Genomic DNA, 137,956 nt, shown 5'->3' on the forward strand with positions numbered 1-137,956 from the left:
CCTCCCATGGCCTGAGAACGTGGTGCTGGGGAGGAGATAGAGATTCAGGGCATTGAACGTAGAGCTGTTTCCTTCTTCCACTCTCCTCTCTCTATTTCCCGTGCTGTCTCCATCTTTCAACTCTGCCTTTGCAGGCACCTGTTTTCCTCCCTCCCTCGGCAGGGCGGGCAGACAGACAACACCCTGGAGGAGCTCGACCGCATCTTAGGGGTTGTGCCTGGTTCTCCCTGTGAGTCAACTCCCTTTCTCCTTTACACTCATTAAAGTTGTGTTGCATCCAAGCTTGTGTATCTGAGTCCTCCTTCCTTTTTGTGGCAAGTCTCCCAGTCTGCTCAGGGAAAGAGTTGGAGGAAGGTGGGAGAGGGTGGGACAACTCACTGCAGTGGATTTTTATCAACCCTGCTATAGCTGCTGACAGCCTCCTCTGGCAAGAATGTTGTGATAGGGATGTGGTAGACTTTTGGACCTTTGTATTTCATATTGGTCTTCATCTCTTGCTTCCTCGGGAAATGGTGGCAGGAAACTGTCATCTTTGGCTGTCTATAAGCATGGTCTCTGTATACTATTCCTTCTTCCAGTCTCTTCATCTGTCACCTGCTGTCACCTTCTCCCATCATCAGTCTGATGGGGATTTCTACGTCTACCTCTTTTTTCACGACTTTCAGGAGGATCACATCTTACAGGATGACCACTACATCTTAGAGTCTTCCTTAACTTCTCCCTGTTAGCCACATCCTTTTCTTCTTTAGACTCATTAAAGTTGTGTTGCATCCAAGCCTGGGCCTCCGTTCCTCCTTCCTTCTGTGCTCATGCAAAAAATGTGGCTTTTTGGAGATAATCATCTTGGGTGCAAAAGTGGACCCTCCTTTATTCAGAGTTGAAGGAGAGGGTAGGATTCACTGACCTAGTTGTCTTTCATGACCTGTCCTTGAAATCAAGAAAGATATTCCTGGCTGCTTCACAGCACTTGGCCATCAATCCTTCTAGACCTTCTGTATATCTTCCCGGATGGGTCTGAAGCCTACATATCCTGTTTCCTAGATCACATGCTGTGAATGGGGAGACCAACCCTTGAGTGAGGAGCACATGTCTGCAGGTGGCCATTGAATGGTGTCAGCAACTCCTCTGGGTCTCTGGGAAGGGATCTCCCCTAGCACTCGATGGAGCTGTGCTGGGGGACAAGGCTCAAACAGAGGATGGCTCCAAAGGGTGGCAGGAATGGGGATATGTATTCAATAATTCCTGGGGACCACAGTTTCATCTCTGCCTTCCCGTTCTCTCCATTACCCAGTTAAGGCCCTACAGCCAGCACACATGGGAGCAGGCAGATTGGCACCTCATCCAGTCCTTCTGCACCTGACAGCACATGTCCAGATGCGCAGGGCTGAGGTGTTTCACCAGGTAGGATTGGTGTCAACCACACAATGGAGTCCCCAATCTCTGGAACCCAACACCTTCATGGGCCACTGCACTTCTGGGAGAGCACCCAGGTCTGCTCTGTGGGTGTTTTGTCTCCTCTAAGCCTGAGGCAGGTTTCCTGGGCCTCTAAGCTTGTACAGCTTCCAGATCCCAGCTCTACTCTGGAAAAGCTCCGAGTGAGAACCCCCTCCCTCTCCACTGGGTCATTGTGACAACAGTGGGGCACATTTCTGTGCTTAGAAACTCCTTTGATCTGTCTCTGCTTGGCCATTCTTATTCTCTTGTGTTGGCTGATATTCTCCTGCACCAGCTGAACAAAACCAAAATGGCACATCAGAGGCCTTGTCCAGGAGGAGATTGCAATGCAAAAGGGCGGCCATGCACATCTGGAGCTCTGGAGACTGCCTTCCCCAGAGGAAAATGTGAAATTCAAGCAGAGCATCTTACTTTCTGGAGGCTCAGTTATGGCAGCCTTCATCTGCCTCCCAGCTGCTCAACTGTGAAGCAAGATGATAAAGGTGTTGAGGCACTGACCCCATCTCACCAGTTGTCAAGGTCTTTGTAAAGCCAGCTCAGGGGGCCCCAAGTTCCACAAAGCATCTGCTGCATGCATATTCCTGCAGGAAAACCCTGCTTTCTGGCCATCATCCCACCATTTACAGGCAGATGGTAACTGGGCAGATGGCAGCAGTGCACAGAGCATCCACAGAGGAAAACGGGCTCTCTGCAGCTAAATGACTCCCGGACTCCTCATGGTCTGTTTCAGGTGTCCATCTTCCCTGAGCCTGTATGAACTGCTTGTGGCTCTATATTTAATACCAACATTTATGTATACTTTTCAGTGATACCTGAACATTTCTTATTGGATGTTAGTTTCCAACCCCAGGCAATGCTGTAAATCCTGGCATTCCTTCTTGTCTCCTGGGTGTGTGCACAGAGAACTGTCTGCCATGGGTGGGACCCTATGCTGGAGCAGGGGAGGAGTGTGAGGAACGCTACGCCCCCCCATTAAGAAGGAAACAACTTGTGAGGAACTGACCAAAACCCCCATTCCCCTCCCTGTGACACAAGGTGTGTGTGCAGGGCGGGGAGTAGAGGGTGGAGAAGAAGGGAGAGACATTGTAATGTTAGGACTTGTCATTATCCAACTCTGGTTCCACTGTGTGTGTAGTGTAATAAATTGGATGGTTCTCTTTCCTTTCTTCTGTGTCGAGTCCTTTTTGAATGTGACTCTAATTGTGGAATGATCTCTCCCTGCCCTTCCCTCAGCTCCTGAGCCTCTCAAAATATATTTTCTCAATAAAAAACCACTGCAGTGAGTCATCCCACCCTCTCCCTCCTTCTTCCACCTCTTTTCCGGAGCAGACTGGGACACTTCCCACAAAAAGGAAGGAGGACTCAGAGACACAAGCTTGGATGCAACACAACTTTAATGAGTCTAAAGAAGAAAGGGAGCTGGCTCACAGGGAGCACCAGGCACAGCCCCTAAGATGCGGTCGAGCTCCTGCAGGGTGTTGTCTGTCTGCCCGACCTGCCAAGGTTGGGAGGCCAACAGGTGCCTGCAAGGGCAGGGTTGAAAGATGGAGACAGCACAGGAAATAGAGAGAGGAGAGTGGAAGAAGGAAACAGCTCTACGTTCAATGCCCTGAATCTCTATCTCCTCCCCAGCACCACGTTCTCAGGCCATGGGAGGTTCTTGCCAGGGGAGGCTGCCTGCAGCTTTAGCAGGGTTGGCATCTGTTGCCACAGTAGCGGCTGGTGATGCAGGAGAGGTCAAAGCCCCCAGAGCAGATGGGCACTCCATCACAGCTGAGGATGCTGCCAACAGCAGCGGAGGTGGAGGAGCCCACGATGGTGTTCTGTGGGAAGGAGCTGAGGATGGGACCAGGCAGGGTCACCACCACGGGGGAGGGCTCGATGACCACGGTGGAGCTCTGGCACTGCCTGCAACAGGCCTCATTGCAGCTGCTGGCCAGCGGGGTCGGGCCGCAGGGCTGGCAAGGAGGGCAGCAGGGCTGGCAAGGAGGGCAGCAAGGCTGGCAGGGCTCGCAGCAGGGACGGCACTTCTCGGAGCAGGACATGGCTCTGGGTCAGAGGATCACCTGGGAGAAAGGGTCAGGGGAGGGAGCAAACCAGACACATGAGAAGCAGCACTGCACCCAACCACCAGGGAGGCAAGGCACCTGCTTGGCCCAGCATATGCTGCCCAGCTCAAGTCCCAAGAGCCACCTCAACTAAGGCCCAGCCCCTCTCTGGGCAAGACTCTCTCTCCCCGTCCCTCTCCCATGTGAAGCAGCTCCCAGCCGTGGGCTAGGACACACCGTATCATCGGCGACATACATCCAGGAAAGACCTGATCTTGAAGGAGAAGGAGAAGGAGAAGAGGCCTCAAACTCACCTGATTCCCAAGGAGAAAGAAGGAGAGAGAAGGCGATGAGAGAGCAGGCACTTGGGCTGCCTTTTATAGGAGCCCTGCACTGCCTCAGGCCCACAGGCACCTTTGCGGAAGTAATAATGTTCTGACCAGCTCCTGTCAAATGCAAACCATCCCAGGTAATGGCATGGGCTGTCTCCTGGTTTCCTGCACTGCTGCCTTCTCATTTCCTGGCTTATGCCACGTGCTTTCCCATCTGAAGGCTTCTGTGAGTCCCGGGATGAGAGGCCCCAGGATTACTGGGGCATAAAGACGTCAGCAGAAGCAGAACGCCCAGCTCTAGTGCTGATGGAGAACTGTGAAGGACATTGCTGGGCTCCTGGGTCATTCCATTGGCTCAACTGTGGCAAAAGGGTTCAGGAAATGGTCACTGCTCTTGTGCTTCTTGTCCAGATGCCCAAGGACTGCCATTTGAGAGGACATGGCACATCTGTTTATCTTGCTCCCCCCAAGTCTCTCTGATGGTTGCTCATTGTTTCACACAGGTGTTGCTTCCACTGGGAGGGTCTGACCCTCTTGCAGCACTAAAAGTGCTCTCAGGAAAATTTTCCTGGGCTTATTTGCCATGTGCACAGTGGCGCCTCTTTCTCTGCCAGTCAGATTCCTCCCTGATGCCTTCAGACTGCCCTCCCAAGCTTTCCATCACTCCTATTGATTTCCCTTCCTTCCCAGACAGCTGGTCCTCAAGGGACAGCAGAGCGTGTCCACTGCTCCAAGGGGCACCAGGAAGCAGGGGTCAAGAAGACAGACAAAACCCATCTGGACACCGTTGTTGATAACGTGCTGAGGCTGAGCCTGCTGGAGAGGGGCATTGGACTGGGGGAACAACAGTTGAAGGAGCACAGCAACAGTTCTGCTCCTCTGGCCTTCAGAATATTTCCCTAGATTGGGCAGCTGGAGAGCATTTTGGCCTCTCCCATATTCAATGGACCCTATAGGCTGTTGCCAAGCCCAGAGAGGTTGGCAACATTCTCCTGAGGGCAGCTGAAGGTAAAAGAGAGCTGAGAAACTGAAGTGCAGCCTGTATGCCTGGGAAGGCCACTGCCACTGACTGCTGCCATGAGCCATGACGGAAGAGGAGGACAGGGCACATACTCCCAAGAGTGAGTCCTGACCCGCCCTGGGGGACAAGCCAAGGATTTCAGGGCTGGGAGCAGCTGGGGCTCTTCCTGTCAGCAGGATGATAAAAACCCACATGGCAGTGCCCCAGGCTGACATCACCTGCCTCCACTGGACCCCTTGGCACTTAGTCCATGCCTTCTGCCCACACTGAGACACGCTGGTCCCAGAACTCCTGGGGCTTCTCATCCCAGCTCTCAGAAGAACCACCCAAAAGGAAATGGGCATGACATAACCAGGAAATACAAAGGCAGTAGAGAGGGAAACAGCAACTCATCCTTCAGATGTTTCCGCTCACGAGGAGCGTCCTGGGAAATTGTTGCTTCTGCAGCAGGGCCTTTGGGCCTCAGGCAGTGTAGAGGCCAGTATAAAAGCCAGACCAACAGGCTGCTCTCTCAACCACTTCTGTCCCCACCTTCTCCTTGGAAAACAGGTGAGTTGGACGCCCCTTTTCCCCTACACCTCCTCATCTAGGACGGAGTCTTGTCTTCAAGGACTCCTCAGCTGATTTCTGCTGCTTGCTCTTTGGTCAGTGTTCTGTGACTGTGAGGATGGGAGAGAGGGGAGGAGAGAGGGTCTGTCATGGAGATAGGCTGGGACTGGGCTGAGGTAGCTTCTTGGCTACAGGCTGGGCAGGAGGATCTCTGGGCCTGGCTGCTCCTCAGGAAGCTGACAGGGGTCAGGCAATGTAGCCTATGTTCCCTCCTGCACAGTCTCTACCTCTTGAGCCAGGAGGGACCTTGGCTTCCTTTTTCTGGGGTTACAGGCTGTTGCTCAGAGGTTCCTGTGCTTTGTTTCCTCCCTGACCTCTCTCTCCCAGGTGCACCCTCTGGCCCAAGACATGTCCTGCTCTGACAAGTGCCTGCCCTGCCAGCCCTGCTGCCAGCCCTGCGGCCCGACCCCTCTGGCCAGCAGCTGCAATGAGCCCTGTTGCAGGCAGTGCCAGCCTTCTGTTGTGGTCATCGAGCCCTCCCCTGTGGTGGTGACCCTGCCCGGCCCCATCCTCAGCTCCTACCCACAGAACACCGCTGTGGGCTCCTCCACCTCCGCTGCTGTTGGCAGCATCCTCAGCTGCAACGGAGTGCCCATCTGCTCTGGGGGCTTGGACCTCTCCTGCATCACCAGCCGCTACTGTGGCAGCAGAAGGTGCCTCCCCTGCTAAAGCCACAGTTGTCTGCACAGACACGGAGCCCTGAGCCACTGAGTCTTTTCTGCCCTATTGGATCCTTCTAATTATTCCTCCTTTCAGAATGTCTTGTTTCCCTCCATGGACTCAATAAACACTGCTGCATCGTACCCTCAGGCTCTGTATGGTCCTTTGCTCTTCAGATGCTTTCTGAACTTTCTATGGAGAAAGCAGATATGCTGGGAGGGAACAAATGTGTGAGTGAGTGAGTGAGAATGTGGACACTCTCTTATTCTTAGAATTGTTGGAGGTTGTGTGGTTTAGCTTTGTCAGTTTCTGGTGGAGGAAGGGGGTGCTGCAGGGCTGGCTTCTGCCAGAACCCCCTGCAAGCTTTCCTAGGCCCCACAGAATAAATATGAGCCAATTCAAAGCCGAACCCGCCACTGACCATGGCCAAGCCCATGCAAGACGGTTACAGCACCTCTGTGCTTCATATTTAAAAGAAAAAAGAGGGCTCTCCTGTCAGTGAGACCCCAGGCTGGAGCAGTAGAGGAGTGTGAGGAATGCCCCCATGCCCTACCTAAGAACAAAAACATCTTGTGAGCATCGGATGGAAACCTCCATCCCCATCTCCCCCTGCGACACCTGGGGAAATAACTACTAAAGTGGAGTCCAAGCAGTGTGTGTAGTGTAGTGTGATAAATGAGTTGGTTTTCTTTTTTCATTCCATGTGGGTTCTGTTCTGCACATGACGCTGACTGTGGAATGATCTCTCCCCATCCTACCTCCACTTCTAAGCCTCTCAATATATATTATTTTCACCCATGTTCCTGAAAAGGGGAGTGAGAGAGAGACTGGTGTGTGTCTTGCCTCCAGTCAGGGGCAAACCCCCAGAGTAGGGCAGGACACTGTGTGGGCGTGTTTCAGTCCCTGTCCCTTGCCACTTAGAAAAACGTCTCTGGCTACTCCACAGCCAGCAACCCTCATCCCTTCCCCTGGTGCATGTCTGCTGAAAAATAACCCTCTTGGCCTCACAGGATGCTCCACAGCTGCTGATTCCCCCTTGTTCTGTCTTCATGGGAGGACCCCAGTGCTGCAGGTGACCTTGGGAGGTTGTTTACACCACCAGCTTTCAAAGGCAGTGTCCTTTGCTATGGATGGACTGTGCTGGGGGAAAACAGGGAGAGCGACTCTTCACCAGTTGGAAGGGACCTACAGATCATCTAGTTCCAACCCCCTACCATCAGCTCCCATGGGCTTTTGTTCCTTCAGGTTCCTTAGGTGTTCTCAAACTCGATCTTCTCCTACAGTGGGCAGTTCCTCACACTCCCAGTCCCTGCCTTTGCTTTCCATGAATTGGGCTGTGTGGCTAGAGCTCTTTCCAGTGAATACTCAGGCAAAAAGTCTTTGAATATCTCAGCCTTCTCCATATCCTGGGTAGCCAGGTCGCCTTTTCCATTCTGGAAAGGGCCCACATTATCCCTCATTATAGCATTCTTATTGATTTATCTGTAAAACCTTTTCTTGGTCAGATTTACTTGTGTCAGTGTTTTACCTTTCTAAACTGATCCCTGGCTGCTCAGAAAGTTCCATGGTGCCACCCGTGCACACCCCCTTCCTACCCCAGAAAATGACAAAGCCATACCACACCACCTCCAAAAATTCTAAGAATAAGACAGGGTCCATATGCTCACTCACTCACTCATTTGTTCCCTCCCAGCATATCTGCTTTCTCCATAGAAAGTTTAGAAAGCATCTGAAGAGCAAAGGACCATACAGAGCCTGAGGATATGATGCAGCAGCGTTTATTGAGTCCATGGAGAGAAACAAGACATTCTGAAAGGAGGAATAATTAGAAGGATCCAATTGGGCAGCAAAGACTCACTGGTCAACAGAGAAAGAGGAAAGGGAAGGTGCTCCCAATCTGCCTTTGGTGGGCATCATGGTCCACGGAAGTGGAAAACAAGAAAGGCAAAGGGTGGAGAGAGTGGAGGAAGGGAATGAGAGGCATGGAGGATGTTTTCAGAGAACCCAGGCTGGTGCCTCCCAAAGTGCAGAAAGCTTTGCTGGAGAGGAGAGGCATGTCCAGCCCCTCACAAAGCAATGGCTTTGTGTCATTCAGTCAGGCATCATCATCTTCTGGGTCCACAGGCCTCCATGTCTGTGCGGACAACTGTGACTTTAGCAGGGGAGGCACCTTCGGTTGCCACAGTAGCGGCTGGTGATGCAGGAGAGGTCCAAGCCCCCAGAGCAGATGGGCACTCCGTTGCAGCTGAGGATGCTGCCAACAGCAGCAGAGGTGGAGGAGCCCACAGCAGTGTTCTGTGGGAAGGAGCTGAGGATGGGGCCGGGCAGGGTCACCACCACAGGGGAGGGCTCGATGACCACAACAGAAGGCTGGCACTGCCTGCAACAGGGCTCATTGCAGCTGCTGGCCAGAGGGGTCGGGCCACAGGGCTGGCAGCAGGGCTGGCAGGGCAGGCACTTGTCAGAGCAGGACATGTCTTGGGCCAGAGGGTGCACCTGGGAGAGAGAGGTCAGGGAGGAAACAAAGCACAGGAACCTCTGAGCAACAGCCTGTAACCCCAGAAAAAGGAAGCCAAGGTCCCTCCTGGCTCAAGAGGTAGAGACTGTGCAGGAGGGAACATAGGCTACATTGCCTGACCCCTGTCAGATTCCCTGAAGAGCAGCCAGGCCCAGAGATCCTCCTGCCCAGCCTGTAGCCAAGAAGCTACCTCAGCCCAGTCCCAGCCTATCTCCATGACAGACCCTCTCTCCTCCCCTCTCTCCCATCCTCACAGTCACAGAACACTGACCAAAGAGCAAGCAGCAGAAATCAGCTGAGGAGTCCTTGAAGACAAGACTCCGTCCTAGATGAGGAGGTGTAGGGGAAAAGGGGCGTCCAACTCACCTGTTTTCCAAGGAGAAGGTGGGGACAGAAGTGGTTGAGAGAGCAGCCTGTTGGTCTGGCTTTTATACTGGCCTCTACACTGCCTGAGGCCCAAAGGCCCTGCTGCAGAAGCAACAATTTCCCAGGACACTCCTCGTGAGCGGAAACATCTGAAGGATGAGTTGCTGTTTCCCTCTCTACTGCCTTTGTATTTCCTGGTTATGTCATGCCCATTTCCTTTTGGGTGGTTCTTCTGAGAGCTGGGATGAGAAGCCCCAGGAGTTCTGGGACCAGCGTGCCTCAGTGTGGGCAGAAGGCATGGACTAAGTGCCAAGGGGTCCAGTGGAGGCAGGTGATGTCAGCCTGGGGCACTGCCATGTGGGTTTTTATCATCCTGCTGACAGGAAGAGCCCCAGCTGCTCCCAGCCCTGAAATCCTTGGCTTGTCCCCCAGGGCGGGTCAGGACTCACGCTTGGGAGTATGTGCCCTGTCCTCCTCTTCCGTCATGGCTCATGGCAGCAGTCAGTGGCAGTGGCCTTCCCAGGCATACAGGCTGCACTTCAGTTTCTCAGCTCTCTTTTACCTTCAGCTGCCCTCAGGAGAATGTTGCCAACCTCTCTGGGCTTGGCAACAGCCTATAGGGTCCACTGAATATGGGAGAGGCCCAAATGCCCTCCAGCTGCCCAATCCAGGGAAATATTCTGAAGGCCAGAGGAGCAGAACTGTTGCTGTGCTCCTTCAACTGTTGTTCCCCCAGTCCAATGCCCCTCTCAAGCAGGCTCAGCCTCAGCACGTTATCAACAACGGTGTCCAGATGGGTTTTGTCTGTCTTCTTGCCCCCTGCTTCCTGGTGCCCCTTGGAGCAGTGGACATGCTCTGCTGTCCCTTGAGGACCAGCTGTCTGGGAAGGAAGGGAAATCAACAGGAGTGATGGAAAGCTTGGGAGGGCAGACTGAAGGCATCAGGGAGGAATCTGACTGGCAGAGAAAGAGGCGCCACTGTGCACATGGCAAATGAGCCCCAAAAAATTGTCCTGACAGCACTGTTAGTGCTGCAAGAGGGTCAGACCCTCCCAGTGGAAGCAACACCTGTGTGAAACAATGAACAACCATCAGAGAGACTTGGGGGGAGCAAGATAAACAGATGTACCATGTCCTCTCAAATGGCAGTCCTTGGGCATCTGGACAAGAAGCACAAGAGCAGTGCCCATTTCCTGAACCCTTTTGCCACAGTTGAGCCAATGGAAGGACCCAGGGGCCCAGCAATGGCCTTCACAGTGCTCCATCAGCACTGGAGCTGGGCGTTCTGCTTCTGCTGACGTCTTTCTGCCCCGGTAATCCTGGGGCCTCTCATGCCGGGACTCACAGAAGCCTTCAGATGGGAAAGCACGTGGCATAAGGCAGGAAATGAGAAGGCAGCAGTGCAGGAAACCAGGAGACAGCCCATGCCATTACCTGGGATGGTTTGCATTTGACAGGAGCTGGTCAGAACATTATTACTTCTGCAAAGGTGCCTGTGGGCCTGAGGCAGTGCAGGGCTCCTATAAAAGGCAGCCCAAGTGTCTGCTCTCTCATTGCCTTCTCTCTCCTTCTTTCTCCTTGGGAATCAGGTGAGTTTGAGGCCTCTTCTCCTTCTCCTTCTCCTTCTCCTTCTCCTTCTCCTTCTCCTTCTCCTTCTCCTTCTCCTTCTCCTTCTCCTTCTCCTTCTCCTTCTCCTTCTCCTTCTCCTTCTCCTTCTCCTTCTCCTTCTCCTTCTCCTTCAAGATCAGGTCTTTCCTGGATGTATGTCGCCCATGATACGGTGTGTCCTAGCCCACGGCTGGGAGCTGCTTCACATGGGAGAGGGACGGGGAGAGAGAGTCTTGCACAGAGAGGGGCTGGGCCTTAGTTGAGGTGGCTCCTGGGACTTGAGCTGGGCAGCATATGCTGGGCCAAGCCAGTGCCTTGCCTCCCTGGTGGTTGGGTGCAGTGCTGCTTCTCATGTGTCTGGTTTGCTCCCTCCCCTGACCCTTTCTCCCAGGTGATCCTCTGACCCAGAGCCATGTCCTGCTCCGAGAAGTGCCGTCCCTGCTGCGAGCCCTGCCAGCCTTGCTGCCCTCCTTGCCAGCCCTGCTGCCCTCCTTGCCAGCCCTGCGGCCCGACCCCGCTGGCCAGCAGCTGCAATGAGGCCTGTTGCAGGCAGTGCCAGAGCTCCACCGTGGTCATCGAGCCCCCTGCTGTGGTGGTGACCCTGCCCGGCCCCATCCTCAGCTCCTTCCCACAGAACACCATCGTGGGCTCCTCCACCTCCGCTGCTGTTGGCAGCATCCTCAGCTGTGATGGAGTGCCCATCTGCTCTGGGGGCTTCGACCTCTCCTGCATCACCAGCCGCTACTGTGGCAACAGATGCCAACCCTGCTAAAGCTGCAGGCAGCCTCCCCTGGCAAGAACCTCCCGTGGCCTGAGAACGTGGTGCTGGGGAGGAGATAGAGATTCAGGGCATTGAACGTAGAGCTGTTTCCTTCTTCCACTCTCCTCTCTCCATTTCCTGTGCTGTCTCCATCTTTCAACCCTGCCCTTGCAGGCACCTGTTGGCCTCCCTCCTTCAGAAGGGCCTGCAGACAGACAACACCCTGCAGGAGCTCAACCGCATCTTAGGGGCTGTGCCTGGTGCTCCCTTTGAACCACCTCTCTTTCTCCTTTACACTCATTAAAGTTGTGTTGCATCCCAGCCTGGGCCTCTGAGTCCTTCCTTTTTGTGGCAAGTCTCCCAGTCTGCCCAGGGAAAGAGGTGGATGAAGGTGGGAGAGGTTGGGACTCACTGCAGTGGATTTTCTTACTTGTGCAACATGGTAAATTCATTTCATGTGATCATGAATCCTGTGATTACAGCTGCTTCCAAAGTGTGGTAACCTTTGATGTTGTCTCACCCTAACCTAGCTCCCTTGGGCAAAGATTGTGGTAGCTCTCACCTGGGATTCTCTCCTCTTCCCATCGCACATGTGGAATTCATCTAATCATAGAATCATAGAAAGGTTGGGCCTGGAAGCAACTTAAAGTTCATCAAATTCCAACTCCCCTACCATGGGCAGGGACACTTCTCACTAGACCAGGCTTTTCACTGTCCGTCTAATCTGGTCTTGGACACTTCCAAGGAAGGGACATCCACCACTTTCCTGGGCAACATGTTCCAGTGCCTCACCACCCTCATAGTGAAGAAGCATTCAGAAATTCCCCTTGCTCTGTATCATCCTTCACCAGGGCACCCAACACATTCTGCTCCGGCCCCACATTTTCCCTAGTCTTCCTTTTGCTGCTGATGTACCTGAAAAAGTCCTTCTTACTGTCTTTGCCATCTTTTTCCAGATTTAATTCCAAGTTGTCCATAAGCGATGGGTTGACTCTGGCAGGAGGCCAGGTGCCAGGTGCCCACCAAAGCCACTCTATCACTCCCTCTCCTCAGCTGGACAGGGGAGAGAAAATATGAAGAAGAGCACATGGGTCGAGATAAGGACAGAGAGAGATGACTGACCATTTAACATCATGGAAAAGATGATCAAAGGGCTGGAGTACCTGTCCTATGAGAAGAGAAGGCTCAGGGCAGACCTCATCACAGTATTACAGTACTTAAAGGGTGGCTGGAGAGAGGACAGAGGCTCAGTGCTCTTCTGAATCTGCAGTGGGCCATGGGGGTGCTGAGTTCACAGGCAGTGCGGGCACCACTGTGTAGCCTGAGTGAGGCTGATGCCAGTACTAACATGTGAATTCCCTCAGCCCTGCATGTCTGGCCAGCAGCTGGGCTGGGCTAGGCACTGGAACACTGTGTGAGGTACCTATTTCAACTACCTGAGCCCATGTGTACAAGCCATGGACCCTAGACCAGGTCATGGAGTAGAGTGGAAGGCAGAGGGGAGGCTGTGAGTTCTCCTCAGGCATTGTTGTTTCCCATCCCTGCACCTCCCACCGTTTGGAGCCATCCTCTCACTGACGCCCAATGGTTGTGGAGCAGCCAGGGATGTCAACCTCAGGTTCAGGGGAGACAGCAGCACTGCAGCGAGTCCCACCCTCTCCTTCCTTCCTCCACCTCTTTCCCTGAGCAGACTGGGAGACTTGCCACAGAAAGAAAGGAGGACTCCAGGCTTGGATTCAACACAACTTTAATGAGTCTAAAGGAGAAAGGGAGCTGGCTCACAGGAAGCAAAAGAAGCAGCAGCTAAGAGGCAGTAGAGCAGCTAAGATGCAGTAGAGCTGCAGGGTGCCACCCAGCTGCCATCCAGCTGTCAGCAGTCAGTGGCAGTTGTCTTCCCAGGCATGCGGGCTGCACTTCAGTGAGAAGGGATCCACACAAGGAATGTGTGGAAGAAGGGATGGGACTGGGACTGACATTCAGTGTTTAGAGTCTCAGGTCTGGGATGATGGGCAGGATGAAGCAGTGTCCATGGCTTCCCATAGCAGAGATTTTGAGGCTACCTGGTGTACCTCCATGCTGAAAACAGGGGCAGAGTAGAGTGGGCAGAAGGCCTCCCTTGCCTGCTGGCCATGCTCTTCTTGTGCCCCAGCCAGGAGGAGATGTTCTCAGGTCTCTCCCTGGGATTGTACCTTGCACTGCACAAATTCTACAGGAGCATTCCAGGTCGTGCATGAGGAGGTGGAAATTCTGATGTCTGTGATAAGTGGTACCTTCCACGGATGTGGGCTGACTTGTGCCAGACTCCTTCCTCAGATCAAATAGGATTTGACCACCAAAACCACTCAGTCACTAGGTCAAGGTTTCATTATACATGTCTGCCTTACTCAGAGAAAAGCACCTCCAGTGTGCCTTTGTCCCACCCTGTCCTGCTGAGGAGGGGAGTGATAAAGTTGCATGGTGGGCACCTGGCATCTAGCCCAGATCAACCCACCCCAGCACCATTTTATGAGGTGGCATGGAAATTACTAGCCTCTTCAAATGTCAAATCCCAAACTATGGGAGGTGATAACTGTCCTTGGCATTTGCCCAAATATTTCAACACACTTTGCAACCCAGGGACTGGCCACCTCAGGGCATGTTTAACTGTTGCCACACCTAAATGTTGTCTCTTCTTATGCCAGCATGACACCAGATTTCACAAACCCCACAATAAGCTAACAGTGTTAATTAGCATAGCTGTTAATTAAATAGCTCCAGGATAAAGAAGGAGCTCACAACAAAGCCTGCACAACAGAACAACCAAGCTGGGAAAAGAGAGGTGTACTGCAGGGGAGCTGACCTAGACGACCTTATCTATGATTCCACTGAAACATGCTCATTCACTTAACAGTCAACAATTGTGTTGTATCTGTGTTTCATTGTCAGCAGTACTCAGCAGGCTCAGCACCCTGGGACAGGACAAGGCCCTAGACACACTAATGGTTTTGTTGTTGGTAAAAGGTGCCCGAACAGAGACCAGAGAATGGAGAAGTCCCAAAAGGAGCACCATGGCCTCCTCAGAGCAGTGTTCTTAGAATCATACAAACATTAAGGTTGGAAAGGACCTCCCAAGATCATCCAGTCCAACCATCACCTTACCACCCACATCACTTACTAAACCATGTCCCTAAGCACCTCATCCAACCTTTCCTTAAACACCACAAGGGACAGGGACTCCACCACCTCTCTGGGCAACTCATTCCAATGCCCAATGTGTTAGGAGGAAAAGAGCCAAAGAGCTGACAACCCTCTGCTACTGAAGCTAATGAGGATTGCAGGGCCAGGAACAGAAGGGACCTTCCTGCCCATGGGGCTTCAAATAAGGAAAAGAAGTGCCCTGGGCCAGTGCCCAGCACAGGAGTGCCCCAGTCCAATGTCCTACAGATGAAATCTCTTGCACTTGAGACTCATCTTCTGCTGGCACTGATGCACTCCTGGCCCAGGAATCCTTGGGCCTCCCATGTCAGCACTGAATCGGAGCCTTCAAGGGGGAGTGGGCACAGCCAAACAAGGAAATGACAAAGCTTCAGGAAACCAAGCACAGCCCATATCATTACCTGGGATGTTTTGCATTTCAGATGAGCTTCTCCATAAATTACTACTTCCACAGAAGCTTCCTCTGGACCTGGGGCAGTGCAGGGACAGTATAAAAGCCATCCCAGCTCTTCCCTCTCTCATTCGCTTCACTCCTCTTCTCCTTTGGAAGCAAGTGAGTTGAAAGCTCTGTCCTGCACTGGGACAGGGGGCTGCCTGAGCTGGGAGGGGAAGCAGGGAGAAGGTGTGGTGTGGAGTGGGGCTGGGGCTGGGCTGAGGTTGGGTTCTTGGTTTGGAAAGAGCTTTCCTGGGCTCCGTTCTCTTTGCACGGTGCCCAAGGGGGTGGGTAAAGCGGTAGGTGGGCACCCTGCAAAGACTCTGTCTCCTCACCTGCCACATGCCTCGGGTATCTCATGATGGGTTGACAGGCTGCTCCTCACCCACTGCTCATGCTCTGCTTCCCCCTCTCTCTCTCCAGGTACACCTCCATCCCTGCAACATGTCCTGCTACACCCAGTGCCAGCCCTGCTGCCAGCCCTGTGGCCCGACCCCGCTGGCCAACAGCTGCAATGAGCCCTGCTGCAGGCAGTGCCAGAGCTCCACCGTGGTCATCGAGCCCTCCCCCGTGGTGGTGACCCTGCCTGGCCCCATCCTCAGCTCCTACCCACAGAACACCGTCGTGGGCTCCTCCACCTCCGCTGCTGTTGGCAGCATCCTCAGCTGTGATGGAGTGCCCATCAACTCTGGGGGCTTTGACCTCTCCTGCATCACCAGCCGCTACTGTGGCAACAGATGCCAACCCTGCTAAAGCTGCTGCAGGCAGCCCCACAGGAGGACCCCCCACAGGAACCCAGAAGACTGTAATGGACTGAGCATGATGATCCTGGCCATCATTTTCAGAGGCACCAAGCATCCATGTCTTCTGCTGCAACGGAAGGCAGGAAGAGGCATGCCTGAGCTCTCTGAAAATATGGCCCTTACCTGTTTCTCACTCTCTTTTCTCTCTCTTTTCTCTGCTGCCTTCTGCTGCCCTGGGCTGTGAGCACCTGCCAAGGCCTAGCCCAAGAAGGACCTACTGCCCCTCTCTCTCTCTGGGGCAGTCAGGTGGGCAGATAGACACCCATTGCAAACTCTTTCCTGGCAAAAGACTTCTTCTGGGTAAAGTCTCCTAGCCAAACTGGTACTCCCTGCACTCTGGTCCCCACCCTGAGGACCTCTTTTCCCTCTTTCAATTCATTAAAGTTTTGCTGCATCCCAGCCTGAGTCTCTGTGTGGTCCTTCTGGCTCTGGATGCTCTTCTCATTGTCCAGAGTGAAAGGTGACACTCTGGGGAGGTCTTGCAGGCATCAAGGAAAGCCACTGGCATACCCACAGGAAGGGGAGAGTGAGACACACATCTCCCTCATCCTGCTGATCACCACTCTTTGGATGCGTCCCTGGAAAGCCACTGGCTTTCAGGGCAGCAGCCACACATCGGCAGCTCATGTTCAGCTTCTCATTAACAAATACCCCCAAGTCCTTCTCCTCAGGTCTGCTGTCAATCCATCCTCTGCTCAGCCTGTAGTTAGGCTTGGGATAGAGTGTTTGAAAAGAGTCATTTAAGTTGGTCCCCTGGGGAAGCCGCCTTCCCCGCGGTAGTGGTTGGAATTCCTTTGAGGAACTTCACCCGTGCTGCCCTTGTGGTTTCTGTTACCTCAGAAGCCTCTGGTCCAACTCCATAAGGCTTCAAGTGTGCTGCAGTGTACCCAGCGTGTCTGCAAGCAACAGGCTGAGGGTCCTCACTGGAACCCTGTCCCTCTGAGCTTGGCTTGTCACAGGCAAGCCTGGTGTAATTCTCCTTCCCCTTCAAGTCTAGTTCAAAGCTCTGTCAATGAGGCCCGCTAGGTCCTGGGCAAAGACCCTCTTTCCCCTTTAAGAAAGGCGAATCCCATCTGACTTCATCAAGCCCAGTGCCGTGTAGGGCATCCCAGTATCGAAAGCCCCCAAACTGTGGTGGTGACACCAGCCACAGAGTCAAGTATTGACAGACACTTGTCTATCATAAAGAAGCTGAGCCCCAGATTCCCTCAGCATCTGTCCCAAGGTCCTGAAGTGCCTTTTGATTCCTCTTGAACTGCGTTTCCTAGCAAGGTCCTTAACCCAGGCCCCCTGGTTAAGGAAAGCTATTGTGTTTATCCCTACAGCCATAGGATATAGGGTCCCCTTGATCTTGGGCTTTGTCTGATAGGCACTGCACATGACAAAAGGAAGATGTTTCATGCAATGTCCTCTGGAGAGTGTTCTCCTCCCACTAGCTGAACCCACAAGCTGAACATGGCCTACATGCCTAAGATTCCTTGAAGCGCTGCAGGACTTCCTCTTCAGGGGTAGCAATACTGGTAGCCCAGTAGAAATGCTTCCTTAGTTCCATGTGTCTACAGCCAGCCATGAGGAAGGTAAGTAAGCACACATGCACGTAAGAAAACCACACAGCTCCTCACAGGCAGGCACACTCAGTACTCATTTTTCATTTGTACTAAGGGCATCGGCATGTTCCTCTCTCTGGCTGCTCAGAAGGTCCCTAAGTGGGAATATGTGTATATATATTTGTGTATATATAATATATACACCCCACCCCACACCCCCATGTCGATCTCTGGAGTAGCTTAGCTTTAAACAGTGGTTGCCCTATGGATCCACCAGCAGGCACAAACACTGCAGACACAAACTTCTTGCCCGAGGTCCCACTCCAGTGGCTAGTACCTAGACCTCCATATGTACAGACTCAGACAGAATAGAAAGTTCCTCATGATGAGAAATAAGCAGAAATTTAATGTAATAAGAAGATAGGAGACACTGCAGTTATCAAGCTCTGGGGAGGGCCAGACAAGTTTACTAAACATCCACCTTTTCACACTTTGAGGGTCCTTTTTATCCCTTTATTCCTCTGTTTTGCCACATGTGCCTTTCCAAATCACCTGGATATTACCCTTTCCCCGGTTTTGGTCCCTTCTCCAAATACCCCATTAAATGTCTTGTGCAATCCCAATGAGCAATCCCATAATGTGTCCCAAATTGCTGGGCAGTAATCCTCCCTCTGTTTAAGCCAATCCCACTAACTCATCTTCCCTTCCCTTCCCTTCCCTTCCCTTCCCTTCCCTTCCCTTCCCTTCCCTTCCCTTCCCTTCCCTTCCCTTCCCTTCCCTTCCCTTCCCTTCCCTTCCCTTCCCTTCCCTTCCCTTCCCTTCCCTTCCCTTCCCTTCCCTTCCCTTCCCTTCCCTTCCCTTCCCTTCCCTTCCTTTCCCTTCCCTCCTCTGCATGTTTCCCAGACAGTGTGTGGATCCTTCCACAGTGTTGTTGCAACCTGTCTTTCTCCATCCCACCTCCCCTGCTCCAGAAAGAAACTCTCCCCACCTGGACACTCTCAGTCTTTCCATCATGCTTGTACATCCTGGAGAACAGCTGTTCCCAACTTCCTTACTGCTTCCCACATGTTATGTTTCTGTGGGCTCTAGATCAGTGGCTTGAGGAGAGGCAGCACCAGCATTGTTGAAGACGGACACTTCTCTGTCCTGGTTGAGGCTGGGAAAGACCTTCCCTGGCGTGGGCTGGCACATGGCTACAGATGGGTCATAGGCCATGACTGTGAGCTGGAAGAGCTGAGACACACAGCTGCCAAAGAGTGTTCTCCTCTACACATCTTGAGCAGTGTGGCCGATGAGTAGGCAACCACGGAGGTCCAGAATCCCAGAATTGTTGAGGTTGGAAGGTTCCTCTGGAGAAGATCTGGTACAACCCTCCTGCTCAGAGCAGGGTCAATGAGAGAAGATTGATCAGGACAAAGTCCCACGTGGTCCTGAATATCTAACACACACTGATGGTGGTGGTGTTGTTGGTAGGGGACACCAAGAGAGAGACCACAGAGTGCAGGAGGACCAACAGGTCCACCATGGCCTCCTCAGCAGTGTTAGGAGGTAAAGAGACAAAAGCAGCAGTGCTGACCACCCCCCTGCAGAGCCAATGAGCAGTGAACTTCAAGAGAGCTTGGAGTCTGGGAGAAAGGGAATGCGACACATCCAGCTAGGGAGTCCTTTGGCATCCAGGTGAGGATTACAGGGCCAGGAGCAGAAGGGACCTTCCTCCCCATGGGGCTTTGAACATGTCCACAAGAGTACCCTGCACGGGAGTGCCCCAAGCCAATGTCTTACACGCAACACCTCTGGCACTCGAGACTCATCTTCTGCTGGCACTGATGCACTCCTGGCCCAGGAATCCTTGAGCCTCCCATGTCAGCACTGAATCGGAGCCTTCAAGGGGGAGTGGGCACGGCCAAACAAGGAAATGACAAGGCTTCAGGAAACCAAGCACAGCCCATATCATTACCTGGGATGTTTTGCATTTCAGATGAGCTTCTCAGAAAAGTATGGCTTCCACAGAAGCTTCCTCTGGACCTGGGGCAGTGCAGGGACAGTATAAAAGCCATCCCAGCTCTTCCCTCTCTCATTCGCTTCACTCCTCTTCCTCTCCTTTGGAAGCAAGTGAGTTGAAAGCTCTGTCCTGCACTGGGACAGGGGGCTGCCTGAGCTGGGAGGGGAAGGAGGGAGAAGGTGTGGTGTGGAGTGGGGCTGGGGCTGGGCTGAGGTTGGGTTCTTGGTTTGGAAAGAGCTTTCCTGGGCTCCGTTCTCTTTGCACGGTGCCCAAGGGGGTGGGTAAAGCAGTAGGTGGGCACCCTGCAAAGACTCTATATCCTCACCTGCCACATGCCTCGGGTCCCTCATGATGGGATGACAGGCTGCTCCTCACCCACAGCTCATGCTCTCTTCCCCCTCTCTTTCTCCAGGTACACCTCCATCCCTGCAACATGTCCTGCTACACCCAGTGCCAGCCCTGCTGCCAGCCCTGTGGCCCGACCCCGCTGGCCAACAGCTGCAATGAGCCCTGCTGCAGGCAGTGCCAGTCTTCTGTTGTCGTCATCGAGCCCTCCCCCGTGGTGGTGACCCTGCCCGGCCCCATCCTCAGCTCCTACCCACAGAACACCGTCGTGGGCTCCTCCACCTCCGCTGCTGTTGGCAGCATCCTCAGCTGTGATGGAGTGCCCATCTGCTCTGGGGGCTTTGACCTCTCCTGCATCACCAACCGCTACTGTGGCAACAGATGCCTCCCCTGCTAAAGCTGCTGCAGGCAGCCCCACAGGAGGACCCCCCACAGGAACCCAGAAGACTGTAATGGACTGAGCATGGAGATCCTGGCCATCATTTTCAGAGGCACCAAGCATCCGTGCCTTCTGCTGCAAAGGAAGGCAGGAAGAGGCATGCCTGAGCTCTCTGAAAATATGGCCCTTGCCTTCCTTACCTGTTTCTCTCTCTTTTCTCTCTCTCTTTTCTCTGCTGCCTTCTGCTGCCCTGGGCTGTGAGCACCTGCCAAGGCCTAGCCCAAGAAGGACCTACTGCCCCCCTCTCTCTCTGGGGCACTCAGGCAGGCAGACAGACACTCAGTGAAAACTCTTTTCTGGCAAAAGACTTCTCCTGGGTAAAGTCTCCTAGCCACCCTGGTACTCCCTGCACTCTGGTCCCCACCCCGAGGACCTCCTTTCCCTCTTTCAATTCATTAAAGTTCTGCTGCATCCCAGCTTGAGTCTCTGTGTGGTCCTTCTGGCTCTGGGCGCTCTTCCCATTGTCCAGAGAGAAAGGTGACACTCTGGGGAGGTGGGGAGGTCTTGCAGGCATCAAGGAAAGGCATTGTCATACCCACAGGAAGGGGAGGGTGAGACACAGGCAGTGGACTCCTTTCAAGGAGTCAAGCTGTCCCTTGCCGCTGAGAAGATGTCCCTGGCTCCTGCAGGCCTAGCAGCCCTCAGGGTCTGTCTGGCTGCGTCCCTGCACACAAATGCCCTCCACAGCCTTTGAGCCTGCCCTGCAGACAGTGGGGAGCCCAAGCACTGTCCAAGTGAGGAGGTCATCTCCCTGGCCTCACTGGGTGGTAGTGGTGGCTCTGGGAGCTGTTTCTGCATCCATCAGCACCTGTGAGCCCTTCCAGGTGGGTGGCTCTTGCTTCAGGAGGACCTGTCTCCCTGTGGCCAGTGTGGTAGCAGCAGTGGTGGTGGTTGTGGGACAGGTTGCCCCTCACCTTTGGTTACCAGTCATTTCCAGCTCCGAGCTCTCTCTCAGCCAAGGAAGAGGATAGGCTGTTTCTTACATACGTCCCCTTATGCTTTCTAGCTACAAGCCATTGCTTCTGCAGTGCTTCCACTTTCATTGCATTGATTTAGCTTTCCTTGTAGGTCTTGCTGCAGTCTTGTCTATCCTCTGGAAAGCTAGCCAGCATTTCCTCCAGCACAGATAGAAGAGGCAGAGTAACCTTGATGAGTCTCACATACAGACAATAGTGGTGAGGCCTACAGTATGGATTCTTCTCAGTGCTTTATTTTGGGTTCCCCACTTCCATTGTGCCTCTGTGGTCCCCTGGGCTTGCTGAGCTTTTAATGGGATGACAAATATCCTGTGATGACTGTCTGGCTGAGGGCATTAATCGGGTTCCCCACTTGCCATTAACTCTTTGTGTGTCTGGGACCTGGGATTTTACCACATGATCTAGCACCTCTCATTCTATTCTGTTGCATCCCCATTCACTCATCCTTCAAACCTGTTTTGAGGAAGAGCATAGGAAGAAGGTGGTTTTTCCATTCTGCCCTTGATGGAGGTTTTCTGGGAGCATGTGTCCAAGGAACAGAAGGAAGTTTAAAAAGGGTAATGAAAACCTCTTTCCTTTAGGACAGAACAATTTCCCCATTAAACAGGCCAAGAAATACATTGGAACTCCAATTCCAGTCCAATGCAGGCCACCAGGATTCTGAGGGATGCTGAGGGATGCTGTAACCGGCTGCCTTCAGCAGATTATGGAACCTGGTGATTGCTTGTGTGCAGTTATTGGAGTCCAGACCATTTCACCTAGAGAGCCAGTGGCCTCTGTCACCCTGGTTAATGCAAGAGGCAGCTGCTTTCCTGTTTACAGGTTCAAACACTTTTGCTCTTCCCATTCTCTCCCCCATTCTGCTGGGCAGGACTCAGTGAGCAGCTCTATGGTGCTTACCTGCTGCTGGAGTTAAACCTTGACACCCAGAGACATATACAAACACACAGAATAGCAATAGGGTTGCCTGGACAGATTGCCACAGACAAGTCATTGTCTTCAGCAACACCCACATATAACATCACTGTAATTCACACCAAACATACAGATAGATGTCATCTTCCTCCTCCCCAGCTAATAAGGTTGGAAGTTCACTTGTGAAAGCAAACCTGCCCCCACTCTCTGGATTTGCAATCATACACACATTAATGGATCCCTGAATATCAGCATGGCCACTTGGTCTGTATAAGACTCTCACCCACCCCACATGTACCTCCCCCTTGTCCACAAGTCCATCTTGATGCTTGCTAGCAAACAGATGGACACACTCACAGACTTGTCTTACAGGCACATCATGCTTGAGGATCCCTCAAATAGCAGTAAAGGTCATCTGCTCATATAATATCCCTCTGCAGATCAAGGGTCTCCAACTTGCTTGTTAGTCCAACATGAAGCTTGCCAGTCAATTGCCCATGTCCATGCACATCAGGTTAGGGAAAATACAAATACATTGGTCTCCAAACAAGGACACTGAGGACCTTGCTCCAGCAGCTCCATGTCTTTCTTGTACTGGGGATCCCAGAGCTCAACACAGTGCTCCAAGTGGGATCTCCATCATTGTTTTGGAAGAATAAAGGTAATTTTCTTCCTAGAGGCTGGTATAGTGCTGTGCTTTGCATTTAGGATGAGAACAATGTTGCTAACACATTGTTGGGTTTAGTTGTTTCCAAGCAGTCAAGGACTTTTCAGCTTTTAATACTGGCCTGCCAGTGCCAAGGTAGGGGGTCCTAAGAAGCTGGGAGGGGACACAGCCAGGGCCGTTAACTCAAACTGGCCAAAGGGCTATTCCATAACATATGACATCATGCTCCATATATAACCGGGGAGGGGGTGGGGGAAGGGGTGTGCAGGTGGTAATTCAACTTGAGAACTAGCTGACCATTTCCTTTAGTCTTAGCTGCCAGATGATTAAATCACCACAGTGTCACCAGAACAGAATAAAGGGGGAGAATCACCTCACTTCAGGTGTTGAGAAAATGTGCTTTTGATATTCTTTTATTGTTGTTCTTATTATTGTTATTAACATTTTTTGTCCTACTACACCATCTTCATCTCAGTGCATAAGTTTTACTTTTTTTTTTCCTTTTTGATTTTATTTCCTTTTGATTCCCACTAGGAGGGGAAGGGGAGAAAACAATTGTGTCATTTTAGCTGCTGGCCAGGTTAAACCACAACAGCCTTACCAGAGCAAAACAGATGGGGAGGATCATCTCATCCAGCTAATCGTTTAGCTACCAAGTGGTCCACATATCAAATCCATGTATCCCCAGTTTTGTGACAAGGGTGTTGTACAGAACAGTGTCAAATGCTTTGCATTAGTCCAGGTAGATGACATCATTTTCTCTTCCCGTACCCACCAACATTGTAACACCATCATAGAAGGCCACCAAATTTGTCAGGAACAATTTGCCCTTGGTGAAGCCATGTTGACTGTCAGCAATCATTTCCTTATTTTCCATGTGCCTTAGAATATTTTTCCCAGAGGAATACTTCCCCTTTTGCAGTCGGTGGGAATTTCACTGTACTGAATTTACAAATGGCACTTGCCTGCAAAGAGCACGAAGCATTTGCCATCACACAGAAAGACCCACATTGTGTCCTCCAAACTTAGTAGTACAGTCATCTAAATCCATCTATCACCTTCGCTACCCCTCAGAGGTAAGAGCAAGGTGGCAGAACAAAGCTGTGAGTATTTGGGGTGGGGGTCCATCTGTCAACTGAAATAGCTTCTTGGACAAGAGTTCATTGTGATATGCTCAACTTTTACAGTGTAGAGAGGGGGTAGCTTCATACCTTTTAATTTTAAAACCTATTTTTTAAAACTAAGACTAGTGCATTATCAGAATTATATGGACATTGCTTTTTAGCTCTCTGTTCTAGTCCTTATTCTCTCACTTCTCTTTCCTTTATGGTAAACCTCCCTTGCCATACCTACTTTAGAGCTCTCTCCTTGTTAGCACATCTGACTGCAAAGACACTGTTGCATGACTTTGTCAAGTATTTCCAGTCCTTAATCAGTAGTCCTCATTCATTAAAGACAGTTCTCTGGCAATCAAAACCAAAGATCTGCCTGCAACACAAAGCACGCAGTCAGGTGTTGATCCACTGGATAAGTTGTTTTCTACTCAAGCCTTTCCAGTTTGGGCCCTCACACCCTTACTTCATCCCAGAGCTCTGTAATCACTCTAGAAACACTTTGTCCATTATCATTGGGGCCCACATCAAAGAGCAGCAAAGGGTAATAGTCCAAAGGCAAGACAAGCTCAACTGTCCCCATTACATCTGCCCTCTGTCAAACAAGAAACCTCTGGAGACATCAGGTCAGGTTAGCCAACTGGTGCTTAAGATTACTAAAAGAGGAAGTCTCCTAAAGGTGTTACAGGTCTTTTCTCCTTCATGGAGAAAAAATTGTTTGAACACAGCTCCCTCTGATGAATTCCATAATGCACCTTTTGTCCTTACCAGTTTCCAGGCAACAGCACCTGTTCTGAAGTTGTTCTTGAAGTCTGCAAGTGGAGAGGGAGCCTTTTTCCTACTGACAGAACTTCTGTTGTCACCAGCTTCCAGCCTTGGCTTCCCACCTTGACTCTCATTTGACATCCATGCCTCCCTCTGCTACATGGTTGGCCATGGTCTCCACCGGTCCTGCCATCCTTGCTCTTGTCTCCATGGAGACAGGCACAGAGACAACACAGCCCTGGAAGCAGATCTGCTCACAGTTTCCCCACACAAGGTGGGCAGGATTTCCTGGCATTTCTCCCTGGACACCAAGCTAATGCTCTTTTTAGCTCCTTAACACTGAGGAGGAGAGAGGTGACCTAGCCTGCAGGGACAGCAGTGCTAAGGAACTTCAACCATTTGTATGTTGCATTATACAGAATTTCCAAACTGGAGTGTAGGAGTCCTTTTTGGTCTCTGAAATCTGCAGTAGTAGAGAATGATATTTTTGAGGGTGAGGAAACGAAGGGCAAAGGAAACAGAAGCTACATCCCAGTGCCTGCTGCTGGGGCACCTCTCCACCTGGGACCTGTCACAGCTTTGCTGAAGTTAGGCCCTTTCTGGCCTGCAGAATCTGCATCTCTGTGGACACAGAAGTGGAAAGGGCCCCCGCCATGACCCCCATTTCTTGTTGTGATGAGAGCCAGATATGTACAAACAGACTTGCTCATGCTCACTTGCATGGATTTGCATGCAAATTTGCCCACACCATGCACTTAAAGAAATTTATCATACACTTAAGTGACCCCATCAAGCAAAAATGCCTACATATCATCACCTGTGGATTCAACTAGACACAACCCTAGCAAGGCAGGAGCACCCCAGGGCACTTTAAGACCCAAGACATGGATTGACTGGGAATCCCCAGACATGGCTTAGAGTGTGAAGGAAGCTAAACAGCATAGGAAATATATCCCAAGGTTGGTGTTAGGAGGAGAAATGTTGAAACTCATTAGTTCAGTCCACTTGCTTGTGAAGAGAAAAACCAGACACAGTCAGAAAGGGATGGGGAGGAGTGGAGGAAAAGGACAAGGTGTGTCCTCATGTATAGGAGTCTTTGTGTATCTTGGTCAATGATTGCAGGGCTGAGAGTAGATTGGTCTTTCCTGTCAATGGGGTTGAAAATAATCCCCCTAGGAGTGCCCTAGGACAGTGTCCCTACTCTGTATAGGACCCTTACAGCAATTCCTGTAAGTGTTCTGCCTTTAATGATATGTTCCTGCCCCAGAAATGCCAGGAACTCTGATTCCAACATTCAAAACCATCACCTATGAGGGAATGAGCATGGCATAAACAAAGAAATGAAAAGGCACCAGGAAACAGAAGGACAGTCTGTATCATTAGCTGGGATGTCTTACATTTCAGACGAGCTTGTCAGAAAATTATGAATCCTCCTAACGCTACCTCTGGGCCTGAGGCTGTACAGGCAGAGTATAAAAGCCAACGCAGGCTCTCCATCTCTCATCCACTTCACTCCCCTTCTCCTTGGGAACCAGGTGAGTCTGATGTCCCTTCTACTATTATAGAATGAAGTGATGTCTCAGTGGATATGTAAGATAATGTCTGTCCTCTGCTAGGGACTATACTGGGAGGGGAAGCAGGAAGAAGGTTTGGTGGGGAGAGGGACTGGGTCTGGGCTGAGGTTGGGTTCTTGGTTTGGAAGCAGCTTTACCGGGCCCTGTTCTCTTTGCACGGTGCCCAAGGGGATAGACAAAGAGGAAGGTGGGTCCCCATGCACAGACTCTTATCTCCTTGCCTGGCACATGCCTTGGGTGCCTCCTTACCCTCTCTCCAGGTACACCTCCATCCCTGCAACATGTCCTGCTACACCCAGTGCCAGCCCTGCTGCCAGCCCTGCGGCCCGACCCCACTGGCCAACAGCTGCAATGAGCCCTGTGTCAGGCAGTGCCAGAGCTCCACTGTGGTCATTGAGCCCTCCCCTGTGGTGGTGACCCTGCCCGGCCCCATCCTCAGCTCCTACCCACAGAACACCGTCGTGGGCTCCTCCACCTCCGCTGCTGTTGGCAGCATCCTCAGCTGTGACGGAGTGCCCATCTCCTCTGGGGGCTTGGACCTCTCCTGCATCACCAGCCGCTACTGTGGAAGGAGGTGCCCCTGCTAAAGCCCTGCTGACCTCCCATGAAAGGACCCCCAGGAATGCAGAAGTCTATGTTGGTCTGAGGACACCACTTTCAGAGGGGCTGAGCATCCATGCCTCCAGCTGCAAAGGAAGGCAGGAAGAGGCATGCCTGAACTCTCTGAAAGCATGGACAATGTATAACTTGTTTGCCTCTTCTTCTTTCTCTCTCTCTTTCCTCTGCTGCCTTCTGCTCCACAAGGCCATGGGTTTTTACAAAGCCAGCCCTGGAGAAGCTTTCTGCCCCTTCCCTTTGTGGTGTCGGCACTTGGACACCTTTTGCGAATTCCACCCTGGCCTCAGGGCACAGGCTCTGGGATTATCTGGTATTCCCTGCATAAAAAAGACTACATTTTTACCTCATTTCCCTCTTTTAAATCATTAAAGTTCTGCTGCAATCAAACCTGAGCTTCTGTATGGTCCTTCCCTCTCAAGATGTTCTCACAAGCTACCTAGAGACAGAAGTACTGTTCTGATCAAATCAATATGATGTAAGGGCACATGGCACATGTACTCTGGGGAACTCAACAGTGGGAAACTTTGTACAGTGTCTCTTGGACCTGAGAAAGATGTTGTCAGGTGCCCAAATGGCAGTGGTCACCAGGGACTGCCTTGATTCATCCCTGCTCAGAAATGCTTCCTGGGTTCTGGAGTGTGTCCTGCAGATGGGAAGCCTGTCTTCCACTGACCTCTAGTGTGTCACTGGGGGCCTGCAACAGTCCATGGATAGGTCAGCATTAAGTGAGCTGTTGGGGAAGACAGTTCCTCCTGCTCTCAGTGGAGCTGTGTTGGAGGTGGAGGCTCAGAAAGAAGATAGCCCTGAAGTACAGAATGAATGGAAAATCCTCAGGAGGTGAATAGCCTCAAAAACAGCCCCCAGGTAGGAGCATGGACAGATCCTTGGGCAGAGAGAGTAAGGACAAGGTCCCCATGGGACACCATGATCACTTGGTGCAGCAACTGTCTTCACCCAGCTGTTGCACAGACAGGCAGGATTGAGTTGATTCACAAGTACGTTCTGACCAGGCCTTAGAAAACAACACTCAAGTCCCAGTTTGATGTCAACCCAACACCCCCATGGGTCAGAAAAGATCCAGGACCACAAACAGCTCTCAAACTCCCATAGCAGCCCTGTGGTACCTGATGTTCCTCAAGTATAAACAATATTTTCTTAGGAAGAAGCCCTCTAAGACTACATCACTGTCAGGACTCAGTTCTAATCCTGAAAGGCTCTGTGTGAGAGTAGAGGCTCTTACCTCACCTTGGCATGTGGTGGTGACAGTAGGACATTTTTCTGCACTCAGCAGCATTTGTGAGCTGTCTCTTTTGGGCAGCTCTAGGTTCAAAAGTGATCTCACTAGCTTTGACTGATGTTCTTGGGCACTGTTTGGGACAACAGCCCCATCACATAAGAGTAGTTGAACTGGAGAAGTCGAGGAGGGATGACTGTACCTATCCACATCTGGGACTGTGGGAATCGACTTGTCTCTGGCATGAAGTTGATACCAAGCCAGAAGGTCTTTTGGTCTGTGTGGAGGTTTCTCAACTACATCCTAGCTTATCCTGTGGACAGCAAGTAGTCTCTCATTGCCCAAGGGCAAAGAGGTAATGACCATCTCAAAGTTGCCAGCAGTTCCCATTCCGATGTGCCTTTCCTATCTACTATTTTTAAAAACATGCCTTTCCTTGGCACAGCTGTGCCTCACTCCACAACACAATCAAAGCCAAGGGCAGGAGTGGCTCCTACAGGGAACTGGGGGATGCACTGGGTATGTGTACACACAATGTCTCTGGTCAGGAATTCAACCTATGTTCAGGGGCTGCAGGCTGAGTCCAAATATTACCAGAAAATGCACCATCTGGTTAATTCCAAGTAACAGGTGATAGGACAAGGGGAAATGGCCTCAAGCTGTGCCAGGGAAGGGTCAGACCAGATGTTAGGAAAAAATTCTTCACTGAAGAAGTTGTCAGGATGTGGAACAGGCTGCCCAGGGAGGGGCTGAGTCACCATCCCTGGATGTGTTGAAAAGTCAGGTAGATGAAGTACTTAGAGATATGGTTTAGTAGAGGACAGGTACAGTTGGACTTGATGATCTTTTCCAAGCTGGTCATTCTGTGATTCTGTGGATAACATGACCAACATTAGAATTTTTTTTTCTCTGAATTTTAATTTCATAGAATCATAAAATGGATTAGGGAGGAAGGGACTTTAAAAAGCACATGGTTCCAACCCTGCTGCCATGGGCAGGGACACCTTCCACTAAACCATGCTTCCCCATCCAACCTGGCCTTGAACACTCCCAGGGGTGGAGCATCTACAACTTCTCTGGGCAACTTGTTTCAGAGTCTCACCACCCTCACACTAAAGATGTTTTTTCCTTATATCTAACTTAAATCTACCCTTTTTTATTTTAAACCCATTACCCCTTGCCCTTGTCTCACTTTGGTTGTTGATGTTCATGTCATTGCATCTGGCTCACTGCTGGTTTTCAAGTCTACTGAGTTTGTGGTAAAGTCATATGGTGCCACTATTAATGCCAGCATCTAGGTATTCTTTCTTATGATACTTGAAAATCTATTCCTAAACCTACACCCTTGTCTTACAGTGATGATTAAATTGCTGGCACTCCTGAAGCATCCACAATTCTGTGGGTATGGAAAAGACAAAGAACTCCTGAAGACACTGTTTTGTTTGAAATAGGGGCTCAGGAACACCAAGCCCCATTGGACCAGATGAGATTCCCCTCATACAATCCTCATTGCTCTGCTGCCAGGTGCACTTTTTCCCTCAAGCTGAAGGGACTGTGGCCTGTGGATGAGTCCACACGAGAGAAGGGCACCCTGAAGCATCTGTGGTTGTGCTTATTTCAGTGCCACAGCAGGCACACCTTGAAGGGATTGTGGCCTAAGGATAAGTCGACAGCTGAGAAGGCACAGCTTGAAGCATCTGTGGCTATGGAAAAGTCCATGACACAGCAAGTACACCTTGAAGCATAAGTGGCTGTGCACGAGGCCATGCTAAAACACCTCAAAGCATCTGTGGCTGTGGATAAGTCTATGACACAGCAAGTCTACCGCTGAAGAGACTGTGGCTCATAAATAAGGCCACACTTCAGCAAGTACACCCCTACAGAATTGTGGTCTGTGGATAAATCCACACCAAAGCAGGGGCAAGGAGAGGAATTAATTTGAATTTTAAACTCTATCACCTAGTCCAAAGGGTCCAAGGGTGGAGAGTACAACAGATTAACCTTTATATTGTGATAATCAATGATCTGAGATATGGGAATGTTACAGGAAGTACTATAGCAGGCACTACTCAAGCCAATGGAGGACAAGCCCTGTAACTCTATGCAACATACAACTTCTCCTATCTTGAGTGACAACCATAACAGATGGAGCCCAAAGTCATGGATGAAATACACTCAGTAGACATTTATGGACATTTTACAGACATCATACAAGGGTGATCCATAGACTAAGGGAATCACATCTGTGCACATATGAAAGGATGGGAAGACCAGGTTGTGGTAAATGAGGATGTATTGGCTAGTATGGGAACAGCATGATGTAAACTGTATGAAATAAGGGTTGGAGAATGTACTGGGTTTGGCTGGGATAGTTAGGTTTCTTCATACTAACTGGTGTGGGACCACGATTGGGATTTGTGCTGAAAACAGTGTTAATACAGGGATGCTTTTGTTATTGTTGAGCAGTGATTACAAAGAGTTGAGGCTGTTTCTGCTTCTCACACTGCCCTACTATAGTAGACTATGGGTGCACAAGAAGTTGGAAGCAAACAAGACTGGAACAGCAAAAACCAGCTAACCAAAGGGTTAATTCATAACATGAAAATATACAGCATATAAAGCTTGGGGAAGAAGAATAGAGTAAGGGCCATTTGGAATGATGGATTTTGTCCTCACAAGGACCTATGATACCTGCTGGAGCCCTGCTTTTACTGGACATGGCTGAACATCTGACGTGCTGAAGTGGTGACTTCCTTGTTTTGCTTTACTTGTGTGATTGTTTGCTTTACTTATTAAACTGTCTTTATCTCATCCCACAAGATTTCTCACTTCATTCTTCTGGTTCGATCTCCAATTCAACAGGGCAGGAATAAGCAACCAGTGACATAGTGCTTGACTGCCTCCAGGGGCAAAAATATTACACATGTGGGAGGGTGGTTGCAGAGGAAAGGAGTGGGAGGCCTGGTGAGAACAATGGGTGTGAAAGGCAATAAGGTGCTGCACATCACTCTTGTAGAAAGCACAAATCATGTGTGGATTGTGAAATGTCAGAGAAAAACACAGGGGCCTGTGAGGGGCAACCTGTCCCACAACCACCACAGCTACAACCACACAGGCCACAGGGAGACAGGCCCTCCTGAAGACAACTGGAAGGGCTCACAGGTGCTGATGGAAGCAAAAGCAGCTCCCAGAGCCACCCAGTGAGGCCAGGGAGATGACCTCCTCACTTGGACAGTGCTTGGGCACCCTATATTCCACAGGGCATGCTCAAAGGCTGAGGAGGGCATCTGTGTGCAGGGACGCAGCCAGGCAGGCCCTGAGGGCTGCTAGGCCTGCAGGAGCCAGGGACATCTTCTCAGCAGCAAGGGACAGCTTGACTCCTTGAAAGGAGTCCACTGCCTGTGTCTCACCCTCCCCTTCCTGTGGGTATAACAATGCCTTTCCTTGATGCCTACAAGACCTTCCCACCACCCCAGAGTGTCACCTTTCTCTCTGGACAATAGGGAGAGTGTCCAGAGCCAGAAGGACCACACAGAGACTCAGGCTGGGATGCAGCAGAACTTTAATGAATTGAAAGAGGGAAAGGAGGTCCTCGGGGTGGGGACCAGAGTGCAGGGAGTACCAGGGTGGCTAGGAGACTTTACCCAGGAGAAGTCTTTTGCCAGAAAAGTTTTCACTGGGTGTCTGCCTGCCTGCCTGACTGCCCCAGAGAGAGAGGGGGGCAGTAGGTCCTTCTTGGGCTAGGCCTTGGCAGGTGCTCACAGCCCAGGGCAGCAGAAAGCAGCAGAGAAAAGAGAGAGAGAGAAGAGAGAGAAACAGGTAAGGAAGGCAAGGGCCATATTTTCAGAGAGCTCAGGCATGCCTCTTCCTGCCTTCCTTTGCAGCAGAAGGCACGGATGCTTGGTGCCTCTGAAAATGATGGCCAGGATCTCCATGCTCAGTCCATTACAGTCTTCTGGGTTCCTGTGGGGGGTCCTCCTGTGGGGCTGCCTGCAGCAGCTTTAGCAGGGGAGGCATCTGTTGCCACAGTAGCGGTTGGTGATGCAGGAGAGGTCAAAGCCCCCAGAGCAGATGGGCACTCCATCACAGCTGAGGATGCTGCCAACAGCAGCGGAGGTGGAGGAGCCCACGACGGTGTTCTGTGGGTAGGAGCTGAGGATGGGGCCGGGCAGGGTCACCACCACGGGGGAGGGCTCGATGACAACAACAGAAGACTGGCACTGCCTGCAGCAGGGCTCATTGCAGCTGTTGGCCAGCGGGGTTGGGCCACAGGGCTGGCAGCAGGGCTGGCACTGGGTGTAGCAGGACATGTTGCAGGGATGGAGGTGTACCTGGAGAGAGAGAGGGGGAAGAGAGCATGAGCTGTGGGTGAGGAGCAGCCTGTCATCCCATCATGAGGGAACCATGGCATGTGGCAGGTGAGGAGATAGAGTCTTTGCAGGGTGCCCACCTACTGCTTTACCCACCCCCTTGGGCACCATGCAAAGAGAACGGAGCCCAGGAAAGCTCTTTCCAAACCAAGAACCCAACCTCAGCCCAGCCCCACTCCACACCACACTTTCTCCCTGCTTCCCCTCCCAGCTCAGGCAGCCCCCTGTCCCAGTGCAGGACAGAGCTTTCAACTCACTTGCTTCCAAAGGAGAAGAAGAGGAGTGAAGCGAATGAGAGAGGCAAGAGCTGGGATGGCTTTTATACCGTCCCTGCACTGCCCCAGGTCCAGAGGAAGCCTCTGTGGAAGCCATACTTTTCTGAGAAGCTCATCTGAAATGCAAAACATCCCAGGTAATGATATGGGCTGTGCTTGGTTTCCTGAAGCCTTGTCATTTCCTTGTTTGGCTGTGCCCACTCCCCCTTGAGGGTTCCAATTCAGTGCTGACGTGGGAGGCCCAAGGATTCCTGGGCCAGGAGTGCATCAGTGCCAGCAGAAGATGAGTCTCAAGTGCCAGTGGTGTCGCATGTAAGACATTGGCTTGGGGCACTCCCGTGCTGGGCACCAGCGCAGGCCACTGATCTAGAGCCTAAAGAAACATAACATGTGGGAAGCAGCAAGGAAGTTGGAAACAGCTGTTCTCCATGATGTACAAGCATGATGGAAGGACTGAGAGTTTTCAGGTGGGGAGAGTTTCTTTCTGGAGCAGGGGAGGTGGGATGGAGAAAGACAGGTTGCAACAACAGTGTGGAAAGATCAAAACACTGGCTGGGAAACGCGCAGAGGAGGGAAGGGAAGGGGAGAGAGGGTAAGGGAAAGGAAGGGAATATGAGTTAGTGGGATTGGCTTAAACTGAGGGGGGATTACTGCCCAGCAATTTGGGATACATTATGGGATTGCTCATTGGGATTACACAAGACATTTAATGGGATATTAGGAGAAGGGACCAAAACTGGGGAAAGGGAAATATTCAGGTGATTTGGAGAGGCACATGTGGCAAAACAGAGGAATAAAGGGATAAAAAGGACCATCAAAGTGTGAAAAGTGGATGTTTGGTAAACTTGTCTGGCCCTCCCCAGAGTGTCTCCTATCTTCCTATTACATTAAATTTCTGCTTATTTTTCATCACAAGGAACTTTCTATTCTGTCTAAGTCTGTATATATGGAGGTCTAGGTACTAGCCACCTGAGTGTGACCTTGGGCAAGAAGGCCCATGCGGGCCTCATTGACAGAGCTTTAAACTAGACTTGAAGGGGAGGGGAACTATATTAGGCTTGCCTGTTATAAGCTGTGGGATGACAAGCCAAGCTCAGAGGGACAGGGTTCCAGTGAGGACCCTCAGCCTGTTGCTTGCAGACATGCTGGGTACACTGCAGCACACTTGAAGCCTTATGGAGTTGGACCAGAGGCTTCTGAGGTAACAGAAACCACAAGGGCAGCACGGGTGAAGTTCCGCAAAGGAATTCCAACCACTACCGCGGGGAAGGCGGCTTCCCCAGGGGACCAACTTAAATGACTCTTTTCAAACACTCTATCCCAAGCCTAACTACAGGCTGAGCAGAGGATGGATTGACAGCAGACCTGAGGAGAAGGACTTGGGGGTATTTGTTAATGAGAAGCTGAACATGAGCTGCCAATGTGTGGCTGCTGCCCTGAAAGCCAGTGGTTTTCCTGGGACGCATCCAAAGAGTGGTGATCAGCAGGATGAGGGAGACGAATGATTCTTCCACTCTACTCCACTCTTGTGAGACCCCACCTAGAGTTCTTTATCCCCCTTTTGGGTCCCCAGCATAAGGACATGGAGCTGTTGGAGTGAGTCCAGAGGATAGCCACCGAGATGATCTGAGGGCTAGAACACCTCTCTTTGGCAAACAGGCTGAGAGCATGTGGTAGTTCATCCTGGAGAAGATGGATGCAGGGAGACCTTGTTGCAGCCTTCCAATATCTGAAGGGGCATACAAGCATGCTGTAGAGGCACTGTTTACAGGGCATGGACTGAGGGGCCAAGGTGTAATGGTTTAAAATAAAAGACAGTAGATTTAGACTAGATATAAGGAAAAAATCTCTACTGTGAGGGTGGTGAAACACAGGAACAGGTTGCCCACAGAGGTGGTTGTGGTGGTTTGACCATGGCTGGAGGCCAGACACCCACCAAAGCCACTCTCTCACTCCCCTTTTCAGCTGGACAGGGGAGAAAATATATATTGAGAGGCTTAAGAGTCGAGATAAGGACAAGGAGAGATAATTCTGCAATCAGCGTCAACGGGCAAAATAGACTCAACTAAGAATAACAGAAAGAGAACCATCTAATTTATTGCACCACACTGCACACCCAGTGACACCAGAGTCAGCTAAGGAGAAGTGCAACCAGATCTTAAAACACCTCCCCCCGTCCCTCCCTCCTTAGCTGACACCTTTATTCATGATTTCTCTCCCTTCTCCCCACCCCCCCTCGTGGCACAGGGAGGGGCAGGGGATGGGGGAATGGGGGGTTTTGGTCAGTTCCTCACAAATTGTTTTCCCTCTTAGGTGGAGGGTGAGAGGGGGTGGCATTCCTCACACTCTTCCCCTGCTCCAGCACGGGGTCCCACCCACAAGAGCCAGTCCTCCATGAACTTCTCCACTGATGATCCTTTTATTCAGGGCATCATCTCCTCACCACAGCTCTCTGCCATGGGGTGCTGACCTTTGGGCCCAGACTGTTCCAGCCTGGTCCCCCCACCAGAGTCACAAGTCCCCCAGGAAACCTGCTGTGGCATGGGTCAGTCTCTCCACAGGCTGCAGCAGGAATCTCTGCTCCCCATCATTATCCATGGGCTGCAGGGGGACAGCCTGCTTCACCATGGTCTTCTTCACAGGCTGCAAGGGAATGTCTCTCTCCAGCACATGGAGCGCCTCATACCCCCCCCCCCACCTTCTTCTTCACTGACCTTGGTGCCCGCACAGTTTCTTACATCTTCTCACTCCCTTCTCTGGTGGAAAAATGCAGCTGCTTGCACTGGTTTGGGGTTTTTTCTTCTTAAATGTGATTCCCAGAGGTGCTGTGACCATCACTGATTGGTTCGGTCTTGCTCAGTGACGAGTCAGGCCTTGAGTTGGCTGGGGTTTACTCTGTTGAGCTTAGGAAAAGCACATGCCAAATACACCATAATAATGGGTGGTGGCTTCACTATAATGACCTTTTCTTGGGTTCCAGCCTGCCTGCCTTAGGTTTGTGGCTCCTCTTGGTCAGCCTGGCCTGGAGTTTTACAAAGGTAGCAGTTTTACAAAGAGGTATGAGTGCCTGTGAGGTTGTTCAGGGTCACTGTAACAGAGAGAATTTTGAAAGGTCAAAGCTGCAAACTGGATGTACCTGTTGGAAGCTTCCAGCACTGGAATACCCAAGGTTGATGCTAGGGAGCCAGGGCCCCAGCACAGATGGCACCTTGATTCCCTGAGTTTGATGGAGCAAGTGCTCTAACCACTGGGCAATATGTGTAAAAAAGCTCCTGGGGCAGAGATAGCAGATCCCAGGCATACCTACAAGCCTCTCCTACAGACATACCTACAAATCCCTCCTACAGATAACCCAAATCCTCCTATGTACTGATTCTGCATGAGTGCCTAAGGACACAGTGAGTGAGCTGTCAAGAAACAGACCACGTGCACTTGGAAAATCCATTTCTTCTATCTGTGCTGGAGGAAATGCTGGCTAGCTTTCCAGAGGATAGACAAGACTGCAGCAAGACCTACAAGGAAAGCTAAATCAATGCAATGAAAGCGGAAGCACTGCAGAAGCAATGGCTTATAGCTGGAAAGCACAAGGGGACATATGTAAGAAACAGCCTATCCTCTTCCTTGGCTGAGAGAGAGCTTGGAGCTGGAAATGACTGGTAACCAAAGGTGAGGGGCAACCTGTCCCACAACCACCACCACTGCTGCTACCACACTGGCCACAGGGAGACAGGCCCTCCTGAAGCAAGAGCCACCCACCTGGAAGGGCTCACAGGTGCTGATGGATGCAGAAACAGCTCCCAGAGCCACCACTACCACCCAGTGAGGCCAGGGAGATGACCTCCTCACTTGGGCAGTGCTTGGGCTCCCCACTGTCTGCAGGGCAGGCTCAAAGGCTGTGGAGGGCATTTGTGTGCAGGGACGCAGCCAGACAGACCCTGAGGGCTGCTAGGCCTGCAGGAGCCAGGGACATCTTCTCAGCAGCAAGGGACAGCTTGACTCCTTGAAAGGAGTCCACTGCCTGTGTCTCACCCTCCCCTTCCTGTGGGTATGCCAGTGGCTTTCCTTGATGCCTGCAAGATCTCCCCACCTCCCCAGAGTGTCACCTTTCTCTCTGGACAATAGGGAGAGTGTCCAGAGCCAGAAGGACCACACAAAGACTCAGGCTGGGATGCAGCAGAACTTTAATGAATTGAAAGAGGGAAAGGAGGTCCTCGGGGTGGGGACCAGAGTGCAGAGAGTATCAGGGTGGCTAGGAGACTTTACCCAGGAGAAGTCTTTTGCCAGAAATGTTTTCACTGGGTGTCTGTCTGCCTGCCTGAGTGCCCCAGAGAGAGAGAGGGGCAGTAGGTCCTTCTTGGGCTAGGCCTTGGCAGGTGCTCACAGCCCAGGGCAGCAGAAGGCAGCAGAGAAAAGAGAGAGAGAGAAGAGAGAGAAACAGGTAAAGAAGGCAAGGGCCATATTTTCAGAGAGCTCAGGCATGCCTCTTCCTGCCTTCCTTTGCAGCAGAAGGCACGGATGCTTGGTGCCTCTGAAAATGATGGCCAGGATCTCCATGCTCAGTCCATTACAGTCTTCTGGGTTCCTGTGGGGGGTCCTCCTGTGGGGCTGCCTGCAGCAGCTTTAGCAGGGGAGGCATCTGTTGCCACAGTAGCGGCTGGTGATGCAGGAGAGGTCAAAGCCCCCAGAGCAGATGGGCACTCCATCACAGCTGAGGATGCTGCCAACAGCAGCAGAGGTGGAGGAGCCCACGACGGTGTTCTGTGGGTAGGAGCTGAGGATGGGGCCAGGCAGGGTCACCACCACGGGGGAGGGCTCGATGACGACAACAGAAGACTGGCACTGCCTGCAGCAGGGCTCATTGCAGCTGTTGGCCAGCGGGGTCGGGCCACAGGGCTGGCAGCAGGGCTGGCACTGGGTGTAGCAGGACATGTTGCAGGGATGGAGATGTACCTGGAGAGAGAGAGGGGGAAGAGAGCATGAACAGTGGGTGAGGAGCAGCCTGTCATCCCACCACGAGGGACCCGAGGCATGTGGCAGGTGAGGAGATAGAGTCTTTGCAGGGTGCCCACCTACCACTTTACCCACCCCGTTGGGCACTGTGCAAAGAGAACGGAGCCCAGGAAAGCTCTTTCCAAACCAAGAACCCAACCTCAGCCCAGCCCCAGCCCCACTCCACACCACACCTTCTCCCTGCTTCCCCTCCCAGCTCAGGCAGCCCCCTGTCCCAGTGCAGGACAGAGCTTTCAACTCACTTGCTTCCAAAGGAGAAGAAGAGGAGTGAAGCGAATGAGAGAGGCAAGACCTGGGATGGCTTTTATACCGTCCCTGCACTGCCCCAGGTCCAGAGGAAGCCTCTGTGGAAGCCATACTTTTCTGAGAAGCTCATCTGAAATGCAAAACATCCCAGGTAATGATATGGGCTGTGCTTGGTTTCCTGAAGCCTTGTCATTTCCTTGTTTGGCTGTGCCCACTCCCCCTTGAAGGCTCCGATTCAGTGCTGACATGGGAGGCTCAAGGATTCCTGGAACAGGAGTGCATCAGTGCCAGCAGAAGATGCGTCTCAAGTGCAAGAGATTTCATCTGTAGGACATTGGACTGGGGCACTCCCGTGCTGGGCACTGGCCCAGGGCACTTCTTTTGCGTATTTGCATGCCCATGGGCAGGAAGGTCCCTTCTGCTCCTGGCCCAGCAGTCCTCACATGGTTGACACAGGTCTCCTGAGTGGGATGATGTATTGCATCTCCTTTCTCCCAGACTCAAGCTCTCTTGAAGTTCACTGCTCATTAGCTTCAGTAGCAGAGGGTGGTCAGCTCTTTGGCTCTTTTCCTCCTAACACACTGGGCTTTGGAAAGGGGTTGCCCAGAGAGGTGGTGGAGTCCCCATCCCTTTTGGTGTTTAAGGAAAGGTTGGATGAGGTACTTAGGTAAGTGATGTGGGTGGTAAGGTGATGGTTGGACTGGATGATCTTTGGAGGTCCTTTCCAACCTTAATGTTTGTATGATTCTAAGAACACTGCTCTGAGGAGGCCATGGTGCTCCTTTTGGGACTTCTCCATTCTCTGGTCTCTGTTTGGGCACCTTTTACCAACAACAAAACCATTAGTGTGTCTAGGGCCTTGTTCTGTCCCGGGGTGCTGAGCCTGCTGAGTACTGCTGACAATGAAACACAGATACAACACAATTCTTGATAGTGGAAGGTGCCTCCTGGACCACCATTGCAGAATCACAGAGTGTCAAAATGGTAGGGTTTGGAAGGGACCTCTTACAATCAGGAATCAACCCCCACAGCTAATGCCTGTTCACCTATAGCAGGTTGCACAGGATCATGTCATTTGCAGATGACACCAAATTGGGAAGAGCTGTTGACTCTGTTGAGGGTGGAGAAGGGACCTGGACAAATTAGAGAGCTGGGCAATCACCCACAGCATGAAGTTTAACAAGGGCAAGTGCCAGATTCTGCAGCTGGGAAGGGACAACCCTGGTTACACGTACAGACTGGGGGATCAGACACTGGAGGCCAGCCATGCTGAGAGGAATTTGGAGGACTCAGTTGACAGCACGTTACCCATGAGCCAGCAGTGTGCCCAGGCAGGGAGGAGTGCCAAACATATCCTGGGGTGCATCAAACATGGTATTTCCAGATGGTTCTGGGAGGTGACTGTCCCACTCTACACTGTGCTGGTCCAGCCTCACCATTAGCATTGTGTGCAGTTTTGGGCACCACAGTACAAGATGGACACAAAAATATTGGAGAGTGTCCACAGGAAGGGTCTGGAGGGGACCTTGTACGAGGAGAGGCTGAAATCTCTTGGTTTGCTTGGTCTGGAGAAAACAAGACTGAGGGGAGACCTCATCAGGGTCTATAGCTTCCTTACAGGGGGGAGCAAAGGGGCAGACAGATCTCCTCTCTTTGGTGACCAGGGATAGACCCCGAGGGAACTGCATGAAGCTTTAACAGGTGAGGTTTAGGTTGGATATTAAGAAGAGGTTCTTTACTGAGAGGGAGGTCAGGGACTGGACCAGCATGTTTCCCCCACAGGGTCACAGATCCTGCAAGCAAACCTGCTCCTCCATAGGCCCCTGTCTCCACAAGCTGCAGGTCCTGCCAGGAGCTTGCTCCAGTGCTGGCTTCCCACAAGTTCACAGCCTCATTCAGGAGTCACAACCTGCTAAACTCTATGGTCCTCTACAGGCTGCAGGTGGGATCGCAAGAGAGCTTGGAGTCTGGGAGAAAGGGGACTCGACACATAATCCCACCAGGGTACACTTTGGCAACGATGTGAGGATTACAGGGCCAGGAGCAGAAGGGACCTTCCTGTCCATGGGCATGCAAATAAGCAAAAGAAGTGCCCTCGGCCAAAGCCCAGCAGGGGAGTGCCCCAGGCCAGTGTCCTACAAATGAAATCTCTTGCACTTGAGACTCATCTGCTGCTGGAACCAATGTACTCCTGTCCCAGGAATCCTTGGGCCTCCCACGTCAGCACTGAATCAGAACCCTCAAGGGGGAGTGGGCATGGCCAAACAAGGAAATGACAAGGCTTCAGGAAACCAAGCACAGCCCATATCATAACTTGAGATGTTTTGCATTTCAGATGAGCTTCTCCATAAATTACTACTTCCACAGAAGCATCCTCTGGACCTGGGGCAGTGCAGGAACAGTATAAAAGCCATCCCAGCTCTTCCCTCTCTCATTCGCTTCACTCCTCTTCTTCTCCTTTGGAAGCAAGTGAGTTGAAAGCTCTGTCCTGCACTGGGACAGGGGGCTGCCTGAGCTGGGAGGGGAAGCAGGGAGAAGGTGTGGTGTGGAGTGGGGCTGGGCTGAGGTTGGGTTCTTGGTTTGGAAAGAGCTTTCCTGGGCTCCGTTCTCTTTGCACGGTGCCCAAGGGGGTGGGTAAAGCAGTAGGTGGGCACCCTGCAAAGACTCTATCTCCTCACCTGCCACATGCCTCGGGTCCCTCATGATGGGATGACAGGCTGCTCCTCACCCACTGTTCATGCTCTCTTCCCCCACTCTCTCTCCAGGTACACCTCCATCCCTGCAACATGTCCTGCTACACCCAGTGCCAGCCCTGCTGCCAGCCCTGTGGCCCAACCCCGCTGGCCAACAGCTGCAATGAGCCCTGTGTCAGGCAGTGCCAGAGCTCCACCGTGGTCATCGAGCCCTCCCCCGTGGTGGTGACCCTGCCTGGCCCCATCCTCAGCTCCTACCCACAGAACACCGTTGTGGGCTCCTCCACCTCTGCTGCTGTTGGCAGCATCCTCAGCTGTGATGGAGTGCCCATCAACTCTGGGGGCTTTGACCTCTCCTGCATCACCAGCCGCTACTGTGGCAACAGATGCCTCCCCTGCTAAAGCTGCTGCAGGCAGCCCCACAGGAGGACCCCCCACAGGAACCCAGAAGACTGTAATGGACTGAGCATGGAGATCCTGGCCATCATTTTCAGAGGCACCAAGCATCCGTGCCTTCTGCTGCAACGGAAGGCAGGAAGAGGCATGCCTGAGCTCTCTGAAAATATGGCCCTTGCCTACCTTGCCTGCTTCTCTCTTCTCTCTCTCTTTTCTCTGCTGCTTTCTGCTGCCTGGGCTGTGAGCACCTGCCAAGGCCTAGCCCAAGAAGGACCTACTGCCCCTCTCCCTCTCTGGGGCACTCAGGCAGGCAGACAGACACCCAGTGAAAACTGTTTCCTGGCAAAAGACTTCTTCTGGGTAAAGTCTCCTAGCCACCCTGGTACTCCCTGCACTCTGGTCCCCACCCCGAGGACCTCCTTTCCCTCTTTCAATTCATTAAAGTTCTGCTGCATCCCAGCCTGAGTCTCTGTGTGGTCCTTCTGGCTCTGGACACTCTCCCTGTTGTCCAGAGAGAAAGGTGACACTCTGTGGAGGTGGGGAGATCTTGCAGGCATCAAGGAAAGCCACTGGCATACCCACAGGAAGGGGAGGGTGAGACACAGGCAGTGGACTCCTTTCAAGGAGTCAAGCTGTCCCTTGCTGCTGAGAAGATGTCCCTGGCTCCTGCAGGCCTAGCAGCCCTCAGGGTCTGTCTGGCTGCGTCCCTGCACACAAATGCCCTCCTCAGTCTTTGAGCATGCCCTGCTTGGAGAACCCAAGCACTTCAGGAGAGCATATTGTGGTCTTTCAGAGATCTGCTAGTAAAAACCAAACAAACACGGGATAAGGCATTGGAGGGAATCAGGTGTCAGAAAAGCTGCCTAATATTCAAGGGCCACCTCCCCCAGGATCAAATGCAGAACATGCCCAGTATGTTAGTGGCAAAATAAAGGCTGGGGAAAATGTTGGTCTAGTGCTGAACGGGGCAGAGGCCCTGCTGGCACAGGACTAATTGTTTCTTCACTGCAGTTTTTACTTGCAAGATCAGTCTTAAGGAATCCCAAGCCCCACAGGCCATGGGGAAAGTTTGGACCAAGGAAAACATATCCTTGCTAGAAGGGGATTAGATTAGGCATTCCTGAAGCCAACTGTACATGCAAAAGTCTGTGAGCCTTGATCGGACATACCCATGAGTGCTGAGGGAGCTGACTGATATCATTGTGAGCCCACTCCCAATTATCTTTGAAAGATCATAGTGATGGGGGGAGGTGTTTAAGGACAGGAGGAAAGCAAGTGACATTCTCATCTTGAAAAATGCCAAGAAAGGGGTGTGGGTGAGCTCCAGAATGCCCATGATAGGAAAAGGCTGCTCCCGGTGTGGTGTGTCAGTGGAGTCCTCACATACCTAGCTAGAAACACCCATTGACCTGCACATGCCTACTTTGTTATTGGGAATTTGATGGGGTTTGTACCACTGGAGTTTTACAAATTCTCCTGGGGTCCCTGGTTTTTTGGAGACTATTTTAGGAGGTGGTGTGTTTTAGCCCCAGCTGGCAGCTGAGCACCACACAGCCCCTCACTCAATCCCAGGTGGGATGGGGAGAAGAATGGGAAGCCAAAGGCAAACCTTGTGGGTTGAGATATGGACAGTTTACTGTGACAGCAAAGGGAGGGAGAAATAGCAATAACTGGACTTACAGCAAAAAAATATACAAACCTGGTGTTAAACAATGCCAAACTGTACAACTCAGATCATACAGTTTAAAGCCATCCTGGAGCCACCTGCTCTTCCCTCACCAGCCTCCGCTTTATGCCAAACATATCTGGCCTTGTGAGGCCCCATCTGAAGTCCTGTGTCCAGAGCTGGGGCCCCAACACAAGAAAGATGTGGGACTGTTGGAGAGGGGTCAGAGGAGTCACAAAGATGATCAGAGGGCTGGAGCAGTTCCCCTGTGAAGAAAGGCTGAGGGAGCTGGGCTGGTTCAGCCTGGAGAAGAGAAGGCTGTGGGGGCATCTCATTGCAGCCTTCCAGTCCCTGAAGGGAGCAGAGAAACAGGAGGGGAATCAGCTTGTTAAAGGGCAGAGACTGGCAGGAGAGGGGGGATTGATTAAACCTAAAGGAAGGAAGGTTTAAATTAGATATTAGGGGGAAGATTTTACAGAGAGTGGTGAGGGGCTGGAACAGGCTGCCCAGAGAGGGGGTGATGGATGCCCAGTCCCTGGAAGCAGAATCTTCCTTGGCTGGCTTTATGAGGCTCACAGTCCAGGAGAACACAAGAGAATGGGAAGCATAAATCTCAAAGCCACGTTCACTACTAATTCCATCCCAATATTGAGCTTTCCAGGGAAAAACACAAGTTGTGCACAGCAAAGCAGGTGGCAGTCACACATAGGATAATTCTATCCAGAGCCAAAAAGGCAGAGAAATTTAAAAATAGATGTTCACAGGCAAACATGTCTGCATTTCCAATCACTGCAAAATCATCTGTAAAAGCCCTCTCCCTGGGGGAGGTGGGGTGGGGGGAAGCATCAACTCTCTCTTTGAACACGCTGGGATAGCCCCTGCAGAGGAAAGGATGACACAGAGACGTGGGCTGGGATGCAGCAGAACTTTAATGAGTCCAAAGCAGGAAATGAGGCAGGTCCAAGGGGAGTCCTCAAGGCAAGGATCACGATCACGGGGCAGAGACGCCTCTACGCCCCACGGCTGTGGCAGAGATCCCACCAGACGTCCGTCTGCCTGCCCCAGAGAGGGAGCAGAGGCAGCAGGTTGTCCCTGGGCTGGCGTTGTGGAGCTCACAGCTCAGGGGAGCACAAGAGACGAAGGAGATGAGCAAAAGGGGAATGGAAGAGGGGAAAGGCAGTCGTGGGCCGTGCTTTCCATGAGCCCAGGCTGGCCCCATCCTTTTGCAAGGTGAGCTGCAGGGGCTGAGGTGCTATGGTAGCATTTTGTGGGTGCCTGGGGGGTCATGTCCAGTGGCATGACCAGCAGCTTTAGCAGGGGAGGCACCTCCTGCCGCAGTAGCGGCTGCCGATGCCAGAGAGGCCGAGGCCGGAGAGGCCAAAGCCCCCAGAGGAGATGGGCACTCCCTCAGAGCTGAGGATGCTGCCAACGGCAGCGGAGGTGGAAGATCCCACGGCGGTGTTCTGAGGGAAGGAGCTGAGGATGGGGCCGGGCAGGGTCACCACCACGGGGGAGGGCTGGATGACCACGGTGGAGTCCTGGCACTGCCTGACACAGGGCTCATTGCAGCTGTTGGCCAGCGGGGTCGGGCCGCAGGGCTGGCAGGGCTGGCACGGGCTGTAGCAGGACATGTCTTGGGCTGCAGATGCACCTGGGAGACAGGGCAGTGGGAAATCCAACATGAGGGATGGTTGAAGACAAGCATTTCACTCCACCAGAGGGGGTACCCCTTCAGTCCACCCAGAAGAGCCCCCCCAAGAGCAAGGAAGCCAAAGGAGATTCAGACTCACCTGGTTCCAAAGGAGATGGAGGCGAGAGGAGTGGATGAGAGAGTGAGGAGAAGGACCTGCTTTTATACTGCTCCTGCACTGCCCCAGGCACACAGTCCCTGCATGTGGGCAGTAATTTTCCAGCAGACTCACCTCCAAACCAAAATATTCTACCTGATGGCACAGGTGGTGTTTTGGTTTCCCTCAACGCTGCCATTTCATTTCCTCATTTCTGACAAGGCCATTAGGCCACGCAGGCTCCTTTGAAGCCTTGGCATGAGAGGCCCAAGGATTTCCTGATCAAGGTCGTGTCAGTCTGGTGAGGTTGTTTACAAGCCCCTGCGCAGGAAGGGGCCCATGTCTTCCCAACAATGCACTCCTCTCCTGGGTGCTCAGAGGCTCCTGTGACTGAAGTCATGCTCCTGCCTTTCCTTCTGCCTCCCTGCTTGAGTCAGCAGGTGGACATGGCCTCCCAACCAGGTGGGATGCATTTCAACCCCCTTCACCCAAGGCCATCTTCACCTTCTGGGGAGACATTTGCCGGTGTCTTTGACAACGTGGCCCCCACTCTGGGGGTCCCAAACCAATGGCATCATCTGGCCTGTGAAATGGAAACCTCATCCTAAACTCCCAGTTCCAGCAAAGCCCTGGGGAGTGGAGTCCTGCCTCACAGGATGGGCGGTGTGTTGAGTCTCAGGACTGCACCTTGTTGCTCCCACTCTCCTCACACCACCGTGTGCTTTCGCCACACGCTTTGATCCCTGAGCTGCAGGATGCACAATGGCCTGGCCTGGAGCTGTGTACTTGGGTACTGCCCAGTACTCAGAGGTGGTTTTCCCTGGGCAGGGATGGAGCTGCCCTGCCTGGAGGGGAATTCAGCCCAGTGTGGGTCATACACTTGCAGACAGCATGCTCTCCTGCCTTTGCCTCACACCAAAAGGCTGACAAGTGGCTAATCACAAATTAGAGTGTGACTCACCATGGGTGAGGAGAGGCTCTCCCAGTAGGCTGGCCTGCTGAAGGCATTCCCTTGCCCTTCTGGGACAAGTCTGCAGGGCAGGGAAGTGCAGTGCCTCTTTGAAGGAGTCTTAGAGCCCTTCTGAGCTTAGACCCGTCTTGAGCACCCTCAGGCCTATGGCACTGTGGGGCCTGCCAGGCCTGGTTTGCTGGGGGTTGTGGGCAGTTTCCTTTCCTCCCCAGCGGTGCTGGGTTGCTTTTCAGGCTGAGGAGTCCTTTGGGGCATGGGGGCATGCTGAAGCTCCAGTGCCATGGGAAAGCAGAGCCCCCTGAAACCCAGGGATGAGAGGCCCAAGGATTTCCTGAGCAGGGTCATGTCAGTCTGGTGAGGTTGTTTACAAGCCCCTGCACAAGAAGGTGCCCGTGTCTTCCTGCCATTGCAGTCGTATCCTGCGTGGTTTCCCCAGACTCACGTCCTTTACATGCACATACTGCTGCAGCACCCACAGGCATGTCATTGGCCTGTACTGTCATGGCCTGGCCATGCCCGTAGTGCACGCAGTCTGCAGGCCCCTGGCCCATTCCGGGCTCAATTTGGGTGGGCACAGCTCCATCTCCAACCTAGGAAAACCATCTCTTGGGACTTGGCTGTGCCCACATACCCAGCTCCAAGCAGCCACAACTGCATTTGCCAGCACCCCCAGAGCTCAAGGGGTTCACAGGGTGCTCAGAGGGGAAAAGTGCCTGTTCCTTTGAATACGCTCTCGCTCCAGGCCCAATGTCAGCAGCAAAAGGCCACAGTGGTGTGAGGAGAATCTGAAGGACAAATTGCTTGTCAAAACCCCAACACAGCTGTCATGTTGTGTGGAGGGATCCAACTCCAGAAGGGGTTTCTCAGGAATCATGGTGTTTGGGAGGGCTTTCCTTCTTCATGCCTACTGAAGACAGTGGTCAGAGAGCCCCAGAGAGCACCACAAGGGAGGATGACTTTGCCAAAGAAACCAGTGAATCATTAAGTGAGAAGCGTGTGTCACACCTGATCAGGCAGAGGAGCCTTTGGGCACCCAGGAGAGGACAGCATTCACGGGAGGGTGTGAGCATCTCCCTGCATTGCGGTTTGAAAACAACCCCTGAGAAGCCTGTGTGGCAGAGCAAGCATGTCAGAAATGAGGAAAGAAAATGGCAGCGTTGACAGAAACACCACCTGTGCCATTAGGTAGGATATTTTGCACTGGAGGTGAGTCTGCTGGAAAATTACTGCCCACATGCAGGGACTGTGTGCCTGGGGCAGTGCAGGAGCAGTATAAAAGCAGGTCCTTCTCCTCACTCTCTCATCCGCTCCTCTCGCCTCCATCTCCTTTGGAACGAGGTGAGTCTGGAGGCCTCTCTCCTTTCTGCTCTTCCTCATCTCATCTCATCTCCTCCTCCTCCTTCTCTTCCTTCTCCTTGTCCTCCTCAAGGATTCCTCACCAAAAAGCTTCCCTTTTCTTCTACGCTGACTGTTAGGGCTGCTTGTAATGGGAAAAGGAAGAGGGTAAAAGGTGCTGCATGGAGGCAGCTTGGGGCTTGACTGAAGTGTCTCCTGAGCTATGGGTTAGGGAAGGGAATCTCCTTGGGCTTGGTCGCACGTGTCAGGTCTCTTTTGGGTGGATGGGAAAGCAAACCAACCCTACAGTGCCTCTGGGTCTGGAGTGACAGGCTGCTCCTCACCCACCCCTCATGCTCTGCTTGCTGCTGTCCCCTCTCCCAGGTGCATCTCCAGCCCAAGACATGTCCTGCTACAGCCCGTGCCTGCCCTGCCGGCCCTGCGGCCCAACCCCGCTGGCCAACAGCTGCAATGAGCCCTGTGTCCAGCAGTGCCAGGACTCCACCGTGGTCATCCAGCCCTCCCCCGTGGTGGTGACCCTGCCCGGCCCCATCCTCAGCTCCTTCCCTCAGAACACCGCCGTGGGATCTTCCACCTCCGCTGCCGTTGGCAGCATCCTCAGCTCTGAGGGAGTGCCCATCAACTCTGGGGGCTTTGGCCTCTCCGGCCTCGGCCTCTCTGGCATCGGCAGCCGCTACTGCGGCAGGAGGTGCCTCCCCTGCTAAAGCTGCTGGCGATGGTGCTGGAGAAGACCCCCCAGGCACCCACCAGCTGGCACTGGAAAGGGGGTGGAGCATCCGGATGTTGCTTTTACAGGGGCTGAGCAACTCCAGCTCTCCTTTCGCTCCTCTGTCCTTGGTCTCTCGTGCTCCCCTGGGCTGTGAGCCCCACACAGATTGCCTAGGGACAACCTGCTGGCCCTGCACTCTCTCTGGGGCAGGCAGACGGGCACCTGGGTGGGATGCCTGCCACAGCCATGGGGGACGTCTCGACTCAGAGTGACCTTGTTTCTCTCTTCTGACTCATTAAAGTTCTGCAGCAACACAGCTCACGTCTCTGTGTCATGCTTTCCCATGCAGATGCTCTCCCAAGATGTCCTGGCAGAGACATGTTGCCCTGGGTTTATATGTTGCCCAGCTCTGTCCTGCAGCTGCTGAGCAGTTCCTGTTCCTTGGCTGCACGCTTCTGGGCAGCCTTTGCTGCTGGTCACCACATGGCTTTGGAGAGCTCTGGGACACCCTGAGACACTCAGCCCAGAGGCGCTGCCTCCCTGGCTGCTGCCCTGAGCCTCTCCCTGCCTCCGTCTCTTAGAAACCTTCCCAGGAAGCCCTGGGCACAGGCAGGGAAGGAGCAGGGCAAGGAGGACAGGCACTGCCTGTGGGCTTGACAGGCATGGTGACCCCAAACAGAACCAAACACCCACTGCCCCTTCTCGCTGGCTTTGCTGTCCCAGTGGCATGGGGGAGAATCAGAAGAGCAGGCCAGCAAACAAATAGCTCATGCAAAAGCATGACAGTATGCCAACGCTTGGATTTCTGAGGGTGATGTTATATGGCATGGAATAGTCCTTCAGTCAACTCAGACTACTGCCCTGTGTCCCCTCTGGGCAGCTTGCCCAGCCCTGGCCTCCACTGCAAGGGCTTCGGCAGGAGAAAAGGAGATGCCTTAGACACTGTGCAAGGACCGTGCAGCATCAGCAGTAGCTTTGGTGTCTTATTTGCTTTCCACACATCTAAAGCACATCCCCCCATGGGCTGCTGTACAGAAAATGAGCTTTGGTACAGCCTGGTTCCCCCGATGACTCTCCTGCTGCCCTCTGGGGCCATGTTCTGCTTGGGTCTCCTCCCCCAGAGCAGTGGCAGCCAGGGCAAGGGGAATTGCTGCCACTCCTCCCCTGTCTGTTCCTCCCACCTCTTGTCCACTTTCCAGGGTCTTGTGTAGCTGCTGCCTTCCACGGCCCAGGCTCCTCAACCAACGCCAGCAGTGCCGTCTGCCCCGTCACAGCACGTGCAGCAAGGCCAAGAGGGCACATCTGCCCAGAGGCAGAGCAAAGCTGGGCCTGATGGCCAGGGGCCATGGTGGAGTCATAGGTGCCTTCCTCACCTGCACCTGGCAGTGCCCCAAGGCCTCAAAGTCCAAGTGGAAACCTGTGACGAGTGGTGTCCTTCAGGGGCCTGTACTAGGACCAACACTACTTCAGATCTTCATCAGTGCCGTAGACAGTGGGATTGAGTGGCCCCTCAGCAAGCTGGTGTGTGACACTAAACTGAGGGGAGGCAACTCATACGCTGGAGGAAAGGAATGCTGTCCAGAGGGGTTTTGAGAGGCTTGAGAAATGGTGCCATGTGAAACTGAGGAACTTCAAGCCATCAGTTAAACAAGGCCAAGTGCAGGGTCCTGCAGCTGGCTGTGGGCACTATCAAAACAGACTGGAGCATGAATGGTTCAGAGCAGGCTTGCAGAGAAAGAACCGGGGAAACTGGAGCTTGAAAACCGTGTGTTTGCAGCCCCAAATCTAGTGGTGAATCGGGCTGCACCACAAAGCAGCATGGCCAGCTGGCCAAGGGCAGTGATGCTCTGCTTTCAGTCCACTGTTGGTAGACACCACCTGGGGTACAGCGTCCAGTCTGGGGTTCCTGGTGCAAAAGAGGCACAGACCTCTTGGAGCAGGTCCAGAGAAGGGCTACAAAAATGATCAGAGGGATGCAAGAGCTCTTCTGGGAAGAAAGGCCAAGGAGGGAGCTGGGCTTGTTCAGCCTGGAGAAAGCTGTGCATTATGGCACTGCTCCAATACCAAAAGTGGGAGAGAGATGTTTTATCAGGTGCCTTAGGAGTAGGACAAGGAGCATCAGTTTTAAACTGAAACAGCCTAGATGTCACTTGGACATAAGGAAGAAAAGTCTTAAAAGTAAGGTGGTGAGACCCTGGGAAAGGTTGCCCAGACAAGGATGGGATCTCCTGTCCCTGGAGGAGTTGAGGGTCTGGTTCAATGAAACCTTGTGTAATGTGATGCAGAGACATTTGTCCCCTGCACGTGGCAGGGGAGAGGGAGTGAATGATCTTTGAAGGGCTCTCCCAACACAAACCACTCTATGAGCGTGGGATAACATGGCTCGATGACAAGGCAGCCCACTGCACTGTGTCCTCCCTTCAAAATGCTATGGATAGGATGGGTTCTCCTGGCATCTGTAAAAGCCCTCTCCCTGGGGGAGGTTCAGTGGGGGAAGCATCAACTCTCTCTTTGAAAACGCTGGGATAGCCTCTGCAGAGGAAAGGATGACACAGAGACGTGGGCTGGGATGCAGCAGAACTTTAATGAGTCCAAAGCAGGAAATGAGGTAGGTCCGAGGGGAGTCCTCAAGGCAAGGATCACGATCACAGGGGCAGAGACGCCTCTACACCCCACGGCTGTGGCAGAGATCCCACCAGATGTCCGTCTGCCTGCCCCAGAGAGGGAGCAGAGGCAGCAGGTTGTCCCTGGGCTGGCGTTGTGGAGCTCACAGCTCAGGGGAGCACAAGAGGCGAAGGAGATGAGCAAAAGGGGAATGGAAGAGGGGAAAGGCAGTCGTGGGCCGTGCTTTCCATGAGCCCAGGCTGGCCCCATCCTTTTGCAAGGTGAGCTGCAGGGGCTGAGGTGCTATGGTAGCATTTTGTGGGTGCCTGGGGGGTCATGTCCAGTGGCATGACCAGCAGCTTTAGCAGGGGAGGCACCTCCTGCCGCAGTAGCGGCTGCCGATGCCAGAGAGGCCGAGGCCGGAGAGGCCAAAGCCCCCAGAGGAGATGGGCACTCCCTCAGAGCTGAGGATGCTGCCAACAGCAGCGGAGGTGGAAGATCCCACGGCGGTGTTCTGAGGGAAGGAGCTGAGGATGGGGCCGGGCAGGGTCACCACCACGGGGGAGGGCTGGATGACCACGGTGGAGTCCTGGCACTGCCTGACACAGGGCTCATTGCAGCTGTTGGCCAGCGGGGTCGGGCCGCAGGGCTGGCAGGGCTGGCATGGGCTGTAGCAGGACATGTCTTGGGCTGCAGATGCACCTGGGAGACAGGGCAGTGGGACACTCAACATGAGGGATGGTTGAAGACAAGCATTTCACTCCACCATAGGGGGTACCCCTTCAGTCCACCCAGAAGAGCCCCCCAAGAGCAAGGAAGCCAAAGGAGATTCAGACTCACCTGGTTCCAAAGGAGATGGAGGCGAGAGGAGTGGATGAGAGAGTGAGGAGAAGGACCTGCTTTTATACTGCTCCTGCACTGCCCCAGGCACACAGTCCCTGCATGTGGGCAGTAATTTTCCAGCAGACTCACCTCCAAACCAAAATATTCTACCTGATGGCACAGGTGGTGTTTTGGTTTCCCTCAACGCTGCCATTTCATTTCCTCATTTCTGACAAGGCCATTAGGCCACGCAGGCTCCTTTGAAGCCTTGGCATGAGAGGCCCAAGGATTTCCTGATCAAGGTTGTGTCAGTCTGGTGAGGTTGTTTACAAGCCCCTGTGCAAGAAGGTGCCCATGTCTTCCCAACTATGGTTGAGAAGTCACGGGAGCCTCTGAGCTCCTGGGTGCTCAGAGGCTCCTGTGACAGAAGTCATCCTCCTGCCTTTCATTCTGCCTCCCTGCTTGAGTCAGCAGGTGGCCATGGCCTCCCAACCAGGTGGGATGCATTTCAACCCCCTTCACCCAAGGCCATCTTCACCTTCTGGGGAGACATTTGCCGGTGTCTTTGACAACGTGGCCCCAATCTGGGGGTCCCAAACCAATGGCATCAGCAGGCCTGTGAAATGGAAACCTCATCCTAAACTCCCAGTTCCAGCACAAGCCCTGGGGAGTGGAGTCCTGCCTCACAGGATGGGTGGTGTGTTGAGTCTCAGGACTGCACCTTGTTGCTCCCACTCTCCTCACACCACCGTGTGCTTTCGCCACACGCTTTGATCCCTGAGCTGCAGGATGCACAATGGCCTGGCCTGGAGCTGTGTACTTGGGTACTGCCCAGTACTCAGAGGTGGTTTTCCCTGGGCAGGGATGGAGCTGCCCTGCCTGGAGGGGAATTCAGCCCAGTGTGGGTCATACACTTGCAGACAGCATGCTCTCCTGCCTTTGCCTCACGCCAAAAGGCTGACAAGTGGCTCATCCCAAATTAGAGTGTGACTCACCATGGGTGAGGAGAGGCTCTGCCACTAGGCTGGCCTGCTGAAGGCATTCCCTTGCCCTTCTGGGACAAGTCTGCAGGGCAGGGAAGTGCAGTGCCTCTTTGAAGGAGTCTTAGAGCCCTTCTGAGTATAGATGCATCCTGAGCACCCTCAGGCCTGTGGCACTGTGGGGCCTGCCAGGCCTGGTTTGCTGGGGGTTGTGGGCAGTTTCCTTTCCTCCCCAGCGGTGCTGGGTTGCTTTTCAGGCTGAGGAGTCCTTTGGGGCATGGGGGCATGCTGAAGCTCCAGTGCCATGGGAAAGCAGAGCCCCCTGAAACCCAGGGATGAGAGGCCCAAGGATTTCCTGAGCAGGGTCATGTCAGTCTGGTGAGGTTGTTTACAAGCCCCTGAGCAGGAAGGTGCCCATGTCTTCCTGCCATTGCAGTCGTATCCTGCGTGGTTTCCCCAGACTCAAGTCCTTTACCTGCACATACTGCAACAGCACCCACAGGCATGTTGTTGGGCTGTACTGCCGTGGCTGAATGGCCATGCCCATAGTGCACACTGTCTGCAGGCCCCTGGCCCATGCAGGGCTCAATTTGGGTGGGCACAGCTCCATCTCCAACCTAGGAAAACCATCTCTTGGGACTTGGCTGTGCCCACATACCCAGCTCCAAGCAGCCACAACTGCATTTGCCAGCACCCCCAGAGCTCAAGGGGTTCACAGGGTGCTCAGAGGGGAAAAGTGCCTGTTCCTTTGAATACGCTCTCGCTCCAGGCCCAAAGTCAGCAGCAAAAGGCCACAGTGGTGTGAGGAGAATCTGAAGGACAAATTGCTTGTCAAAACCCCAACACAGCTGTCATGTTGTGTGGAGGGATCCAACTCCAGAAGGGGTTTCTCAGGAATCATGGTGTTTGGGAGGGCTTTCCTTCTTCATGCCTACTGAAGACAGTGGTCAGAGAGCCCCAGAGACCACCACAAGGGAGGATGACTTTGCCAAAGAAACCAGGAAAGAATTAAGTGAGAAGCGTGTGTCACACCTGATCAGGCAGAGGAGCCTTTGGGCACCCAGGAGAGGACTGAATTCACAGGAGGGTGTGAGCATCTCCCTGCATTGCGGTTTGAAAACAACCCCTGAGAAGCCTGTGTGGCAGAGCAAGCATGTCAGAAATGAGGAAAGAAAATGGCAGCGTTGACAGAAACACCACCTGTGCCATTAGGTAGGATATTTTGCACTGGAGGTGAGTCTGCTGGAAAATTACTGCCCACATGCAGGGACTGTGTGCCTGGGGCAGTGCAGGAGCAGTATAAAAGCAGGTCCTTCTCCTCACTCTCTCATCCGCTCCTCTCGCCTCCATCTCCTTTGGAACGAGGTGAGTCTGGAGGCCTCTCTCCTTTCTGCTCTTCCTCATCTCATCTCCTCCTCCTGCTTCTCTTCCTTCTCCTTGTCCTCCTCAAGGATTCCTCACCAAAAAGCTGCCCTTTTCTTCTACGCTGACTGTTAGGGCTGCTTGTAATGGGAAAAGGAAGAGGGTAAAAGGTGCTGTATGGAGGCAGCTTGGGGCTTGACTGAAGTGTCTCCTGAGCTATGGGTTAGGGAAGGGAATCTCCTTGGGCTTGGTCGCACGTGTCAGGTGTCTTTTGGGTGGATGGGAAAGCAAACCAACCCTACAGTGCCTCTGGGTCTGGAGTGACAGGCTGCTCCTCACCCACCCCTCATGCTCTGCTTGCTGCTGTCCCCTCTCCCAGGTGCATCTCCAGCCCAAGACATGTCCTGCTACAGCCCGTGCCAGCCCTGCCGGCCCTGCGGCCCGACCCCGCTGGCCAACAGCTGCAATGAGCCCTGTGTCCAGCAGTGCCAGGACTCCACCGTGGTCATCCAGCCCTCCCCCGTGGTGGTGACCCTGCCCGGCCCCATCCTCAGCTCCTTCCCTCAGAACACCGCCGTGGGATCTTCCACCTCCGCTGCCGTTGGCAGCATCCTCAGCTCTGAGGGAGTGCCCATCTCCTCTGGGGGCTTTGGCCTCTCCGGCCTCGGCCTCTCTGGCATCGGCGGCCGCTACTGCGGCAGGAGGTGCCTCCCCTGCTAAAGCTGCTGGCGATGGTGCTGGAGAAGACCCCCCAGGCACCCACCAGCTGGCACTGGAAAGGGGGTGGAGCATCCGGATGTTGCTTTTACAGGGGCTGAGCAACTCCAGCTCTCCTTTCGCTCCTCTGTCCTTGGTCTCTCGTGCTCCCCTGGGCTGTGAGCCCCACACAGATTGCCTAGGGACAACCTGCTGGGCACCTGGGTGGGATGCCTGCCACAGCCATGGGGGACGTCTCGACTCAGAGTGACCTTGTTTCTCTCTTCTGACTCATTAAAGTTCTGCAGCAACACAGCTCACGTCTCTGTGTCATCCTTTCCCATGCAGATGCTCTCCCAAGATGTCCTGGCAGAGACATGTTGCCCTGGGTTTATATGTTGCCCAGCTCTGTCCTGCAGCTGCTGAGCAGTTCCTGTTCCTTGGCTGCACGCTTCTGGGCAGCCTTTGCTGCTGGTCACCACATGGCTTTGGAGAGCTCTGGGACACCCTGAGACACTCAGCCCAGAGGCGCTGCCTCCCTTGCTGCTGCACTGAGCCTCTCCCTGCCTCCCTCTCTTTAGAAACCTTCCCAGGAAGCCGTGGGCTCAGGCAGGGAGGAGCAGGGCAAGGAGGACAGGCACTGCCTGTGGGCTTGAGAGGCATGGTGACCCCAAACAGAACTAAACACCCACTGGCCCTTCTCGCTGGCTCTGCTGTCCCAGTGGCATGGGGGAGAATCAGAAGAGCAGGCCAGCAAACAAATAGCTCATGCAAAAGCATGACAGTATGCAAACACTTGGATTTCTGAGGGTGATGTTATATGGCATGGAATAGTCCTTCAGTCAACTCAGACTACTGCCCTGTGTCCCCTCTGGGCAGCTTGCCCAGCCCTGGCCTCCACTGCAGGGGCTTCGGCAGGAGAAAAGGAGATGCCTTTGACACTGTGCAAGGACTGTGCAACAACAGCTGTAGCTTTGGTGTCTTATTTGCTTTCCACACATCTAAAGCACATCCCCCCATGGGCTGCTGTGCAGAAAATGAGCTTTGGTACAGCCTGGTTCACCCGTTGACTCTCCTGCTGCCCTCTGGGGCCATGTTCTGCTTGGGTCTCCTCCCCCAGAGCAGTGGCAGCCAGGGCAAGGGGAATTGCTGCCACTCCTCCCCTGTCTGTTCCTCTCACCTCTTGTCCACTTCCAAGGGTCCTGTGAAGCTGCTGCCTTCCACGGCCCAGGCTCCTCAAACAACACCAGCAGTGGCCGCGTGCCCCATCACAGCACGTGCAGCAAGGCCAAGAGGGCACATCTGCCCAGAGGCACAGCAAAGCTGGGCCTGATGGCCAGAGGCCATGGTGGAGTCATAGGTGCCTCCCTCACCTGCACCCGGCAGTGCCCCAAGGCCTCAAAGTCCAAGTGGAAACCTGTGATGAGTGGTGTCCTTCAGGGGCCTGTACTAGGACCAACACTACTTCAGATCTTCATCAGTGCCACAGACAGTGGGATTGAGTGGCCCCTCAGCAAGCTGGTGTGTGACACCAAACTGAGGGGAGGCAACTCATACGCTGGAGGAAAGGGATGCTGTGCAGAGGGGTCGTGAGAGGCTTGAGAAATGGTGCCATGTGAAACTGAGGAACTTCAAGCCATCAGTTAAACAAGGCCAAGTGTAGGGTCCTGCAGCTGGCTGGGGGCACTATCAAAACAGACTGGAGCATGAATGGTTCAGAGCAGGCTTGCAGAGAAAGAACCACAGAAAGTGGACCTTGAAAACCATGTGTTTACAGCCCCAAATCGAGTTGTGAATCGGGCTGCACCAGAAAGCAGCCTGGCCAGCTGGACAAGGGCAGTGATCCTCTCTGCACGGTCCACTGTTTCTAGACCCCACCTGGGCACTGCATCCAGTCTGGGGTTCCTGGTGCAAAAGAGGCACAGACCTCTTGGAGCAGGTCCAGAGAAGGGCTACAAAAAAGATTAGAGGGATGCAAGAACTCTTCTGGGAAGAAAGGCCGAGGAGGGAGTTGGGCTTTTTCAGCCTGGAGAAGGCTCTGCATTATGGCACTGCTCCAGTATCAAAAGTGGGAGAGAGATGTTTTATCAACTGCCTTAGGAGCAGGACAAGGAACATCAGTTTTAAACTGAAACCCTGTAGATGTCCCTTGCAAATAAGGAGGAAAATTCTTAAAACTAAAGTGGTGAGACCCTGGGAAAGGTTGCCCAGACAAGGATGGGATCTCCCATAACTTGAGTTGTTGAGGGTCTGGTTCAATGGAACTTTGTGTAATGTGATGCAGAGACATTTGTCCCCTGCAGGTGGCAGGGGAGTGGGACTGGATGACCTTTGAAGGGCTCTGCCAACCCAAACCACTCTCTGAGCCTGTGATAACATGGCTCGATGACAAGGCAGCCCACTGCACTGTGTCCTCCCTTCAAAATGCTATGGATAGGATGGGTTCTCCTGGCATCTGTAAAAGCCCTCTCCCTGGGGGAGGTGGGGTGGGGGGAAGCATCAACTCTCTCTTTGAACACTCTGGGATAGCCCCTGCAGAGGAAAGGATGACACAGAGACGTGGGCTGGGATGCAGCAGAACTTTAATGAGTCCAAAGCAGGAAATGAGGTAGGTCCAAGGGGAGTCCTCAAGGCAAGGATCACGATCACAGGGGCAGAGACGCCTCTACACCCCACGGCTGTGGCAGAGATCCCACCAGACATCCGTCTGCCTGCCCAGAGAGGGAGCAGAGGCAGCAGGTTGTCCTGGGCTGGCGTTGTGGAGCTCACAGCTCAGGGGAGCACGAGAGACGAAGGAGATGAGCAAAAGGGGAATGGAAGAGGGGAAAGGCAGCCATGGGCCGTGCTTTCTATGAGCCCAGGCTGGCCCCATCCTTTTGCAAGGTGAGCTGCAGGGGCTGAGGTGCTATGGTAGCATTTTGTGGGTGCCGGGGGGTCATGTCCAGTGGCATCACCAGCAGCTTTAGCAGGGGAGGCACCTCCTGCCGCAGTAGCGGCTGCCGATGCCAGAGAGGCCGAGGCCGGAGAGGCCAAAGCCCCCAGAGGAGATGGGCACTCCCTCAGAGCTGAGGATGCTGCCAACAGCAGCGGAGGTGGAAGATCCCACGGCGGTGTTCTGAGGGAAGGAGCTGAGGATGGGGCCGGGCAGGGTCACCACCACGGGGGAGGGCTGGATGACCACGGTGGAGTCCTGGCACTGCTGGACACAGGGCTCATTGCAGCTGTTGGCCAGCGGGGTCGGGCCACAGGGCTGGCAGGGCTGGCACGGGCTGTAGCAGGACATGTCTTGGGCTGCAGAGGCACCTGGGAGACAGGGCAGTGGGAAATCCAACATGAGGGATGGTTGAAGACAAGCATTTCACTCCACCATAGGGGGTACCCCTTCAGTCCACCCAGAAGAGCGCCCCCCAAGAGCAAGGAAGCCAAAGGAGATTCAGACTCACCTGGTTCCAAAGGAGATGGAGGTGAGAGGAGTGGATGAGAGAGTGAGGAGAAGGACCTGCTTTTATACTGCTCCTGCACTGCCCCAGGCACACAGTCCCTGCATGTGGGCAGTAATTTTCCAAGAGACTCACCTCCAAACCAAAATATTCTACCTGATGGCACAGGTGGTGTTTTGGTTTCCCTCAACGCTGCCATTTACATTCATCCCTTCTGACACAATTCATACTCTATGCAGAATCATTTTAAATACCAAGATGAGACAAACAGGGATATTCTGGACAGGAGAATCATAGATGTTTATTGCTTCATGGGATAAAAATATGTACTTAGGCAGAAGACTCTCTCAGCACATAGATATGTTCACAGGGAACAGATCTGTCTACTGGAAGAAAGTCAGTGGACCACCTAACGTCAGGAAGGAAACAAAGATAGAGAAAAAAACAGAAGTTGTTCATCTCAACTCATCACATTGGGGCTTTTTACTCTGTGTCCTCTGACAATCCTTACAAATCGAGGTACAAAACACAGCCTAGGGAGGAGGGAAGCACTGGGTGCCGAAATATGACATGGCTGCTTGTTACCAAGGTTGTGCTGAAAGAATGAAATTCAGGGAGCAACCACTCTCCCCTGGGCCATGGCAAGAGTCCATATTGGGGCAAGGAGTGTTTAATCCCATGATGCAGACTCCTTGCAGTGGAAGGAGGAAGAACTGCTTGCATCAATAAACGCTGGATCCAGTGGGCTTCCAAAGGTCTTTGCAATACAGGACATGGGTCCTGCTGATGCTGCATGTTGTCTGCAAGTGTATGACCCACACTGGGCTGAATTCCCCTCCAGGCAGGGCAGCTCCATCCCTGCCCAGGGAAAACCACCTCTGAGTACTGGGCAGTACCCAAGTACACAGCTCCAGGCCAGGCCATTGTGCATCCTGCAGCTCAGGGATCAAAGCGTGTGGTGAAAGCACATGGTGGTGTGAGGAGAGTGGGAGCAACAAGGTGCAGTCCTGAGACACAACACACCGCCCATCCTGTGAGGCAGGACTCCACTCCCCAGGGCTTGTGCTGGAACACGGAGTTTAGGATGAGGTTTCCATTTCACAGGCGATGCCATTGGTTTTGGACCCCCAGATTGGGGCCACGTTGTCAAAGACACCGGCAAATGTCTCCCCAGAAGGTGAAGATGGCCTTGGGTGAAGGGGGGTGAAATGCATCCCACCTGGTTGGGAGGCCATGTCCACCTGCTGACTCAAGCAGGGAGGCAGAACGAAAGGCAGGAGGATGACTTCAGTCACAGGAGCCTCTGAGCACCCAGGAGAGGAGTGCACTGTTAGGAAGACATGGGCCCCTTCCTGAGCAGGGGCTTGTAAACAACCTCACCAGACTGACACAACCTTGATCAGGAAATCCTTGGGCCTCTCATGCCAAGGCTTCAAAGGAGCCTGCGTGGCCTAATGGCCTTGTCAGAAATGAGGAAATGAAATGGCAGCGTTGAGGGAAACCAAAACACCACCTGTGCCATCAGGTAGAATATTTTGGTTTGGAGGTGAGTCTGCTGGAAAATTACTGCCCACATGCAGGGACTGTGTGCCTGGGGCAGTGCAGGAGCAGTATAAAAGCAGGTCCTTCTCCTCACTCTCTCATCCACTCCTCTCGCCTCCATCTCCTTTGGAACCAGGTGAGTCTGAATCTCCTTTGGCTTCCTTGCTCTTGGGGGGCTCTTCTGGGTGGACTGAAGGGGTACCCCCTATGGTGGAGTGAAATGCTTGTCTTCAACCATCCCTCATGTTGAGTGTCCCACTGCCCTGTCTCCCAGGTGCATCTGCAGCCCAAGACATGTCCTGCTACAGCCCATGCCAGCCCTGCCAGCCCTGCGGCCCGACCCCGCTGGCCAACAGCTGCAATGAGCCCTGTGTCAGGCAGTGCCAGGACTCCACCGTGGTCATCCAGCCCTCCCCCGTGGTGGTGACCCTGCCCGGCCCCATCCTCAGCTCCTTCCCTCAGAACACCGCCGTGGGATCTTCCACCTCCGCTGCCGTTGGCAGCATCCTCAGCTCTGAGGGAGTGCCCATCTCCTCTGGGGGCTTTGGCCTCTCCAGCCTCGGCCTCTCTGGCATCGGCAGCCGCTACTGCGGCAGGAGGTGCCTCCCCTGCTAAAGCTGCTGGTCATGCCACTGGACATGACCCCCCAGGCACCCACAAAATGCTACCATAGCACCTCAGCCCCTGCAGCTCACCTTGCAAAAGGATGGGGCCAGCCTGGGCTCATGGAAAGCACGGCCCATGGCTGCCTTTCCCCTCTCCCATTCCCCTTTTGCTCATCTCCTTCGCCTCTTGTGCTCCCCTGAGCTGTGAGCTCCACAACACCTGCCCAGGGACAACCTGCTGCCTCTGCTCCCTCTCTGGGGCAGGCAGACAGACGTCTGGTGGCATCTCTGCCACAGCCGTGGGGTGTAGAGGCGTCTCTGCCCCGTGATCGTGATCCTTGCCTTGAGGACTCCCCTCGGACCTACCTCATTTCCTGCTTTGGACTCATTAAAGTTCTGCTGCATCCCAGCCCACGTCTCTGTGTCATCCTTTCCTCTGCAGGGGCTATCCCAGAGTGTTCAAAGAGAGATCTGATGCTTCCTCCCACCCCACCTCCCCCAGGGAGAGGGCTTTTACAGATGCCAGGAGAACCCATCCTATCCATAGCATTTTGAAGGGAGGACACAGTGCAGTGGGCTGCCTCTTCATACAGCCACATTATCCCACGCTCAGAGAGTGGTTTGGGTTGGCAGAGCCCTTCAAAGATCATCCACTCCCACTCCCCTGCCACGTGCAGGGGACAAGTGTCTCTGCATCACATTACACAAAGTTCCATTGAACCAGACCCTCAACTCCTCCAGGGACGGGAGATCCCATCCTTGTCTGGGCAACCTTTCCCAGTGTCTCACCACCTTACTTTTAAGAATTTTCTTCTTTATGTCCAAGTGACATCTAGGCTGTTTCAGTTTAAAACTGATGCTCCTTGTCCTGCTCCTAAGGCACCTGATAAAACGTCTCTCTCCCACTTTTGATATTGGAGCAGTGCCATAATGCAGAGCTTTCTCCAGGCTGAACAAGCCCAGCTCCCTCCTTGGCCTTTCTTCCCAGGAGAGCTCTTGCATCCCTCTGATCATTTTTGTAGCCCTTCTCTGGATCTGCTCCAAGAGGTCTGTGTCTCTTTTGCAACAGGAACCCCAGACTGGATGCTGTACCCCAGGTGGGGTCTACCAACAGTGGAGTGAAAGCAGAGAATCACCATCCTAGGCCAGCTGGCCATGCTGCTTTGTGGTGCAGCCCGATTCACCACTAGATTTGGGGCTGCAAACACACGGTTTTCAAGCTCCAGTTTCCTTGGTTCTTCCTCTGCAAGCCTGCTCTGAACCATTCATCCTCCAGTCTGTTTTGATAGTGCCCACAGCCAGATGCAAGACCCTGCACTTGGCCTTGTTTAACTGATGGCTTGAAGTTCCTCAGTTTCACATGGCACCATTTCTCAAGCCTCTCACGACCCCTCTGCACAGCATCCCTTTCCTCCAGCGTATGAGTTGCCTCCCCTCAGTTTGGTGTCACACACCAGCTTGCTGAGGGGCCACTCAATCCCACTGTCTGTGGCACTGATGAAGATCTGAAGTAGTGTTGGTCCTAGTACAGGCCCCTGAAGGACACCACTCGTCACAGGTTTCCACTGGGATTTGAGGCCTTGGGGCACTGCCGGGTGCAGGTGAGGAAGGCACCTATGACTCCACCATGGCCTCTGGCCATCAGGCCCAGCTTTGCTCTGCCTCTGGGCAGATGTGCCCTCTTGGCCTTACTGCACGTGCTGTGATGGGGCACGCGGCCACTGCTGGCGTTGGTTGAGGAGCCTGGGCCGTGGAAGGCAGCAGCTACACAAGACCCTGGAAAGTGGACAAGAGGTGAGAGGAACAGACAGGGGAGGATTGACAGCAATTCCCCTTGCCCTGGCTGCCACTGCTCTGGGGGGGGAGACCCAAGCAGTACATGGCCCCAGAGGGCAGCAGGAGAGTCATCGGGGGAACCAGGCTGTACCAAAGCTCATTTTCTGCACAGCAGCCCATGTGGGGATGTGCTTTAGATGTGTGGAAAGCAAATAAGACACCAAAGCTACAGCTGTTGTTGCACAGTCCTTGCACAGTGTCAAAGGCATCTCCCTTTCTCCCGCTGAAGCCCCTGCAGTGGAGGCCAGGGCTGGGCAAGCTGCCCAGAGGGGACACAGGGCGGTAGTCTGAGTTGACTGAAGGACTGTTCCATGCCATATAACATCACCCTCAGAAATCCAAGTGTTGACAGACTTTCATGCTTTTCATGAGCTATTTGTTTGCTGGCCTGCTCTTCTGATTCTCCCCCATGCCACTGGGACAGCAGAGCCAGTGAGAAGGGCCAGAGGGTGTTTGGTTCTGTTTGGGGACACCACGCCACTCAGGCCCACAGGCAGTGCCTGTCCTCCTTGCCCTGCTCCTCCCTGCCTGTGCCCACGGCTTCCTGGGAAGGTTTCTAAAGAGAGGGAGGCAGGGAGAGGCTCAGGGCAGCAGCCAGGGAGGCAGCGCCTCTGGGCTGAGTGTCTCAGGGTGTCCCAGAGCTCTCCAAAGCCATGTGGTGACCAGCAGCAAAGGCTGCCCAGAAGCGTGCAGCCAAGGAACAGGAACTGCTCAGCAGCTGCAGGACAGAGCTGGGCAACATATAAACCCAGGGCAACATGTCTCTGCCAGGGCATCTTGGGAGAGCATCTGCATGGGAAAGGATGACACAGAGACGTGAGCTGTGTTGCTGCAGAACTTTAATGAGTCAGAAGAGAGAAACAAGGTCACTCTGAGTCGAGATGTCCCCCATGGCTGTGGCAGGCATCCCACCCAGGTGCCCAGCTGCCTGCCCCAGAGAGAGTGCAGGGCCAGCAGGTTGTCCCTAGGCAATCTGTGTGGGGCTCACAGCCCAGGGGAGCACGAGAGACCAAGGACAGAGGAGCGAAAGGAGAGCTGGAGTTGCTCAGCCCCTGTAAAAGCAACATCCGGATGCTCCACCCCCTTTCCAGTGCCAGCTGGTGGGTGCCTGGGGGGTCTTCTCCAGCACCATCGCCAGCAGCTTTAGCAGGGGAGGCACCTCCTGCCGCAGTAGCGGCTGCCGATGCCAGAGAGGCCGAGGCCGGAGAGGCCAAAGCCCCCAGAGGAGATGGGCACTCCCTCAGAGCTGAGGATGCTGCCAACGGCAGCGGAGGTGGAAGATCCCACGGCGGTGCTCTGCGGGAAGGAGCTGAGGATGGGGCCGGGCAGGGTCACCACCACGGGGGAGGGCTGGATGACCACGGTGGAGTCCTGGCACTGCTGGACACAGGGCTCATTGCAGCTGTTGGCCAGCGGGGTCGGGCCGCAGGGCCGGCAGGGCTGGCACGGGCTGTAGCAGGACATGTCTTGGGCTGGAGATGCACCTGGGAGAGGGGACAGCAGCAAGCAGAGCATGAGGGGTGGGTGAGGAGCAGCCTGTCACTCCAGACCCAGAGGCACTGTAGGGTTGGTTTGCTTTCCCATCCACCCAAAAGAGACCTGACACGTGCGACCAAGCCCAAGGAGATTCCCTTCCCTAACCCATAGCTCAGGAGACACTTCAGTCAAGCCCCAAGCTGCCTCCATGCAGCACCTTTTACCCTCTTCCTTTTCCCATTACGAGCAACCCTAAAAGTCAGCGTAGAAGAAAAGGGGAGCTTTTTGGTGAGGAATCCTTGAGGAGGACGAGGTGGAGGAAGAGAAGCTGGAGGAGGAGATGAGATGAGGAAGAGCAGAAAGGAGAGAGGCCTCCAGACTCACCTCGTTCCAAAGGAGATGGAGGCGAGAGGAGCGGATGAGAGAGTGAGGAGAAGGACCTGCTTTTATACTGCTCCTGCACTGCCCCAGGCACACAGTCCCTGCATGTGGGCAGTAATTTTCCAGCAGACTCACCTCCAGTGCAAAATATCCTACCTAATGGCACAGGTGGTGTTTCTGTCAACGCTGCCATTTTCTTTCCTCATTTCTGACATGCTTGCTCTGCCACACAGGCTTCTCAGGGGTTGTTTTCAAACCGCAATGCAGGGAGATGCTCACACCCTCCCGTGAATTCAGTCCTCTCCTGGGTGCCCAAAGGCTCCTCTGCCTGATCAGGTGTGACACACGCTTCTCAATTCTTTCCTGGTTTCTTTGGCAAAGTCATCCTCCCTTGTGGTGGTCTCTGGATCTCTCATACCACTGTCTATGACTAGAAAACCTCTGCACACAAGTCCATGGGGCCTGATGAGATGCATCCCAGAGACCCATACGAAAAGAATTTGTTAGTGTGAAGGTGGTGAAGCACCATACGGGGTTCCCCAGAGAGGTTGCTTCTTCTCCATCCTTGTAGCTATTTGGACCTCAGTGGGACTTGACCCTGAGCATCCCTCAAAGGCTGACTGTGCTCAATGGGTTCCAGAGATCTCCCAGTGGCTTGGACTCATCCTGGGTTTCAGGGGGCTCTGCTTTCTCATGGCACTAGAGCTTCAGCATGCCCCCATGCCCCAAAGGACTACTCAGCCTGAAAAGCAACCCAGCACCGCTGGGGAGGAAAGGAAACTGCCCACAACCCCCAGCAAACCAGGCCTGGCAGGGCCCCACAGTGCCACAGGCCTGAGGGTGCTCAAGACGGGTCTAAGTTCAGAAGGGCTCCAAGACTCCTTCAAAGAGGCACTGCACTTCCCTGCCCTGCAGACTTGTCCCAGAAGGGCAAGGGAATGCCTTCAGCAGGCCAGCCTAGTGGGAGAGCCTCTGCCCACCCATGGTGAGTCACACTCTAATTTGTGATTAGCCACTTGTCAGCCTTTTGGTGTGAGGCAAAGGCAGGAGAGCATGCTGTCTGCAAGTGTATGACCCACACTGGGCTGAATTCCCCTCCAGGCAGGGCTGCTCCATCCCTGCCCAGGGAAAACCACCTCTGAGTACTGGGCAGTACCCAAGTACACAGCTCCAGGCCAGGCCATTGTGCATCCTGCAGCTCAGGGATCAAAGCGTGTGGCGAAAGCACACGGTGGTGTGAAGAGAGTGGGAGCAACAAGGTGCAGTCCTGAGACTCAACACACCGCCCATCCTGTGAGGCAGGACTCCACTCCCCAGGGCTTGGGCTGGAACACGGAGTTTAGGATGAGGTTTCAATTTCACAGGCCTGATGATGCCATTGGTTTGGGACCCCCAGAGTGGGGCCACGTTGTCAAAGACACCGGCAAACGTCTCCCAAGAAGGTGAAGATGGCCTTGGGTGAAGGGGGTTGAAATGCATCCCACCTGGTTGGGAGGCCATGTCCACCTGCTGACTCAAGCAGGGAGGCAGAACGAAAGGCAGGAGGATGACTTCTGTCACAGGAGCCTCTGAGCACCCAGGAGAGGAGTGCATTGTTGGGAAGACATGGGCCCCTTCCTGCGCAGGGGCTTGTAAACAACCTCACCAGACTGACACAACCTTGATCAGGAAATCCTTGGGCCTCTCATGCCAAGGCTTCAAAGGAGCCTGCGTGGCCTAATGGCCTTGTCAGAAATGAGGAAATGAAATGGCAGCGTTGAGGGAAACCAAAACACCACCTGTGCCATCAGGTAGAATATTTTGGTTTGGAGGTGAGTCTCTTGGAAAATTACTGCCCACATGCAGGGACTGTGTGCCTGGGGCAGTGCAGGAGCAGTATAAAAGCAGGTCCTTCTCCTCACTCTCTCATCCACTCCTCTCGCCTCCATCTCCTTTGGAACCAGGTGAGTCTGAATCTCCTTTGGCTTCCTTGCTCTTGGGGGGGCTCGTCTGGGTGGACTGAAGGGGTATCCCCTATGGTGGAGTGAAATGCTTGTCTTCAACCATCCCTCATATTGGATTTCCCACTGCCCTGTCTCCCAGGTGCATCTGCAGCCCAAGACATGTCCTGCTACAGCCCGTGCCAGCCCTGCCAGCCCTGCGGCCCGACCCCGCTGGCCAACAGCTGCAATGAGCCCTGTGTCAGGCAGTGCCAGGACTCCACCGTGGTCATCCAGCCCTCCCCCGTGGTGGTGACCCTGCCCGGCCCCATCCTCAGCTCCTTCCCTCAGAACACCGCCGTGGGATCTTCCACCTCCGCTGCCGTTGGCAGCATCCTCAGCTCTGAGGGAGTGCCCATCTCCTCTGGGGGCTTTGGCCTCTCCGGCCTCGGCCTCTCTGGCATCGGCAGCCGCTACTGCGGCAGGAGGTGCCTCCCCTGCTAAAGCTGCTGGTCATGCCACTGGACATGACCCCCCAGGCACCCACAAAATGCTACCATAGCACCTCAGCCCCTGCAGCTCACCTTGCAAAAGGATGGGGCCAGCCTGGGCTCATGCAAAGCACGGCCCATGGCTGCCTTTCCCCTCTCCCATTCCCCTTTTGCTCATCTCCCTCGTCTCTTGTGCTCCCCTGAGCTGTGAGCTCCACAACGCCAGCCCAGGGACTACCTGCTGCCTCTGCTCCCTCTCTGGGGCAGGCAGACGGACGTCTGGTGGGATCTCTGCCACAGCCGTGGAGCGTAGAGGCGTCTCTGCCCCTGTGATCGTGATCTTTGCCTTGGGGACTCCCCTCGGACCTACCTCATTTCCTACTTTGGACTCATTAAAGTTCTGCTGCATCCCAGCCCACGTCTCTGTGTCATCCTTTCCTCTGCAGGGGCTATCCCAGCGTGGCCAAAGAGAGAGTTGATGCTTCCCCCACCCCACCTCCCCCAGGGAGAGGGCTTTTACAGATGCCAGGAGAACCCATCCTATCCATAGCATTTTGAAGGGAGGACACAGTGCAGTGGGCTGCCTTGTCATACAGCCACATTATCCCACGCTCAGAGAGTGGTTTGTGTTGGCAGAGCCCTTCAAAGATCATCCACACCCACTCCCCTGCCACGTGCAGGGGACAAGTGTCTCTGCATCACATTACACAAAGTTCCATTGAACCAGACCCTCAACTCCTCCAGGGACGGGAGATCCCATCCTTGCCTGGGCAACCTTTCCCAGTGTCTCACCACCTTACTTTTAAGACTTTTCTTCTTTATGTCCAAGTGACATCTAGGCTGTTTCAGTTTAAAACTGATGCTCCTTATCCTACTCCTAAGGCACCTGATAAAACATCTCTCTCCCACTTTTGATACTGCAGCAGTGCCATAATGCAGAGCCTTCTCCAGGCTGAACAAGCCCAGCTCCCTCCTCGGCCTTTCTTCCCAGAAGAGCTCTTGCATCCCTCTGATCATTTTTGTAGCCCTTCTCTGGACCTGCTCCAAGAGGTCTGTGCCTCTTTTGCACCAGGAACCCCAGACTGGACGCTGTACCCCAGGTGGTGTCTACCAACAGTGGACTGAAAGCAGAGCATCACTGCCCTTGGCCAGCTGGCCAGGCTGCTTTGTGGTGCAGCCCGATTCACCACTAGATTTGGGGCTGCAAACACACGGTTTTCAAGCTCCAGTTTCCTTGGTTCTTTCTCTGCAAGCCTGCTCTGAACCATTCATGCTCCAGTCTGTTTTGATAGTGCCCCCAGCCAGCTGCAGGACCCTGCACTTGGCCTTGTTTAACTGATGGCTTGAAGTACCTCAGTTTCACATGGCACCATTTCTCAAGCCTCTCACGACCCCTCTGCACAGCATCCCTTCCCTCCAGCGTATGAGTTGCCTCCCCTCAGTTTGGTGTCACACACCAGCTTGCTGAGGGGCCACCCAATCCCACTGCCTGTGGCACTGATGAAGATCTGAAGTAGTGTTGGTCCTAGTACAGGCCCCTGTAGGACACCACTCGTCACAGGTTTCCACTGGGACTTTGAGGCCTTGGGGCACTGCCGGGTGCAGGTGAGGGAGGCACCTATGACTCCACCATGGCCCCTGGCCATCAGGCCCAGCTTTGCTCTGCCTCTGGGCAGATGTGCCCTCTTGGCCTTGCTGCACGTGCTGTGATGGGGCACGCGGCCACTGCTGGCGTTGGTTGAGGAGCCTGGGCATGGAAGGCAGCAGCTACACAAGACCCTGGGAAGTGGACAAGAGGGGAGAGGAACAGACAGGGGAGGATTGACAGCAATTCCCCTTGCCCTGTCTGCCACTGCTCTGGGGTGGGGGGGGGAAACCCAAGCAGAACATGGCCCCAGAGGGCAGCAGGAGAGTCAACGGGGGAACCAGGCTGTACCAAAGCTCATTTTCTGCACAGCAGCCCATGTGGGGATGTGCTTTAGATGTGTGGAAAGCAAATAAGACACCAAAGCTACAGCTGTTGTTGCACAGTCCTTGCACAGTGTCAAAGGCATCTCCTTTTCTCCTGCCGAAGCCCCTGCAGTGGAGGCCAGGGCTGGGCAAGCTGCCCAGAGGGGACACAGGGTGGTAGTCTGAGTTGACTGAAGGACTATTCCATGCCATATAACATCACCCTCAGAAATTCAAGTGTTGGCAGACTGTCATGCTTTTGCATGAGCTATTTGTTTGCTGGCCTGCTCTTCTGATTCTCCCCCATGCCACTGGGACAGCAGAGCCAGCGAGAAGGGCCAGTGGGTGTTTGGTTCTGTTTGGGGTCACCATGCCTCTCAAGCCCACAGCCAGTGCCTGTCCTCCTTGCCCTGCTCCTTCCCTGCCTGTGCACAGGGCTTCCTAAAGAGAATCTTTCTAAAGAGAGGAAGGCAGGGAGAGGCTCAGGGCAGCAGCAAGGGAGGCAGCGCCTCTGGGCTGAGTGTCTCAGGGTGTCCCAGAGCTCTCCAAAGCCATGTGGTGACCAGCAGCAAAGGCTGCCCAGAAGCGTGCAGCCAGGGAACAGGAACTGCTCAGCAGCTGCAGGACAGAGCTGGGCAACATATAAACCCAGGGCAACATGTCTCTGCCAGGGCATCTTGGGAGAGCATCTGCATGGGAAAGCATGACACAGAGACGTGAGCTGTGTTGCTGCAGAACTTTAATGAGTCAGAAGAGAGAAACAAGGTCACTCTGAGTCGAGACGTCCCCCACGGTTGTGGCAGGCATACCACCCAGGTGCCCAGCTGCCTGCCCCAGAGAGAGTGCAGGGCCAGCAGGTTGTCCCTAGGCAATCTGTGTGGGGTTCACAGCCCAGGGGAGCACGAGAGACCAAGGACAGAGGAGCGAAAGGAGAGCTGGAGTTGCTCAGCCCCTGTAAAAGCAACATCCAGATGCTCCACCACCTTTCCAGTGCCAGCTGGTGGGTGCCTGGGGGGTCTTCTCCAGCACCATCGCCAGCAGCTTTAGCAGGGGAGGCACCTCCTGCCGCAGTAGCGGCTGCCGATGCCAGAGAGGCCGAGGCCGGAGAGGCCAAAGCCCCCAGAGGAGATGGGCACTCCCTCAGAGCTGAGGATGCTGCCAACGGCAGCGGAGGTGGAAGATCCCACAGCGGTGCTCTGCGGGAAGGAGCTGAGGATGGGGCCGGGCAGGGTCACCACCACGGGGGAGGGCTGGATGACCACGGTGGAGTCCTGGCACTGCTGGACACAGGGCTCATTGCAGCTGTTGGCCAGCGGGGTCGGGCCGCAGGGCCGGCAGGGCAGGCACGGGCTGTAGCAGGACATGTCTTGGGCTGGAGATGCACCTAGGAGAGGGGACAGCAGCAAGCAGAGCATGAGGGGTGGGTGAGGAGCAGCCTGTCACTCCAGACCCAGAGGCACTGTAGGGTTGGTTTGCTTTCCCATCCACCCAAAAGAGACCTGACACGTGCGACCAAGCCCAAGGAGATTCCCTTCCCTAACCCATAGCTCAGGAGACACTTCAGTCAAGCCCCAAGCTGCCTCCATGCAGCACCTTTTACCCTCTTCCTTTTCCCATTACAAGCAGCCCTAAAAGTCAGCGTAGAAGAAAAGGGAAGCTTTTTGGTGAGGAATCCTTGAGGAGGACAAGGCGGAGGAAGAGAAGCTGGAGGAGGAGATGAGATGAGGAAGAGCAGAAAGGAGAGAGGCCTCCAGACTCACCTCGTTCCAAAGGAGATGGAGGCGAGAGGAGCGGATGAGAGAGTGAGGAGAAGGACCTGCTTTTATACTGCTCCTGCACTGCCCCAGGCACACAGTCCCTGCATGTGGGCAGTAATTTTCCAGCAGACTCACCTCCAGTGCAAAATATCCTACCTAATGGCACAGGTGGTGTTTCTGTCAACGCTGCCATTTTCTTTCCTCATTTCTGACATGCTTGCTCTGCCACACAGGCTTCTCAGGGGTTGTTTTCAAACCGCAATGCAGGGAGATGCTCATACCCTCCCGTGAATGCAGTCCTCTCCTGGGTGCCCAAAGGCTCCTCTGCCTGATCAGGTGTGACACACGCTTCTCAATTCTTTCCTGGTTTCTTTGGCAAAGTCATCCTCCCTTGTGGTGGTCTCTGGATCTCTCATACCACTGTCTATGACTAGAAAACCTCTGCACACAAGTCCATGGGGCTTGATGAGATGCATCCCAGAGACCCATACGAAAAGAATTTGTTAGTGTGAAGGTGGTGAAGCACCATACGGGGTTCCCCAGAGAGGTTGCTTCTTCTCCATCCTTGTAGCTATTTGGACCTCAGTGGGACTTGACCCTGAGCATCCCTCAAAGGCTGACTGTGCTCAATGGATTCCAGAGATCTCCCAGTGGCTTGGACTCATCCTGGGTTTCAGGGGGTTCTGCTTTCTCATGGCACTAGAGCTTCAGCATGCCCCCATGCCCCAAAGGACTACTCAGCCTGAAAAGCAACCCAGCACCGCTGGGGAGGAAAGGAAACTGCCCACAACCCCCAGCAAACCAGGCCTGGCAGGGCCACACAGTGCCACAGGGCCTGAGGGTGCTCAAGACGGGTCTAAGCTCAGAAGGGCTCCAAGACTCCTTCAAAGAGGCACTGCACTTCCCTGCCCTGCAGACTTGTCCCAGAAGGGCAAGGGAATGCCTTCAGCAGGCCAGCCTACTGGGAGAGCCTCTGCTCACCCATGGTGAGTCACACTCTAATTTGGGATTAGCCACTTGTCAGCCTTTTGGTGTGAGGCAAAGGCAGGAGAGCATGCTGTCTGCAAGTGTATGACCCACACTGGGCTGAATTCCCCTCCAGGCAGGGCTGCTCCATCCCTGCCCAGGGAAAACCACCTCTGAGTACTGGAGGCAGGACTCCACTCCCCAGGGCTTGTGCTGGAACTGGGAGTTTAGGATGAGGTTTCCATTCCACAGGCCTGATGATGCCATTGGTTTGGGACCCCCAGAGTGGGGCCACGTTGTCAAAGACACCGGCAAATATCTCCCCAGAAGGTGAAGATGGCCTTGGGTGAAGGGGGTTGAAATGCATCCCACCTGGTTGGGAGGCCATGGCCACCTGCTGACTCAAGCAGGGAGGCAGAACGAAAGGCAGGAGGATGACTTCTGTCACAGGAGCCTCTGAGCACCCAGGAGCTCAGAGGCTCCCGTGACTTCTCAACCATTGTTGGGAAGACATGGGCCCCTTCCTGCGCAGGGGCTTGTAAACAACCTCACCAGACTGACGTGACCCTGATCAGGAAATCCTTGGACCTCTCATGCCAAGGCTTCAAAGGAGCCTGCGTGGCCTAATGGCCTTGTCAGAAATGAGGAAATGAAATGGCAGCGTTGAGGGAAACCAAAACACCACCTGTGCCATCAGGTAGAATATTTTGGTTTGGAGGTGAGTCTCTTGGAAAATTACTGCCCACATGCAGGGACTGTGTGCCTGGGGCAGTGCAGGAGCAGTATAAAAGCAGGTCTTTCTCCTCACTCTCTCATCCGCTTCTCTCGCCTCCATCTCCTTTGGAACCAGGTGAGTCTGAATCTCCTTTGGCTTCCTTGCTCTTGGGGGGGCTCGTCTGGGTGGACTGAAGGGGTACCCCCTATGGTGGAGTGAAATGCTTGTCTTCAACCATCCCTCATGTTGGATTTCCCACTGCCCTGTCTCCCAGGTGCATCTGCAGCCCAAGACATGTCCTGCTACAGCCCGTGCCAGCCCTGCCAGCCCTGCGGCCCGACCCCGCTGGCCAACAGCTGCAATGAGCCCTGTGTCAGGCAGTGCCAGGACTCCACCGTGGTCATCCAGCCCTCCCCCGTGGTGGTGACCCTGCCCGGCCCCATCCTCAGCTCCTTCCCTCAGAACACCGCCGTGGGATCTTCCACCTCCGCTGCCGTTGGCAGCATCCTCAGCTCTGAGGGAGTGCCCATCTCCTCTGGGGGCTTTGGCCTCTCCAGCCTCGGCCTCTCTGGCATCGGCAGCCGCTACTGCGGCAGGAGGTGCCTCCCCTGCTAAAGCTGCTGGTCATGCCACTGGACATGACCCCCCAGGCACCCACAAAATGCTACCATAGCACCTCAGCCCCTGCAGCTCACCTTGCAAAAGGATGGGGCCAGCCTGGGCTCATGCAAAGCATGGCCCATGGCTGCCTTTCCCTTCGTCCATTCCCCTTTTGCTCATCTCCTTCGTCTCTTGTGCTCCCCTGAGCTGTGAGCTCCACAACGCCAGCCCAGGGACAACCTGCTGCCTCTGCTCCCTCTCTGGGGCAGGCAGACGGACGTCTGGTGGGATCTCTGCCACAGCCGTGGGGCGTAGAGGCGTCTCTGCCCCGTGATCGTGATCCTTGCCTTGAGGACTCCCCTTGGACCTACCTCATTTCCTACTTTGGACTCATTAAAGTTCTGCTGCATCCCAGCCCACGTCTCTGTGTCATCCTTTCCTCTGCAGGGGCTATCCCAGAGTGTTCAAAGAGAGATCTGATGCTTCCTCCCACCCCACCTCCCCCAGGGAGAGGGCTTTTACAGATGCCAGGAGAACCCATCCTATCCATAGCATTTTGAAGGGAGGACACAGTGCAGTGGGCTGCCTCTTCATACAGCCACATTATCCCACGCTCAGAGAGTGGTTTGGGTTGGCAGAGCCCTTCAAAGATCATCCACTCCCACTCCCCTGCCACGTGCAGGGGACAAGTGTCTCTGCATCACATTACACAAAGTTCCATTGAACCAGACCCTCAACTCCTCCAGGGACGGGAGATCCCATCCTTGTCTGGGCAACCTTTCCCAGTGTCTCACCACCTTAGTTTTAAGACTTTTCTTCCTTATGTCCAAGTCACATCTAGGCTGTTTCAGTTTAAAACTGATGCTCCTTGTCCTACTCCTAAGGCACTTGATCACATGAGGACAGCTTGCTCCTGTGCCTTTAATACTTATTTTTTGAAGAATTCCCAGCCTTCCTGGACTCCTTTGCCCTTCTGGACTGTCTCCTAAGAGGCTCTTTCAACAGTGTCCTGTGTGGGCCAAACACTGCTCTCCATTGTAGTGGTTTTGCTGACCTTCTACATCCACTGAACATTTATATTCTGGATGCAAAACAAGGTGATCATGAGGTACAAGCGTTTTTGATCCCAGCAATGCGGGGAGGGGAAGCAGGGGAGATGTCTCTGATGCCATTTGACAACAAACCCTCTTTTTTCCATGTCACATATGCCTGAAATGAGGGTTTTAAAACTGCAGCCTTTATTCAAAGGTCTCTTTGCTTAGAACCCATGAGGGAGGAGACCTGTGGGAGCTGAAATCAAATCAGGTAATCAAACCACCTTACTCTGAAGACCTGGAGGCAGCCCAGAAGGTCAGGGCAGACCATGCCACCCTCCAGGGCCGGGCAGCCCACGGGTGCACCATGCTCTCAGCGGCTGCCTCACGCAAGGCTTCCAGGGCAGGGACATACTCTCCCTCCTTCGGGAAAGAGTTTGGAGTTTTCACTCGCCATCGTGGGCACCGGTGGCCAGGAAGAGCCCTGTCGCCAGGCCGGCGTCCTGCCCGCAGGCTGCCCCGCGGCTCCGCAGCAGCCGATAGGCACCATGGCCCGGCCTTGCCTCAGGAACCGCGCTGAGGCGGGAGGGGTCTCTCGCGGGGAGGGGGCGGCTGCGCAGGCGCCAAAGCGCCGACCAGCAGCTGGGCGCTATTGAAGGAGCGGCCCCTGCCCCGCCGGTCTCCCCGTCCTCAGCCCGGAGGAGCTCTCCTCCGCCATGGACTTGGAGGATGAGATTGGTGAGGCTCGGGGTGAGGTCTGGCGAGGGATGGGGCGGGGGGGAAGGCAGCCGCCGTGTGCCGCGGGCAGGCCCCGGGCTGGCGATAGCGGCTCTGGCTTCTATCTCGGTGCTCTCGGTCTGAGGCGAGGAGGCCCCGGGCGGGCCGGGTCGTTAGGCCAGGGTTCTGCGTGGCTCCGGCGCCGGGCTGTGGCCTTTGGGAAGTGGTTTGGGTTGGGGTAAAGCGTCGCTCCCGCCTGCAGCCGGCGGGCTGGTCCCGGGGGCTCCGTGCCGGGGTTGCTGGGGGTGGGGGGGGCGGGGGGGGGTGGGGGGGGTTGTGTGCTGGGGACAGGCGGTCCCGTCCCTCCGTCCCTCACATTAACTGCGCCGGTTTGCCGGCTCCAGCCGGCTCTGCTGCTCTTTCACACACCGTGGTGAGGGCTTTCCTCTGGCACTCAGCCCTGTCTCCTTCCTTTAGCCCGATCTGTTCTTGTATTGAAGCAGCTCAGCAGAGAGAAAACAGCCTCAATTGCTCTTCCAAGGGCAGCTGAACCTGTGCAGAGCTTGTCAGTGCTTTAATGACAAGCAGCAGTCTGTAGTTTTCAGCTGTTCCACTGACCTGCGCTGGCTGGTGGAGGCGGGAGGTGCTCACAGGGCTGGAGGCAGCAGCAGCGCTGCACAGCTGAGGTGGAAAGAAGGAATTCGGGCTGGCCTTGTCCCTGCTCACAGCCTGAAGCCTGCTCCTTGTGCCTTGTGGAACACCTTTGCCAGCTGTCGGCCTGAGCCAGCTCCCTGGCCAGGCTGTTGGCACAACTAAGTACCAGTGGGTGTGGGAGAGAAGCGGGAGGTAAGAGGCCCTCACAGAGCTGGTAGGGGAGAGACTGAACAGCAGTGATCCATGCTTGGATCTGTTTAAGCTCTTTGGTTACACAAATCAGTTCCTAAATGTTTTAAAAGCCCATTGCAGAGCAGAATGGATGGAAGACTGAGCCGGCTCCCTGGTGTGTACCCCACAAACAGCAGAGGGGGGACCTGTGGCTCCTTCTGGCTGCCTCTCTTCCTCATTGAGAATATGGAAATGTGATTTTTAAAAAGTACATTAAACATTGTAACTTAATGTATCTTATCTATGGATAGATTAAAAGCTTTATATCATATATGCATGCACTCATGGTGCTTCACTGCTCAGTGCCTAGCTTTTTAGATATTTTAGCCAGTTTAGTAACCCCACAGTTCTTAAAATAATTGCAGCACTTAATGAAAAACCATGGTAGGTGTGTCAAATTGGCTGGCCTTCTTCCTCTGGCAAAACTAGCTGTTGATGAGAAAAGACTTGGTCAGGCTGAGGGTGCTCCTGGGTGGGTGTGTCATCCCACTGATTCTCCTCTGAGATAGGTGCACAGTGCTGCTGTCCTCATTCCCTTGGAGCAATTGTGGTTGCCTACATAACATGGTACCTTAAAGAGCAGTTATGCCTAGTGCCACTGACTGTTCTCTCTCTGTTTGGACTAGCATCCACGTCACCTCACTCTTCAAAATTAATTTCTTTGGTTATGCAAAGCAGGTGCCTGCCTTAATGAATGGTTTCAAATGAACAACAACTGCTTTTACTCCATAAGATCACAGCCCTGATGTGGTATGTTTTTTTTCTCCCCACTCTGCTGTGTTAGCAATGCTAGATCTTGCCTTTCTAATTAGTTTTGGTTTTCTCCTCTCTGTTTTTCTGTTCTAATAGATGTTTTTGATCCAGAGAGATTAATACAGTGTCCATATAACAAATACCATCAAATCAGAGCCTGTCGTTTTCCTTATCACCTGGTGAAGTGTAAAAAGGTAAGCTGGGCTGCCAGACAAAGCACTCAATGGGAGTAATTCAGTATCTGGAAATATGATGTGTGTCCTCACTCTTGTATTTTCTGCCTGGCTGGAGTAAGTACCTGACAAGTAGCCTTGTTTGGCCTTTATTCAATATAACTTTATTTAACTTCATGTTAATTGTCCTGAGATCAGTGTGGCTTTGTTGAAAGGAGGTACAGATTCATAGTAGGTCAGGGAGGAAATTCTGGTCTATTACAGCAGCTTATGTGGAAACTGGATACATTTTTCCCTTTTTAGGTTGAATGGAGTCTCAGCCTGAGTTACCTGCAGCCCTTCTGGCTGGTCAGAGTAGGAGTAATGCTGCAATTCCTTCTCCAAGTGCTGGAAATGCAGCTGCATAGCAGGGCTTTTTTGTTGTTGTTGTTGTTGTTTTACCAATAACCAAAGTGATTCTGTCAGAAACTGCACATCCTGTACTCTGCACACATGAGAGAGGTCTCTTCCCCCCCTATCTTTTATTGAGAATTCCAATACAATTCATTTAATTCTCTTCTCCTCTGTTGTCCTTGTGGTTTGTGTTCTTTAAACCTGTCAGTGCAACATCTGACTGAGCTTTGGGGTTTTGCTGAGACTTTTTTAAAGCCCAATTGTTTCATTTAAGTTTGCCAGTAAGTTTGGCAGTGTGTTTTTAAAATAGAATCAGAGAATCTCCTGAGCTGGGAGGGACCTGTAAGGCCCATCGAGTCCAACTCCTGGCCCCACACAGGCTCAGCCCAGTCAAAGCACAGGAGTGTATCATTCAGATGCTTCTTGCCCTCAGCCCAGCTCAGGGCTCTGACCCCTTCCCTGGGGAACCTGTGCCAGTGACCAAACAGTTTTGGTAAGCTTACCTGGTTAGGAGGATGAGATGAGATTGGTAATTGCCAATCAGACATAGTCAATGTCCATAAGTAATTAGCAGAAGAGCTCAGTGATTATCTGATCCATCTGAAGGTGCCACTGTGTGATTGTTTGCCATGGCACACACCTGGGCAGAGATTGTCCTTACTTGGCAGTTGGATTCCCTTTCTATAACCTATGCATAAAATCCAATTAAGTGCTTCCACCAGCCTCAGCTTCCTGTTGCTTTGTGTAAAATGCAGCCCTGCCACACAGCTGGGGACCAGGCAAGCAGAGGAACCCAAATCCTCTTTGGCTTGAACTGCATTAGCATTGAGGAGCCTCTGCTATACAGCCAGAATAGCTTGTGGAAGCAAATATTGGGCACACAAGGACACAGCAACCTTGGCTTTACAGACCTGATAATGACAGCAAGGGGTAGACTAATTTAGTATCAGTAGAACCTGTGTCTGTGCTTAAAGTTTTACTTGAACAGTAGTCCTGTAGTGCTGCTGTCTGCAGGTGCAGTGTTACCAACTCCCTCCTAGCTGCTTGGGAGGATAGAAGGAATCTCTCTGCCTTTGTGCCTGCTTATTTAAAACTACCTGAATGGTTTAGATCTGCCTGACATCTCTCCTCTGTGTTGCTTTTAAAATCTGTGCTCTTAAACCATGCAGCCACGTTGCCAGCATTGCAGTAAATTGTAGGGAGTTCAGCTGAGGGTGTGTTTCATTTCAGTCACAGAATCACAAGGTTGGAAAAGACCTTTGAAGGTCAGCAAGTCCAACCATTCCCATCCTAAGCTAAACCATATCCCTGAGCACCTCCTCTACCCTTTTTTTGAACACATCTAGAGAAGGTGACTCAGCCCCTCCTTGGGCAGTCTGTTCCAGGCCCTGACAACCCTTTTGGGGAAGAACTTTTCCCTCCCATCTGCTCTGACCCTGCCCTGGGGCAGCTTGAGCCCATTGCCCCTTGTCCCATCTCCTGTCCCCTGGCTGGAGAGACCATCACCCACCTCTCTGCACCCTCCTGGCAGGGCAGTGTAGGTGGTGATAAGGTCTCCCCTCAGCCTCCTCTTCTCCAAGGCACCTCAAAGGTGCCTCAGTTTCTCAGCAAATTGTGTTTTAAAGAACAATCATGTTGGTTTTCCCTTCCATTTTAGGAAGTGTCCAAACACTATATTGCCATTCCTTGTTTAGTCTCTTTTTAAAGCAACATCACAAGTACCTGTGGGGTGTTTTTTTTTTCTCTGGATTGGTAAGAGATAAGTAAACTTGAGAGATAGAGCATGTGATTGTGGTTTTCTCTTGCCTAGAGCTACCCTGAAGTTGCAAAGAAATTGGCCACGTGCCCCTTCAATGCTCGTCACCTGGTTCCTGAGGGCGACCTCAGCGACCACATAACAAAGTGCAGTGACAAAGGCTTCATTGAGCGAGATATAGGTAAGAGAACCACCCTTGCTCCAAGGTGTTTGTTCATCCTGGAGACTAAGGTCTCCTGGTTTTAAGGACAGCTCATAGAATAACCAAGAACTGGGAGTCAAATTGTTGTCTGGAGTTGTGTGTGTTGCAGCAGCTTTGGGGGAACTCGAGTCTCAACCTGCTTTGAGTCACTGGGGGAGCTGCTGACAACGTTGCAAGATGTGCCCAGGAGGCCTTGCACATGTTTTGTTACCAGGGCTGTGGGTTAACAAGGTTGTACCCTAGACTGCACATTGTAGGACCTCCAGCAGGTACAGAGCAGAGATGGTTTCCTTCTTCCCATAGAGCTGCACTGAGGCTGGCAGTGGCACCTGCACTCATGTCAGGGGGTTCCTGTTCATTCCTCTTCCTGCAACTAAGTCCCAGGGAGCGAATTTGAAGTTGCTTGACTTCAAAACCTGACACTCCTGGGTGTACTCAGCCTGTTTGCATTGTGTGGTGTTCCCTCTAAAGCCAAAAGCAGCTTTACAACTCAATCCAAAGCACTTAAATGTCTCTGCAGAGAAATTGGTGACTAATCACTGAGGTTTTTTTCTCTCCTTGAAGTGTTTCGGTCCTCTGGCTTCCAGAGGGAGCACATGAGTGATGTGAGCACCTGGCAGGCACCTCCTTGTAATGAAGACTGGGAAACAGGTGAGAAACTTCCCCATGCTGCTGTTTGGCCCTGTCCATTCAAGTCCAGAGGTGCTGCTCACATGGGTCTCATTTCTAGGACACCTTGCTCATGCTCATTCCTGAGAACATAAATCTCTCCAATAAGCAGGCTTTTCTTGGCATGGAAAACTATTCAACATGAGGGGGTTGGACTCAATGATCTTTTGAGGTCCCTTCCAACCCCTGACATGGTGTGCATACCATGACAGGTGCAGAGGTATATTTCCAAGCATCTCCTTCTCATATAAGCTGTTGAGATGTATTTCCAAGCATCTCCTTTTGACCCTTATGTGCAATATTGATGATGGAAACATGGTAACTTTTCTGTTCCTTGGTTAAATGACCATGCAACAGACAAATTCATCATTGGAGCAGCTTTTACTCCCTTTTGAACATGTAGAAATATGACAGGTATTCCTGATCTGATGGTTGGTGCTGGGGTTTCCTCTGAGTCACATGTGTTTCCTTTTACAGAGTTGTTGGAGGAGTCAGATTCCCCTTTTGTTTGGGGCATGACCAGTCCTGGCACAAACAGGTAGTGAATGCAAGTTTGCTCCCTTATAGTGTTTGTACAGAAGAACACTGCAGCCTGCTCCCAGCCCAGCCTCAGTGGCTGGGTGAGGGCTGACTTCACTGCTGTATGCTGGAGCTCTGGCCAGTGTGCAGAGGAGAAGGGTGCTGAGGTGACTTTGCTAGTGTGGCCAGGTCCTTTGATCTGGAGCCTTCTCAAACAGTTACTGAGCTTATGTTGAGCTGATAGGTGGGTAGCAATCCTTTGTGATTTCTGGTCATCTTAAACTTGGCAGATGTGCTGGCATTAGGGCTCTGTGTCAGCCAAATACCCACCCTGTTGCCCTTTGCAAAGGGTAATCCCAGTTTGGGGGTGTGAGAAGCACAGTGAACTGGGCAGAGCTGCCTTGACTGGCTTCACTGGTCCAACACTGGTGTGCTGCAGGCTGTATATTAAAGCTGCCAAAGGATGTTTCAAGGTTCATCTGTGCCTTTGTGCAGCAACAGTCCTGATGGCTCTGCAGCTCTGTGTGAGCTCAGCTGGGACACACCTCTCCTTCCATGACTCCTTAACACTTCTTGGAAAACCTTCTAGTGTGGAGAGTGTCTGCAGCCCTTCTCATCACCACTTCCAGGTGGCAGAGTGCTGTCTCCTTGTGTCCCTGCTCTCCTCCATGCAATAGTAAAATGTATAAATTTTGAGCAAGTGCCTTTGCCAGGAGTAACTGGAGTCTTTCAGTTCCAGCCCCAACTTTGAGCAGAAGAACACCTTGCCTCTGAGACTACGTACCCCTGCGTCCTTCCCAAACACCACCTCCTGAGCAGGCTGTGAGTAAACATCACCTCCTGAGCAGGCTGTGAGTAAACCTGGGGCTTTGGCACTCTCACTTCTGCAGGTGGTAGCAGCTGCTGAACTCCCTGGCTGCAGCAGTGCTTCATGGCCACTGCTGCATGGGGCAGGAGGGGGTAGTACATCACACCTACTTCCTTCAGAGCAGCTTCTGAGGAGATCTGATGCTTGGATCATCCTCTGTATCCTTTTCTTTATTTTTTTTGAGCACCTTCTGTATCCTTTATTTTGTGTTCTTGGCAGATCCTTCAAAACAGTGGTCCAATTTAAGCAGCCCTGCTCCCCATCCACTTTGGCTCTGTCTCTCCACCCTCACCCCTTCCACCCCAACCAAATTATTTCCATGTTTTGTGCAACTCTACTCACTGTCAGATGCAGCTAAGTCAGAGCAGGGGTAAAACTGGGGCTGTTTAAGCCAACCCTACTGGGGAAAAACCTATTGAACTACATCTGGATGTGGGAGAGAGGGAGCTTCCCCCATTGAAGTGTCTGATGCTGAAGTCACAGGCTGTTGGTTGTTTAGCAGCAACATGAAATCTTAAAGGTGCTTTGGGGATTGACCATCTTGTTTCACACTTGGAGCAGCTAAACCTGAGGCTCTTGGGGCTTTGCAGGCATGGCTTTTGCAGAAGCCAGTGGCTGCCTTTGCCATAGTGTCAGGCTGAATCTACCAAACCAAATGAAAATGGCTCAATGTCATTGCCAAGGTGACAAGTGCTCCTTCAGCAAAGGCCACTCTCACTTGGGGAAACAGAGGAAATTCTTGTCTTTTTCTCCATCTCATGCTAAAATGTATCTTGCCCTTTTCAGAGTTTGCAGTATTAATGTGTTTTCTCCCTGGAAATTCATTCCTTTCCAGTGCTACATGGTTCCCTTTCTAGGACCCTATTGCTTTGGGGATCTTTGCTACTGCTACTAAGTAAATGGCCTGATAAATTTACATAGCACCAGCTGAAATCTTCCCTCCTCAGACAGCAGTGAGTGATTAACAGAGAAAACTGTCAGGAATTGACACACATTTATGAAGTTTTATTTGGAAACTTCAGGTAAACTAATTTTGAAGTGGTGGTCAGTTTGAAGTGAGGGGGAATGACTTTAAGAAGAGCTGTTAGGCTCTGCTGGGGGGCAAATGCCATTCAAGTCTTGTCCCTGTGTGTGCATTTGCAAGAGGCCTTGGTGTAGCAGGAGCTATTGAGTCCCATGCCTGTGGAAGTCAGGAACCACACAGCAGAGGGAATTGCTGGGAATTCTCCCTTGCACCATAAGCATGTGTCTTGCATCTGCAAAGCAGCACTAGATATTCCTGCTTCCAGGATTACATGGTGCCTAGAGTGATTTCTGTGGAACACTGGACACTTGTGAGGACATTTGGCTGTTTGCTGGGGAGGTGCAGGGAACTTTCTCAGCAGTAAGCTGGGGTTGTAACATCTTTAGCTAGTGAAGTCATATCTGAGGGCCTGTTACAGCCTGGAGTGCATAAAGTAAGTTCTGAGAGTTTCTGCAGCAGGTAAAGAGGCTGAGTCTTTCTCCTGAGTAATATTTCATTGAGATCATCTGGATCAGCCAAACCTAGGAGTATTTTTATGTGCATGCACTTCTGCTTTTATCCTGGTGGCATCTGACTTTGTCCACACAGGGGAGGTAAAGTGGACAGTTTTCAAGTACACTGGCACTTACAGACTTCTCTTTTCTTCCTAGAAAGCATCCTGATGGTGCCTTTGCAGCTTCAAGCCTGAACTTGTGTGGGGGTGTGGAGCTTTGAGCCATGGAGAATCCACTGTGAATTCCACACCCTGTGCATAATGCCAGCAGGTGAAGCTTAAAAAGTGCACTTAAGTACTTGTTTCCATTATGGTTTTGTAGTTTTAACTCTTAAAATACCTTTTGAGAGCTCTAATGCAACTGTTCCTTGTTTGAGAGGCATGGGTGGGGAGTGAAGAGGAGGTGGGGAATGGTTGAAATTGCCAAAAAATACATGTTTAGGACTGTAAACAGTTGGATCAAGCAGGGCTTTTCTAAAAATGGATGCAAAATGGGATATAAATACACAAGCACCAAAGAATTAAGAAATCAGAAGTGGTGTCTGTCCAGAAATGAATGCCTTTCACATTTTGAAAAGAATTGTTCCTCAGAATACTGAATTTTCACTATTTGTGTTGCTGTTGATGTAAAATAATTCATGTTAACTAGAGAATGTGCCAAATTAGGGTTATTTCAAAGTGTCAAGGTTCTTGTTGGCAACTTAGAATAATAAAAGGTTATGAATGCTCTTGAACTGTTGAAAAGACACCTGCAGTGATTTATTCCACTCCTGTAGAATCAGCAAATGCTTCACACAGTCAGCCTTCCACCCCTCCTTGATTTGATGATGTGTTTTGCCATTTTGAATGAAAGTGGTGATAGATGGCAGCTGGTTGGATTGTTTCTGGTTTGACCACAGGATTTGTGGGCCAGAGCATTATAATTTTACAGCTAGATGCCATAATTGGGTCTCATTATCCCAAACTCATTTAATTGTTAGCTGGTGAAAGAGTGGCAGCACTTAGTGCAGGAACTACCTGCTTTGTTGTTGGGTCTCACCTTGTGTCTGCACTGCAGAGGAGGTGAGACTTGGTGCACCTACTCCCAGGAGGCACATTATCCCCAAGGCATCCCTTTGCCAGGGTGAGGCCCAGGAGGACACTGTTCATCAGTAGCTCTGCCTTCCTGGAAAGGACCAGGTGGGCTTGGAAGGTCGTGGTTGTGACTAAACATTCCCCTGGCCACAATAATCTGGGGACAGGGACCACAAGAAGTGGGTTTGGTTTGTCTGGTAGGTGTGGGCAGTGCATGACAGAGCTCTGAGTTATGAAATCCTTCTGGGCAGCTTCCTCAAGCCCATCCTGCACAAGCCACCAGCTCTGAAGAGCAGGGAACCCATAATTTTACTGTTCCCTGCAGTGATTTGGAAGATCTACAGGTTTGAAGGACGTAAACCACAAAAATGATTCTCCAGCATGAGGGCTGTTTAAAATCCCAGTGGTGTTGGGGTGAAGCTCCCTCTGACAAGGAATGGTGGAGTGAGGACTTTCATGTGGCTGTCCCTGCAGTCCCAGCCCTGTGTTAAACCCTCAGGGTCTTGTGGTGGGCAGGCTGTTTAATGCTGGAACCTTCACCCCTTCCCAGGCCCTTGCCAGGAGAAGCTGATGGGGTGTAGGGAAGCATCAGCCCTTTTAGCCTGGCAGGGGGGTGTGTGGGGGGTGGTTCTGAGCACATGCCTGGGTGACTGTCCCCCAGATGAGTTTCCTGGTAGCTCAGTGGTGCCTTGTGTGTTCACCCTGCCCGTGGGGCAGTTCCTGCCTTGTCTGAGGTGTCAGCCCCATGGCAATAGGTCTGGTCTGACTAGAAAAGTCTGTGGAAATCTGGGACAGAAATGGTGTCTGGAGTTGTCACTGGTGACTTGGAGGGAGAGGAGGCAGCGTTTCCCTTCAGGCAGAGATTCCTCTGTGTTGGGGAACATGGACACACAGGAGTTCCTTGTTTCACCTGGTGCCCACAGCCCTGTGTGGTATCTGGTGTGTCTCCCCACCCCTGATTCACATCTGGCCACAGATGTGCAGCAGTTCTGCTGGGGGGTGAGGTACACCCATGGTGTTGGTGCAGCTCCCAGACCCACAGATGCCTCTGCTCTGTCCCTGTCACTATAGTTCTCCACGGGCTTTGTCCCACTGAGGGGCTGAGACTGTGCTGCAGGACACCCCTGTGCTGGGACTGGAGCACAGGCAGCTGCACAGCCCTGTGTGGATTTGGGGGAACCACCTTGCTTCCCCCTTCCTGAGCTCTGTGTTCCCATGGGCTGTGATCTTGTCAGTGCAGCTGGTTCCCTGTGTGTTCCCTTCTTGGATCCTGGCTGAGCCAGACCCTTCTCCATGCCTTGGTGGGCCAGTCAAGGATCCCAGGCTTATCTCTGCTTGGCCCCTGGCTGCAGCTGGAGCAGGAACACCCAGAGCAGGACCTTGAGCCACTTCCTATGCTGTCCCTGCTGCTCTCAGCTGGAGAATGCAGCACACTGTCCTGCTGCTCCCTTGCCCAGCAGTTCAGCCTCTGCTCTTTCCTCAGTCTATAGTTACTGGAGACCTGGAATACTTATATTTGTCACAGCCCAGGAGATCAGTGCTGTCCAGTGTCCCCCCATCAAATAGGCAGGGATCCTTGTAACTAACTAATGAGTAAAAGCTCGTTAGCCACACTTGTAACCTCAAATAAGGTTATAAGTGCAGGAGCTATGATGGCTCCTACCCCGTGCAAGAGAGTATAAGGAAGGTTTTCCATCATGGGGATGTTTATGAGCAAGCATAATGTGCTGGAGGTGGGAGAGAGAAGGGAACAGGTCAACCTGGCAAGGCAAGGAAACACCACTAAAAATGCCCCTTCCCACTTGTCCTGGGAGGGGAGCAATGTCCTGCTGTTGTTTTGCCTCCAGAGTTCAGTGTCCAGCTCGTTTGTGCTGTGGTCTGGAAGGCTGGAGGAGACGAGCTGGGTGGTGATGGGGACCAGGCTGTCTCTCTGGACTTCACAGTCTAGGTGTGCAGCATCACTTCAACCTGATGCTGATTAGTTACATGTGATGTTTTGTTAAAATCCCCAGGGAACCACGTCTCCCTTCAGGTTCCAGCAGGTGAGAGAGCCTTGGGGTTACTGAAGGCAGCACCAAAATCTCCTTTGATTCTGGCAGATCAGGCTCTGGCCCCAGATCTCAACTTTACAACAAAACCACATTTAAGGAGTCATTTCCCTTTTCCTGCCTTTTAGTCCAGGTTATAACTTGTAAAACCCACTGTGTGGGCTCAGCTTGGAGGCTGTTTCCAAGCACTGGCTCAGCGGCAGCCTGGGAATCTAAGTGGTGGCTGCCCACACAGCTGCAGAGCTGAGTGTGCTGCTTCTGGAGCATTAGCAAAGCTGTGCAGACACTCTGTCTGCTTGTGCACCTTCCAGAGCAGGTAGGTTGGAACAGCCCACCCTGTGTCCAGGGAGGACTGTCCTACACAGCTCTCCCAGCCCTGTGATGTCTGGGTACCTCGTGGCAGCTGCTCTGGTTCCCTGTAGCACACAGGTCACTGTAGGAAGGACTGTGGCTGTCACAGACCATCTTCACTGTGCTCTCCCACACAGCTCGTGTCTCTGATGTACCTCCACTGTGTTGTGTCAGTCTGCTGTCACCTGGAACCTGGCTGTGTTGTCATTTCTACAGCCCCTGTCCCAAACTGTCACTGCTGCTTTCAGGGCCACAGTTGCTGTTTTATTTCCCCTACTGTTGCTCTCAGCTTTTCACCTCCCTAAATCCAGGTGCAAAGATGCCCAAGCCTGGTAGAAGAACAGGATCTAAGTGATCACCTGGGGAGGAAGAGGACAGGCTGCTGCCAAAACTCCACCCAGGGCTGCAGCAGCTTGTGCCTGCTGGGTACAGGCAGAGCTGGAGCTGGGGTGAGGGAGAGGTTGGGGAGATGCATGGGCAGGACAAAACAGGGAGGAGGCAGAAGCACCCTCTGCAGAGCAACTATCAACATCTTTACATTTACACAGGGGTGTGAAAACATGATACCAGCAGCTCTGGGTTGTGTTAAAGCACACAGAGAGATTGTTCTTCTACAGGTGAGACATTCAGCACCACCACTGTGTCACAGGCAGTGTTACCAGCGTGTGTGTTGTACTCTAGGGGAGGTGCTGTAGTGTCAGTTGTAAGCACCCATGACAGGGTTAACAACTGGTCACAGTATATATAATATTAAGCTTTGGTTACCAGACAAGTATAAACACCCTCCAGTCCTTATCTCTACCATCTTCCCTCTAACTTAATTCTACTCCACCCAGTCCTAATGTCTTCTTATTCACTGTCTCCTCCTCCATCTGCATATACATTAGCCACCTTCACCTCTGCTTTCAACTGCTGAAATACTGACTGCACTTAGTCTCTTCTTTCCAAACTTTTACCTGTTTTGTACCCTAGACTTCTACACAGAGTCACACCTTAAAGCACAGCAACATTTCTAGCCTTGAGCTTCTGCCTCTCATCCTAAAGTCCTTCAGGAGACCACCCTAGAAGATAAACCAGGAAGACTTGGCTCAGCAGACTGCCGAGGGCTGAGCTGATCTGTGTGTCTAGTTTGTACCTCCATCAACTGGCTGATTTTCTTACCTTCTTTGCTGGGTATTTTCTGATTTAGTAAGTGGTTTGTAGCTTTATGATCTTAAAAGGTCTTTTCCAACCAAACCAATGCCATGATTCTCTTCTCATGGGAGCAGGGGGAGAGGCTGCAGGAGGGAAGTCACCCGGTGGGTGGCTGGAGTCTGCCTGACCTAGTGCTGCCTCCCTTGGGTGTTGGCTTTGGTTCCTTCTGCCAGTTAACACAAGTCTCAGTGCCAGCTGAGCTTTGGCTCTGGCCCTGGGGTCACACCTGTCCCTCTGACCAGCACAGCCACTCCAGTGGGAGTTCCTCTGGCCCTGCCAGCCTCTGCCTCCCTCCTCTGGGAATGCATCCAGCCTCTGTAAGTACTGGGATGCCTCACGTGAGTCAGGCTCAGAACACTTCATTTTGATTGAAAAAATCTTTATTCATGTAACACATCACATGAATCACATCATGTCCCTTTATGTATAAAACACTGGTAGACAGGGTTTGATTCCAGAGGCAAGTTTGGTTCCAGTGTCCTCTGGTCAGAGATCAGTTCATCCAACACCTGGAACGCTGGCTGTGCCCCCCAAGTTCAGAACAGCTGCAGGAAACACAGTCTTGAGTAAGGGAACTTTACAGAGAGCTGTAGCAGCAGCACCTGTAGCACCTCCAGGTGTCATTTCATGGCCCTGGGGGGTTCTATACTGACCATCTGAGACAGCAGAGGTGCTCTCCTAAATCACTTTGGACTCAACATGTAGCAGAAATGTGTCTGAAGTTGCAGGTCATCAAAACCAGTGACCCAAGTGGTTCCTTCCAGCCCCACATCTCACCTTTAGGTGTAGTGAACAGGACACTTTGCTTACAAAAAGGGCATCAGCCCACACAGGAGACTCTGAAAGGGCAAGAGGAATGAACAGAGAAACTCGTATTAAAATGCCAAGCTGGACTCACAAACAGAAACCAACACCCAGTTCCAGGTATTTTATGGCCCCTGCCACAAGCCACAAAGGGAAGAAGTCCCACCATGGTGTGAGAGAGCTCCTGCTACACTGGATCCCAATGACACAAACTTCAAACACAGCCAAATGCCATCCTTTCAACCCCAAACCACAAGGTTGTAAAATCAAGGTGGAATTACACCAGATTATTGGAACAGAAACAGATTTACCAGGGAACCCTCACAAGATGCTCAAATGATCTCACAAGCAGAGTGTGCTAAAACTACCAGATTTCCTACTTAAATTTAGACTTAAGACTTAAAGACACAGTAAGACAGTTGAGCACTACAGACCTTCTCTTTTCCTTTAATTCCCTAGTGCCTCGGGCTCAAATGGAAAGTGATTCTGTACTTGGTCTGCTTGTGTTTCCTTGGGAAAGTCAAGCAGACCAAGGAATATCAAGAGCACAAAACCTTTCAGAAGCATCAGACACACCAAGAAGCACAACACAGCCAGAGGTATAAATTACACAGGACATCTGACAGGCACTGAGGCTTTCCTGCTGCCTTCTGCTGCCCCCTCCAACAGTCTTGTGGAGGCACTAACACATCTTGGCCTCCACCCTCACACCTATAGTGCACCAGCACTCCCAACAGCTGATCCTCTTGCTCTGGGTTCCAGGTGGAACCCAGAATTTCATCAGCCAAGTGGTTGCTGATGAAATTAGGTACCCTCAGCTGAGTTCTGAAGCTGTGCCACACTCAGTCAGCACTTTAGTCACACCTCTGTAAACAAGTGGGGCTAAAGCCCGGTGGTTTCACTTGCCCATATGAACTGAAACTCACTTTTTAGTTATCAATACCATTTCTCCAAGTCTGCAACAGGCTACATAACAAAAGCAAAGCTTACTGCAGGAGAGGCAGCATGCAGAACTTGTTACTAATTAAAAGACCCACAACCATTCCAGCAGAGAAAAAAAAAAACCCCAAAACTTGCCACTGTTATGCCACATCATCCAAACATGACACTTCTGTGCCACTGGCAGGCACCTGGAAGTGCTCCAGGCTTGGACAGAGATTGGGATGGGAATGTATCCGAAGGCCAATTGAAAGGGATGATGCCCCAAACCTCAAGCTGGCTGTCCTAACAGTGCCCAGAGTCTGCAGGGAAAGGAGGACTGGAGTACTGTATTTAAACAGTGATGCATTTCCTAACTGTGCAGGTTTACACGTGGACAGATACCAACAGCCAAGGAGCTGTATCTATGGCAGGGATCATCACAATGAGATGCTACGTATGAGAAAGTGTTTCACAGTCGTTTTGTGGGTCCAAAGGGTAACACAACCACCACCCTTCCCAAGGATGAGGGATGTTTACCATCCCAAGGCACGGAACTTAAGGAAACTCCTGTGAAAACAGCTGGTTTGAAGTGAAAGGTCTGAATGCAAAGAGCAGACAGTGCCTGCTCCAGCTCTACAAACATAAACCCCATGAATCTGAGGCTCAGCACAGCAGGGACTTGTCAGCTTCACTGATTCAAAACCCACCAGCTACAGAGTACAAAACCCCAAGCAACCATGTCATAAAATCCATGTAACTCACCAAATTATGATGTGCACTTGCATTAAAAATGCATCTTACAGTTTTTGGAGGCTGGACAGGGCAGAGTGAGATGCCACGGGGCTGACGTGCATCTGCCTGACAGCAGGCAAGAGTTTAGCATTCAGCTTCCACTGGGAAGCAGCAGGGCACAAAGAGGTACCAAAACATACCTCAAATGAGAAGTATTTTAGCCTAAAATGGGAAAATTTGTGCTGGTTAATACTGTATGCATGAACAAAAAAGTTAGCTGAGGTCATAACCGTGCTTCAGGAGCCTTTGCCACAAACCTTTCTCCCTCCCAGCAGAACAGGGAGTTTGCAGATGGGAACTCTTCACTTCCCACCTCTTCCTGCTCACTCACTCTGCAGGAGTGTGCCCACAGCTGCTGCTCTGCAGTGACATTCTTCCACTGCAAGACAGAGCCAGTGATCAGGGTTACTTCTAGCCAGCACAGGAAAGGCTCATGACATCTCAGTGTGCATCCTCTCATCCCTACACCCCATGGGACACTCCTACCTTGGAATAAAGCAGGGCAAAACGATCACTTTTGCTTCCTATTTAACCAGATTCTTAAGCTTGCAGACAGTTAAGATGAGAGCAGCAAAGACTAGAGATGTTTCTATACACCATCCTCAACTACAGCATCCCCAGAGGAATTTGTCTCCACATGACGTGTGTCTGAGTGTGGCTGGTAAACTCTGGAGTTCACAGGAGGGGCTCATCCACAGCAGCACTCAGAGGAAAGGACAGTTTGGAGAACAGTCTTATCTTGCTCCAAAAGGTGATCTCCTCTGGCAACAGTTCATGTCAGATACTGCACAGCGAGAAACATGATTACACAAGTCAAAATCATTCCCCCAATCATGAAGTATTTATCTTGAAAGGCTCGTTTCTCAATCAGCCTCATCACTGTATTGGACAGGCCCAGTGTGTTGGCAACATCCAGGATCTTCCTGTGAGTACCCTGGGAATAAAAAGACAGCAGAGAAACAATTAACCTCACAGTCCAACACTTCTTATTCCACAGCCCAAGAATATTTCATTACAGTGGCAAGTGATGAACTCTGATTGATGGGTCTTGCTACCAGCCAGCAGTCCCTACAATTCAAGAGACAGACACAGGACCCTGGAAATAGCTGGATTATGAGACTAATTAATTCACACACAATAATGGGAGTGTGGTTCAACACACAAAACAATCAGTCCAGAGGGTGATGTCACAAAAAGTGGCTCAGAGCAAACACACTCCCTAGGGAAGTGCTGAAGAGTTTTTTCTGGTCCTTTTTCAGGGCTAAAGTCTAGTAAGAGTTTGAAGCTTCTGGATCAGCCAGCCTTCCTTTCACAATGCTGTGGTTTAACCCAGCCTGCAGCTGAAACACCCACACAGCCATTGGCTCACTTCCCCCCAGCAGTGGGGCAGGGGAGAGAAGTGAAAAAACAGGATAGAACAAGAAGATAATAACAGTAATAACAGGAGTAGTAGACAAAATAAGTGATGCACAGCACAACTGCTCACCCCCCACAGCCAATGCTCAGCAAGTTCCAGAGCCACACCACCCCCAGTTGTATATGGAACATGACATCACATGGTATGGAATATCCCTGTGGGCAGTTGGGGTCAACTGTCCTGGCTGTGCCCCCTCCCAGCTTCTTGCCCCTGCACCTTCTTGCTGGGCCAGACCTGCCTCCACCACAGCTCTGTGTGTCCTGTCAGGGCAGCCTTGTCACCCCACCTCAAACTGAATTCTGAGTCCAGGTCCCTAAGGGAACACTCTGGTTCAGAAAGCCAAGACCTAGAAGGTGTTGGCATTTCCTGGCAGCCTACTGTATCCTTAGTCTCCAAAGACTAAAAAGGTGAAATCTGGGAATTGTTTTGAATATTAACCTAAGGTCAGCAAAGCTCCCAGGACATCAACATGTACAAACAGTTTCTCAATATATAGAACACAGAGATTTGCAATAGCAAATTAGATAACCAGTTTCTCCTGTAGAAAGCTGTGCAGGTATTCAGAGGTAGGGAATTCCCTGAGTTTTTCAGAAATCCTGCTTTCCCCCAAGACACACTCCTTATTAAAAAGCTTTTTGTACCTTTGAGCTATTCACTCCAAATTTAACATTGCTCTGAACAGTCTTTTATTTTAAAGACAAGTATTTGACATGAAGAAATGCAGCTGCCATAAAGGTATTCAGAGGAGGATGCACTGCAGAGGTTTATTAGACCTGAGAGAATATTATCTTTATTACTGATCTTAAACACAAGTGGTGGCTGCTGAGTGATGTTCACCTGAAATCAACCTCTATCTGGGATCTAAACATTACTTCCCACACTTCACTTGAATTAAAAAAATAAACCCCAAACCAAACCCAGACAAACCAAACCCAAACATAAGGGAACAAAAAAACCAACACTGGCCCTCCAGAATGTGAAGGTGAAGACTGCTAGAACACTGAGCCATAAAAAGAGCTTCAAGATGTTCCTAGAAAGATGATTTCAGGGTCAGTTAAAATGGAGTTTGGGCCTCTCCCAGCATTCTCAGCTTGAAGCAGCACACTGAAACACCCCAAGGATTTATTTAACTCAGCCTGGTCATCACAAACACAGAAAAACGTGGGGTCTTGGTATAAAATGATGCCCCCACCTTTAATGTCACTCTCTGGTCCCTCAGCCCCTGCAGGATGTTGGTCCCACTGCCAATAAGATCATCCATGCCACGATGGGCATTCTGGAGGGATTCATTAAACTGTAAAGTTTCGTCGATCGGGATGGTGGTGTCAGAGTCCTGTGGGGGAAATGCAGGGTCTTGGTTACCTTGCCAGCTCAAACTGCCCGTGCTTAGAGCCAGAAAAAGAACATGCAGAAACAAGCCTGGCAAAAATCTGACAGGACTTGCTTTTAAACATTTTTTTTTCCATTAGGATATTGAATAAAAACATGAATATTGGAGAGGAAAAGGTCATGGAGAGGAGCCTACAGGAAGCGAGCCGAAAGGCAAAGCTGATCAGCTGTTCAACTGCAACTGGATCTCAGAGGAGAAAAAGTCAGATTAAAAGCAGAGAATTTTTTATAATCTCAGTTTATGGTAGATGTAGGAAAGAGAGAACAGAAAACTAACAGAAGGTGTTTGACAAGGAGTCATTTGATGATTGCAAGTGAAAGACTTCCAGGAGATTTACCAGCACGTTCCTGAGCAGGAAAAGGCAAAACACAGTGTCTGGGAGATGACATTCTGTAAACTCTTATTTACAACCAAGTGCAGATTGCTGGTAAGGAGGGCAAAAAGACATGAACCTGGCTCACTGAAGCTCTGACTCACTCACCACCCAGGCCTCACCTACATAAAAAAATAGTATTTTTTTCCAGAAAAGATGCATTAGCTCAACTAGAAAATATGAATCTTGAAGTAACTGCATAAAAATCTGTACTGGTTTGTACCCAGGGGCAGAAGGTGCAATCACTTTTGGCTTTCAAAGGCCTCCCTCCAGTTTAATCCTCTCTGGGTACCATTCCATTGAGAGAGTCAAGAAAATAGCTCAGCATCCTCACACTGTTTTACAAAGAGGAATCGTGATTCTGGGAAGAGGTGAGTGTGGAAACACTGGCTTATCTGCTTCCCTGTACTGAGAACAGCAAGAACTCCCAAAATGCAGAATGCCTGTGCAGGACAGAAGATGGGTAACACCCCACATCTGCCAGCCACACGTTATGGGTAGGTGACACCACCAGATTTGCTCTGAGCAGACTGGTGACTGTTGTAAACCACCTGTTAACAGGGGAATGACACGTACAGTCCAGTGCCGGGTGTTGTGGTGCCCAGGGGGTGTGCTGCTCACCAGAGGAATAAAGGCCAGAGCTGTTAGCAGTCACAGGGTCAAAGTTAGAGGATGAAGAAGCCATGACAGGCAATACACACCTCTGGCCAGATAATAAAGCACTAAGGTTGAAACAAGTGTCTTGTCTTACATGAGTCTGCAGAGCAGAAGCACTTGGATTTGCATCTGAACAACTATTATTTCAGATATTTATTAAGCTTCCAATCAGCAGGGATTCCATTTCCTGTGCCAGGAGTTTGCAGGGTTGTTCAGTTTGGGCTTTTTTAAAACACACCACAAGGCAGGAAGAAAAATGCTGAAATGGATTTTTGACCCTCCTCCTAAGGAGATGAGATGGGATCAGGTCTTTCATTTGCTGTTGGGGGGTTTCTCCAGAATGGCAGAAGGGAAGAAGCTTTAAAGATAAAGGCCCCTTTATTTCAAGTTAAGCACAACGTTCAGAACTCTGCTACAGCTTTCACAAGCTATTCTGTGTGTTGCAGGGATTTATTGAGGATACCCACCCAGCTGACATCTCTATTTAACACAATGGGGTAGTATAGAAACTGTGTAAATAGACAGGCCAATAACTGACAAATCAGCACCTTCCTGCTAAAGGGATGTTTTACTTTACCCAGTTAAAAGAAATACACAATAGTCAACCTTTTCTTTTTCACCTTGAGACCCCTTTTAGCATCTAATGGAGAAAAAAGTCACTCAGTTATTTTTCATTTACAAGGCTGCTACTGCTCTTCAAAATTGTTCCACTGACACATGTCTTAGTTCTGGACAAGTTTTCCTGCAGGAAAATTTCTCTGTATTTACAGAGGAACACCAGGGTGTTTTAAAAACAAAAGAGATTTCAAATGTCAGTGTTCCTTTCAAGTCCTGCTTATAATTTCAGAATAGGCAACAAAATGCCAGGTGTCATCTTTATGTCAGGCTTTGGGAAGTACATTGAACTTCCCAACCCTTGAGACAGGACCAATCACATTCCCTCTTCCTTGCCTGAACAGTGAAGGATAAGAAAGAAAACAAGTTATATGCCTTCAACAAAAAAAAACCAAACCAAAAACCCAACCCAAACCCACAAAACAAAACTCAAAACCAACTAACACCCAACAAAACAACAAACTCACTTTTGAGTTACAGGAAAGTGAAATCTGAAAGCAAACTTGTGTTGTTCAGAGCAAAATGCCTCTAAGAATTTGCACTGGGGGAAACATCCAGTGGAAGAACTAAAATTTAACAAGGACAGGTGGAAGCAACATTCCTGCCATTAAACTTTTTTGAATCATTTATAGGTAAAAAGGAAGGGGTTTTCTCCCAGCTTCTATTTGGACAAATGAGAGCTTGCTGACATCTACTGACAGCAGGGTGTATAAAAAGCCAGCCATGTTACAGACCTCAGGATCTGACAGAGACACCTGATAGATACTTTGGCACCTTAACTCACTCACCCTTTTGAAACTGCTGTATAAACTCAGGCAGGACTGCACAGCATAAACAGCAACAGCAGCTTGTGGAGGTTTTTACTCTTCTGTATTCTGTTCACATCTCACATCAGCAATCTGGTAAGGGTCACACCTACCTCCTGCTGAAAAGGTCTCTAAAAATAACCACCTATGGCATCTGCAAGAGCAATGTGAGCTGCAGAGTACTTACATTGGTCGTGAAGGTACGTGCCAGCAGCTCCTCCCGCTGCCGCTCCTGCTGCTCCCGGGCGTAGCGGCGGTGCTGGAAGTTCCTCAGAGCTGTCTGCAGGTGCTGCACATCGTACTTCAGCTGGTCAACTCGGCTGGGAGGGAGAAACCACAGGAGTGATGGTCCCAGGGATTAAAATAACGTTTGGTGGGGGTTTTTTTATATGAACAGTGGAGAATTATAAATTAAGTGACAAGTAATAAAGATGTGGGGCTGTTGGAGAGGGGTCAGAGGAGCCACGGGGATGATCAGAGAGGTTGAGGGAGCTGGGCTGGGTCAGCCTGGAGAAGAGAAGGCTGTGGGGGGACCTCACTGCAGCCTCCCAGTCCCTGAAGGGAGCAGAGGAACAGGAGGGGAATCAGCTTGTTAAAGGGCAGAGACTGGCAGGACAAGGGGGATGGAGTGAAGCTGGAGGAGGGAAGGGTTGGATGAGATATTAGGGGGAAGTTCTTTGCAGAGAGAGTGGTGAGGGGCTGGAACAGGCTGCCCAGAGAGGGGGTGGGTGCCCCATCCCTGGGGGTGTTCAAGGCCAAGTTGTTTGGGGCCCTGGGCAACCTGGAGGTTGGTGTCCCTGCCTGTGGCAGGGGGTTGGAGCTCTGTGATCCTTGGGGTCCCTTCCAACCCAGACCATTCTATGATTCTATGATCCTAACCCATGACTAGTCTTTTCAGGAGTGACATGTATTTTCCTCATTTAACACAGATGTGGAAACATTAGTAGGAATAAAACAGTTTTAAGACCCCTGTGCACATAACAGATTAAGCTTTCAAGTTGTATTAACTAGCATCACGTTCTTAGGATTGTGGTTTTTAATAAAGGGAGTTTAAAAGTCAGTGGGCAATACAGGAAATATTTCCACTGGGCTAAAATAAATAATGTCCAGAACTCCATTGTCTCTGATGAAATGTCTGATGACTACAAAGCCTAGATGGCTATTTCAGATACTGACCTTGACAATACAGGTAACATGGCATTCACCCCTCAAAGGCATTTTGGGGCTAAAGCATTAGTAGCAGACTCACAGAATACATTAGAATCACAGACTGGGCTGGGTTGGAAGGGGCCCCAAGGATCACAGAGCTCCAATCCCCTGCCACAGGCAGGGCCACCAACCTCCAGGCCTGGAGCTACACAGGGTTGCCCAGGGCCCCATCCAACTTGGGCAACCTTGTGTAGATCCAGGCCAAGATGTTTTGCTGTCTCTGATCCAACCTCCTGCTCAAACCAGCACTAGCTTTAAGAACCTCCTTATTTCATTCACCAACAACTAGGAAAATGGTCCAGAGAAAAGGACACCAGCTGAAGGAATTTACTCCTTACCTCCACAAATGCCATTTAAAGCAAATGCCACCCAGAAGTGACATTTTTACAGTGTCAAAGCACCATGTTCTGCTCATCTCAGAACACAATCCTGATTTCATCACCAGTCTGTGGTTAAAGGCAGGAAAGGGATTTTTGCCTCCCTGCCTCAAATTTGCTACTGCAGACCACAGAGAAAAGTTCAGCAAACCATAAAGGTTTCACTCAAAAGGCTTCCATAAATAAAACCACTACAAAGATTACACTGTGCTGTCACAGCAAGGAAGGAGAACTCACAGTTTAGCATTCTGTCTCTTGTTGGGAGGTTCTTTGCTGGACAGGATTTCCAGACGCTCCAAGTTGCTGAAGATACTGTCTATTCTTGCCTGAATCTCATTTTCTACTACTGCAAGGAAATAGAGTTAGTTATTTGATTTGCAGAACTGCAACCTGAGTGAAAGTAAAAGCCCCAAAGTATTCAAACTGGTATTTAAACCCTGTCAGATTCAAATCCTTACTGGATGAAAAAAAAATCAGGTAACAGAACTGCACACTGCCATGAGAAGACACCTCTTTAACTCAGCTAATTTGAGACTCTGACCTTTGCCTCCTCTGAGAAAGCAGCTGGGAAAGCTCCTTCTCCCCCCAATTATCCAAGCTCCTCTCCCTGTCTGCTCTGTGTGTTCGGATTTAGAGCTACCACATTCCCCACTGCAGCCCCTTCTGCTCCTTCAGCAGGATTTGCTCATGCAAGCTAATAGCCAAGACTCTCACAACACTGGCCATGTAAACCTCTGAACACTTAACACAGAGTTCACATACATCATCCATACCTATAGCAGAGGAGCTAGACAGTTAACATACATCATCCATACCTACAGACTCAGAGCTGACAGGACAAACACCTCAGAACACCATGGCTGAACCAGGCCCAAGCAGCCCTCACAGGTGGGAAAACAGAGTAACTATCCCCATTGCAACTGCTGCTGATAATCCATGTAGGAACAGCAGAGGGGCAATAAGAGCACACAACACTAACTCATGTATTTCTACTGTAATGAGGTGAGAAGCTGATACAACTGGAGGAAGTTGTGTGCTTTCAGTTCCTGTAACCACCCTACAGCACAACTCCATGCGAGCCACAGCCCCCTTCCTCATCTGGCAACCATATCTTCTAACCACACCACAATCTGCACTTCCCAACACCAAGAACTGCACAGAAAGGTGAAAGACAGGAGGGCTATTAACCATCTGACATTCCTGTGCTTCAAGGTGAGCTGTAAGGCTGAGGGTACCCTCCAGGGTGTGTCCACAGACATTATTAGAGGACAGAAGCACTGTCACGAAATCTCAGCCTGCCATGGTCAGACCTGGTGTAAATAATCACCAAATCCTGCAGGCACTCTTTGTTCTTCCTTTGTATTTAGATTAAAGAGGTTCAGAGAGAAGAGCAGCATTAGCCAACAGTATTTCAGGGCTTTCCAGAAGACACATTCTGCAGGACCTGGAAAAGCAAACAGCATGTGCAACCTTTTCCTCTGCCCTTTGATCTCACAGGATCAAAGAGCAACCGACTCACAGCACAAACACGAATCAACCAAACTGTTGTAATTCATCTCTCCATCATTTAGGGCAGCTAAACCTAACCAAAGAACAACCAGGAGAGCAGACAACTACATCAGCTTTTGCTGGTCCAAGCAATAGGAATTCTATCTTGGTCATCTTAACACTTCTCTGAGTAAGAACAGATTGTTTGCCTAAAGTTGGAGGAGGAAAGCAGCAAGAGAGACTCTGACTTCCTGGCTCTTATTCCTGCTTGTTGTGGTTTTGCATGGCAAGGTTCTGGTGGAGGACAGGAGGCTGCAGGGGTGGCTTCTGCAAGAAGCAACTGGAAGTTTCCCTCAGGCCTGACAAACACTGTCTGGACCCAAGGCTGAGCCCATCAGTGATGGTCACAGCACCTCTGGGAAGCACAGTGAGGGTTAAAAACCTGCAAGCAGCTGCTTTGTGCTCCCAGAGAAGGGAGAGATGGAAGAAACTCTGCAGACACCAAGGTCAGTGAAAAAGGGGAGGGAGAGGTACTCCAGGGGCCAGAGAGAGAGATTCCCCTGCAGCCCATGGAGAAGCCCATGGTGGAGCCCAGGGAAGAGGACAGGGAGCAGAGACCCCACCTGCAGTGCACGGAGAGACCCCACACCAGAGCAGGTTTGCTGGGGGGCTTGTGACCCCGTGGGGGACCAGGCTGGAGCAGTCTGGGACTGAGGGACATCCTGTGATTGATGACTGCACCCACAGCAGTGACCCACACTGGGGCAGCTGGGGAAGAGCTGAAGCCCCCTGGGAAAGGACTCAGGTTGGAGAAGTTCATGGAGGACTGTCTGCTGTGGGTGGGACCCCAGGGTGCAGCAGGGGGTGAGGAATGCACCCCACCATCCCCACACCCCTCAGCTAAGAAGGAAAACAGCTCCTGAGGAACTGCTTGAAACCCCCATCCCTGTCTCCCCCTGTGACACCTGAGGGGAAGAAGGGAGAGAAATCATGGATACAGATAGGTCTGCTAAGAAGGGAGGAGTGGGGGGAGGTGTTTTAAGATCTGGTCCCACTTCTCATCACCCGACTCTGGTGTCACTGGGGGTGCAGGGCAGGGTCATCAGTTGGATTGATTTATCTCCTTTATTCTGTGTAGAGCCTGTTTTGCCCACGATGCTGATTGCTGAATGATCTCTCCCTGTCCTTAACTCCTAAACCTCTCAATATCTATTTTCTCCCCTGTCCAGCCAAAAAGGGCAGTGAGAGAACAGCTTTGGTGGGCATCTGGCCTCCAGCCAGGGTCACCCCACCACACTGCTCTCTGGTCAAAAGCTAATCCTTTTGCCTATAAATTCTGAAACAGGCAGCAATAACTACAGCACATACCTGTATCTTTTGATACATTTAAACAATATGTTCATTTATTGACTATGGTGCATAATCCAATCTCTTGAACAGCCTCAAGCAGCAGAGGCAGAAGGGAAAATCATGCTAATTTTCAAGCAGCTCCTAAATCACACCCAGGGAACAGCAGCCCAGGAAGTCTGGCACTGTACTAGGAGCAGTACAACCCCCACAGAAAACAGAACCAGTAGACAAGCTGTTGTTTCTGATAGAAAAAGTAATCACAATTAGCAATTACTCATACAGGAATTAAGACTTCAAGCACAGGTCCAAAATACCTTTGCCAAATCTGCACTGGAGGACAAAGTCCTGCCACAGTATGTCAGAGGATTTTATTACACTTTATTAGCACATGGTTATAGTCCAAATTTACTGGAGCCACTTCAGACCCAGCTGATCAACATATTTCTCAGAAGCAGATGGAATTACAGGTTCTGCCTCCACACAAGCAGGAACTATCAGAACCATCCTGCTGCAATTCCTGCTCACCAAACCACAGCATTTTCTGCACCAACTGCTCTGAGCATCTTTTGGGGAATACTGCCATTTAGTGGATGTTTAAGGAACAGCAGGACAGGACACCTCTACAATGGTGTTTCTCAGCTTTTGAGCTTCTAACAAACTCACCCAATGAAGTCATGAAATCATAGAATGACAGGGGTTGGAAGGGACCTTGAGAGGTCATTGGGTCCAACCTCCTGCCAAAGCAGCTCCCCAGCTCATACTGCACAGGTTGGGGTCCAGATGGGTCTTGAATATGTCCAGAGATGGAGACTCCACACCCCCTGGGCAGCCTATTCCAGTGCTAAATCTGCAGTCCTGCCCACATCAAGCTGTTCATTATATACAAATGCATTGATGTGACAGGTTTTAACTCCACAGCACACCCTGGCTACGAGTTCCAATATCTAACAGCACCAAAAAAGAAGATCATGAAATAAACTCTTGTTCTGTCTTTTCTGCTCTGTCCTTCACACAAACCAGCATGGATGGTATTCAAGTTGAATAATACAAGAATTTTAATGCATTCCAAAATGGTGATGTGTCTCACCAGCCAAATCCATCCCAGTGGTGACTGCAGATACAATGAGAAAGCATACAAGGTTAAAGAGAGAAGCTAAAGCAGATCAGTACCAAGTGGGACTTTCCTCTCTAATTAACTACTTACAGTGTACTGACTCTTTGTCTGAGGTCTCCAGGTGCCCCATGTAAGATTGGACCTCATGGACTTGCCTATCAAAAGAGAAAAGAGTATTAGTTAATGTCTTTTAAAATCAAACCAGTTTTCAACACCTCAATTTTCAGCTTCTTTTACTTAAAAGAACTTTTCAGAGCAGACTAGGAATCAAACACATGGTATTCAGTCCAACAGCTCATCACTGAACACAAACCACAAAAAAAGCCCACTCCAATTCTTCATAAAACCCTGCTTCCAGCTAGTGTGTGCTCTACAAGATAACTTCCAGATTAAAGCCAAAAGGGAAGGTGGAAGGGATGGTTTGGGGGTTTTTCTTTCAAAGATTTCCAGTCCAGTTCTAGCTCACTGCTCGTTATTTCTAACTAGAGCTCTCTGCCATGTCACACACATGCAGCAAACCACTGAGATCTACCTTACCCTCAGACACCCATGGAAATTCAGATGGACAAGAAGCTACAACCAAATAACCAGAGAAGCTGGGGCTGCCCTGGATCCCTGGCAGGGTTCAAGGCCAGGTTGGATGGGGCTTGGGGCACCCTGGGCTTGTGAAAGGTGTCCCTGCCCATGGCAGGGGTTTGGAATTAGATGATCTCCCAGGTCCCTTCCAACCCAAACCAGCCTGTGATCACAGCATAAGGCAATAAGAGAATGGGAACAAGATGAGATTGTTCCCCTTATCAAAAATAGTTACTATTATGGGTATGCATTTCCAGATCAACAGCAGCATTTCCTGCTCTTCCCTGATCATTATTTAAAATCATTATTTACCAAAACTCTCTTCTTTACCTCCTTCAACAGAGCTCAGCAAAGAAACCTATTACCACAAAGAGTTGGACTATGTGGACTGACTGTCTCCTTGGGCCTCTTTCTCAGGAGTCAGCCCACACCACACAGAGCTGCAAGACTTTTTCCTTTTACTTTGCAATTTTCATGCAACTTCTCCCCCACCAGATCAGCATTACCTGTGAAAGAGTGGGGTTTATTGCCAAGGTGGTTTAAATTGTCTCTGCCAGCCACCTCAACTGTGTTCTGCTGCCTTAGAACGCCTACTGGCTTAGCATGCCTTAAAGCTAGGTGCATTGAATGAAACAGCCACTTGTTTTCAGGGAGTATTTGCACCCTGGTGCTTTAATTCCTGAGGTGAGCAGGCTTTGCTTGCTTTCAGCCCAGGGACTGCAGACAGACACATGGCAACGGCTGAACCACGGCAGCACTCCGCGGTGGAAGAGGAGATTTTATGAGAGGAAAAGCTTTCAAAGGGGGCCGGGAGCGCGCTGGGCCGCAGGCAGGGTATCTGTGCTCCGCCTCTTCCCCCGCACCGCTCAGACCGACTGCTACGGCCGGGCCCGAGCCGCCCCTCCCCTCCTCCAGGCTCGCCTCAGGACCGGGCCCAACCCACCCACCCCCCGGGCTCCCCTCAGGGGCCGGGCTTGACCGTCCCCGGGCTCCCCTCAGGGGCCGAGCTTGACCGTCCCCGGGCTCCCCTCAGGGGCCGAGCTTGACCGTCCCCGGGCTCCCCTCAGGGGCCGAGCTTGACCGTCCCCGGCCTCCCCTCAGGGGCCGGGCTTGAGGCTCCCCCCGGCCTCCCCTCAGGGACCGGGCCCGACTCACCCCCTGGGCTCCCTCAGGGGCCGGACTCGACCCTCTCCGGGCTCCCCTCAAGGGCCGGGCCCGACTCACCCCCAGGGCTCCCTCAGGGGCCGGGCCCGACCCACTCCCCGGGCTCCCCTCAAGGGCCGGGGCCGACCCACTCCCGGGCTCCCCTCAGGGGCCGGGCCCGACCCACTCCCCGGGCTCCCCTCAAGGGCCGGGCCCGACCCACCCCCAGAGCTCCCTCAGGGGCCGGGCCCGACCCACTCCCGGGCTCCCCTCAGGGGCCGGGCCCGACCCTCTCCGGGCTCCCCTCAAGGGCCGGGCCCGACTCACCCCCAGGGCTCCCTCAGGGGCCGGGCCCGACCCACTCCCGGGCTCCCCTCAGGGTCCAGACTCGACTCCCATCCCCTACACTCCCCTCAGAGTCCTGCCCAGGCCCAGCCGCCACCCCCCGCCGCCCCACGCACTTGTTGGTCTGGTGGTAAAGCGCCTCCATGACGGCGGCGCGGCCCGGCCGGCCCCGCTCCGCTCGGCCGCCCACGTCGTCACAGCTCCACTTCCGGCCGCGCCGACTTCCGCTTCCCCCGGGCGCGGACACACACCCCAACCCCACCCCCCCCACACACACCCGCGTTCGCAGCGCCCGGCGCGGCCGCCAGGGGGCGCTGCTGTGCCGCCGTGCCGCGCCCGCCCGGGGCGGGGGGGGGTGGGGGCGGGGGGGGTGGTTCTCGGTCCTCGCTCGGGCACCGGGCGGGCTGGTTCGGGGGGCTGCAGAAGCTGGGGGGGGGGGGAAGGGGGGGGACGGGTATCCCGTGCTTCCCGTTCCCTCTCCGGTCCTCGTCTGTCTCCACGTTCCCTCATCGCCCGTTCCGGGCTCGGGTCATAGGAACTGCATCCACCTCATGGCCCTCAGAGCCCCCCAGTGCCCCCCTGCTACAGGCAGGGACACACACACACACACCCCCAGCTCAGGGTGCCCCAAGCCCCATCCAACCCGGCCTTGAGCCCTGCCAGGGATCCCAGGGCAGCCCCAGCTTCTCTGGGCACCCTGTGCCAGGGCCTCCCCCCCCTCCCCAGGAAGGATTTCTGCCTCCCAGCCCCTCTCCATCCCCCTCCTGCTGCTGAAGGCCGTTCCCCTGGGCCTGGCCCTCCCTGCCCTGGGCACCAGCCCCTCTCCAGCTCTCCTGGAGCCCCTCGAGGGAGGGGAAGGGGCTGGGAGCTCTCCCCAGAAGCAGCTTCTCTTCTCCGGGCTGAGCCAGCCCAGCTCTCCCAGCCTGGCTCCAGAGCAGAGGGGCTCCAGCCCTTGGATCATCTCTACTGCCTCCTCCAGCAGGTCCACGTCTTTCCTGCACTGAGGGCTCCAGAGCTGAACACAGTACTACTGGTGGGGTCAAATCTAGAAGTGTGGGTGATGAGCACAGATGGAGGAGCAGATACCGAGCAGGAAGATGAATCCTACATGTAGGCATCCCCTCTAAAATTGCTGTTCCAGCTCTTTGATCATTACCACCTTCCCTGAACCTTGCCTAGCCTTTCCCTTCAGTCTTTCATTTCCATAGCACTACTCTTCTCAAGTTGTCATGGCCAGCTCAGGGCATCCATTGTGTAAATAGCTTTGTTTTCTTAATGATCCTGTTTCCCCCTTACCTTCAGATACACTAAGCTCCCTACACCAGTTTATCACCTGTTCAGCAAGTGACAGCAGGTCCCTCTGTCCTTTTCCACAGGGTTTAGGTTTAGGCCTGTGGGGCTGTATGAAAGTCCATTTCCCGTTAGCTCATCTTTCTATAGTTTCTTAATTGTTTTGACCTCATAATCAGCTGCAGTTGAAGCCACAGCCCTTTCTTGTACAAGCTAAACTACAAAATCTACATGCTAGATCACAAAACCTCATGTGCTTTAAGGTCATAGTCTGCTGAGCCACCTGAAACCCTGCAACCTTTTAATTTTATGGGAGAATCAATGAGAAGCTGGATTATCAAATAAGAAAAGTGGAGATGTGGGCCTGTCAGGCAGGGCACCAGAGCATTACAAATACAGATGCAAAAACAGGCTGATAAAGAAGTGAAAATTGGGACTATGGCTCATTCTTGTCAGTGTACTTTAATGGAAAATTGTTCTTGCTGAGAAACCTCACTTCATGCTAATAGGAGCTTCATTGGGAAAGATATATATTCTGTAAAGCATTAAATTTACTACTACTTGATCATGCTCTAATGCAGTTAAATACAGTGTTTTAAATCATAAGCTGCCTTCAGCAACCTCAGCCTTATTCTGCACTTTACTCAGGCAAAGCCTAAATAACTTCACAGCAAAATTTCAAGATGCTGAAGGACACCAAACGTTAGAAGAAAGGTGAAAAATTATATTAAGAGGTGGGGAAGCTTAAGGCAGGCATGTTCTTATGTTACAGTGGGCAAAGCATGCAACCATGAGACTGGAACAGTCTCTAAAGTCTTGTTTCATTCTGCTGTTGCTCATTTACAGCTAAGGGTGCATGCCTGAAGAAGACAGTCTAGTCACAGGAGAACAAGCCACTGCACATTGTGCCAATATGAGTGAAATCTGTGCATCTTCAGTTACTGAGAATTTCTTGTTCCTGAGGCTCCATCCCTTGAACCTCAGATGATACGTGAAACTTTCTTTGTCCACCCTGCCCTGCCACATACACACCAGGTCTCTGGCAGAAGATTATGCCCTGGGTGTCTGACAGTAACTCAAGCCACAGAGATCCCATCAGTCTAAGAATAAACAGTATATCAATAAAAAACATTATCTGCAGCAATAACAAATACATTCAGTCCTTGTTCTTTGCTCTCCCTTATCTGAGTCATTATACCCTCTTTCCGAATACTTTCTGGAAATAGGGAGCTTGAATGAAAATAGATGCTGGAATTTCCCTCCTGGCCTGGGCTTTAGGAAGATTCACAAGAGTTTTGATGAAGAGGCAAGAACTGAAATATGTTCTTTTGTGAGGAAATTGATTTTTGCCAGAAACAACATGCTGCAACCAAGTGTCTGTTCTTGTTAGGCTTCAAGTCCTTCCAGGAGTAGTCCTTCAGCAAGTTGGCTCATTTAGACACAACAGCCAGGAGCACAGAGAGTAAAAAAAAAAGGGTTTTGTTCAAGGAAAGCCTCTGTATTGTAAACAGGATAAAAGGGGATGGAGAGAGTCACTTATCACTGTCTCATGTGTCCCCAGGTCATTCCTGTGTAGCACCTACTGGAGAAAAAGCATTTCATAGTCACTGCTGCCTGAGAAACCCCAAGCAAACGGTGGGGATTTTCTCTATCAAACAATCTACATGTGCATTCAACAGCAGCTTTGAGGCCCCATCCTCAACCCTGCAACCTGTGCACAGCCCGTTGCTGTTCTCAGGCTTGTCCTTTAGAGCTTTAGACCCTTGTAGGGTCTCCTTTGCTCTGCCAGCACCAGCCCCTTTTCCCCTCACAGCCACAGGACTTTGGTCTCTCTATGAAAAAAGCAGATCCTGATACCCTATTTAAAACCAGACCCTAATAATATGTCTCTCCCTGTTTTGCTAAGTGTGATCCCAATAGGCCCAGAAACTCTTCCCCCCTCCTCTCTCCCTCCCCTCCTTTCTTTCTGGGGCACACAAAGTATTCCCCAGCTCTTTGCATGCTTTCTTGATACTAATAACTGCGGCTTTAAAAACAAAGGAGTGCCGAACCCGAGGGCATGCCGCAGAGACAAGACATTTAGATGAATGCTTGATGGAGACTCCTCACTTAGGCCAGCTGCAGGCCATGGGGCTGCATGTCCCAGCTCTGACAGACTCCCTTACACAAGCCAGACCTCACAGCACGCCTCTCAGCATTTTGAGGCTGTGGAAGTGGAGAAAAAGAGAAGGGGAGACACGACAAGAATGTCAGAGACTCATCTATCAAATTTCTCAGACTGTTGGGTGATGTGCAGGTCTCAGGTCTTCTTGGGCAGTAAGCTTTTTAAAGGCACATTGCACCTTCCTTCTCATCTTCTGAAAGTAAGGATGTTTCTGCACTACTACTGCTGCGGTCAGTTTTGAGACTCATTGGTGGCCAGAAGAGTCACAAACGCTTCAAACATTGTTCCCTTCTTCATAAATGTACCAGGGAAAGGGATACAGCAAGGGTGGGAAAGGTCAGGCCAAGGGAAAAAGAAGTCGTATGACATCTCTACCATTTCACTAACTCCCTTCTGCAATGATGCCAGGGAAGTATGATAGAGATATAGAAATAGAAATAGAAATAGAAATAAAATAGAAATAGAAATAGAAATAGAAATAGAAATAGAAATAGAAATAGAAATAGAAATAGAAATAGAAATAGAAGGGAAAAAATCACCAAGGGGTGAGAAACACTGCAGAATTACCCAGCTTTACAGATATTTGTGGCACAAATGCCTGGAAATTGGAAGAGTATTGGAAGTGTATTTTACCTCATGCTTTGATTCTTCCCTGGGCAATAGCCACAGATCACTGCTGGAGATGATTTTTGGTACATGCTCTACATGTTTGGTACCTCCATGGCTCCATTGCAGTAAAATGTGTTGTGTTATGATAAAGATTACCCATGGCTCAGTTCTCCACGTGAGATTGAGATCCTTGTGCCTTTTACCTGCTGATCACATCTCGGTTTGGCCTTATCAATGAAATTCAGATAACAGGAACAGAAGAGCCTCTGATGACAAAGTAAAGGAGGCTGAGGGGGCAAGAAGCGATGTTACCTCCCTCAGTCAACAAGGAGATGAAATTATAATCATCCTGCCAGGAAATGTTGCACCTTGCATCCATTTGTCCAGCATCAGGAACTTGTTGGGAACCTCAGCTGCTTTCGACTGAGCTGGCGTTCCCCCCCTTAGTCCCAAATCCCATAACAATTTCTGGGTCCAGGCCATAAAAGCCCTGGCTTTGAAAATCTGAATTTGTTTACTGGGCAGCCCTGTCTGATACATAAATATATCAGGACAGATTCTGTTTTGGCACTAATGTAGCCCTGAACTGTATGCATAATATAACAATTCCATAGGAAAATCTTAAAATACGTGAGCAAAACCATGTGCTGTTATCCTGGGTTTTTTTTCCAGGGGTCAGTTCCCTGACCTCTCTGAAATGTGGCAGGTTAGGAATTCTGTCAGGATCTGACAAAATCACCAGCTGCTTCAGGAAACTTTAGGCACAGATCTTTTATATGCTACTCTTTTCCACACCTATTTGCTAGGTCTGATTTTGGCAAACCAGTCCAGTTAACTGGACTTCTTGGTTCATTAGTTTCATTGGTTAATTCTGAGCTGCTTTCCAAGACAGATCTGGATGCCAGTCACATTTTGTCAGTATGGGAGATCTTAAAATTTAATTTAAAAAAAAAAAAAAGGGAAGTAAAAATCATTTTCATCCACGTTTCATCAACTGGGTAATCCAGGCATAAATAGATGTACGTGCAGGGCTACCTCTCCTTGTTTCTCACACACTGGACTGGATGCTCCAGGGGCTGTGATATGTTTGTTGTTAAAACAGCCTGACACAAAGAGGCCCCGGGACCTGCATGCATCCACAGGATAGATGTCTTCTTCTGTCAATCCAGCTGGAGTAACCCAAGAGGGAAAACTGGATTGTCTGTATGGGTGAGGGGAGGGTGGGGAAGAGTCCTCTGAAGAATGTCATACAGGAATTTTTCCTAAAACCTTCTCCAATAATCTGAACAAAACTCCACCAAGTCTTTTGCCACTAATGGGGGCCAGGAGATAGTGTGAGGGCTGAATGTAGATGTAAAAGATGCAATTTGCCATCCAGTTTGGCCTAGTAGGCCCTGTGCCGGAGGCCGTAGGAGCCAGCTTGATTGGGTGTTGCTGAGGCAGAGTGTAATTACAACAGTGTGGTGCTTTTCAGGCCATTTTCCCCTGCCCAAGTACGACTGATGCTCAACCCAGAGGAGTCCCAGGAATTTGTTATAGTCTAGTAAGCTATGGACAGTAGTGGCACTCAGGAATGTACAGCACAGGCTCCAGGCAGGGATCTCTTCAGGGGGATAGGATGAGTTCCTTTTTGCCACGTCTGCTCACATCATCCAACACACTCCACCACCTCCAAAATCCAGCCCTAACATTGACTTTTCTGGTGCTTTTGTAAACTTTCTCCTTGGGAATTTCACCTTGTCATCTTATCACAAGATGGTTTTGGTGTCTGTAGCATATATCATATTGGGGGGGGGAGGGTGCTGGAAAATACCTGAAAAAGGATGGAGAAGCAGATTGTATCTCATTAACTTTTATATTCTTTAAGAGTGAGGCACAGTCACAGGCTGGGAATCATTGTTTGCATCAGTTGGGTTCAGCTTCCTCTATGGCCAGAGTGGACCAGGCACTGATGCAGGCTGCTGGAGCTACAGATGCCCCCTTGGAAATGAGGTCATTCCAGTGATGCAGTGGCATTTACTGACTTGCCAGGATGTCTGCAGGGAGAGGGAAGATGCCACAGCAGGAGCTGTTAGACTGCCTGTCGCATGGCTGTGTTGGAGATCTTATCTCCAGTGATTAGCTTGGCCCTGCTGTACTGCTCTGTTCACTATCCTGAGCTATCTGTCAATTTGCTACTTCTATTTCAAATTCAAAGAAGGGCTTGTTATTCCTAAAGCTTATCTGCTCTTTCTGACCAGACTAGATGGTCTAATTGCAAAAAAATTCTACCTCCAGCAGCCAACCTTGCACCTCCTGTGTTACAATTCAGTCTCCTTCTAGGTTTGGTTGCATTTGCCCACTCCAGTCATTGCACTGGCAGCAGGGTTTTGTTTGCCCCAGTACAAGGCAGGTTTATTTAACAACAAATGAGATCTGCAAAATTGCATCTACCAGTCTCCCCTATTTTAATAAAATGAATTTACTTTATCACTCCCTCAAGTTTTCCAACACTCTTCTGGTGACCCAGGTGTCATGGTGCAACTGGTTGCAGCATGGTGCAACAGCTGGGATCGTAATGGGTTGCCACAGAACACTGGGTTTCATTGCACTCTCAAGTGGTTTTGGACTGCCCAGGTTGGGAGGAATCCATAATCACTTTAGTCCTTGGTAAGCCAGTGTCCCATGAGATTAACCAGGGGTGCTCACCTCCGTGGTCATGATGCCCAAGGCTGCTCTGCTGACAGCAAGCAACATGCCCAGCAAGCTAAACCAAGCATGAAGGGCAAGTGAAAAGTGTGGGAGTCTATGGAGCAAGTAGGGGGATCGAATACAGAAAGTGACTGTAATGGAAGGTGACCAACCCATCATGAACAGATTAATTATTTGAATGTGGTTTTTATTGGTTTTTCTTCCTGGATGAAAAGTACCTGAAATTCCAGGTAATTTTATGTTGTCCATATCCATCACTGATTTGGTGATGCATTAGTACACTTGTGGGTCTGAATTTCATAAGATATGGCTTTAACTCCTGCTAGATGGTTAGATTAATTATCAAAAAATATATAATATTACAACATTATATATTATAACTACAGACTATTGCTGATAATAGGCATTCACAGCTTATCTCTACCTGTCCAGTCACAGATCTTTCTGCATCACTTCCCTGCAACCTCCGAACCAAAGAAGTTCTTTGTTCACAGCAAGTGATGCAAAACCAGCCCATCTCTACCGATGGCAAAAGACTTTGGTGCATTTCCAGCTGCCAAGACTCTTCTCCCCGGTGTCCGCATCACAAGCCGGTTGGGAGAAGCATGTTCCTGGCTGTGGTCTTGCTGCCAGTGTCCACATATGGTCCTGTACAGCAGCACTTCACCTTCTTTCATCATTATACCACCCACAGAGGTTAAAGTGCTATGAGTTTCTCTCTTGGAGAATTGGGGGCAGAGAGAAGAGACCAAGATTTTGTAATATTAGACCTGAGGGAAGACTAGAGTGCAACCCACAGGTCCCTGCTGCTCTGACCACAGGTCCCCACCAGTGTCTGCTCCTCACATTACTGTGCCAAGTATACCTGGAGTCCTGAACTGATGTTTTGCCCAGTTGCAGACTGGGGAGAAGCAGCACTGCAGCTCCTCCCAGAGAGCTCAAGGAGCGGCAGTGCCTCGGGGCACTCAGTAAATGAATAAAAAAACAGTCAGAACTGATTAGGGAGCTCAGGTTTTGGCTCGGACTCTCTAGAGCCTCCAAGGCATTGCAGAGGCTCAGAACCTCATTACTTCTATAAAGTGAATTCAGTAATTAGCTCAGGTCAAAAGTTTAAGGCTTGGAGACTGCTGCTGGGGAAATGGTTCCTCCTGGACGGGAGAAACCAAACTGCTGCGCGCAGCCATAGTTGGCATCAAGGAAAAACACTTAATCAAGGATACTTTTGATGGGAGTCTTGCTGTATGGTATTATTGGACAGTGAGTGTTGCAGTGATGTCCCTTCAGAGGAAAACAGTCACACAGGACACATAAACAGGACATTGCCACAAATACTTGTGAATTGCCTAACTGGACAAGTCTTGGTCTATCTCAGCCAGAATCCTGCTGTGGCCAGGACAAGGTTTTTTAGACAAGGCTGCAAGAACTGTTAGAGGCTGCATCCTACCCTGTTGCATCCTACCAGTCTAACTGAAGGGCAGCTGAGACCTAAAGCAGTAATTCATTGCAGTGGGATAGTGTTGTCATCAGTTTAAAGAGCTGATCTCTACTTAAATGTTCCTGTGCCTCTGGTTTCAAAGATAGCCCAGAGCAGAAATTCTACATGGTTGATTTGTCCTACATACAAAACCCTTGTGGTGTCTGAAACGTCTTCTTTTTCCACTTTAATGTGCTGCCCCTATTACTGTGTTGTGAGACAGGAAAGCCCATTATCCTTCGCTGTTTATTAATTTTAGTTATGTTTTTAACAATTTACCTGGTTCCAAGACAATTAATTTTCTTTACAATGATCAGACCTCTGGGTCTCATCCCACTCTTGAAGGCCTCTGCAATTCTCATCCACCCCACGGGAGGTGAAGTACCTACTGCCAGCAGTCAGAGCTGCACCGTTGAGCTCAGAGGTGGCACCAGAGGGTTTTCCATCCTAGCCTTTCCCTGTGGTCATGCACCCTCATATCCTGCCTGTTTCAAGACCACAACAACTGAGACTGTGCCCAGCACAACACCCTGCCTCCTTTCCCCTGGCCTGGCTGTGCCAGAGAGAAAGTGGGACGGGGAGGAGGGAAGGGAGGGGCTGAAGGATTAAACAAGACAGACCAGAAAGCCTTGAATTTTCCCTCTAATACTAAGCCATTTAATGACTAGTTTGATGATAAGCATGAAATTAAATAGACAAAGAAAATTCTCTCATGTCTAAAAAGTCAGCAGATAATTAGGCTTTGATGGGGACATTCTGAGATATTTTGTACTTATTTCCTGAGTCTGATTTAATGCTATGGCTGTCTTTGTTGTCCCTGTGGTTGAACTCTGCTGTTCTCTCCTGGCCAGACCTTGAATAGGTCCTAGTGCTGCCTCCTTTACCCAGGGAGGTGCTTGTCCTCTGGAAGAACCTTCCACAATAGGGAAAAGCTTTCTGTTCCTCTAAGTTTCCATTTCCCACGTTCCTCCTCTTTTAAACTCATTATAGCTCACTTTATCCAGAGCAATATTAACATGAATATGTATCTATAGAATGTTTACAGCATTTGGCATGCATATTTCTCTTCTCCCCTTTGTGAGAGTAGAACCAGTAGCAGCAGCGTGAGGAACAGTCCCCCAGAAGCTTTGAAACCCAAACACATTGTTTCTTTCCTTTGTGTACAGACATGAATGTGCTTTATTTTAAGTCTGAAGATTTTGAAAATAATTCATCAGCTCAAAGGCTCAGACCTAAAAGCTTCAAAGGTCTGAGGACTATCTAGATGAGGAACTCATTGCACATCAGATAGCGTGTGAAAACACAGTATCCTGGTGCCTCCCAAGGTAGCCATGATTTGAGCATTCTCAAGTGCCAGGGAAAATTCCCCTTTCTCACACATAAGCACTCCTAAAGATATGCTGTGCTTCATTTGCAGGCAAATGCTGGCTCATTATGCCAACACTCCAAGCCAAAATCACCAAATGCCAGTCAGCTCCAAACTCAGAGCCATGAAAACACAGGTGATGTGAAGCTGACTCCAAAGGAAGGACATTGGCTGTTTCCCAGAAGCATCTCTAACACCTTGAAGTCAGAATGAGGTGATTAGATGAGGGATGGCTAGAAAACAGGAGAAATGGAAGGAAGGGAAGGGTATAAGAAATCCCATTTACAAAGCAGAAGGGGACAGTGTGCCTTTTGACACAGGATTTTTGAAAAGCAATGCAAAGATGAATGCATGAGAGAGGGGGAGGTGAACCTGAGACTTCTTCACAGTAAACTTTGGGCTTGGAGAAAAGTAGGGGAATTGCCTGGCTCTGGCACACGGCATCGATAGCCAAGTGTCATCTGAGAGCATGAAAAGCACAAGGCTTGATAAAGTCACTGTCCCTACCACAGCATCTCTCCAGGCTTTGAAAAGAAGTAGTTCTCATCATTGTATTTAAAATGTACCCAGAATGACAAATCTGATTGACCCCTTTGAAAAATCAGACTGTCAGCTCACCCTGACACTCCACAGTTTTTGCTTTGATCACCTTATGTGATGAGAAAAATCCCAAATCTTTGAAAACTTGCCCTGGCAGGGAAGGAAAACCATTTCCTCCTAAGCTCTGATCTTAAATACATTTTACTGTTTATTTGTGGAGCGAGAAGACCAGCAAACTTGACAGTGCCCATAAGGAATGTCCAGCTGCCAGCAAGCTGTTCACGGCTTTCAGGTTCCTGGAGGAGTGATGGGAGGTGGGGAGGGAGAGTCCACTTTCAGGAATGCTGCTTAGGAAGGCTGAGCTGTGTTTGACAGTGTAATAGACCCCCAGAGAAGCACCAAGCATAGCCTGCAGCTATCCAAGAACTCAAAGCTCAAACATACACACAGAAAGGTTAGCTTTTAATGGATGGTAAATGTTTGGAGAGACCTTTGACCAGCTCTAAGGCTGCAGCTGACCATTCAGAGAGTCTGTAATGAATGACCACGCATTAGGCTCGGCTGCTCACTTCAGTGGACATTACCTGTCAAGCATTGCTGCTTAACCCCCATCCAGCTCTCCTGCCTATCAAGCGATAACTGAGCAGGTATCCAGGGGGTTAGACGTGGCTTTGGATTGCACTTGTCCTCTACAACAATCAGAGCAGTCCAGAGGACCCTGCTGAGTTGGAGAGGATGCAAGAATGCCCTCGGATGTCTCCAAAAATGCTTTTTACCTCTGATTTTTCAAAGGAACCAAACCTGTCTCAGCCCTGGTCACTGTCAGTATCTTTGTCTGCTCTGGAAAGGATAAGAAACCAATCAAGGATCTGGGACTCAGATTCTGAGGTGGTCTTTCTGAGGAAGCCATGAAAGGATTGAGTGAAAGAACAGATTGCTTTCCAGTTGTTCTTAGTATATGCCACTGGGCTGAAATTCCACCAAGAATCTCACACTTGAGGACATCCAGCACGAGCTGATTTTCTGAAAATATTCACTGCAGAAATTTGCACAAACAATTTTTATCAAACCAGAGATGCCTGGATCCCCCAGAAGAGAATACTGCTGATGGTAGCCATCCTGCAGTACCTTCTTCACTAGTCTTCCTTGTCAGACATTTGTTTTTTTTCCCTTTTTAATGATTTAAATACTTTTCTGAGACTTTCAACTTGCCAAAAATCACTCTGATACAGACTGAGTCCTTATTCTTACTGCCATGCACTGTCCACAAAGCAATGATGTCTCCATTTATAATGCCTGTGGTTCATTTGCTTTGAGGACTGATAGGACAGCACAAGGACCTTTAACTTCAAGACTGAGCCAAGCAAACCTCATGAGGTTAATAGAAGAAGAGTCAACTGTTGTTATACAACCTGTCACCCCTTAGCCTTCACTCATTTTGCACCAGGATTAATCTCTGCACAGCTACAAGTTGGGAGAAAAGTGCCTGAGGAACAATCCTGCTGCCAAATACCAGTGGTGATGGTGGATTCCATGGTGAATAGGAGCTAGAAGTTACTCCAACCACCAACCTAACCTGCCAAACCCACCACTAAACCATGTCCCTAAGCATCACATGTACCAACCATTTAAATAGTTCCGGGCATGGTGACTTCACCACCTCCCTGGGCAATCTAGTCTTGGGGATCATCCTGCTCCAGGGAGGTTGAGCTGGAGACTCTTTCCACCACTATGGTTGTAATTCCTATGGTTCAGTTTCTTTGAGAGCTGCTTTCCCATGGAGGTACACTCTTCTTCAGGTTGCTGCTTTTCATGGAGAAGTTACCTTAACATTCCAAACAAGGTCTCTGCCCCATCACAAACTCCAGCTAAGATCCTTGTTGCACAGACAGAACTTCTCTTCAGTAATGAGGGGCCACCAGTATCCTCGTCCTTCCTGTGGACTTTTTTTAGGGTTTTTGATCTTGGTCCTACACTTCTCCAATCTTGCAGCACAGCAGAGTGGATGAGACTCTGTCTGGATGTCCTCAGAACTGCATGAACAGAATTATGTCTGGAGGAGATAAAAGGAGGACGTATTGCTTGTGGTGGATCTCATTATGGCTGGAGCTGTGAATCTGGCTTGGGAAGGATCCTAAACTGCAGTGTCAGAAGGTCAGTGTTATTGTGACCATAAAGCCTGATGTGGTGGCAATGAACAAGGCAAATGGCATGTGAAGGTCCATGGCAAGGACAGGACCAAAGATGCTGAGTATCCAGAGTGGAAAGAAACATGGAAGGCTCTGAGCTACATGCAGAAGGTGTGGTGATGCATGGAGGCAGCAACCTGGGAGATGATATGGGTGGAAAGAGCAAGAAGGGACTGATGAAATGGCCTAGGGAGGCCCAACAAAACTCTCGTTCTGTTTGCATGCTGATGTCACTTCTGACATGAAATACGCTGGCACAGAGTTAACCAATCAGCCCTGTTAGAACAAATCTGAACTGGCACTAAACGTTTATTCCAGATCAGCACATTGAGTCATGGGGCTGTGGTATTTCTGCTGTAGCACTAAAAGCCCTCAAGTTGGATTTAGCATATCACTGAACTGCAGTTTTAAAGCACAGCTTCCCCATGTACTCATTCCTTTTGGGAAAAAAATACCCAAAAGAGCATCAAAGGACTCTCTTAGGACCTTCCCCTCCTATTCCTTCCATCTCATTTTTCAATTTGAGGAAATAAATTGTATGCTAATTTCACCTCCCTTCTCTAGGTTACTTCCTTTTGGCTGCTGCCTTTGGATACTGTTCCAGTGTCACTGAATATGCAAATACCATTTTGTTTGTCTTGCCTTGGGACAATGAAGTCTTTGAAATGTAGATGTGGGATCTTCAATTTGTCTTGCTAAGAACCTACTTTCTCTTTAACTCTTATTTTTTTTAAATACAATTCAGTAGAAGGGCTCTTCTGTCTTTCACTTTCCTTGCCAACCAGCCATTCACTCTCTTTCACAGTAATATATTTTATCTGGTCACTGGGTTTTTTTGCTGAATTACATACAAATTATGCATTTTTATAAACCATCCTCATCCAATGCCTTAGGAGCAGAACAGCTGTCTGTTTCTTCCCAGAATTACACAAGGTGTGAGCAGTAATACCTAAACACACCTGAGAGATGAACAGGCTACACAGACCCCTCTGGGTTTAGATGTGAGGACAAAGGGCTGTCAGATCTGACTCAAGGCCAAGACCCTTTTAGCTCAGTGCTGTGTACCCTGAGTGTGACCAGAAGAAATCCCTAAGGTGAGCAGGAACAGGATGAGTAGAAAATGACACCCAGCCAATGAAGCAACACAGCACTTAGATAGCAGGAAGTACCTGGAAATCTGGGACATCCATAAACACAGCAAACCTGTATTTGAGAAAGGGCCAACACAAAACAGGGTCACCCATGTGTCATAGAATCATGGAATCACAGGCTGGTTTGGGTTGAAAAGGACCTCAAAGCCCCCATCCCTCAGTGCCACCCCTGCCATGGACAGGGCCACCTTCCACTAGCCCAGGTTGCCCAAAGTCCCATCCAACCTGGCCTTGAACCCTGCCAGGGATCCAGGGGCAGCCACAGCTTCTCTAACCTGTTCCAGAGCTTCTCCACCCTCATAGATGGGAGAAGAAGGACTGAAAAAAATATATGTATCTTTTTGTACACTCACATAAAGATCCACATGATGTATTTATAAGTGTGGCTTGGCTGCTCTCCACCATCTTGGTCCATCATCTAAAATCTTACCCTAAAAAAGACCCTCTTACCTTTGTCTTCTTCCATGGAGATGTTCTTAACTTCCCTTGTCTTTTTAAAACCTCCCATACTAAGCTTTTGTCCACACAACTGAGTCCCTCACCCAGACCACTGACTGGTCAGTCCTGGAAAAGATTTTGATAGATGTAAAAAAAAAAATTATAGAAATGACAGTCTGTAATGGACAAGGATGTAAGAGCCAAGAATCCAAAAGCTGTCATACAAGCCCCTGTGAAACAGTCAGGGTGCAGCTCTGATGCAGAAATCCCTTCATATGCCCACTCAGCCCAGGACAGCCAGAAGAGTTACTGACTCCTCACCTGTACTGGGGGCAAATTTGCCCTTCCTGCTACTTTATGCCCATGCTTGATTAGCAGGCACCCACAGCAGGGGCATTTCCATTGCTGATTGACAATGAGCTACTGAGAAATGGCAAGATAATTCGTGGTTTGACTCTTGCCTTTCAACCCCACGACCCAATTCCCATCCTGAGCTGGTGTGTGGCTTCAGTGCTGTCCCTATGGTCTGCCTGTGGCCCCCAGAAAGGCAGAACTAAACTTCACTTCTTTGCTCCAGCATTGCCCATTTCCTGATTAGTTACCCCATGTGATCCTGCTCTGTAGGCAATCCACTCCTCACAAATGCTGTTCTTGGGGTCGTGCACCACTGAACACCCCAAATCACCCATTGTGGAGTTTGGTGACCACTGCTTGAATCCCTCTCATGAGTCCAAGCAGAAGTTTTACAAAAGGACCCAGAAGCAGATATCCATCACAAGTCAGGACTGGGGAAACAAAGACTACAGTGGGAAACAAAGACTATAGCAGGAAACAACCCAAAATCTGAGAAGTAAAAAGCACTTAAAATTAAAATACAGTAACAGATATTTCTTTTCAAAGAGAATTTAGGGAAAGTTCTCATGACAGCCTGTTTGTTATCTTGTAATTTCATGATAGGTTTGTTCATTGTTTCTCCAAGTTCTCCAGAATTTAAGGATGCTCAGAACACGTTTTGAAAAAGAAAAGGGAACGCTCTGCATTTCACAGTAAAATTGCAAAACCTCTTAAATATACTTTCAAGAATAGAAACAGCCTTGTTCAAAGAATGAACTGCCAGTGCAGTGAAGGGTGAAATGCAATAGGAAACTGACTTGATAAAAGGATAATTCCAGTAAATGAATAACACTTCCCTCATATCACACAAAATACATAATGCTCGGTTCATGAGAACAGCAACTGCAGCCCGTGTTCTGAACTGCTGCTCTGGCACTGGCCAACCTGGACATTGAGAGGACCATTTACAGTTGGGTGTAGCTGAAGAGCATGATGCTCCATGATCAAAAGTGACCCTAGATGATCAGCACAGCTAAAAATACTTTTATTTAATGTAATCTAATGCCGTTGAAAACGTTACCCCCAGTTGGCAAGAGGAGCATACAGGTGCATGTCCAGGGCCTGAGACTGCATGGATGGGATTTATACTCAGCAAAGAAAAAGGCTGAGGACAATTCATTTGGCCTTTATTAGAGAGCATTCATCCTCTGATTGGTTCACTCACCATAAAAGCAACACAGAGTAACTAGGCTAGGTAGGGACATTGAATTATTTGTTGGGCTCACTTCCTGAGCCCGAAGAGCTCCAGAAAGCACCACTAAGTATCAGATATACCATCTTCCTACCTCCCTCAAGTGCCAAGCATTATGGACAGCCTCTGAAGGCACAGCTACCAGTGACAAGTCATAAGTACCCAAGCCCCATGTGAATGTGGTCCTGTACAGTTGGAGCCAGAAGGGAACATTAACACTAGATGCTAACACACAACACAGTGAAGGTATGTGAACTGCTGCCTAACTCATCCTTGAGACTGATACTGATGTATTCAGAGCAATGGGACCAGGCCTTGTGCCACTGAGCACACCTCAAATGGAAGGTGTTTTCCTAATCATGTGAAAATGTTTTTATTTCAATAGGGATTGCAAATGCAGGGGACTGATGATAGGGGTTGGAGCAATAGTCATTGCTTGGAGTATGTCAAACAAGGTGATCATTTAGTCCTCCCCCCTTAAAAGAGGTGTCAAGGTGTCAAGGTCCTGCAGTAAATCTACATGGTGTGATGCTGGCAAGTGACAGACACTCCTCTGAGAACAGCCAACACTCTGGCCATACTGTGTTTGCATTTATGCTGAGTGAGGAGGAGGAAGACTCTGTCCTGCCAGGCCCTCTGAAGAACTGGGTTTCTGTTCCAGCATGGCCCACCTCTTTAAAACTCTTCTTCTAGCTGCTATGTTGGTGGCAGAAACAGCTGGAGCCCTTCTGAGGTCAGATAGTGGAATTTTAGCTAGAGGCATTTTTTGTCTCAACAGAGATGCCGCCTGTTTGTTCGGCTGAAAGATCTAAAGTTGAGGCCGCTGCAGCAGAAAACCACTTGCTTGGGCCAACCGCTGCCCACCCACCCTGGAATTACTCCAACACGCTCACTAGACCCCCCACCTCTTGTTTAATCTTTAATGCACCTCCAATTGCCCTAGGCTGGACACCACAGCAAGGCAGGCAAGATAGAAGTGATGATTAGCTCCCTGACCCCGCGTGCTATGCTGGGCATTGGGAAATGTATGTCTAATGGTTGACCCTCCATCGATCCCAACTGTGTCCTCCGGGCAGAAGGCATCATTAGCAGCAGCTTAGGATGGAAGGGCATGCAATACTTCTCATTCTCCTGGGTGTAGGCATATGAAAAAGCCACAGGCACAGCAGACCTGTCCTACCTGTTCCTGCTCCCCTGGCTCTCAGTTTGGCTTCTCTTAGTATCTAGTGTAATACAGAATGGGGGAGAAATGAACAAGAGTGCCCTGTATGTAGCCCTTTCAGTGCTTTCCTTGTTCCTTTTCTTCCTGTCATACCCATCCTGTGCCATAGAGAACCAGCTCTTGCACTAACAGGACAACTTCCCTATCTCCAACCTGTCTACAGCCTCTAACATCTGCCCAGGCACTAACACAAAATCCACCAACAACTGCATCTCACTGTTTACCCAGCCTCTAACATCTACGCCCAGTTTTAGTGAAAGACTGTGCTGGAATGGGAATACAGGGAGGGAAATAGACTAAGAGAGTCACTGGATCCCACCAAAGAAGAACTTCTCCAAAGCTGGAGCAATCCAAGATCTAAGGTCAAGCATTCTCAAATATGACAAAAGGTGGTGTAGTCAACAACGGCAAGGGAACTCAGACCAGAAAAGGCAACACAAAATAGAAAAAGAAATCAATTTTATGGCAAACATATGAAATAAGGGAACTTCTCTCTAACTAATGAATTGGGAACAACAAAATAAGAGTTTGAGAACCTAAATGTTGAAGAAGAAAGCAGAAAGAAATTGAAGAGATGAGGGAGCTTAGAAGATAGCTGGATAGCTCCATTGCTGTCACATCCCATGGGCTAGACACCAGCATGCAAAGGCTTCCTAGAGAGCAGAACAAAACTAAATTCTCCTAAGGGAAATAATTTCTATAAGGACAAGCAACTGGTTAAGCAACACTGAAGATGTGCTTTGTCCAGGTTAGTCCATCTAGTGGGCACTGGTCTGTGTATGAATGGAGCCTCGGTGGTATTTTGAGAACAGATTTACATGGCAGGAAGAAATTACCCAATTGAAAATATCATTCAAGATACTTTGGTGAGAGAGACTGAAGTCAGGCATGGTAGTATCAAGATCAGTTACATTTGAATCAATTAATTGGCTGCATGATTTAAGGTGACCAGCACAGGTCCATAAATGTCTTCCTGGATGTGGATAATGCAGATAAGGGAGTGAGGAGGAGAAGTAGGGCAGGTTAAGAAGGTTAAGGGAATATTACTTGGTTGGCCATATTGCCCATGGCACCATATTGTCCACCAACATAGGAATTTTCTTACTTTTACTTTCCACCCAGGTGATGTAACTTGTCCATTGCTTTACCCTCCTTTATCTGACTGTCTTTTCCACCTGCAGAGTTCACAGAGGAATCACCCAGCTTTCCCATTTTTCATTTTGACATTTATCCAAGTCACAGTAGTCTTCAGCTCAAAACACTTCCCTACACTTAGATTTCTCTGCTAGGAAGAAATTGTTTTTATTAAATGTACCCCAAGGGTGGAACATCAAAAACCATTCTCACTTCATCAACTCTGAAACTAGCTGTTGACCTTGATTTTATTGTCCTGACACTCTTCATCCCTGAACTGGGGCGAATTCTGTTTATGGCCACATCCATTTTCCTTTGGGTATGCCCTTCTTTGGTAGGAGTATCTTTAAACCACCACAGCATTGCAAAGGATAGTGATGGATAATTCTGTGCCCCACTACAGTTGTTGTCAGCCTCACACCCACAGTTTATACTTTATTCCTGAAAGATACAACACTTTTCTACTTTTGGGATCTTCTTTACAGAGTTGCCAACTCATCAGATATTTACCAGCTGGAAATTAATCTCCATTGCTCAGAGAATGCAATAGAATAAATACAGATGTACTAGCTTAATTCAGGGGCAGTTCAGCTGTTTAAGACATGGATGTCCAGTCTAAGCTGTTATCAAAATCTTTAACTTAGAAGTGGAACAGCTGTTGTTTCAGTTAGCAAGGCAAATTGAAGTGGAGGTAAGACCAGGATCCCTCATTTACAGGAACAGAGGGTAGCAGATATAGCAAAATACAGCACTTGATATGAAAATATGCCTGAGAGAGTGATAAATATTCTTTAAAAATTAAAGAAAGAGATGGGAATGGATGTTTTAAAAACTAAATGCCACATCCATGTTGTCTCCTTCAAGAAAGCTAGAAAATGTAAATCCCATGAGAGTGGATGCTTCTTAAGATGTATGATTTGTAAAGAGTTGGTTCCACCTCAGAATTAAGATAAGTTTGGGGGTCTTATGCTTTTGAGAAATAACTTTGCTGAGCTGCAGTGGCAGCTGATATTATGAAGTCAGGGTGGAGGAAAAGGCATTTCTACAGCAGAGGTTAATCAGGATCTCTGTGACATGGTGGTCCAGTCAACCAGTCACAGAAAATGTCTTCCTGTCACAAACTCAGTAAAAGGCAAGAGACTTAAATGTCCATAAAAGAAACTTCCATTTGGTGTTCTGTTTTGGTTTGGGTGTTGGGTTGGGGGGTTTTGGGGTTTTTTTTTCCCCTAGCAGGACAAATACTGAAGCAATGAAAGAAATCGCCTAGATAACTGTAGAACCCTTTCACTTTTATCTCTGTTCAAGCCACAGGCTTGTCTTATCTTTCCCACAATGCCACAATGTGCAGCTCCTATGAGCTATCTGTTCCCCCTATCCTGTTCACTCCCTCCCTATATCTTTGCTTTTCAGTAAGTCCCAAGGAATCCAATAAAGACTCCTGCAGGGATTTGTAGCAACACATTCCTTTTCCATCATCATCTGCACTTTGAGCAAAGCTCACCTCTTATATATCTCTTCTGACAGAATATGAAACCACAAGTATTTTAAGCTGAGACAAAGAAAGTAGAGGCCTGTAATCCAAACTGACAGCAACATTATTAATCGGGGAAGAAGAGGCTGAGCAGAGCAGATTGCTCAGAGATCTAAGAAATGGCATCGTGTTGGGAGGGGGCTCCCAGGTCATTCTGGACACTCTGGATGGGCTGCAGAGCCCCTCACCTTGAGGACACCAGATCAGTCCCCAAAGGCAATAGCAGGAACAGAGATACAAGACCACCCGGTGTTGAAGCACAACCATTCCTTGAAGCTCATCCATTCCAGCGTCTGCTTTTCTTCAGGGCCTGGTCTGAATGCTACTGCTTTGATCAGATCACTGGGGAAAGCGGGGCAGGCCCCTTTTTTCAAAATGCCTTAGTAAGGTCTTTTACTGGTGCAGGGCCTTACTCCTAACTAACAGTGCTCTCCTGTGTGTAGCTTTCTCAGCTGCGTGTCGTTCTGTTGGCAGTGGCAGGTTGGGCCATCACCATATTGACTAGGCCCTGACACAGATAGCAGGGGAGCTGGGATATGCTGAGGTAAATCACTGCATGGTGCACTCCACAGTTATGGAGGGGATAAGTATGAACAACACTGCAGCTGGATATGGACTCCCCCTCTACACACCCGAGCATTTTGATGAAACCTCCTGAAGACTTTTTACAGTTGATGGAGGAATAAGGGAGCTGAGTTCAAGAAGTGCCTTCCTCTCTGGGAGGGACCTAGACAAGAAGCTCATGTTCAAGGGTCTGCACATTGTTCACATGAATTGGATGAGTCCCAACCATGCTATTTAAATAAGCTTGGTTACAAGGTAATCCACAATATTCCTTAAATCAGTCATCTGCTTTTAATTGCACAAGATTATTGTGGTTTTCTGCAACTTTTACTGTGAATAATTTGCACTAGTCCAACCACCAGCATTTTTTTAACGTGGCTATGCCAGGAGCAAACTGCTCAATTAACATCTCTAATAGACAATTGCAATTGCTTTATCAGTCTCATTTATATTGATTCAGAATAGGCAATAATTATTTTGGATTTTAAAACCAGATCATATTCTGCCACCACATAAAATGAATCACTCAAGATACAGAAAGTATCCTTCATACCTAGAAAGGAGGAGCATATCCTACTTAATTTATCAAAGAGGGAGATAAGTGGATGACATGGAAGGAAGAGACTTCCAAGAACAGATATCTGTTTATTGTAATAGGTAATGAGCAATGTGAGTTAGCAGTTTGTGGCTAAAACTAGACAGATTTATATTACATCTCATGTCGGCTTTTCCATCATTTTCTGGGCTTCAATGAAACCAGTCATCAATTCAACATGACATTTTCCCCTCCTCCCCATAACCTCTCCAGAAGGCCAAGATTTGTTAAGCATCATTGCTAATAACTCCAACTTCCTACCCAATTCCTTTTAACCTCACAGCTGAATTTATTTGACCCAGTCACTACAAAAGGACATAACAACTTGTGTAGAAACCAAAGGGATAAGAAGGAGCTCATTGTTGCAGTTGAGTATAACTGCATCATCACACCACTGGTCTGAAACTCTGGGCTGTAGAATTGCTATATTTACATGTATTAGTAAAGAATTTAAATGTAGGAGAGAATTTCAGTCTAGGAGAAGTGAGTCATTTACCTCTCTTCATATCAAAGAAGCAGAAAATTAGAGAATTAAGGAATAGAGTCTTAGAATCATAGGATCACAGATTGGTTTGGGTTGGAAGGGACCTCAAAGATCATCTAGTGCCAACCTGAACAGCCTATGCACACTGTGAAGTAGTTACTTAGGTTCCCATCATGCTCAGCTAAGACAGCTGCTTTTGGTCCCATGAACTGCATCCACCTTATGGAAACTCAGTCTTGTGTGGGTGGGAAGGGCCCTCAAACCCACCCAGTGCCACTCCTTTCCGTGGGCAGGAACACCCACCCCTAGCCCTGGGTGCCAAAAGCCCCATCCAACTAATGAGTGAGTTATATTAACATCTGGGGGCCTAGTATCAGCCTGGGCATCTTTGTACTGTGCTGTCCAAAATACAATAGTTGAGTGGGTGGGGTAGTTAGTTGCCCACGGTCACAGACATATCCCCAAGAGTTAGGAAAATGATGTTGGAATCATGTGTCAGGGGAGAAGATGGCCACAATGCTCTGCCCCCCAAAAAACCTTTGCTTGGATGCCGGGGGCTGATGGTTGAGGAGGGCGCTGGGTTATCGCTGTAAAAACAACCTAATACGACATGCCACTGTCTGTCTTGCAGAAATCTCATTTGACCTTGGGCTATGAGCCACAGACTAAACCTCCTGTTCAAACCTGACCCAGGTCTTTCCACAGCCTGAGCAGGAAGAAACGTGAGACGTAAGGCTGGCAGCTCTGGTTCCTGATGTGTGTGACCCTCCCCCTTCAGCAGTTCCCCCATCGCTTCCGGAGCTGGGGTGGGAAAAGAGCCCCCTGTCCTCCCCAACACCTGCATGGGCTGTGGCTCTTGGAGCCTCTGGGCACGCAGAGCAAGCCAGAGTAGCTCAGCACAGAGGAGGGGAAAACATGTTTAGGAGATTTTTTTTAATAAAAGTGTGCTGGTTTCAGGTGACCTCAGGGTGTTTTTGGATAGTAGGGAGATGATCTTTCTCCCCCTCTCCCAAGGCAGTAACACAACAGGCCCAGCTTGGATCAGTGCAAGCTGCTGATCTTTATTTCTCTGTCTTCCATGCTGCTGGGCTTGTCCAGGCAAAGAGCAAACATCTGCTGGCAAGTGAGGTTGGGAAAGGGCTTTCCACCTCATGGACTTGTGTCCTGGCTTCTGCTCACTTTTGCCCATAGCTGAGTGACACTACAGTTTCTTAGTCGTGTTCTTGGGGCTCTTTTTCCCTTCCTCCGTTTCCTTTTCTCCATCATTAGACCCACTGAATTCAGGGAGGGGTAAATGGATTAAATACCAGGGGAACTTGCCCCAGAATTGAAAAAAAAAAGAGACAGGAATATCAAAACAAGCCTGATTTTGGACTGAGATCAACACAAAAGGGATGAGTACCTTTTCACATCTCCCAGCTCTCAGAGACCAGGGGACTCTGTGGTGGGAAATGGAGTGACTACATGAGTACTCCAACTCAGACCATGCTGACAGCTCTTCCCAGGACAAGCAAAAGCCCCAAAAGGCAAAGAGAAGTGCCCTGCAGATGAGCATAAACCACAGCTGTAGCCACAAAGGGAGCAGGGAGACCAACCACCATTCTCCCTTTCCACATACAATGTCTTTTACCTGCATGGGTGAGCAGCCTGCTTACATGGTATGGCTGGATTTGGCCCTGCTTACCCTGCTAACCCCAGCCATGCCCCTATGCTCCCAAGGTATTTTTGCACTGGATCTTGCCTAGGGCAGTGCAATGCCATGAATAACTTTCCTACTAAAAGCAAGAGGGGATGGAGAAGTGGAAGAGGTGGGTGGTTTTGGCAAGAGCAGCACAGAGGGAAGGATAAAGAGTCTGGGTTGAATTAGGGATGGGGGAGGGAGCAGAGGCTGAGTAAAAAGCAAAGTGAGGCAAGGGACACTGGAGGAAAACCAGAACATCAGGCCAGGTGGCAGCCAAGAAGAAGGTGGTATCGAAGCAAATACAGGGCATGGATTTGTGGTTCTACAACAGGACTGGGAAAGCTCAGATTCACAGCAGAGCTCTTCCAAGAGTCAACAGGTGACTCAGATGAACAATTGACTTAATAAGCAAGAGCTGAATCCAAGAAGACCTCCTTTTGGGGACATTTCCACATAGCGTGGTCTTGGTCAGCTTCTTCCTCTTGTCCATACAGAGAGTGATGTCACCAGACCCAATGGTGTCACACAGGAAGACCTGTGACGCTCCCAAGAACAAACACCTGGAGCAGTGCTGGAGGTCCATGCTAAGGACACACAGCTCACACTCTGCAGCTGTCACTGTAGAGGATGTTTGATTTGCACAACAGTTTAGACACAATTGTGGATGAGAGGGAAAAATTCTTTGGTTAGGAGTTGCCAGGGCTACCCAGGGTTGCTGACACCCTGGGCATGAAACAGGAGTATGACTTGTGCTATTTATTAATTGCTTCCATTGAGCTGCATGCTCTCCAAAAGCAATGGGACATTGACCATCCATGATGCTACTTAGAGAAGCAGTCTGGTCTAGAAGACACTGATCTGTCAGGAAATGGTCTTTCCCTAAACACATCATGCAAACTACCTTATGTCTTTGTGTCCAGGGCTCCCACTGCTCTCTTGCCCAGTGATTGTAGTGACTTCAGAGAGCTTCCTGGAGGTCTCCACTGCCTGGGAGAGTGGCAGCAAGGCTGGCTGGTAGCTGTCACAGTGTATCTACCCCAAACCCAGCACTTCTCCCAAAAAACCAGGAGGCCTGACTGGCCTTGATGGTCCAACTTTCCTCCATCCAGCCAGACGGGGGATTTTCAGCATGGTCGCACAAATGAGCAGGCATCCTACTTGCCTCATTTGCCAGAAGCTCTTTCCCATGACACTTTAATCCCACTGCGACAGGAACAAGCAGCACGAGATTTCACTGCACACACCCAGCACATGCACAACCCCTCCACTCTGTGCAGCCTCAATAGGACTGGGAAAACAAATACCCTAAATCACAATTAGCCCAGGAACAGATAATCTCTGGAAAACTACCTGTCTGCTAAGGGCTCCTCTGGCCCCTTGTGTGCCCAGGCTCTGTTCCGTCTGATGCTGCAGAGGGAGGGTGGCATATCTCACCATGTTCTGCCACCCAGTTCTCTGCCAATGTTCCTTTATTCTAGGAGCATTTCCTCTCAGCAAGATTTGAGGTTTCCATTTGGCATCTTCTTCAGACACAGCCTGTGGCCATGGCCCTTCCTCTGGCCTTGTGTGGTCACTGCTAAGCACCACAGTGTGATGAGGTGCCACCATGCTGTGGTGGCCTGGTGCCAGAACAAGGTCTGGGGGAGCTTTTTGGGATCACCTGGTAAACCCACTCTCAGCTGTTCCTCAGGACTGCTGGAGCCAGCAGCTCCCATGTGCCCAAGATGAAGGGCAAGAAGGGAGTCATCACTGAAGCAGGCAGCCAGCTCCATCATCTCTCCTATGATCTGGTGTTCCACTACATGCCCACAGGATTCCCTCAGACAATGACCTTTGTCTCCCCAGGGAGCCTGAGGGGCACAGGGTACCTTGGAGTGATGCCTTTGAGGCTGAGCAAGTTCTGCACCAGTCGCATCAGCCCAGTTGCCAAGTTCCACCAACTGTCACATCCAAACAGCTGACACAGAGGCACCAGCAGCAGAACAGAGCAACCAGGTACAGGAGGATCCCATCTGGTTTTGCTATGAACACTACTGATGTGTTCTTGACGAGATTTGCCTTGAGATTTTCTGGGCAGAAATAGACATTTCCAGTTATCTTCTGGAGATGGTGCAGGTAAAGGAGAATTAGAGGAATAATGTCAATGTGCCAGTGGAGGAACAGAGTTAATCAAAGCTATTTGCTGGGGATGATGCTTGAAAGGCAGAAATCCACATTCTTAGAAAACAATTGGTCTTTATTTACTGACAAGAACACCAGCAGTGCAGACACAAGTGCAATGCTGGACAAGAGAACCAGCTACACAAATATGCATGTTATAATCAAAGGGATTATATAAAAATTAAGACAAGGTACAAGCAGGACTGTAAAGCAACTTAAAACCCATAGCACCATTTTCTTTCTAGAGGATACATAAGAAATATAAATAACACCCATACTTCTTGTCACAAAAGTTGTACACCTTGAGGTAGACAAATGTTGTATTTCCCTTAAAGCACAGACTTTTTTTTTTTTTTCAAGTGACATAATATTGTTGAAATTGGCCTTCCAGTCTCACAAGAGGTGTCTGAGGGTATACTGCATGAGTGGGACTTGTTACTCTGCTCATGAGTCTCTCTTGGCTTACATGGCCCTATTTCTTGAGCTAACAAAGCATTGCACTGCCCTTCCATCACAGCAACAGAGCTATGTGGATCCCATGTTATTATAAGCCTCAAGGAATTACTGGTATCCAATCATTTTATGGGGCAGCCTCCAGATACGTGATTTCTACCCAAGCAGGTTCAGCTCTTCATTTGGACATGGTGGAGACCATCCACTTCCTACGCTTCAGTAAAACTCCTCTGATGGATTGTTACTTCCCTCCTGCACTGAGCATGATCCACCACCACCAAAACCAGCACACCAGGAGAGGCAATAAAAACTGCACTAGGAACCAGGATACAAGGACCAGGAGTAACCTGTGCCTGCAGCATAGACCTTGTGTGGGTAAGGAGGATACAGCCAGCTAGGAGCATTACAACTACCACTGTTCTAAGGTTACTTGGAAGGTACAGAAGAAAGGATCCATCCTTAGCCAAAAAGCTCTACAGGAAAGCATGTGAACCTCAGATTTTTAACATTGAGTGTCACGTTGAGGTACATTTGCACTTTGGAAAGGGTAGGTTTATAGCCAGGGCGTTAAGCATTCACTTTTGCTGCTGAAAAGATTTCCATGCCAAGACTGAAGTGTGTTCCCCTTATATCTCCAGCCCATTATTCACTAACTTCTTTGCACAGATAACCAGAGGTGGCACATCCACTGGATTTGTAGCGCATCGTAAAGGTTGCAGCAACATTAAAAAGGTCACACAGGGATCAAATGGAGGTCCAAGTCTTCACATATCATGTCTCCAGGAGGTGGCAGAAGAGCTTTGCTCAAGATGATGTTTGATCTTGATTCTTCAAGAAAATACAATTCAAGCCTAAAAATGCCAAACAGGCCCAAGTTTTGTTTCCTGCTCGCACAAAGACTCCCATTGCTGTTAGTTGAAGTAAATCATGTTTCTGTATATCAACCTAATTTATCTCAAATTTGGCTGATAAAACAGCCCTGGATAACTGAAGGGGATGGAGGAAAGGGAAAATTAAGCTATTTGCCTCAAGCAAACTTTTTCACTTCCTTATCCCCAGCACCATTTCTAAAAGGCAAAGTGTTGGAGGATACCAAGAGGCGTGATAGCAGCATTGCCTCCAACTCAAAATACACTCAAGTCTTTTCCCCAGACCTCATAAGGGGCATTTTAAATTATTTGTTTACCATCAGCTTTCCTTGTTGAGGCTGTCTGTTCTGATTGGCAAGGGTTGAACAGAAAGCTTTTCAACTGCAGCAGGGAAGGGCTGAAACAGGCTTTGAGTTAAGCTTGCAGAGAGCAAAGCCAGAGGACATCAGACTTCCTTGTCCAGACTTGGCTTAACAGTTAACAACCAAAATTTACTTCAGCCAGATGCCAAACCTCCATATTCCACCAAACTCACCCCAAAGATACCAGAGAATGAACCATCTCTTCCTCAGAGCTTCTCCATTTCTCAACCAGCAATGACTAATGCATGACAAGGAGCTGCAGGCATAAAGTTCCCCTTGGTACATTAGAAAAACAGTACTTAATTTTCTCCTGAAATATCTTTTTGTCCAGTTCTTATTCAACTATTTCCCACCTGGTGCCAGGACTTCCAGGCACAGCCTCACCTTTCAATTTGTTTTGTTGACATTATTCTTTGAATTCAATAAAGTTCTCGTGAGATGCCCATGGGACTCTGCTAACCCAACATTCAAGACAAAGGGCAGCTCCACCTCATAGCTGCTGGCAGAAAGACTGGACAAAAACATGGTATGGCTTGGATGCTGCCAGTTTCAACAGATCACAGCTCAAGCAGCCACACAGATCACTGCTAAAAACCTCCAGTGCTAGAGGTTATCCCTGCACATTTCACAGACACCAGCGTTTCCAGTGGCAAGGGACACAACCTCAAAAGCATCAATGTCCATTCAATGTGGGCTACAGACAAAAATCAAGGTATTTTTCAAGTGCTGCAAAGTAGTGTCTAATTCTCTCTCCTTTGCCTGAAAGACTGCCAAAGGACCAATTCAGTCCAAAATACCCCCACCAAAGAGGCTTGATCTAGTTGCCTAAATAGAGGTGTGTAGTCCCCTTGCCACAAACGTGTCCTTTAGTTCCCACTGACATCAGTGGTTCAGCTGAAAAGGACACAAATAACAAAGGTTGCAAGTTCTACCCTATTCCTCTCTGTCTAAAGAGTCATCTCATTGTCCTTCTGGTCTTGTTGGGTCTCTTGTGCAAAACACCTAATGTGCCTCTGAAATGTGTTCACCTACTGCTTGAAACGATCCAACATTTGGAGCCAGATAAAGGATATTATTAAAATAACACTTTCTGCTCTGTGGAAGACAGGTTTGCCTTAGGATGGGAGAATAAGTTTAGAGATTTGAAATGTGCTGGTAGGAAAATGAAAGGTGTTAGTGACACTGACCCAGGTAACATGACTAGGAGGTTAGAGAAGTGCTTTTTCCTCTTCAAAAAACTTCATGGCAAAGCTGGAGACAGAATTTATTAAAGCCACTGAAAACCATTTTTATCCTGAGTGAGCTCTTGCCTAAAATGACCTTGGGCAAACCCTTTTACCTGATTTGCACGATGTGTGAGTCCAACCTGCAGAATCTGTGTTTCTGTTTGCTGGAACCCCCTTAGTTCACTTGATCAGCATTAGCCCAAAGGAGAAATAGAAAGAAATGAGACCATCAAGAACACTTCCCACCACTGAGGAGCATCCTAGCTGCCCTCAAATTATGACATCTAAGTGTGGAGGTGCACACATAGAAATTACTGGCTAGTGGACAACTAAGTGCAACGTTGATAAAAGCAGAGGACAGAGTGGTGCATCTCCCACTTGAAACCCAAAGCTACACTCCCCCTCTCCTCCCACTGAGTCTCAGTCCCTGTTTAAATGAAAATGATCCATGCAATGGTGTAGGATCCCCAAATAACCCCTCCTGTGATGTGGTACTCCTTCCACTCCAACGCTGGACAAGGCAGGAGGTCAGTGGGTCAGGTGGCTTTACCAGTGTAGAGCAGAGCTAGTTCCTTTGTTGCTTCACCTATGTTGCTGGTTCCTAACAATTTTAACTCATGGGATGATTTTTATTTGAATGCTCAATGTTGAGACTTGTGGGAAGATTTCAACTCCAAAAGGATTAAAAGCAACATTTAAATGATGGAGTGCTCAATATTAAATTTTTGGGCATTTAGGAGGTGAAAAAGTAAAAGGCCAATTAACCCAATTACCCAATTTGCAGTATTATGTCTGTCATAAGTGTTTAAATTCCATTCAAGTCAACTTGAGCCAGAAAAAAGGATAAAAAGGAATAAGCCCATAGAAGGACATGTAGCCAAAGGGAAGGTGTCAGTGGTCTCTAAGCAGACAATGGCTTGATCTGCTCTGAGGCAGTTGTCTTCCATCCTTTTATCAAGCAGAAATCAAAAACAGTTATAAAAAGCAAAAGGCAACAAGGTCAAGATAAAGAGAGTGTGAGTGTACACTCATCACTGCAAAGTCATTATTCAAAGTGTGTGTAAATGAACAGATGAGCTTCCTGGCATCAGCACATCCACACTCAAGAGCTGGAGTAGACAGGTGAGATCTTACTCTGTCCCATTGAAGCCTTGTCTGATTCAACCTATGGATCAGTCCAGCTAAACAACCTAAACCAGTGTCTACATCCACTGTGTTGCCAATGAGTTTTGATCTGAGATAAGGATCTAAATCTTCTTTTAAGCACCAGCCCATCTCCACACCGATATCCTGCTTTCTAGTTTACAGCCTTTACCAAAACTGAGCAAATAGAGCAGCTTTGACATCTTGAGGACTCTCCAGAGCTGCTCACAGTATAAACACTCTAACTGCTGCTGCAGGATTAACCAGAAGAGCCCTGGAGCAAGCAAATGCACTGCCAAGCTCTGTAATACTGCTCAACACCCCGCTGGGTTGTGCTACACCCCTCAATGTGTGCCTGACATCCAGGACAGGGACTGCCTCACTGCCATTGCCAAGGCTGCTCCCCAAGACACAGAAACAAACCTGGAAGTTCCCATTGCGTTCAGCTGGAAGTCATCTGGGAAAATGTGACTCAGCATCAGGGGATCACAACTCTGTAATAGACTCTGCTCTTTCCCCCATATCAGCTCCTCGTGCCAGCTGCCTGCGTTGTCTAGATATACCCAACTCCTCAGTGCAGAGATTGTCACTCATGAGTTGCAGATTTGTTAAGATGCCCCTTAAGTTCCTGATTCCCTTCAAGAGATTTCCCCTGTCATTAGCACAGGGCAGAACCATGGGATGTGAATCACTTCGGGCACCAGGGCAAAATACAGCCCCACACAGCAGACAAAAAGGGGGCTGAAAGTCTGATTGTGAATTAAAAAAACAAAAAGAAAAGAGGTGATTGTCATCATCCCCCTGGATCCACCACCATAAAAACCGCCCTGCAAGGCAGTGTGCAGCAGAGGAGTGACTTTACAGACTGAGCTGAGTTCCTGTGATACACACACTGTAACAGAGGTAATTCCAGGTCTCCTGTGTACAGCAAGGTTAAAACGTGATGAAAATGTGCTTGGAGTCCAAACCCTCCACCTGGGAGGTGATGGACGTGAGGTCTACTTGTTTGTAAACTGGTATTTGTGAGGCACAGTTCTTGCATCAAGATGAGACTACTCAACAGTGTGTCTTCAACGCAGAAAGGATTCAGCCAGCTCCCAGAGAACAGCACCAAAACCCCCCTGCTGCTGGAGTCACTTTGCCTTGGGGCAGGAACATGACTGTCCCCACTCCATCAGGATCCCATCTCTGGTTAGTTGCCACCCCAGTCCCTTAGTTCTATTCTCCCCAGGAACCAGGATACAAGCCCTCAGTATTTCAGTGTCACCATCCCACCATGCATTTACATAAGTGCAAGTGAGGGATGGAGCAGGGGGATATTCCTGCAGACAAGAATATAAGTTTTAGCTCAAGGGAGTTATTTTTGACTGCTCCAGTGTTTCTGCTGTCCCCACATTGCCCCCCACTCTCTGTCCCTCCTTCCTGGCCTGGTACCTGGCGAAACCTCTGGTTTTCACCCCTCACACAGGGACTCTCCTCAGACCAGAGGATCTCAACAATGAGATGATAGGAGCACTGGGCATTTTTGGTCCTTACTTTTGCCCTCACCCCATAGCAGAGAATCATGTCTCTCTCTCTCCCTGTTGCCTTCTCATACTCTAGGACTTGTCTTGACACTCTACCACTGACTTTACTGCTTGCAGCTGTAGACCACTTCTTCCTGCATGCACTGCTGGCACTCAACGTAGCAGCACCACTGCACCTGACAGTGGCAAGAGAAGGTAACCAGGCGGCTCTGGGTGTTATAACCTCGTCCACAGCACATGCTGTCACAGTTGCCTTCCCGAGAGCAGGTCCTCCCAGCAGTTCCCAGGGAGTATTTGCTGGGACGACAGAAACTGGGGGAGTCTTCCACATACACCAGGTCAGTAGAGCGGGGGGAAGCGGGGTGCTTGGGAGAATGGCTGTGTCGCTGGGGGCCAGCCAGCTCTGAGTGTCCCACAGCATCATTGGTGGTGCTGAAGACCTTGACGGCGTCATCGTAGCGCAGCTTCAGCAGTCGACCAATCTCATGGAAAGGTGAAAGCTGCTTCCAGCATGTCCGGACAGCACATGAGCCAGAGACACCATGGCACTTGCATGTAGTTTTGAGACCGTTTTTCACAGCCTGATGAGGAAGAGAAGTGGTAGTCATTATCTGCCAGGACCATGGGCCTAGTTCTGGGTGGAGGTAACACCTCAGGTTGCAAATGGTCTGGAAGCACTGCAGTTTTATTGGTATTATCCTTATTTTACAGAAAAGAAACTAAACCAAAGACACCATGTTTTAGGAATGGCTAGAGAGTTGACTGGTGAGTGAGAAAGTAACAGGCCTGAATGAGGACAAATGGCCAAATACTGAGTATTTTTTAATGAAGTTTCTTTGGAATAGCAGGAGTAGCCAACCATGAAACTGGAGTCAAGCATTTTAGCCTGGAGAAGAGAACACTGAGAGGGGATCTCATCCACACTTACTGATATCTAAAGGGTGGCTGTCCAGAGGACAGGGCCAGACTCTTCTCAGTGGTGCCCAGTGACAGGACACAATGGGCACAACCAGAACACAGGAAGGTCCATCCCAACATGAGGAAAAACATCTTCATACTGCAGGTGCCTGAGCACTGGGACAGGCTGCCCAGAGAGCTTGGGGAGTCTCCTTCTCTGGAGAGATCCCAAACCTGCCTGGACACGACCTTTTGCAACCTGCTTTAGACGATCCTGCTTTAGCAGGGGGGTTGGACTAGGTGATTTCCAGAGGTCCCTGCCAACCTCTCCTATTCTGTGATTCTATGAAACTTACTGTATCCAGCATAGTGGACTCCCTTTGGTGTATTCAAATTGAGACAGTGCTCTAATCAAATAAGCAATTGGACTCAGCAAATAGAAAACAGTGACAAGTCAGAAGCACGTAACACCTGGCCAAAATGCTTGATTTAGTGGTCTCCCTGACACAAACCTGTGACACAACTAGGTCCATCCTAAATCACCAGCAGACTCATAATCGATGTCAAAAGTGTCAACCCTTAATCTACTGCACATGTCATACCAGGTCTGAAGCTCTAGCTGTTCTCAAAACCCCATGTGGCCATGACATAACCCATGGAGTCATTCAGCCAGTGGGTTTTACAGCTGTTACAGTGCTGCATATCTCTGTCACTCAGCCTCTAATACCACTGTCAGATATGGGATGATACTCTGCCACTTCAAACCTGCAGCTCCTCACATCCAAGTTCAGGGAGTCTTCCAGGGAGCTCTCAGTACCATAAGGTCCATAACATACAGGTAACCAGGCTGGTTTGTGAGTAGAAGCAGTGAATACACTTCTCACAAACAGCCTTGGCTGAGGATGGGTTAGGAAAGTGCAAGTACAATGAGTTGTAACTTCTTTCCAGGCCTGCCCTCTGCAGCTCCTCACCTTGATGCCAACATTGGTGTTGTGGATGTCCACCTTGGCCCGCAGGTCTTTGCCAATCCTCTTCTGACCCAAGAACTTTTTCAGGAACTTGGTGCTGTACTTGAGGTTGTCTCCACAAACACCCCACTGCCAGGCCTTGCGGTTCTCCAGGTCTGGAGAGTCGTCGCAGGTGCAGCGCTCCATGCGCCCGGCACTACACGCTCTGGCCAAGGAGTGGGTCAGAGCTGCAGAGGACACTGCATAGAGGAAGGCAGTTTCTTTAAAACCTGCACAGGAGAAGGATTAAGAAAGGGTAGGAACAGGAGAGGTAAAATAAGGTGTTCATCTACCTCTCTGGCTCTCACAACTGTCCCCAAGCTAAAACAAAGCACAAAACTTAGAAACACAAAGAGACAAAACTCTTCCATTACCTGCAGATGGTTCCCAACAGAGAATCTCAATATCAGGTTTGAAACACCCTAGTCTCACCTGGTGGCAGTAACTGATTCAATATGGAGAGAGACGACCACACATGTATCAAGGGATGGGTGGCAACAGCCAAACAGTCCTGGGAAAATACTCAACTGCAAAAAGTGACAGTCACAAAACTCTGTCCTCACCCACACCTCAGAGGTGTGAGTAGAAGCTGTCACTGAAATCATGTGCCTTAAAATCAGGAAATACTTAGTAGAGACTGAAAAAAGAAATTGAAAAATATGACCCATTCTTTTAAAAATATTTTAATTGCAGCTGTGTTGCCACAATAATATTATTTCATATGGAATGATCACATGAATTTGAGTAGGAAAGGTGCTGTGTTGAGGAACATCTTGGGCAGGAAGGACAGACTCTCCAGCAGGAGTGGATTTTCTGACTTCTTTGTAAAGTGTCCACTCCCACTGTCTGTGGTCATGTTTGCTGATGCCATTATTCTTTCTAAAGCAGGCTTCCCAGTTAGGCTACGTTTGCCCTGAGGTATGTTGACCATGACACACCATGACATTTTAAACAGGAAAGAAAGTACAGTGCCTGAAAAGAAATTCTGCCTGAAGACAGGGGATTAGTAAGGAATCAGTTATGGCAACCATGAACTCCCCACAGAAGTTCCAGAAAATGCTGATTGACACAAATCTGACCTAAACCCCAAAATGTTTTGTTTTGATTACTTACCTCCTCTCCTATCTAATCCAGAGGGAAAAATCTTAGTATTTTGTCTAAAGTTTATTTGCAGAAAACAAAACAAAACAATTAATGGGAAATTGCTTAACAAGTCCACAATTTAGGAAGTAGGACAAGGAAGAGAGAGACAGGTGACTGATTAATAGCTCAGGCTGCAGGAATGGATAAGATTGGCCAAAATTGACCAAAAAAGTGGTTTAGAAAAATAGATCATTGATATATTGATGGAAGGCAACACATGGGAGCAAACAAACATTCCACATGGGAAAATTCCAAATTTCTTTCCACATCAGAAGGAAACAAATCTGTTTCCACAAAAAAAATGGAAGACAGAACTACAGAGACCTGGTCTAGTTAGCAGTTATCCCTGCTTTGAGCAGAGGTTGGAAGGGGCCTTTAGAATTCATCCAGTCCAACCTCAAATCTTTCCATCATTCTGTTCCCTCAAGGAATTCCCATCCAGCTGTAATAATAGATCAGACCACTGACTGCTGAGATCCGGGTGAGGTCACCATAAATCTGACCAGAGAAGAGGACAGAGTTCTTCTGATACCTCAGTGAGAATTAGGAAACATTGGGTAGTCATGAACATAACAAGAGATGTTGCATTAGCAACTTCAATATAGACTTCATAGGAGTTCACTGGCATTCCAGAATTTTAGATGAAGGTTATAGCAGAAGTATAGATGCAGATAAGATTATTGAGAAAATGTAGAGAAAGTCAAGGAGATGAATCAACAGATTACTTCATACCTCACCAATTTAGTTACCTTATCACTAGGACAAATAACTTGCAACTAAGCTCTCTGGTTGATAATGCTCTATAAAAGCTCAGAGGTTCTAGAAGGATAATGAAAAAATGCCACCAAATACATCAAAAGTTTTGGAAAAGCTAATATGGGGGACAGTCAGCACAGGTTATGGACAGCAACATGATGTTCAGACATTTTCAAATCGTGGCTAAGCAAAAAGAAGGATCTAAGAGAGGACAAAATACATTTGATATCCCAAATCTGAAAAATAATTCCAGTAGCTAATCTCCAATTGTTTACCAGATTCCCATTGTCCTATCTGACATACTGATGCCAGAAGAGAGGAGCGCATTTCAGAAACACTTTTGCATACCATATAAAACTAGCAATACCAGTCAGCTCCACATACCCTGCTAAATCTGACTTTGTGGAATACCACACTGCTTCTGCTATTTCTGACCACTGATGGTTTGGTTTCTTCTGTGGCACTCCACGTAAGTGCTGGCCAGATTTCAACCCACTTGAAATCAGAGACCATTGCTTGTGGTCAGGCCACTGCAGACAGCAGTAACTCATGATAACGAGGATGCTTTTAAATTGTCTCCTTCTTCTCCCTCCCTCCCACCTCCTTTTATGGCAAAGGTTCAATGTCACTAGGCTGCCAAATGCTTCTCCAAAAAGTCTAAGATGATTCCTTCTACTTTGCCATAAGGGACTGATCACTGTTCAATCATGAGGGTAAGAGAAGAAGTGTATGGTACTTAAGTCCTTGGGGAATAACAAGGAGCAACAGAGCAGCTGTTGAAACTGGATTTTCAGTAGGACATAGCACAAATGGGCAGGAATCAGCTCCAACAAACAAGATTGAGATCTAAACGGAGGTTTCTCCATGTGTTCTGGGTATTTATCCTCCCACTATGTCAATGGAGGTCTTGTCACCACAGCCTGGACACAATACTGTGGCTGTCAGGGTCTGGTTTAGGGATGACTAACTCTCCTGACCCCATTGGCTGAGTTGCCAGTGATTATAATACTCGGTGCAAGGGGAAACATCTAAATGCAGATGACTTTGCTTATCAGTTTGGTTGCAAACATCCAGCAGAGAGTTCAATTTCAAGATATTGAAGCAAATCATCTCCCCCTGGTAGGACATTGCACACGTCTAAGTCTTTCCCCTAAACTCTCTGGAATTACTTCTTGTCTTAGCAGCCTATAAATATGGAAAGATGTTTTCTGCAATGGCAAGGCACTGGTCTGTGGTGTGGTGTGCTCTAGACCACAAGGAGAACTATAACAGGAGGAGTTTAGCCATGTGGTGATTCTGCCAAAGGCAAGATGCTCAAGGTCAAAGATTTTTCAATAGTCCAGACAAGATGCTGTGAGCATTTCAAAGCAAGTGGAAGAGGCATCTCTCTTGGAAACAAAACAAAACAGAAAACAGACAGACTCCAACAACAAATCCAACCAAGCAAACAAAACTAATTAGAACACAATAAAGAGTAGATGACAAAGCTATAGAACTGTAGAAACATTTAGGATAGAAGACTTCACAAAGTCTTTAGTGCAACTTCCTGCTCAAACCAGGGCTAACTCCAATGCCAGATGAAGTTGCCCAGGGTTTTGTCCAAGTGAGACCTCAAAATCTCCAGTGATGGAAATTCTGCATCCTTGAGCCACCGCTCTTGTACTGTACCATTCCTAGATTCTTCATGGCATCAATGAAACCACTGCTTGAAGGTGAAAGAATCTGACTAATGGGAAGCAAAGAAATGGATTGATGGAGGGAAGGGTCGTAAAGCACTTGTTTCCTCAGGATTTTTCTGACTGGATCTGAGCTGTCTTTGCTACAGGCATTTATTTTCCCCAAATCACCATGTTGTTTGAGATTCAGTACTGCTTATCTGACCTCCAGCAGCAACTGGCTGTTTTTATGGCAGCCAAAAGATCATCCTTGCTTGACAAATTTTATATGAAGAGACCAGTTGCCACCATGGAACAAGATGGCTTGAAATCTTCATCCTGAGGGTGGTGAGACACTGGCACAGGTTTCCCAGAGAGGTGGTGGAGCCCCCATCCCTGGAGACACTCAAGGTCAGGGTGGATGAAGCAATCTGATCTAGTGAAAGGCATCCCTGCTCACTGCAGGGGGATTGGATTAGATGGCTGTTGAAGGTCCCTTCCAACCAAACATAGTCTGATTCTGTGATTCTATGAAATGTCTGTCCAGAATAATTTGAAATTACCTATTTTCATGGATTTTAAAAGAAGTGGAGAAGGAATGCAGAAGAATTTGGCATGGATCAGTGAAGTGTAATAGCCATCACAATTGACTGTAATATTCTTGGAGTGATTGTAGGTTATGCAAAGAGAGTTTTCCAGATGTATCCAGAGGAGTGTTGGTGTAAAACAACAAATAGTACAGACTATGAAATAAATTTGGCATCTCAAAAGCCAAAAAGCTCCTTGGCATTTTTTATTTTTTCTTAACTTACTGAAAGGCTGTAAATATAGGGGAAAAGATGGTGGCATCTGGAGAAGCAGGGAAAGCATAGGCGATCCAGATCTGTCAGGGAAGATTT

The 137,956-nt window shown here is 50.4% G+C and overlaps 22 protein-coding genes across 24 annotated transcripts in view; 11 read left to right on the forward strand and 11 right to left on the reverse strand.

The window, feature by feature from the left end:
- Positions 1-3,140: 3,140 nt before the first annotated feature.
- On the reverse strand, positions 3,141-3,500 carry LOC311201105 (feather keratin Cos1-1/Cos1-3/Cos2-1-like; the record flags this gene model as incomplete). Its single annotated transcript, XM_084275408.1, has 1 exon — positions 3,141-3,500. The coding sequence occupies one exon, from the start codon at positions 3,498-3,500 to the stop codon at positions 3,141-3,143; it is 360 nt and encodes a 119-aa protein (XP_084131534.1).
- Positions 3,501-5,813: 2,313 nt separating this feature from the next.
- On the forward strand, positions 5,814-6,134 carry LOC311201106 (feather keratin Cos2-3-like; the record flags this gene model as incomplete). The annotated part of the gene is made up of 1 exon (XM_084275409.1): positions 5,814-6,134. One exon carries the CDS (start codon positions 5,814-5,816, stop codon positions 6,132-6,134), a length of 321 nt encoding a protein of 106 aa, XP_084131535.1.
- Positions 6,135-8,279: 2,145 nt separating this feature from the next.
- LOC311201107 (feather keratin Cos2-3-like) lies at positions 8,280-8,600 on the reverse strand (the record flags this gene model as incomplete). The annotated part of the gene is made up of 1 exon (XM_084275410.1): positions 8,280-8,600. The coding sequence occupies one exon, from the start codon at positions 8,598-8,600 to the stop codon at positions 8,280-8,282; it is 321 nt and encodes a 106-aa protein (XP_084131536.1).
- A 6,848-nt stretch (positions 8,601-15,448) lies between these two features.
- LOC311201000 (feather keratin Cos2-3-like) lies at positions 15,449-15,757 on the forward strand (the record flags this gene model as incomplete). Its single annotated transcript, XM_084275297.1, has 1 exon — positions 15,449-15,757. One exon carries the CDS (start codon positions 15,449-15,451, stop codon positions 15,755-15,757), a length of 309 nt encoding a protein of 102 aa, XP_084131423.1.
- Positions 15,758-19,789: 4,032 nt separating this feature from the next.
- LOC311201001 (feather keratin Cos2-3-like) lies at positions 19,790-20,098 on the forward strand (the record flags this gene model as incomplete). Its single annotated transcript, XM_084275298.1, has 1 exon — positions 19,790-20,098. The coding sequence occupies one exon, from the start codon at positions 19,790-19,792 to the stop codon at positions 20,096-20,098; it is 309 nt and encodes a 102-aa protein (XP_084131424.1).
- A 6,333-nt stretch (positions 20,099-26,431) lies between these two features.
- Positions 26,432-26,737, forward strand: LOC311201002 (feather keratin Cos2-3-like; the record flags this gene model as incomplete). Its single annotated transcript, XM_084275299.1, has 1 exon — positions 26,432-26,737. One exon carries the CDS (start codon positions 26,432-26,434, stop codon positions 26,735-26,737), a length of 306 nt encoding a protein of 101 aa, XP_084131425.1.
- A 5,266-nt stretch (positions 26,738-32,003) lies between these two features.
- On the reverse strand, positions 32,004-32,312 carry LOC311201108 (feather keratin Cos2-3-like; the record flags this gene model as incomplete). The annotated part of the gene is made up of 1 exon (XM_084275411.1): positions 32,004-32,312. One exon carries the CDS (start codon positions 32,310-32,312, stop codon positions 32,004-32,006), a length of 309 nt encoding a protein of 102 aa, XP_084131537.1.
- A 4,955-nt stretch (positions 32,313-37,267) lies between these two features.
- Positions 37,268-37,576, reverse strand: LOC311201173 (feather keratin Cos2-3-like; the record flags this gene model as incomplete). The annotated part of the gene is made up of 1 exon (XM_084275490.1): positions 37,268-37,576. One exon carries the CDS (start codon positions 37,574-37,576, stop codon positions 37,268-37,270), a length of 309 nt encoding a protein of 102 aa, XP_084131616.1.
- Positions 37,577-40,689: 3,113 nt separating this feature from the next.
- Positions 40,690-40,998, forward strand: LOC311201204 (feather keratin Cos2-3-like; the record flags this gene model as incomplete). Its single annotated transcript, XM_084275544.1, has 1 exon — positions 40,690-40,998. The coding sequence occupies one exon, from the start codon at positions 40,690-40,692 to the stop codon at positions 40,996-40,998; it is 309 nt and encodes a 102-aa protein (XP_084131670.1).
- Positions 40,999-43,968: 2,970 nt separating this feature from the next.
- LOC311201249 (feather keratin 1-like) lies at positions 43,969-44,289 on the reverse strand (the record flags this gene model as incomplete). Its single annotated transcript, XM_084275604.1, has 1 exon — positions 43,969-44,289. The coding sequence occupies one exon, from the start codon at positions 44,287-44,289 to the stop codon at positions 43,969-43,971; it is 321 nt and encodes a 106-aa protein (XP_084131730.1).
- Positions 44,290-47,154: 2,865 nt separating this feature from the next.
- LOC311201211 (feather keratin 1-like) lies at positions 47,155-47,475 on the forward strand (the record flags this gene model as incomplete). Its single annotated transcript, XM_084275555.1, has 1 exon — positions 47,155-47,475. One exon carries the CDS (start codon positions 47,155-47,157, stop codon positions 47,473-47,475), a length of 321 nt encoding a protein of 106 aa, XP_084131681.1.
- Positions 47,476-50,445: 2,970 nt separating this feature from the next.
- LOC311201338 (feather keratin 1-like) lies at positions 50,446-50,766 on the reverse strand (the record flags this gene model as incomplete). Its single annotated transcript, XM_084275714.1, has 1 exon — positions 50,446-50,766. The coding sequence occupies one exon, from the start codon at positions 50,764-50,766 to the stop codon at positions 50,446-50,448; it is 321 nt and encodes a 106-aa protein (XP_084131840.1).
- A 2,881-nt stretch (positions 50,767-53,647) lies between these two features.
- On the forward strand, positions 53,648-53,968 carry LOC311201197 (feather beta keratin-like; the record flags this gene model as incomplete). The annotated part of the gene is made up of 1 exon (XM_084275536.1): positions 53,648-53,968. The coding sequence occupies one exon, from the start codon at positions 53,648-53,650 to the stop codon at positions 53,966-53,968; it is 321 nt and encodes a 106-aa protein (XP_084131662.1).
- A 2,938-nt stretch (positions 53,969-56,906) lies between these two features.
- On the reverse strand, positions 56,907-57,227 carry LOC311201223 (feather keratin 1-like; the record flags this gene model as incomplete). Its single annotated transcript, XM_084275570.1, has 1 exon — positions 56,907-57,227. The coding sequence occupies one exon, from the start codon at positions 57,225-57,227 to the stop codon at positions 56,907-56,909; it is 321 nt and encodes a 106-aa protein (XP_084131696.1).
- A 1,993-nt stretch (positions 57,228-59,220) lies between these two features.
- Positions 59,221-59,541, forward strand: LOC311201264 (feather keratin 1-like; the record flags this gene model as incomplete). Its single annotated transcript, XM_084275622.1, has 1 exon — positions 59,221-59,541. The coding sequence occupies one exon, from the start codon at positions 59,221-59,223 to the stop codon at positions 59,539-59,541; it is 321 nt and encodes a 106-aa protein (XP_084131748.1).
- A 2,969-nt stretch (positions 59,542-62,510) lies between these two features.
- LOC311201265 (feather keratin 1-like) lies at positions 62,511-62,831 on the reverse strand (the record flags this gene model as incomplete). The annotated part of the gene is made up of 1 exon (XM_084275623.1): positions 62,511-62,831. One exon carries the CDS (start codon positions 62,829-62,831, stop codon positions 62,511-62,513), a length of 321 nt encoding a protein of 106 aa, XP_084131749.1.
- Positions 62,832-65,326: 2,495 nt separating this feature from the next.
- LOC311201024 (feather keratin 1-like) lies at positions 65,327-65,647 on the forward strand (the record flags this gene model as incomplete). Its single annotated transcript, XM_084275327.1, has 1 exon — positions 65,327-65,647. The coding sequence occupies one exon, from the start codon at positions 65,327-65,329 to the stop codon at positions 65,645-65,647; it is 321 nt and encodes a 106-aa protein (XP_084131453.1).
- A 2,980-nt stretch (positions 65,648-68,627) lies between these two features.
- On the reverse strand, positions 68,628-68,948 carry LOC311201254 (feather keratin 1-like; the record flags this gene model as incomplete). Its single annotated transcript, XM_084275609.1, has 1 exon — positions 68,628-68,948. The coding sequence occupies one exon, from the start codon at positions 68,946-68,948 to the stop codon at positions 68,628-68,630; it is 321 nt and encodes a 106-aa protein (XP_084131735.1).
- Positions 68,949-71,316: 2,368 nt separating this feature from the next.
- LOC311201179 (feather keratin 1-like) lies at positions 71,317-71,637 on the forward strand (the record flags this gene model as incomplete). Its single annotated transcript, XM_084275499.1, has 1 exon — positions 71,317-71,637. One exon carries the CDS (start codon positions 71,317-71,319, stop codon positions 71,635-71,637), a length of 321 nt encoding a protein of 106 aa, XP_084131625.1.
- A 1,621-nt stretch (positions 71,638-73,258) lies between these two features.
- LOC311201228 (gametocyte-specific factor 1-like) lies at positions 73,259-81,476 on the forward strand. Of its 2 annotated transcripts, none has more exons than XM_084275577.1 (7): positions 73,259-73,394; positions 75,108-75,205; positions 77,388-77,514; positions 78,100-78,186; positions 78,682-78,742; positions 79,457-79,545; positions 81,266-81,476. In XM_084275577.1, the coding sequence occupies exons 1-6, from the start codon at positions 73,373-73,375 to the stop codon at positions 79,536-79,538; spliced, it is 477 nt and encodes a 158-aa protein (XP_084131703.1). In that variant the 5' UTR covers positions 73,259-73,372; the 3' UTR covers positions 79,539-79,545; positions 81,266-81,476. The 2 variants fall into 2 exon arrangements, with proteins under 2 accessions (XP_084131703.1, XP_084131704.1); XM_084275578.1 differs by having other exon boundaries at positions 79,463-79,545.
- A 7,571-nt stretch (positions 81,477-89,047) lies between these two features.
- GOSR2 (golgi SNAP receptor complex member 2) lies at positions 89,048-101,334 on the reverse strand. Of its 2 annotated transcripts, XM_084275629.1 has the most exons (6): positions 101,269-101,334; positions 99,179-99,243; positions 95,374-95,482; positions 93,738-93,870; positions 90,902-91,042; positions 89,048-89,226 (listed from the first exon to the last, which is right to left on the reverse strand). In XM_084275629.1, the coding sequence occupies exons 1-6, from the start codon at positions 101,295-101,297 to the stop codon at positions 89,065-89,067; spliced, it is 639 nt and encodes a 212-aa protein (XP_084131755.1). In that variant the 5' UTR covers positions 101,298-101,334; the 3' UTR covers positions 89,048-89,064. The 2 variants fall into 2 exon arrangements, with proteins under 2 accessions (XP_084131755.1, XP_084131756.1); XM_084275630.1 differs by lacking the exons at positions 90,902-91,042; positions 101,269-101,334 and having other exon boundaries at positions 95,374-95,479; positions 99,179-99,236.
- A 30,369-nt stretch (positions 101,335-131,703) lies between these two features.
- WNT9B (Wnt family member 9B) overlaps positions 131,704-137,956 on the reverse strand; it is a gene marked incomplete at its 3' end in the record, with an annotated part of 8,871 nt that continues 2,618 nt past the window's right edge. The window contains exons 2-3 of the mRNA XM_084275573.1: positions 133,468-133,733; positions 131,704-132,180 (exon numbers count right to left, since the gene is read on the reverse strand). Of these exons, the coding sequence (XP_084131699.1) occupies positions 131,704-132,180; positions 133,468-133,733 (743 nt within the window). The remainder of the gene's footprint in view (positions 132,181-133,467; positions 133,734-137,956) is intronic.

Source organism: Gallinula chloropus, assembly GCF_964237585.1.
Source record: "Gallinula chloropus genome assembly, chromosome: 26".
Classification (NCBI taxonomy): domain Eukaryota; kingdom Metazoa; phylum Chordata; class Aves; order Gruiformes; family Rallidae; genus Gallinula; species Gallinula chloropus.

Excerpts from the sequence above, each read along its gene's own strand:
- LOC311201228 (XM_084275577.1), top strand. The coding sequence starts at position 73,373 with ATGGACTTGGAGGATGAGATTG. Across the intron at positions 77,515-78,099 it reads CTTCATTGAGCGAGATATAG|TGTTTCGGTCCTCTGGCTTC; the intron begins GTAAGAGAACCA and ends CTCTCCTTGAAG. Across the intron at positions 78,743-79,456 it reads ACCAGTCCTGGCACAAACAG|TTCCAGCCCCAACTTTGAGC; the intron begins GTAGTGAATGCA and ends GGAGTCTTTCAG.
- GOSR2 (XM_084275629.1), bottom strand. The coding sequence starts at position 101,297 with ATGGAGGCGCTTTACCACCAGACCAACAA. Across the intron at positions 95,483-99,178 it reads AGACAAAGAGTCAGTACACT|TAGTAGAAAATGAGATTCAG; the intron begins GTAAGTAGTTAA and ends ATTTCCTTGCAG. Across the intron at positions 91,043-93,737 it reads CACGTACCTTCACGACCAAT|GACTCTGACACCACCATCCC; the intron begins GTAAGTACTCTG and ends TTTCCCCCACAG.